The sequence below is a fragment of the Centrocercus urophasianus genome, unplaced genomic scaffold, assembly GCF_019232065.1.
Source record: "Centrocercus urophasianus isolate 14NV4802_14NV808 unplaced genomic scaffold, USGS_Curo_1.0 seq_5, whole genome shotgun sequence".
NCBI lineage: Eukaryota > Metazoa > Chordata > Aves > Galliformes > Phasianidae > Centrocercus > Centrocercus urophasianus.
Genome location: NW_024885088.1, coordinates 4,372,863 through 4,494,993, shown reverse-complemented (window position 1 = coordinate 4,494,993; position 122,131 = coordinate 4,372,863). Strand labels below are relative to the sequence as shown.

The 122,131-nt window shown below is 39.2% G+C and overlaps 2 protein-coding genes across 3 annotated transcripts in view; one reads left to right on the top strand and one right to left on the bottom strand.

Annotated features, from left to right (window-relative positions):
• Positions 1 to 6,559, bottom strand: part of LOC122169119 (1-acylglycerol-3-phosphate O-acyltransferase Pnpla3-like) — a 17,423-nt gene extending 10,864 nt beyond the window's left edge. The window contains exons 1-3 of the mRNA XM_042834966.1: positions 6,358 to 6,559; positions 2,371 to 2,603; positions 1,561 to 1,626 (exon numbers count right to left, since the gene is read on the bottom strand). Of these exons, the coding sequence (XP_042690900.1) occupies positions 1,561 to 1,626; positions 2,371 to 2,603; positions 6,358 to 6,544 (486 nt within the window). The 5' untranslated portion in view covers positions 6,545 to 6,559. The remainder of the gene's footprint in view (positions 1 to 1,560; positions 1,627 to 2,370; positions 2,604 to 6,357) is intronic.
• A 29,716-nt stretch (positions 6,560 to 36,275) lies between these two features.
• SULT4A1 (sulfotransferase family 4A member 1) lies at positions 36,276 to 67,166 on the top strand. Of its 2 annotated transcripts, XR_006171487.1 has the most exons (8): positions 36,276 to 36,505; positions 52,643 to 52,773; positions 54,119 to 54,199; positions 54,309 to 54,435; positions 57,875 to 57,969; positions 59,982 to 60,120; positions 63,764 to 63,883; positions 65,424 to 65,509. XR_006171487.1 is itself a non-coding variant. In XM_042835045.1 (7 exons), the coding sequence occupies exons 1-7, from the start codon at positions 36,337 to 36,339 to the stop codon at positions 65,534 to 65,536; spliced, it is 855 nt and encodes a 284-aa protein (XP_042690979.1). In that variant the 5' UTR covers positions 36,276 to 36,336; the 3' UTR covers positions 65,537 to 67,166. The 2 variants fall into 2 exon arrangements, 1 of the variants encoding a protein (XP_042690979.1); XM_042835045.1 differs by lacking the exon at positions 63,764 to 63,883 and having other exon boundaries at positions 65,424 to 67,166.
• Positions 67,167 to 122,131: the final 54,965 nt, after the last annotated feature.

Genomic DNA, 122,131 nt, shown 5'->3' with positions numbered 1-122,131 from the left:
ACTGCTGTTGTCATTGTTTTTGTTGGTTGTTTTGCTTTTGTTTTTTTTTGCTTTTTGCTTACAGTTTCTGCCTACCTGATCCCCTTAACATGTTTGGAATCTAAACCCATGGATATGATTGAAAGGTGTAAAACAAAACCAAACAAAATACAACAACAATCATCAACCCAACACACGTCACAACAGGCAGTTAGGTAAAAAGATGACCTCTATTTAGATCCCTTTTTTTCCCAGCGAGTGAAAGACAGGTAGATCTCAGTTCATTCATTTTGCTAAGCGCACACTAGCCTGGTGAGGCACATAGCTTGTGCCTTGTCACAACGTAACTGCCTCTTACTAAAGACAGGAGGGAGAAAAGGTGGCAGAAGGAAACTTCACATTGGGGAATGACCTCAAATCCAACAGAGACCAGCCACTGGCAGTTCTACCACTGAGAATAGCTAGCTTAGAACTGACGTTGTTTTATACCACGAAGTCCTTCAGCAAACCTGCTTTTTCTACTGACACTGGCCATGCTTTCAAAGGGAATGCAACACAGTCTGGAAGGTAATGCTCTGAAAATACTCCAAACTTCAGTTGTTGCAGCAGATGCACACAGGTAAAGAGCTGTTGCACATTGCTAGTATTGCACAGTTATTAAACATTTCCCACAAGTCTCTGTGTTACATGCAGGAAGCACCAAGCCACTAAATGGCAAGAATCTACAAAGTTTAAATATTGGATATTCTACAGTATTTAAGCCTTACAGGAATCATATCAAGCGGTAAGAATACTATGTTTGCATACAAGTTACAACATGCCTCCTAAGCATTAAAATGATACCAAAGTTATTGCAAATAACAAAAGGATAAGGTCCCTCCTCCTTCCCTTTCCTCAAAACAGGGCCAAATAAAGCATCACTTGTGCATGTTTGTACTCTGAATGAGGTCTTTTAAAATAACATTGTTGTCTGGTGACAAGGACTGAAGAGCCAGATAATCCTGGATCCACCTAAACCTTGGATTCAGTCCAACGTCCTGTTTTCATAACACCTTTAATCTGGAGGAGTTTAAAAAGACATACAAGGTTCAGAAGTACAGATAAAGAAAAGTCCCCATACAGTTCTAATCACTTTTGCTTTAATTTAAGCATTTCCTGGCTATCCTTGACCTTTTAGTACTTACAGATAGCCTCGAGAACAGACTGTAATCAATCACTTTTAAGGAATTATTATTATTTTTTTTAATGTTTTTTTTTGTTTGTTTGTTTGTTTTTGTTTGTTTTTTTTTTTCCTGCATTCCTCCCCTCTCCTTGTTCAAAGGAAATGAGATTTGGAAGTACAGAAAATACAACTTAGTGAAAAAACTCAGCATAGCCATGAAGTATCAAGAGATCATGTAACCATGAGATTATGTGCATTAATGGAAACAGACAAGCAACTTGTAACAAACATATAGGTTCAGTACTAAGAGCTTTGATGAGTGTATTTCTTTTATACTATGATAACAAAAAAGAATATACACTGTTTTCTTTTATTTTCAGAAGATCTAAAAATTATTCCAGCTGTTAACAGAGACTTACCACACCTCTAAATGATGGCGGAATTAGGCCACAATAAATTGGGACAAATGAACTACAGATCAATGCCTGCAGGAAAACGAGATTATATAAATTAAACAGTAACTGCTCTGTTACTGAAGTTATCGTTTACATTCATCTCTTCAGATGCTAGCAAAGCCAACTGAACAAGCAACAACAAAAAAAAACCCAGGAAGTCCTCTTACATAATTACTAAAAAAATGAAGTTACAATCAAGTATTATTTCATACGAAGGATGAGGACATTCAATTTTGTTATTAATGTAATCATATTTCATCTTAAAAAAAAGATTTACAAGACGATCATCTGTAGAAATATTAATTAAAAAGAAAAAGTTCACTTTAATTCCCTTAAGGTACACATTCTCTGAGAAAGCCATGCAACCACTACAGGACACCTGCACGATTCCAGAGGAATGATATTGTACTAACTTTTACACTGATATTAAGAAATAATTTAAAAAAGCTACTTTTTAAATGCTTCCTGACCACTGCTTTTGTAAGAACAACTTTGCAAAATATTCTTCATGACAGATAGAGTTGCTTTAGATGCACAGCACTTTAAAGGCATATCTGTTTTTAAGATAGATTTCTTGCACACCTACTCACCTCATTCACAGTTACACTAACTGGAAAAACTTGTAAATGAGTATCCTAATAAAGTTTGAATTAATTTTTAAAGTGCAGTCAAAGTAACTGTGATTTAAGATGTTTAAAATCAAAAACGCAACAGAAGACACTAAATGGACTCAAGGCTACCAAAACCTCAAAAAGTTGCCAAAAACAAACATACCTGGACTACTTCTTCTTTAGAATTAAAATTAGATATCAGTGTGTTTTTGCCATCTGAGACTCTAGTTAGCGAAATGCACAATCTGCCCGATGACAACAGGTGAGTGTTTTCTGGCAGATTTCTCATCAAGCCATCTCTTATTATCTTTATCACATTAAATGAAGGGTGAAGAGGACCAAGATTCCGCTTTCTAGCTTCTTTGGCTAACGCTAGAACATCCGCACATGCTTCAGCTGCAAATAAAACACAGTTCATTTAAAGATGGAAGTAAAAACAAACAAAACCCCACGCTTCCATTACTAAAGCATGTCCAGAGCTCCAACTGGCTGTCAGCATGAAAAAAAAAAAAAAAAAAAAAAAAAAAAAAAAAAAAGACATCAAGAGATTTTTAACACAGAAACTAACAGCCCATCAGTGTTTAGCTGAGTCTGAGTCTTCTGAGGAAGAAAAAAAAAAAGGAGTCACTAAGACATCAAACAGTTGTGTTCTGGTGAGGACCCAGCCACTAAGTTATTTATATTTGTTATTGCCATATAGATTGTAGATGTAAAACACCCATTTGAAATACTCTAATTAAAAATTATTCATTCTGGAAACACGTTCTTTAAAAAGAAACAAAGATGAGTAACCTTCCACCAGCACAGACGTATTCCATATGCAACATCTACAAAAATTACGTAACACACAGATTTAAGCTCCACACTATCTCTGCTGAAGAAGCCTTGGTTCATCACAGCTAGTAAAATTTGTTTGACATTAACAACACATACTGTTACAAGACACAGCAAAGGAAACATTTAGTGGAAACCAGATAGGGAAACTCAGCAGGTTAAGTTTTTAAAGCAGTAGGTAAGGAACACAGTGGTGATTTGCAACACAGGTTTCCACTTAAATAGGCTTTTTTTTATTATTATTATTTTAAATAAGATGTCTGTTACCTATCGGCTTAAATTTTCTCCAATTAAATCAGCATTTAGAAACTAGAGCAAACCACTACAGAGAACCATTGTTCCTACAGGACACCTACACTGCTCTAACAATCACACACAGCCATGTTTAACAAGACTAACAGAACAGCTCATCCATCTGACTAAGTTTTGTTTAAACACTGAGTATTATGCTCCTCCAGGGCATACTTTGGGGATACTGCCTGATAAGCCAGTCAGCTTGGAAGCGGAAGGGGAGAAGGGGAAGGAAGGTCAAAGTAACAGGTCATTAACCTGAGTGATACATTACAAGGTCACCCACAAATATGTTCAGAACCTGCAAATTTTAACTTGCACAGCTCGTTTCTAGAACAGATAGGATTCGACTTACCAAACTAATCATCAACACTGCACTAGAAAGAACTTCGCTTAAGCTTTTGAGTTCCATTTTTTTTAAATATTGTTTTTCTACAATATTATTTTCTCCTCTCATGTAATAATACTTCAACCTTTCTTAGCATACTAAGTCACACAGTTTTCTTCTAAGCACGGCCATCTGTGTGGGTGACCACATCATCACAAAAACATCAAGTATCCAAGACACCTATGGAGAAGATCTAAACTGTGAGCACCTCAACGCCTCCTGTTTGGATCAATCTAAAATGCACATCATCCTCTCAAGTACAGCCACCTCCAACCTCCTCCCTTCATCTTTCCCTGATCTCACGGCAGAAAGTTTCCCCCTCCATCCAGCAAAGAATTCTTCCCACCCCCCACCTCCCCCATGTTCAGCGGCTGCTTACATTAACTCAAACTACATACTCCAGCCAATAGACAACAAAAAGCATGAAGAAAGCCTTTACTTAAAACATCCAGGTACAAACCTCCAAAAAGCGAACCATACAAGTCAAATTAAGTCAGAAATCCTGTATACAAACACAACAGTAGTTTTATGTGCAGAGACAAGGACATGAATTCTGGGCTGAGTTCAGTCAAGTTTTGAACATTTCCAAGGACAGAGATCCTACTGTGTCTATGGGCACCTATCCCTACATTTTTCCCATCCCACGGAGATTTTCTTTTCTTTGTATCATAGAATCACCAAGGTTGGAAAAGACCTCTCAGATCATCAGTTCAACTGTCTGCCCATCACCAATGTTTCCCAGTATCTGCTCAGAACTCCCCATGCTCCAGCTGTGCCCCTTCCACCACACATCTCTCAGGAAAGCTGACTCATCTTTCTTCCTACAGTGAATGGCAACTGTGAAAACATGTGGGACATACAGCCACAACTGCAGAAATAAATACTGTGTATTACACAATATCAGTGTAAAAGAGCCGCACAGCACAAACCAATGAAGTATATGAAATTATTATAATGCTTCTTAAGACCTTAATGGTGACCCTCTGCTTTCAAAGAAACATATAAAATTAGCAGCTATAAGGATGCAGAATTAACATGGGTATTCCCTCTTATTGTAATAATTCAAAGATCTTAGAATGTGGCTGCTTTTGATATGTCTTCTAATAACCTCAAGTGTCTTTAGAAAAGATAGTTCCTAGGAGAGACACTCTCACCCATAAAACTTAGTACCAGGGATAGTGCTCACAAACACACTAGTTATTCTATTATTTACAGATAATTCCACTTGGCACATAAGAAAGAGGTGACACTGGAATAAAATGAAGTTTGCAAGTCTTAGTTCTTAAAACACTACAATTCTTAAAAGCTGCGGATATCAAATATTTTCAGGTAAGCAATATGAACTGTTTTTGAGCTTATAAGCACTTCTAATATTCAATGCAGCTTCCTAGACCTTTTAAGTAATCTACAACCAACTAGAGCTTAATACTAGACATGGACTAAAACTTTTGCCATTTTATTGAAGAACTCCCCAAAATTCTGAAGAGAAAAACCAAACACTCTCTCAGTTCAAAACATGTTCTCATTGTTTTCTCCTCTCCCTCTGAAATGTAAATATACAGTCTTACAGTTCTAAGCCCGTTAGGGGTACCACGAACAAAGACTGCCACTTTTGAGTCACAAGCCTTTATGCAACTGATCTTTTTGTTCTAAAAGGAAAATCATTATTGGATTCGCAGAAATTTCATACACTTCTCAAAACACTTTCTAGCCACTATTTAAAACAGCTTAATATTTTATTGTATCAAGCTGCTTTAACAATTCAACATGTCAAGTTTACTAGGCCAATATTTAGGGGCTCTCACAAGCCCTCAATAGCATGGTACACTTCTCGCACTGTCAGGCAAGCAATATTTCACAACAGAGTGCATTTACTCGCAAACTAGTATCTGTCATCAAGAAATACCTGGTACAGACACAAAACAGCACTAACTCGATTACTTAAATCACAGCCAGACCGATAGAACACCTAGTTACCCTGAGCTGGAAGGGACTCACGGTGGTCATGGTGTCCAACCCACTGCACTGCACTGTACACAGAACCACCCAAAACCAAACCCCACTCCCGAGAGCTGTGACCAAACACAGCTTGAACTCCAGCAGCTCTACCACGACCCTGGGGAGCCTTTTCCGGTGCCCAAGTTCCCCCCGGAGTTGTTCCTAACAACTTATTGACATCAGCCACCTTAAATCAACACCTACCACCTTAACCAACCCACCGTCTACCTGGCGATACCGAGGCCAGAGAAGGGAAGCGCGCTGAAGTCAGCATCAGCGCTGATCGTACCTCACTCAGCCTCACCCCAATGGAAAGAAGGGAAGCTATAGGGGCAGCAGGGCAAAACTAACTGAAGCTCTAGCGCAAAGCAAACCGGAGCAGGGACGCGCTCGTTTCCCAGCAAGGAGCCCTGCGCCGCCTCCAGCCGCGGGCCGGGCCGTGAGGGGCGTTTCCCGCACAGCCGGCAGCGCCGCCCCGACCCCTACACAAGCGCGGGCAGCCGGCACCGCTCGGTTCGGCGGACTGCCGGACGGACGGACAAGGTCGGCCAAGCAGGAACGCGGCCCGCCACCACCACCCCGCACCCCGCACCCAGCCTGCCGCCCCGCCCGCCCCGCTCCGCTCCACTCAGCTCCGACCCAGCGAGCCGCCTCCGACGAGCACGGCGCCGGCCAGCGCCCCGGCCGAGGCGCCGTAGATGTGCCGGGCGTCGCGGATGATGTGCGGGGCGTGCTCCTGCAGGCAGGTGGCCGCACCGATGTGGTAAACGCCCAGGAAGCCGCAGCCGGCAAAAGAAACGCTCCAGCCGCGCTCGCGGTCCAGCATGGCCAGCAGCGAGGCAGGGCGCCGCCGCACCACGCCGGCGCCGCTCCCGCCGTCGCCCCGCCGGTTAGCTGGCGGGGGCCCTTCTGCGCCTTTACATGGCGGCCTCGCCCAGCACCGCCCGCCCGCCAATCGCCCGCCGCCCCTCGCCGCGTCACGATGGCACAAGGCGGCACAGCCAATCCGCGGGCGGCCTCAGAGGAGGCCCCGCCCCGGGGCGCGGCTGCGGCACGCCGAGGCCGGGAGGCCGCTCGAGGCCCCGCAGCTTATAGTCTGTAGGTGAGCTGGGGAGTTAGCGGTGTGTGCTGTGCTGTGGTCCAGGTCAGTACAGTATATAGCTCGATGGGAAGCTCTTGGCTCTGCGTTTCTCAGCCGCGGACCTCGTGCATGGGGTAGAAAGTGCAGATTTAGCAATTTTCCCATTATCCGACGCTCAGAAGATCATAGTGTACGTGTGATGCATTTAAAACAGCATCCCGTGACACTACAAACAAGTACAAGGAGAGCAGCTCGACTCATCTAAAGCCCCAGCAACCAGCAGCAGCCAGGCATCTCCATGTGCCCAAACACCTCCGGAAGTTCTGTAGCACAGCAGCACTGCTTGACAGCAGATGATTAATACAGCACCATAGAATCATTGAGTTGGAAAGGGTCTTCAAGAAGTCCAACCGACCACCTGACCTACCAAGACCCACCACCAACCCACGCCCTCCCATAACCACCTGCAATGGTCTGCATAGTGCTGTGTGGTGTGCTGCTGTGTCACCCCGCTAACTCACCAGGGAGCAGACCCATTTGCCAGTGCAGCGCTCTGGAAGAGCTGTCTCATGGCCCAGGTTAAAAGGTGCCATCCTTGAGTCAGCACACCCAGACTGGTGTAGCAATTCCATCAAACTTTCAGGTCTGCAGGTGTTTTCTTCACCGCTAGCTCAGATATTTCTGTGGAGAGTTGCTCTGCAGGCCTTTAAATGATTCTGTGCTCAAGTGCTCTGGAAATCTCAAAAACATGTAGGGCAGGATTTATGATTATGAAAAGAGGCACCGTTTCCTCTCGTAGTATAAGAGGAACCAGTAGTTGGATGTGACTCCCATCCCACTCCACAAATCCCAGAGTTTCCATCAGGATCCTGCTGTAATGCTGGTAGAAAGCGAGTGGCTCAGAAGGGAATTCACAATGTGCTCCCCAAAGCTGTGCTGTAAGAAAAACAGAACAGCATCTGAAACCCTTTCAGATTTAATTGCCTGTCAGGGCTGCTGGAAACCTATTCAGCCGCCTGCATGCACCATCGTATCCTAACACCTTAAAAGAGACAGAGAGGAGCTCACACTTTCAAAAACACGCCTAGGGGAGGTTGTGTTGTGCAATTTATTTGCAGGGAACACTGCCAGGAAGAGCAAGAGTCAAGCTGTTTTTCAACCTGAGTGGCTGGAAGCCAATTCTGAAAAGTCACAGGGTAGTTTTACCAGCAAGATCTTGAATAATCCTTGGACAAAATATGTGCTATCATGAGGAAGTCTGAATTTTGTCTCTAAATGAACACCATAAGCACTGGACCATATTTTCAGTTTCCCAGCCACCTGCATCTGCTTGGCCCATGCATCTTCATTCATTCATCTCACCAGTTCCATAGGCAGAGCAGAGAGTGTCCTCAACCCAATCCTACCTGTCCTTCTGGTGTTTCTCTTCATTCAGCTCACAGAGAAGGAAGGAGCTGAAAATGGAGAGGGAGCCACATCCTACACTTCCTAAATTTAAGTGAATGACCACTTTTTCCTCCCCGTTTTCTTCTAAAAGAAAGAGCCATCTCTCCAGTTTTTGTGGCTTTTTGATTGTTTGTTTGTTTGTTATATTCTACCCACTTGTGCTCTCACACTATTCACTCAGAGCTTACATACAAGAAAGTACCATTTCTTAATCCAAGCTTTTGAAAAAGAGGCACTGAAGTGCTCAGAGAGGGACAGCTCTGACCAGCTGCAGAAACTGGACAGGGAGAGCCAGTTAAATAGAAGGGGAGCAAGGGATTCTCAGGGCATTATTCCATCAAGAGATTTTCCAGTGCTAATCTCAATTTTGCAGGCAGAGATCAACTCCATTTTACAAATTATTTTTAGCCCTAAGCTGTCACTACAAGTCTGTTCCTGAACCTCATTTCTTTAATAGTTAGGAGTCTTTGCATTTCTACTTTGCAGTGATACACAGCCATTCATAATGATCTATTCTTACACTCTGTTCTTTTACTTTAGTAACTTTCTTTCACTGACAATGCACGGAGTGATGAACCTCGTTCTCTGCCAGCCCTCAGCTGTGAACACTCAGGTAGCTGGGCTCCTCCAGCCCTCTGTCATGAGACAGGTGCTGCAAATGTGCCCTGACCAGTCCTGTAACCAGTCCTTTGGACAGGGCACCACTAAAGCCATATAGTTATAGTCTTTACTGGGGAAGTTGAATCTAATTGTGATTAGTTATATGATTGACTAATACATCCAAGTCCTTCCTCATCTCAGCTTAAATGTTTTGGTTTGGTGATTTTTTGTTGTTGTTGCTGCTATTTTTGGGGTGGTTATATATTTATTATTTTTTTAGAAATATTTTCCTCCTTACACAACACCAAGTTTTCTCTATACTGTACTCCTCCCTCCTGCACATGCCTATTCTTTTTTTAATACCAGTTTTTATCTCTTTTGACTGCTCTGCAACAGATCTTATAATTTCTCTACTATATCATCTCCAGCTTTTTAAACAGCTTCTCATGCAAAATATCACCAGTAGTACATGTAGACAGGATGGATCCTACTTCCCTTGCTTGGAAAACCAGCTGTCTCATCAAAAGGGTAAATTTGTTTAAAACACTGAGCCTTTGGCTAATCACTTGCCTATCTCATCTCCTTTTTATCTTCAGGCCTATAAAGATAATTGTTCTTCCTCTCAAAACCTGTTCAAATCTTTTGTTGTTGTTGTTATTGTTGCTCACATTAAATTTATTCATTTAATCCCAGGTACAGGTTTATCTGTTCTGAATCTCATAGCTTTTTAGTATAAAAATCCTATAAGCTAGCTCTGAAAACTGGGCCATTTGAGAAAACTGATGCAACCTCTTCACAAGCCCTGCCAACTAACCTTACTGTTGTACAATATGCAATTTCAAAATTGTCTTATTTTATCTCACATATACTGTGCTGCAATCAGTGTTGCAGGCATCCTAAATCCTTTACTGAATGCACTCCATAGTCATTTTTTCAGTAAGCACAGGGAAATGAAGTAAGGCCTCAGGCAAAGTAATAGAAATTTAGTGTTGTTTGATGGAGTAGCAGGAAATGTGCATGCAGCTTAAACATCTGCTTACAGATGCCAACCAAGCCCAGTGCTTGGCATGTAAATTCAACAGGCGTGCCATCTGTCCATTATGTAGCCACTGTAAGCTTCTCCCTTAATCCTTTCCTCTTAGCTACAATGCGAATTATGATTTAGGTGTGCCGTTTTCCTAAGAGACTGATTAAACCATTGTTAAAAAAAAAAAAAAAAAAAAGTATTTCTACAGTACTTACCACTACTTAGAAGAAAGATACCATTGAAGTACTAAGTTTTACTGAAGGCTTATCATTTATAGATAGAGGAACCACATAGGACAAAGCATAAGTAGGAGGCAAGAAAGAAGCACTGCTGGACAGGTGACAAGTAATCAGGTCTGAGATCTTGGGGGGAGAAAGAGTATGAGCTCTGGTCTTTTTGTTATTCCATAATTCTCATTTATGTACCCTGAATATGCAAATTTGTCAGAGGAATTAATTATAATCAATAAAAGATGGATTTAATGTCCTATAGTAAACCTGTGTTGTTTGGGCACATCTTACTACTATTTGGGTGCTATCTTCTAAATTGGAGGTCAGAAGTCCAAAAAGTGCATGAGGAATCACAGGGCCAGGGCAAGGAAATGCTGCTTTACAAAGGGAGGTGAGCTAAGGACAAATACTAATCATAACCTGGAAGGGAGTCCCATTATGTTCTTTGTGCCAAGGCTCCACATGCACACTACTGCTCTGCTCACTGACTTCTGCCACAAGATTTATTTCTGGAGAGCAAGGACTGAGGATGTTATTTACACTTTCCTGAAAATAGTCTGTTATAGTTTTTCATCTATTAGCAGCACCAGCTAAATTACCCTCTACTCTATTAGCCTTTACATAATTCTTGGCCAACAACTGGATTCCAGATCTTCCTAAAAGTTGTATTGACCAACAGACAGATAGTTTATGGCACTATTTTTCTGTTCACACAGTCCATTAGGCTTTCAGAGGCCTCAGGTTAACTGCTCAGGTTTCATTGCCAAGAGATTGAAAGTAGGTCATTTTAGTGAAAGACACTGACCTGCTTTTTCCTTGGGTCTGACCTTGCTAGTCTCTGAGAAAATTATTAGGGTTTGGATTAATGTTTTGGTGAATATATTCCTAAGCTATTTTAGTAAGGAGTAATAAACCTACACAAATTTCAGCATATATTCTAAAAATTGGTTTGTACACAGCTAATGGTAGATACTGACAGTTTCTAAGCAGTTTCAATACAGGTTCCAAGCTTCACTTCATAGTTCTAATGTATGCTTTGAACTAAACTGAGAGGCCTGTTCTGAGTTTTATTTGGCAGTGGACTAACAGACACTGTTTTAGGCAATGGGAAAGCAATCATAAAGATGTATAGGACAGGAGCAATACAAAAATCTATAAGCAGGTAAAGCTATCTCTGGAGTTTTTTGTGGGTTTCTGTCATAATCTTTTTTAAGGAAGAAACAAACAAGCAAAACCTAAAACAAACAAGCATGCAATTCACTTTAGAAAACAAAAAGGCAATTTTACGTACCTTTTGCTAAGATCCAGCACTAAGTCATTCTGTAGAGATGAACTCCTGTTTTCCCAGTAATGACTGATGCATGAGGAGAGTAGAGCCAGCTTTTGAAAATTTCAGTGCAGCGCATTATGCTGTATGCTCTTGGAAAATTGAAGACCAATACTGGAAGCTGTATTAGAAGAACTTTATTTGGTTCCTGGTAACAAGGAAGCTATTTTATAAGTATTGCTGAATCTCCAAACAGGAGATCTTCTGAACAACGTTCATCTAAATACACTATCTGTTGAAATGCTCCTCTACCACCAGTCTTCACTGAAAGTGATATGGGAAGAGAAAATGTAGCGTTCTTTTTTTAATTCAGTTTTCAAAACATGTGCTAAGTAACAAAACATTCAGCGCATTTGCCTTTGACTAGCTTGTTTGTCAGCAGGTCTCTGTAAAGAACAGAACAGATTTTAGGCATGATGCAAGTGACACATGCTATCATCCACTCTGGATCATGGTGCTGCTAGCAAGAGTCTGGTTAATTTGCAGCACATGTAACCCACTCACCGCTAATCAAGTGCTCATTATAATCAAAAGTATGAGTATCCACCTCGTGCTGAAGGAATTATAACAGTGACTGAATAAAAATCAGTTAAAATTGTCCATATTTTCATATTTGGAGAGTGGCTGGAACCCGTATAACTAGTTCTGATAGAAGAAACATTGAGTTTTCATATCTTGAATTCCTTGGTGTGATCTGTTTTTCATCCTCCGGGTTAAATAAATCTTGAGAGTAGCAATTTGTTTCTCACGCTTGATACCACAGCTGTTGCCTTTGTTCTTCATAATTTCATAATTATTACACAGAACAAATGGCTTAATGCTATTTCACATTAATACGGTCAAAAATTGGTCTGCTGTATTTTCAAAGCATTTTTGTTTCCTAACCTTGTGGCCCAATTTCTGTGTGGCAATAGTCTATTGCAAAAGACCACTTGCTGCTTTATATATCCTACATATATTAAAAGAGAAACAGCAATGCCTGCACCCACTGCTGATTTGCAACCCTTGCTTTTCTCATTAGTTATTTTTAAAGGACTAGGAATTTTTGAGGTGGAAAACTAACAAAATTGGGTATGGCTAACAAACTCAAGGGAAAACTGAGACCTCCACTGGAGTTAGATTGTTCAGATCTTGTCTTACAAAGCACAAGTTCCTTTTTCTGCTTGTAATGAAGTTATTGGAATTATGTTTTCTCTCTTTAAGCTGTGTCATTTTTACATTAACAGTATTTTTAAATAATAATTCTAGCTATTACTATATATGTTAACTGCTGTGTGGTAAATAATTTTGTGATGTAGAAACCCGATTATCTTGTCATAAAAAGGCCTAGTAATCAACATTTTACAACTGCTGAGACAGTGTCACAGCCTCCTCTATGGTCTTGACCTGAGAAGCAAACCTGTTATTGCTCTAAAGATTAGGTACTTGTCTTCCCAACTCTAGTACCAGTGGTATTCAGGAAATTGCTCTAGAGATAGATATGTAGATAATGAATCATTTATCCAGCCGAAAACTTCTCAAGAGTCATGATACATTTCAAGATAATCCATTAAGAACATTCTGTATTATTTTGCATTCACCTACTTACAGAGGTTTCTATTCTGTACAGAAATTTGCTACAGAAACAGCTGATCCTTCACACAGCACTGAGAGATGAAAATAGAAAATTGTGGAACTAGCATTTGTAATAAAAGGAAATTATTGCTTGTATAAATAGGAACCAGTATAATTAGTAACCAGTAAGCTGCTTATCGTGCATTAGCCCCTTTCTTAACATTTGAAAATGTGGTAAGAAATTCTGGAGAGAGGATTAAGGAGATGAGCATAGGTGAAGATGCTGTCAACAGAGTATGTGGGTGTAAACAGTAAACACTGTGTACAAATGCAGGTGTTTATCATAGTAGTCCTAGCTCTCTTGATTCTTTAAATATCACAGATTTGAAATTTCTCTATTTCTTCCAGTTGGAGAAGGGAAGAAATGGATACCAAACAGTTGTACTTTGCAAATGACTGGATGACAGAACCATATAATGAGAGCATAATGAGAGCAGGGATTGCAAAGTGCCACAGAAGGTTACCCAAAGGAGTTCAGACAATTTTAGTCTTTCAGTACATTAAATACTGAGCTTTTGGAAAGCAGTACTAACCTGAGAAGTCAATACTCTCTGCTGTGTTCATACAAACATCTGTGTACAGTTGACTGACTGGAAGAACTACTGCACCAAGAAATAACTGGTTCTCCTCTGGCGTGTTTCTCAACTTAAGCAATTCTACTCCTTGACAGTGAACTCACAGCCTCACTGTGGTCAAGATTTCTTGCTGTTTTTGCAAGCTAGGTGACTTCGGGAAAAGGGCTGTACAAGAAATAGCAGAAGGAAGGAACATTCCTTGCAGATATTGGGGGGAGAGAAGCTGAGGCTGGAGACAGCCTAGGTGCATGTGATGTACAATGCCTGCAATGCACAATGCATGCAATGCAGTGTTTAGCAACCTTTCTGAGCAGAACAGCTGTACTGTATACATAGGGTGGGATTGTAAGTTATCGTGGTGTTGCAGAGAAGCTAGATGATCACGTATCATGACCTAGTTTAATATTGTAGCTCGATAGTTGCTAGTTTTCCTACATGTGAGGATGAAAAAGGCAACTGGTAGAGTCTGCCTTTTCCCAAAAGGTCTCAGAGTATCCTGAAGTAAGCTGAAGAGCTGGAAGTTTGAAGCAACCAGTGGAGAATACCACTAGAGAAAGTAGCTGAAAATATCAGAGCTGGCTACAGCTCCATCTGTGTGCCAGAGACGTTACAGAAGTGGTCCTAAATGACTGTCTTTAGCCTCAGCTTCTGTTTTAATTACTGAATTAATATAAAGAGAGTGATGGGCAAGGCAAGAGCCTATAGCTATAGCATCCTATAACTTTGCCTGTCAGGAATAGAGAGCTTTTTCTATTTGTTTACAGAGGGAAGATGTTATTTAAACTCAGTGAGGAATGCATCTAAGCTATGCATCACTCATCGGCTTAAAGTAAACATCCATCCTCACATTCTCTTATTGGTTATTTTAGGCTGTTAACTGTGCTGAGCCCTGGTTATTGCAAATCCCTTTTTGAGGAATTCACAATTCTTCCCATTTGTTGCACCGGAAATTTAAGCATAGCCTAAATTCAGGGCTATAAATTTTATCCCAGGGGATCAAGCTTTTCAAGGTAGCCGTTGAAACAGCCAGTACACCTCACTCCTCTTGCAGATGTAATTATTTCATTTTAATATAGCTGACATTAGATAATATCTAATTGTTTAGCTGTTCAGTAGGCAGATTATATGCACAGCAGAAACTGAGAAACTTCTATGTTCCCAGCTTATCCAGGAATCCTACAGAAGTTCACAGTCAGCAAGAATTTTACTCTGGACTTCCAATATCATTAGGTGTTTGAGTGCCATCGTAAATCAATTACCTATCTGTTGTTACTACAATTAAAATGAATACCAGGTCCAAATCTTGCACTGTAAATCAACCTATTCTTCAAATCTAGAACTTGCATGCTAGTGAACTTGCATGTAGTTTTGAAAAACAGCAAATCACTCCACTGGAGTGAAACCTTTACTTTGAATAGGTCTTAATTTGTTGCATTGATTCTTTTCTCTGAGAAAAGTAGTATAAAATTTGTACTAGAAAGATAAAATGCTGTTCTATACCCATAAAATTTGACAGCAACAATTAGCTGACAGGTGACTTACATCTACATGATAAGTCTTCTAGAACTTCATTTGAGGACCAGGGATAACTAGAAAATGAACTGCATGTAGTTTTACGGCTTAAGAGGAGCAGAGCTGTGACAGGAACTACCACCTCTCTTTTGTCACTGAAATTTAAGAGAAAGGGGCTGTAGCTCCATCTGTCCTGGAAGAAGAACAGCCAGAAAGAATAAACAGGAGGGGCAGACTGCGAGAGTAGAAATGCTTAACAACATCAGTTCTCTCTAACATGTACAAGGCAAAGTCACCCAATGTCCCCTGTACATGGTTAGTGTGCTTGGACCACTGTAACCCCCTTATCAATTCTGAAGCAATTGTATGAGGAGGAATTCCTCATTGTACTCAAACTCACTCTGTAATCTGATAATGAGTCAGTGGAAGTCTTTCCTTTGACGAAGGATTCTGGAACATATCCTTTAAGTACAGGCATAAGGCTTTGGAAGATGGGTGTCATATGACAAGAATGTAGAATGTGATGGTGAAGAGAGAGTTAAACAACTAATCTTTGGACAAAGCAAGCATTTGTCTGGGCTTGCTACTTCTTACACCGTTGTGCAACAATCTTGTAGGTAACACAGCTGAAGAAATTGAAAAAGGATTTCAGAGCATGTAGGATGAGAACTGGAAGATGGACTTTTGCCCCCTTTAGCCATTAATACAAAGGCTGCTCCAAAAGTAATGCCTCCTGTTTTATTATGTTGGCTCTATGGCAGTTGAGGTTGAACCTTCCAGCCAGTACCCCAGTATATGTTGTTGCCATGTGACAGATGGAAGTAAAGGGGCAGTCTGAAAAAATGCTGTCTGACATGGAAGTGTGGAAGAAGCAAAGGTGTGTCACTGAACTCCTCCACACATAAAAAATGGCACCCATTGACATTCATCAACACTTGCTTAACATTTACAAATATCAAACAGTAGATGTGAGCACATAACACATCTGGGTGGTACATTTCCATTTCAGAAGTGACAACAGTGAGGTGAAAGAGAAGGCACATTCTAGGCAGTGAAGCACAGAACTGTGCGCAGAGTTGAATATCAACTTCAATGTTTTGAAAATGATGGTGGAATATTGCAAAGTTTGTACCAAGTGGGTCTCACAAATATTCACACAAGAACAGAAAGAACATCATATGCAAGTTTGTCAAGGCATATTGAAGGCATCGTTACTGTTGATGAGACGTAGTGTCACCACTACAAGCTGAAATCAAAATTGCAGTCAATGGAGTTGCAATGTGAATTCTGCATTAAAGTTCAAGATGCAGCCCTTAGCAGATAAAGCAATGTACACAATCTTTTGAGAAAGAAAAGGGGTTATATTTTTGGATTTCCTGGAACCTGAACAAACTGTAAAATCTGACTGCTACATCATGATGCTGTCTAAGCTGAATGCTCCAACTTCCAGAGTCAGGCCAGAGAAGAAGAGAAGCTGTCTTGCAACAAGACAGAGCCAGGTCCCATACCACTCTGAAGACCATAGAGCACATTGCCAATGCTGGCTGGACTGTTCTACCACGTTCACTGTACAGTCTGGATTTGGTGCCTTCCATCTGTTCAGCCTGATGAAAAATGGACTGCATGGGCAATATTTTCCTAGCAACAACACCACTGTAGCAGATGTGAAACAGTGGGTCACCTTCACAGGTGCAGATTTTTTATGAGCACAGCATGCAGGCTGTTGTTCATCACTGGTGAAAATGCACAGCTACTGGTGGTGACTGTTGAAAAATAGTGTTTTGTAGCTGAGAATGTACTCTATCAAATAGTGTTATTGTGCTCTTTGTATCTGTTGTTGTTTCCAAGGAAGTAAATAGGAGGCATTACTGTCAGAGTGACTTAAGTATTTAGTATCATAGTTATAGTTGAGGCCACTTCTTTGGATAGAAAAAAATTGCATAAACAATGTAGCAGAGCCGGTACTATCAGAGAGACTTCTATTGGCCTCCACAGGAGAATGCTGAAGGCCTCATTTAACACAGTATGGAGACCAAAGCTTTGTAATTTACAGACCACCCTAAGATACATCTGCTAAAATACAAGCATTTCATTTCCCCGTTAAATGAATCGTTTTGCAACTAATACATGTAGCTGATCCAGCCATTTGATTTTGTATATGCAGAAAATTCATTTTAGAGACATTTTTTTAAACAAAACAAAACAAACAAAAAAAAAAAGGTCAGTACTGCCTGCGACAGATATTTTTGTTGTTGTTTCTCAAGAGAAGAATGCATGTACACTGCCACTGTGCATTTGCTATTTTTCCATGTCCAAGTTAATCATGTTAACTGAAAAATAATAGTAATATGCAACTAAAATGGGTTTAAATGAAATATTTTACATTATTGGAAGCAATAATGCAATTGGAGTCATTGGCATCCATGGGTAGCAGTAGTACTTCTAACAAAAATACATGAATGTATTCCTATGACATACCAGTGGCTGTTTATCATCTCTTCTCTGTCACTTTTTTGTTAATAGTCACTTTGTCCATTCTCTCAGCCAGAACTGCACAAAACCCCTTAACAGCTTTTCATTCTTACAGATTTCTTATTCTGAAGTAAGTAATTATGCAGTTTGTTGTCAGGTGTTCCTTTGGACTGCAGTACTGACATCCTTCCACTTCTACTCTAGTACAAGACTAAGGATCCTCAACTTTCTGATCCTTCCACATTTCATCCCTTTGCCTCTTATCCTTCCAATCTCTGCATGCTTTCCTCATCTGCTTTCACATTCATGTGCCTAATATCCTTTCCTCATTCTCCTGTCACTGTTCTGATATTTCTCTGATCTTAGGCTTACCCAATTCAGTTAGCTAGACTCAGAACAACAAGAGTGAATAGATTGTTGGTTTAAAAAGCTGAACTGGCTTAATAAAAACTAGAAAGCAAGTAACAGGGACAGTCTTTTCCCTTCTTGGCAGGAGCCAGCTGTTTGCTTGGCTGTGTCTAACACAACTTCACCTTAAGACTGGGGTCAGTGCAGTGAGGCTGTGGACGCTGATGCACATTTATCATCTTGTGATTTGTGGGCAGCCTTCCTTCCCCTCCCTTCAGTGTGCAAAGGAGAAGACACAACACGGTACCATTCGAAGTTGGTTAGTGGGTCATTCAGCTGTGCCTGGCATGAGAATTGATTAACATTTACTTCTTCTGCCCTCTTTCACTCCTAAAAACACACCATTGAAACCAGACGGCTATATACCTTCATTCTTTTGGAAACCTATGGCACAACAAAAAAAAGTTAAGGAAAAAAAAATTGGATATTTTTTCATCTATTCCTCCCTTCTACTCACAAATCTGCTGTTTAACCCACACGTGTTCAGATACATTTCTATATACTTCTACTGTAGACCATGCTGCTTAAAATTTAGTGATCTTAAGTCACACACAACAGTAAGTTTCACCATTGTCTCATGCCTTAAATTCTTTTCCAAAAAGTCACGGTCTCTCTTCTCTCCCATTATCCATTCTTGTTGACTAATCTAGGTCACTGTGTTTCTCCTCTATCCCTCTCTAGCTGCCAAATGTCAACTTGCTGAAGGAAATTTGGCTGTGGATTGATATGTCAGTTATATTGTGAAACAACTGGACTGTGATCTTAATTTCCAACTAGTATATTCAGATAAATTCCTAAGTTCAACTTTACCCCATTGATAGATCTGTCCCTGACTTGTCACATGGAATACATGACACTACTCCAGAAACAGGAGTAAAGATAATGACCATCCTTCCCCTAACCAAATAATATTACAGCATGGTTTTGGTAAGCCAAGAGCAAGGTATTTGCTTCAGTCAATTTTAAAAGCAAAGAAAAAAAGTTTTGTCTCAGTGAAGTCAAGCTCTAAGTAACAGATGTCTCTATTTCTATTCCCATTCTTCAAGAAAGCATTTTGTCTGCAGTCTGCTGTCCAATGACTTCCTACTCAGCCCCATAGGTGAAACACAGACCAAACCCTTTCACATCAACAGCTGAACCGTGATTCTCATTTCAACCAAAGATAACACTCAGACCACAGTCCTGGTACCTAGATTAACCCCTTCTTTGTTAACTCTCAAAGTGGCTATGCATCTCTGCACACTAGAATAAGATGATACTGATTACTCCTAAGAAACACAGCATGGGCAAAGGAAGCTTGTAAAGACAGCAACATATACCAGGAAATACACTCCCTCTCCCACAGCAAATTCTTACACTTTTTATCCTGCTAGCACAATAACAGCTTTTCCCTGCCTCAGCAAAATTTCTCCATGTTCGTGGAAAGGGGAAGCTAATTTTAAACCAGGTAAGAAAAAGCATCATTACTTTTCTTCCCCCCAGCTATTCAGTAGTACAAATGAAGATTAACTGGAATACTAGAAGAAAGAAAAAGCTCAGGTAGTTAAGCAATCTTATCTTTACATTACCTCTTTTAACCTCATTTGTTTCCAAGATCAACATAAACACAAGTTCTGCAAATTTAGGAAACAAAAACACCACACTGGGTAGTTTTCATCTTTATGCTGTATCAAATTTGCCAAGAAAAACTAGAAGCTTTGCATAATTTTATGGGTGCATTTCAAAGTTCAGTTAGATAATCATGCTTCATGTACAGGACGTTTATGTTTATTGTCAGGATAAGCTGTTATTGTCCTCATGCAGAGAAGACTTCCATATAGCTTTGCCTATTGCCATCATGCCACAGAAACTAATACATCTATAGGAGAACTAACAACATAAGTACTGAAATACATTTTTAGGTTCTTCACTGCTTCAGTGTTATAGACTGAGATGTTAATCATAGATTAATTCCTTCTGGGTATTCAAATACCCATGTAAGCTTTATGTGACAAAGCTGGGATTATTAGCACAAATGTTTTAACTAAATAGGCACATATATGCTCAGACACATCCTAACCTTGGTGTCTGCTTACGTTTTTCAGCCCTTTGAGTATCAAGAGAATGCTGCTTCATGTTCCTACCATAGAAAGCCTGGTCTCAAACAGCAAGATGCAACATCAGGAAATACCAGGATTCACTCATGATCAGCTGCCACAGAGATGACTACAATTTGTCTCAGTCTGTGCCCACTAGCTGTTACTGAGCATTTAATTCAGTTTTGGCAGATCTCTCTGACCATAGCCATACAAGCAGAAAGGAGATCATACTGAATCCTAAAGCAAGTGTATCCAGTGTATCCAGAGCTCCATAAGCATCTATTTTATGGTTGCATTTCACACAAAGTAGTTACTGAGATTGAAATGGTCACTAACATTATAAACAACGTAAGAGGGAACAGCTGAAGTTGAAGTTCCCACTTCTAATTGTTATACCAACATGAGAGGTTATTTTTAAAGAGGTACTTGACATGCACGTGCTTTTTCACAAAGAAAAGGCGTACAGGTGCATATAAGAAGCCAGGAAGCTGAGATAATGAGAAGTCTAGCTAGACAAAGCAATACATGGGACAGGATGAAGGTCAGAAGGCAAGACAGAGAAGCCTGGAAACAAATTGATCAATCTACAGAACACTGCTTTGTGGACACTCAGCTAGCTTATGAAGCTTGTTGTGGCAAGTCAGGTGACTCCCCATGACCTCAGATGGCTGTACAAGCTGAAGCACCTGCTCAAGACTCAACAGCTGCTGTCTTATGGTGACTCATTAGAGCAACTCTTAGAAGAAGGTGACACCAGCTGGACTTACCAGGACTACTATCTTTCAGGTATTAGGACTGCTAATGTCTATATTCCTGCCTGTCCTTGAATGTCCCCTTTTTTTCATGTGTTGTAGCATGTCACTGAGTATGTTGTATGTGGTATTTTATGCATCTCATATCACAGGTAAATATTTTCCTTCACCTTTTAGACGTTGTAGGTAGCAAACTACTTGCTTTGTTGCTTTAACAACAGGCAGCCCTCCAATCTTCCTCCAGCATGTGCTACAATTCTGTCCCTATTAATCTGGCCAAAGGACTTTTTCAAAGAGGAAATATTAAATATGGGACTTGCTACTGTTGTCAAGTACAAGCAAGCTCTTCTTACCTGCTAGAATGTGTAAGCTATGAAAGCTAGCCCTTAACCCATCCTCCAAGAACTGTCCACTCCATGGAAAAAATAATCCAACAAACCTTCACATCGATGCTGTCTTTAAGAGGCCTTAAGAGGTTTATGAAGTCTACAGCTGAAAGTATTTTAATGGAGGTCACCACTGATGGGTCAACTCAGCTTAGTTATAATGCTATAATTCTGATGAGGAGCATGTTAAGACAAGCCACGCTTGTCCTTTTAAATCAGGCAGGTGAGGAGATGTCTAAAGACCATTTCAAACTAGCTGCAAGTCACTGTTCATTTCAAAAAAACACAACTTCACATAATTTACGTTCCAAATGCTATGTCTCACAGAAAGTGTATGCTGCTTTTTTACCTCATAGTTTGATGGGAAAGTTCTACTGGAAGCTCTTGACTGTCCAGCTATTAATCCCTCACTGATAAAGCACAAGAAGGTCCAATTCAAGAAGGTCACATGTGGGAGACCTATTGTATACATCTTGCCTAGTGTACATTCCAAATTACTCAAGCAGTTTATTTACACTGAGCTATAGAGCACTCTATCAGCTCTCAGCCCAAGATCTTAACAAACCTCTCAAAATTCAATCAGTACCTAAAAAAGTATTCCCACTGCTCCTTATTGTGAGCTCTTGTGATGTGTCCACTGAGGAGATGCATCCATTCCCTCCCTTATTATCTATTCTTAACTTTAGTGAACCCCGAACTTCAGTTCTACTTCTCTGCTTAATGCAATACCATTATTACTTTTTCTTTCCTGAGGAGTCAAACCAGATCAAACCTATCCTCAAAATAAACCAGGTCTTCCAAATGAAGCATTAATGTATTCCTCATTCTGAAGAATGTGTGCACCCTTCAGATTCAGCTAAGATAAAAATAAGGAAAAGGTGAAACAAAACCATCCCTGGATCTCCCTGTGATTTCCAATTGCAGCTAGGTGGCCAGGTTCCATCACCTTTAAAAATGCCAAAAAAACCCAAGTGGATGAATACTTACACATTCACAAAATGAGCTTAAGAAAATCTGTGCAGTATTCCAATCACAGTCACCATATTAGACTACAAAATGTTTCAATTTTCCCAGAACACAAATCACAAGAGATTGCTTTCAGTTCTTCCAAGATTTTCAGTTTGTTTTCTTGTACTATGGCATGTCAGTAATGCACATGCTCTAAATTTAATAAACAGTGTCCTGCAGTTCCAATAGGAATTACTTCTATGGTGCACTGTGTTCCTAACATGCACATTACTGTTTTTTATTGTAAAGAAAAATCTCATGTTCCATATAAATAATTAGTTTCCTGACATTCTATCAACAAGCCTGATTCCCTAATTGAAAATAATTCTCACTGAAGCACTTACTATCAATATCCTTGCACCTTTTATTTCCTCCTCCCAATAAACTCTGCACTTACAGAAGACTGCAGCTAATCCTCTCCAGAAGATCAAAATACCACCACCGAGAAGCTGGCACAGAAGCAAGAAAAAAAAGTAAGAATGAAGAGCTGAGGTTGGATAAAGGGAGGGCATAGAGAAGTAGCTGTTCAAGAGAAAGTACGGTGAAGTGGATGTCTGAAAACTGCTATTTTATAAGCTAATCTTAGTGGGATCTGGGACATGTGCTGTCATTGCTTCAGAATATGAATGGTTAAGTGTAATGCACACAAAACAGCTGCTTTAACCGAGTTCAAGTGACCATCCTAATTCTATTTATAGATTTTATCTTTTGCTTTAAAAATGTCCTGTGTCAACCTTAGCGTGCAATTCCCAGGAGCAGCAAAATGAGTTTGATTCTCAGAACACTGCAAAGATTGACAATGCAAACAAGTCTGCCAATTTTCAATTCTCAAATAGAGAAGAGTGCCATATAAAGAAGGACTGAGTAACCTATAATTCTTACGTGACCCTTAAAACAAAAATATCAGGAAAGAGATGATAGAACAGAGAATGCTGCATTCAGGAAAACACTGCACTGCAGCAGTCATTTTCACAAGTTGAAGCATACATCAAGGGCATATGAATCTGCAAGTACAATACATATAGTAATAAAGCATTCTTGCTGCAGATCATAAGATCCAGTTACATTTTCAGGATTCAAAACATCACAGAATGTTCTCTGTATTTGTTACGCACATAGGAAATGAGTATTTTTTCTCATTCTAACTGTTAGCTTTCTTTGCAGAAGAGGAACAAAAAGACAGATCTAAGATCTACCCAATCAAGCACTCTTGCAAGGCACAAGGAATCATATACAGACCTTTGCTGGTACTTCTAACAAAGATTTGTTATAATCTGATGAGCCGTGGATCTCACTAGAAACCAGTGCTCAAATATTTAGCTGAGCTGGAATGTCATAGACCAAAAAAGTGAATGATGGTGTAGTATTTACAAGTAAGTATATAACAAACATTCCACTAAACCATCATTGATTAATTCTTCAGTTTTTCCTGTAAATGCAATAATCTAAAAAGCAAGTACAGCAAAGATTAACACAGTCTTGTTCTGAAAGCTTGTTTTACAATCTCAGCAGCTAAAATACACATATATAAGCAATGGTAGTTCTGGTTTCTCAAATCCAAAGATAGATCTATTAAGCCAATTTTTTATTTTTTATTATTTTTTCTTGTTTCATCTGCATGTAACAGGATAGAATGCAATGCTGGTTTAGGCAAGTGAGAAAAAACATGAGCAAGAGAACTAAAAATGAATTATGTTTGTCATGCAAGAGAGAAGACTCCCTTAAAGGTCAGATGTTCAAAATCCATCAAGCTGAATTTCTTAATAAATGATTGCATGAAGATGCTCTGACAGCCCCATTGAACATGTGCCCAGCTTTTGCAAATGCAACAGTATAATTAAAGAGTAGTTTGAACAAATGCTAGAAGAGTTAGGTCATGCAGTACCTAGAACTGCTGAGGAAAACAGAATATTGTAGCTGAACTTCTGTTCACTTTCCCTTTGCACTTATTACTTAGGTTGAGGTATCCTTTTTTAAAGAAAAAGCACTAAAATGTATATTTAAATCCAAGACTGCTTCATCCCTGTGATAGGAGAGGTGAAAAGCAATGCACTTTATGCTCAATAAGGGTTCCTAGTGTTTTCAGGCATGTTGATTTTTCCTACACATTCAAAGAAATCTCCTTTACTATCCATCTCAAAGTAGTGAGAAAGGTTCAGTGATGGCTGAATTTGACCTGATTTCTATCTGCTATTTAATATTTTCAGAAAAGAATCTTCTTTACTGTGAGACAGATGGAGCACTAGGGTACCTACAGAGGTTGTGGAGTCGTCTTCTTTGGAGATATTCAAGACCTGTCTGGACACCTACCTGTGCAATCTGCTGTAGGGAACCTGCTTTAGAAAGGGGTTGGATGTGATGATCTCGAGAGGTCCTTTTCAACCCCTACAATTCTGTGATTATGTGATAATATCTGCAGTTATGCATAGAAAGTCTGAGTTGCGTTCATTAGAACTCTCTTTAGAAAAATTCAAGACACTCAGTTTGGGGAACTCTATGATTTTTTAAGAATAAATAGAACTAAAAAAATAATTAACATGGTAAGAAGCATTACTTGCAGAGCTCTAAAGCTGTGAACTAATTCCTAGCCTGCTGAGAATTAGGTTGCGAAAACAAACAAAGTCCCCAGCATTCTGTTTGTCCAGTATCAAAAGAAATTAGCCAGAGACTCCTGGGAGACACTCCTGAAGCTTTTCTTCCTCCTGGCCACAAGAATTTTCTAGTCCACAGCATCCCTAGGATATATAGGATGTCACTTCATTCTTGCTCAGTGTACAACCTAATGACCGGGCTACAGTCCAAGAAAGATGGATGATAGGGACTTGAATCTCTCACATGTGTTTTGCACTTTGTTTAACAAGACCTCCATCCAGATTCCTTTGGTGTAAACATAAAGGTTCATCTGCAAGAAAACCAGATGTGTTCCTTAGGCTTAGTATAGTAGGTTTAGATGTCATCGGAATACAGGTAGACATAGTCCTTGCCATCTGCTCCTGAAACAGCTTCCTGCACCTATCACACAGGCTACTGGACATAACCAGAACAGCTTGCAATATGAGGCCAAACTCAAATCTCCCAATGCAGAACTTCTGGTCAAGAGCTTCAACAGTCTCTTTCACCAGCCACTGTCTTTTCTGTGGTAGTACTTTATACAAACAAACGTCATTTTGTCTAAATCATTCCGAGAAGGCTTTAATTATAAGCTTATTACAGCAAACTCTGCTAAAATGGCATTTTTGCTCAGCTTAGCTTCAGAAGTAGCTCCCCTGGAGCCTAATTTCTCCAATTAATCCAATACATCATTCCTGTCTTATGTAAACCATGTGTGGGCATCTGGTGTTCCCTGAGTTGATATGTTCTAAATGGGCATGCACACATGTCCTGCTGGTACAGTTACAATAATTTTAGAGGGAGGTGCAAAACTAAGCTTTACAACGAAAGACACATACAAGAAAGAAATTATCATATTCTTATGAAGTCTGTTGCCCTGCCGTGTAGCTGAAGATTAAACAACCATGAAGTATCATGAGTCAGTTTGTGTCAGAAAGAACATAATATTGGACACGCGGTAAACACTCCTACGTTTACCTTTGAAGAGGGTGCTATAAGTGAAGAGGCTTTGGTAAATCCATCACAAAAATTCCTGAAACAAAAGTATTCCATACATTTTGTAAGTAGTGAAAAGCATGAGTGGAAAGGTTAATAAAAGCAAATCAGGGATAAGAAATTAAGAATTCTTTTTACCAGCCACGTGCTGGTAAAACAATATCAACTTTCCTGCAATATAACCGCTAAAAAGGGAAACAATCCAAATCAGGTAAGTCTACATTCCTAATTCATAGGATAACTTACACAGGAATTAGTGAGAAAGAGAGTCAAAAGAGGACTAAGCATTTCTTTCTTTATTTATTTAAATCTAGCACTTATGTTTTCTTAGCATTTGGTACCTAAACAATAGTAATAAAGGTAGTTAGGAATCAGGTTGCTACATTTCAAAGGTTTCAAGTTATATTTAGCAGGTAGGCTTGCTACTGAAGGTATAATGTAGAGTGTTAAAAAAAAATAGATAAGGCTATTGGCCAGTCAAATTATTGAATCACATCTGGACATGTGACATGCCCTTGAAACACTGTGAACTCTATCCTCATTACAAAACCACCCGCCGGAAATGACTGCAACCATTTGCAGGAGACACATGACATCCAAACTACTCACTGGCGATTTCCTGATGCAACTGATGATACATCCAGTATCATCATGAAACCACCAGCCTGCCAACCAATACTGTGCTTTAGTCCTTGTGACTGTTTGTCTGAAGATCTGTATTGCTATCTGTAAGTACTAGATCAGGATGTAGCTGAAGATGGCCTGCAACCAAATCTCTGAACTTTGCAATTGTCAACATGTGGATTTGGCAACTGAAAGATGAGCTGTTTTATTTCCAAAAGCTACCAGTGATTCAAACAGTGCCACTGGATGATATTCAGCCAAGCTCTTCCGCTTGTGTATCACTTCAGAATTTGCAGGGCAGAGTGGTGTTGAAGCCTGTCATGTAGCATGTAGACTAATAACATGGTTTGCTAATTTCCATTAAATATGTCTGGCCACTACAAATTAATACTGGTAGTGTCACAGAACCAATTCCCTGTGGCATTTCTTACACAGGGAAGTTCTGTCAGTTTTGTGTAGTCATTCATCAGTCCTTAAGCAATCCATGCAGGCACCGGTGCAGACATTGTTCAAATCTTGTCCTGCTCCCTGGGGAACAGATTCCTTGTGTTAGGAAAAAAGAGAGAGCCCATCTTCTCCTTCCTGCTCCACACAGGCCTTTGGGGAGTGCACTTTGCACAAGACAACAGATGGTATTAGCGAGATGCCATAAAGTGGCTCCTGCCACTTACACAATAAGCCTTAGCAAGGCACAGGAGAAGTCTGGCACATAATTTCTCCAGTGCTAGCAGCTGTTCTGTCCGCTGTTATTTACACAGATAAGAAGTGTAGATCAAAAATTGCATGAGAAAATCTCCCTTTTTTTTCAGCAGTATTTGCTTGCTACAGCACAAACGTCTGGAATAACTGAGAGGGAGATTTACTTTGCCCGGCATTCACCAGGCAGTAAGGTAACAGTCCACACTTATGACTTGTGCTCTCTAGTGTGTGCTGCAGGAATGACATTTTGATACTTTGAGTAAGTACCTTACTCAAGGTATCTGTCACCACACTTCCTTCAGCATCTTCAAGTTCTTTCCAACCACTGTTTTCCTACTTCTGAGTTTTCTGTTAGAGTCTAGCATCCCCTCTTCCTCAGTCTAGCTGCAGCAGAAGTTGGTAGGTCTCTATTACATTTAGCTCTGTAGAATCTGTCATCCTGGACTGCCTAGAATTAGAGGTGAGGAACGAAAAAGAGTCTTTTACAATTCCTCTGTATGCATTCCACACATCTATGAACTCAATGAGTAACAAGGACACAGCAGAGGTGACAAAATTTTGCCTTAGGCAACCGAAAAAAAATAAAGCTTCCTCTAAGGATAAGAAAGAAGTAAGCTAAATTGATTAAATCATACATCGCGTGACCTGTTTCTTATTCACAATGCAAGATATGCAGCTGAAGGTAGTCCTGTAATGAAAGCACTGTTATATCTAAAGTTCACAGATAACATGCATCAGTCCCAACCTGCCCAAAGGCTCCAATCGAAGAGAAGAAAGGAAGATTTTTCATTGATTGTAGTCTGTAAAAGTTACATTCAGTTTTCTACTGCACCACAAACAGGCTGAATTAGTCTAAATTTGACAACTGTCGTAGGTATGTGCTCACATGCTTACAGAATATAAAATAGAGAAACAAAATACTAACTTGACACTGGGGCTCTTGGGAATTAAACCAGTAGCAACTATTCATCAGTTAGCTTGACAAATCTGCTCTGAAGTAGTAAATAACTACTTAAGTACGCATGTGCCACACAGAATGCTCACTGTTGTGCCAAGACTACCAGTTTCCACTTAAGTTTTCGTATTTTAATGTCTTTAACTCAATGTAATAAAGTAATGATGCCCATAGTCATTTTAAGTGTGTAGATAGCCAAGTTTTTGATGACAAGGATTACATAATTCAGGTTGCATACAGTTCAATGTCAGCATTTTAAGTGCTAGTCAACATTAGACTAGCTTATTTTGAGATTACTATATAAATCTTTTAACTTCCTCCATGCCCCTTGTGTGGTCTTTCATCTTCTATCACCCTCAATTTGTTTTATTTTTGAGATCTTTAATGCTCCTGACTACAACAGGCTGAGTGCCATGCAATGCCTTCACCACCCAGACTTGAAAGCACTTGGCACATTCATTGCAGCATTCAGATCCTTCCATCTCTATCTGTTGAACACTTCTATTCTTCCTACACACACTACCTTCATATTGTTTCTCTCATCCCGTTCCTTCCCTGCCATCTTCACATGCTCACCTCAGTTGCAGAGGTCTGTTTATCTATTTTTAATGCCTTCCCGTCAATCCATTCCTTTTGCCCTTTCCTCTCCCACAAATTCATTAATAAATGAGGCAGAAAGCTGACTCACTGCTGTGCATATCCATTTTGTTTTCTGTGTTGGTTTGAAGCAGTGTTTGTAATTAACCTGCAGGGGAGACTGTTCTGTGCATCTCTGCATTCACATAAGAGATTGTGGAAGATGACATATTTACTGTTTTCTGGGATAAGAATTCTAAACCATGATCAACACCTGTTTTGATAATTAAAGCATCTCTGGACACTCCTGAGAAGCCCAGCTGAGCAGCTCCCTTCTTTTCTATGGCCTCTTGTTGATATCTATGTCCTCATTGTGAAAATGACTGCACAGCAGGAGCAGCTAATTCCCTTTAACACATCTTTTCAGCTTTCAAGTCTAGAGGCCAGATTTATAAAGCTCTAGTTGCTAAGTCACTCATCAGGTCTCTGAGTGGCTTTACAGAAATGCCTAGAGGGTAGATACAATGCAAAGTTCCTTGTCCAATACCATCTCAAGCTTTTAAATCCACACAGTTAATTAGTTGTAAATGGAAGGCTGAGCTGCTGTCTGGAAGCAGTCAATCCTCCCTGTATCATAACACAAACCTGGCTATGCCACAGCCTGGCTTGTGGGGAGTCAGCTACATTGCCTTTTCAGGTACACATGCACCCAGCTAACTGGACATGATATTCTGCAATTGTTTCAACAGCAGAGAACTGATACAAAAGCACTATAAAGTCTATTCAGGAACAGGTAAGGTTTCACATGGTTTAAGTTCTGTGATTTGAAGAAAATCCATCATCACACTACTAAGCCAATTTTTTTTTACATAGGAACCAATTCTAATAGACTTTCACAAACATAAAATACTTGATAATTTTCTCAATAATTCTCAGAGACAACAGCATCTGTCCCATTTCTAGAGCAGTTTGCTTTGAGAAACAACATCTTCAGCTAAATTCAGAAGCATTGGGAAAGTGAGCCCCTAACTCAAAAAACAGCCATTACCAGTTCACCTTGTATTTGCTCAGCTGCCATGGTGTTACAATTGTAATTACTAAAATTCCTGTAGAACTGGTTTGGTTTTGTGATACTTAACCACTAGAGATGTTCAAACCAGGTTCCACTGAAGTAAACAGAAATTATACAAGACAACTCTTACGCAGGGACAGTGAAACCTGTACACCCAAAAGCTACTCAGTAATCTGCCTCTCCTAATACAGTGAGAATTGAAATTAGTTACCATACGAATGCAGTGAAAGCCACATTAACTGCTGCCTCAAAAAGGCCATCCATATCCAGAGCCCTGATCTTGCTTAAGAGACCATTTAAGTTGTCCCCAACCCATTTGCCTTCAACTTTAACACAAATAATAATCATAATCAATAGCATTGTTATATACTGATATAAAATTATCCTTGATGACAAACTGAATCTGTTCTCTTATACAAAGGAGGCTGAATGAAGCTAGAGGTGCTGAACTAAGTCATCCAAGTTCACCTATGGAAGTATCAAGAGCAGGAGTGTGCAACCCTTGGCTTGCATGGACCAAACCAAGTAAAGAGGAATTGTCTTGGGCTCCATATAACATATACAATAGAGTTAATGTGTGTAAGTAATAAAACTTACGTATATATATGTATTAAAAAAAAAAAAAATTAAAAAAGAGAAGCAAAAAACATGAAATCAGTGGGATATTTGACCTTGTTTTTGTGAAACTAATGCATCTACACCTGATTCAATGGAAGTGGCTGCAATTCTTAGTGAGTTCTCAAGGTGTTCCTCAAAGATTTTTGATGAAATTTTACTCTTCCTGTGGTTCATCCTTGAAAGCAGTTGTTCACAAATGTGCATACTGCCAAAAAGCAATGACATGAATGAGGTGTGATTCTGAAGTGAGCGATATTTTTCTCTGTTAAGGTAGGTCTTATAAAACTCTGGTAAAGAGACATGATCAAAATTTTCTTTGAATTTAATGTCTGATTGCAACTCTATACATTCCATTTGAAAATGTGCAGGTAATATATTTATATTAATTGAATATGGAGTCACAGATATACCAAAAAATGGATGAGTTTTTTGGAAATTTTGAAACCTGTTCTCAAATCCCTTTATCAATACTGAAAGCAACGCTGCATATTTTTTACTGTTCACAAGCCTGTGCTTAGCCAACACATCAAAATGCATGGAATTATTTGCAACAACTTGAGCTCACTGTAATTTAAATTTCACTTCAAACACTGTTATGGTTTGAAACATAGAATAAGTAGGTTCATTTTCACCTTGAAAACACATGTTTAATTCATTTAAATGAGCATTCAAATCCACCAAAAATGCTAAAACTGAGCCATTTTTCACGTTCAAGTTCTGCCACAAATCTTCCTTTTGATTGCACAAAAGACTTGTTTTCATAAATAAGATCTTTTTAGAATTTGACTTATCCACCTTCCTTCAGAAAAGTAAATCATGTCCTTATAATCCATACTCTTAAGGAACTCCTGGAACAGATGATGATTCAACCTGTTCCAATGATTTATAGTGATTTGCATGACAACGTCCATTTCGCATACATTTTCTTGGATGTATGATGCACTGATGTTTCATCAAACATGAGTTGCCAGTGGCAACTGCATCTCCTTCTACCAATTTCATAAGTTCCTGTATTTTACTGACCATCGCTGGAGCGCTATCATTAGCTATATCAGATATTAGGACACACTGCATCTGCCACACTTTCCAAACATTGCTTTCTAAACTCACCAAAGTAAATGGTTTTGATTTTTTTCGCAGTCAGTTTTGCTACCACTTTACTGGCTTTAATAACAGAGTCTGTCTGAGTTTAAACTTTTTAAAAACAATTTTGCTAAGATGACAGACTTGTCAGTTCTACTTTTTTGTCTTTACAAAGCATTCCTCAATATGCAGCAAATTTGGCAGCATATTTTTGCAGACAATGTCTTTTCAAATTGTAATCTTTGAAAACTGACAGTGCTTCCCTACAAATTAAGCATAGTGCCATATTATTTGCCTTGACCAAAAAAAGAAAAAAAAGTACTCATCTGCCCATTTTTTGTTAAACACTCTTCCTTCATCCAGAATTTTTATGGGTTCTGACTTCTTTTGAAATGCCACGAGGTGGATTTAAATATTAGCACTGGCAATCATTGCATTGTTCTCAACAAGCAGCACAAGCACATGCCACGTGTAGTTTGCACGGGGTTCACTGGGACTGTGTGCAAACAGCATCTGAGGAAAAGACAGCACTACTCTGTGCCCATCCCTTCTCCTAGTTCCAGTCCACTCACTGATGGTTTGACTGCTGCAGACTGCTGCACACCCGGGGCAGCGCTGCTGGGATGGTGCAGGGCAGGGGGTGGGCTGCATTCTGAGGTGTTCTGGGCTGCATGCGGCCTATGGGCCAGACATGCCTGATCAAGAGTTTGCAAGAGAGTTTAGATAGCTTAAGTCCCAGCACTGTGCATACCAGGCCACATGGCTTCTATGAAGGTTTTCACTGGAACACAAAACAGATTAAGTAAAAAACTGGCTTTTTTCTTATGGCTCAGTCCCAAGCAAAGTTGTGCCTTGAGTTATCCACCAATAGCACTCTTTTGAATAAAAACTGTGTTAAAAATAGCACCAAGTTCAAAATTCTAGGCGGATGAAACAGAGCTGGAAATATGCTGATCACAAAAGCAATCTATAGCCCTCTGGGGAAGTACTGAAAGTGTGTCTAGTTCACATATGCATGATATTCCCATTCTCTTACCTGGTGGAATTATCATTACATAATCTGGGGAGAGGTTGGGATGTAATTTACAAAACTGCAATCCTGATCTTTTAGAAAAGCAAAGCCATTAATCTGCAGTGTTGTTTCCTGATCATCTTCTCATGTGAAGACGATTTGCTTTGACTCACTTAAAATTACTATTTGTGTGCCTCTTGCATTTGTACTTTTGAGGTGATACCACAGCATGCTGATTGTTTTTACTCACATGCCTTTTACATCCCTGCCCTCATTTCATGCTTCATGCATATGACTCATCAGCAAAGTGATCACATGCTTCCTCACATTGATTAGACTGACAGGCTCATCTTATCTACACATCCTCCTGCGTGGCCTGCTGGGAAGCATAGTACTAAGAATGAAGACTGTACATGAAGTCTATGTGTATTCATGATCTAAGTCTGCTAAATTTGAAACTCTGCACATTATCATCTCACAAGCACTTTATATTTGTGAAATATGGTATATTGTAAGAACCTGCCCTCAGTGGAACACCAGGTGACTTACATTGCTTCTAAATGTAACACTGACTGGTCTTCTGCAACCTGGGACACTGAGCAACTGGCTCTGTCAAGTATTACTTATGAACACACTGGAGAAGTAGAAACCTTTGCATTCTGGCTGTATTGATCAAGATCACATCAGAAATATATGCTTTGCATCAATCTTTGCCTCCTAGAAAGACCTTGAATCTTGCACTTAAATAATGAGAGATTTCTCTTCACATAGCCTTGTAAGTACTTCCACCATTTTAGAGGTGGGAAATGAAGGACGGGGAGACTGAGTTACCATTACACAGGGATCTAAGAAGAGATCCAATTTCTTATTGTCCTGGCTATGCAGCCAGCACACTCGCTCCTCATATCATGATGGATACCAGAGACAAAAACCAAGACTGATGATCAGCCACATTCCCTGGAATAATTAAGATGCTGTACTAAGATCATGTGCACAAATCCCACGTGACTCTCACTCACCTCTACACTGAACATTAATAAGTATCTAGCAGAAAGCAATGTTTTACAAACATATAAATATCTATCTGCTGCACAGCTTTTTGCTGCATTAATACAGTGTTATGTACCACTACGAATATTTCACTAAATCTGCCTCTTCTAAAACCTGTGATAGCGTTTATAGGTTTGATGTCAAAATCTAAGCTACAGTTGGCACTCTAACAGGCACCAACAGTCTAGGTTCCTCTGAACTTTTCCATTCTGAATATCCTCCTATCTCCAAATTTGATGCAGGTTGCTGTTACGAGGATTTAATAAAAAGGTAGGGCAGAATACTGCCAAATTTATCTTTTCATCAGATAGACTTTGAAAACCAATACTATTTTTGTTTGTAACAGTACACATACACCCCTCAGGATAAGGATGTTCTCCACAACAGCTTCATGTGATAAAAAGACAAATTTGATAGCAAAGACAAGGACGTATCTCCTGACTCTTCAGGAGTCTAAAGGAGTATTTTCTGTAGGTACAGACCAGAAAAACACAGATGCATCTAAACAGCATGGGAACAGCCAATCTGTTTCCAGGATTAAATACTTCTGATCTTAAAATGAAATCTTTTCCCTGACAAAATAATAATGAAACATTTCACTATTTTTCTAAAATCTCCTTTTCCAAGTCCAAGTTATACAGAAGGTGATCCACTGGCATGCTGTCATGCATTTTGTAGCTCAGTAGTCTGAATTTTCAGTAAGTCTCATGCATCTCATATGTCAGATCTGGGTAAGCACTGGGCAGATGAGCCATACACTTGCAGTAATTCCAGCATGTATAAATCCACATATAAATCCACATGCATACATCAGCTGTGCAAGTAGCACACTGGAGGTCCAAAATGCCTATATTAGGAATCACTGTACCTGATCTTGCCAGGTGCAGTTAATACAGGGCACCTGGTTTCTCAGCCACTTTGAAATTCAATTGCTCTTTCATTTGGAAACATCCACTGCTAAAAAGATGCTTCAGTTATTGCTGTATCCATTTTGGCAATACCTGCCTGGCTTTTTGCTCTGCCAAAAGAGATTCTACTCTGAGATACGTTGGAACAAATACTGTTGAGGAGAAAACAGAAAAAGTTTTTCCATTGTCAATGAAGCATTTTTGATGTGATATATAGAGCAAAACGTGCACACTTGAGGCTCAAGTTCCAGAAACAAAATTAAATAAATAGCAACAGAGACTAAAATCCAAGTCTTTTCCTCTTTTGTTGGGCTTTGAAATCATTAGCAATATGACAATTCCTTCAATCATCAGAAAACATTATTAAGTAAATACTGACTTGAAGATTAGCTAGAAAATCCGACAACTCAGCTTTCTGTAGAAAATAGCAGTTTTGAACTTTTTTTTAAGCAAGGAACGAAAAGAAGAAATTTGACCACTCAAAACATCATATGGAAGAGAAAAAGAAGCACCAGTTCCAGAATTCCAACCACTTTTGAGTTCATAATATTATCTTGAGTACAGAATACCAACCAGCTCCTTGGATAATAGCTCCAATCCTCTTTTAATGAATATGTATTTAAAAAAAAAAAACAAAAAACAAACAAACAAAAAAAAAACTGGAGAAGTTATTTTTGACATCTACAGAATTCTACTTTTGGTACACTGCAGAAATAGACTGACAACCATACTTGGCATGGCAGAGAATTGAACATATAGCATCAGTTTCTACAGCAGATCTTGCAAGCCAATTACTGACTTTGGGGTGAATCGCCCTCTCTAAATACATATATTTTTCAAATGGGTGCAAGGCTGCAAATGATTTTCATTGAATGAATAAGTATTTTTTATAGTAGTTTTTGATGAACTTCTCATAGCTTCTGTAACTACAGCTTTAACATCTGCTTTTTATTACTGTTAAGCACAAATGAACTACAGTCAAAGCACTGACTTATGCACCATGGGGGAAGAAAGTGTAAAGGCTGGGATCAGTTCCTGCTCTCAGCCATCAGCACAGTTGTTTTCCTTGAGGAAGCTCCTACATCAGGGACAGCTTGACAAGGCTGGCTGCTCGTCACAACTCAGTATGCTAAACTGAAGTTAGCTATTGCTTGCTCTCTTAGTACTTGAAAATATTTTCAATTTCACTGTATCTCTGTGTACTACTTTGTTGTTTTTATTTTTTTTTTAAAGCTGTATGCTTATTATAGACACTTCACATCTAAAGCTTTCGAAGAACATCACAGTTTAACATCACTAGCTAAACATACACCATTAAACAAAATAAAGCAGCCATTAGAAGCTAATAAAAAGCAAATAAAACCTAAACTCCTTACTGACCCCTCTGGAATTAAGAGAGGTCCAGCAGAGGCGCTTGCTGAACTGCTGGCTTTTATCCATAGCAGACCAAAAAGCTACAGCGCTCGCGATTTCTTTAGCATAAAAACAGCCGAGCAGAGATCGAACCTCTTCTGCTCTCCGGTTAGGTATCAGGAGGCCTTACACACGCTGCGCAGCAGCACCCGAGCCGCCAGCCCACAGGCCTCGCTAGGGCCGCTACTGCAGCTATGGGCAGACCTCACTCGCCTTGCGAGGGGCTGTGAGCGAGTCCCCGCTCCGCGCCCTACCGCCAGCCGCCGCCGTGCCCCGGCCGGGCGGACAGACGGCAGCGCCCCCGCGGCCCTCACCGGCGCCGCTGCGGCTGCCGCGCATGACGTCACCGCACGCGGAGCCCATGCGCCGCTGGGCGTGGAGGCGTGCCGGGGCCGCGGCTGCCGCGCCCGCTGCCGCCAGCCCGCCTTCCCGCCGGAGCGCCCGGGGCCGCCGCATCTCGCCCCGCCGCGGCCGGCAGGGAAGAGAATGGCGGAAAGCGAGGCCGAGACCCCTAGCACTCCCGGGGAGTTCGAGAGCAAGTACTTCGAGTACAATGGGGTGCGGCTGCCGCCCTTCTGCAGGGGGAAGATGGAGGAGATCGCTAATTTCCCGGTGAGGGACAGCGACGTCTGGATCGTCACCTACCCCAAGTCAGGTAGGCGGGCGGGCGGGCGGCGAGCGGGAGCCCTCTGGGCGGGGGCCGTCCGCTGAGGGCCGGGAAGGAACGCCGCGCCCTGCGCGGCCCCCGGGTGGGGCCGGGGCCGAGGTAAGGGCGTCCGCCGCCGGGTAAAGGCGCCGCTGGAGGCGAGGAGGGCCGCCCGGCGGGGACAGATCGCGTTATTCCTGTCGCGAGCAGCTGTACCTGTCGTCTGTTCCGCAGCCCCGCCGTGCCGCCTCCCGGAGGCGGCTGCCAACATGTGCCCCGAGCGCATTGTGGCTGCGCCGGCTGGCCGCACATAGCCCCGCCGGATCCACCAGTGTGCGTTCCTCCTCTGAGCGCTTCCTGTTTCGCGTGTCGTGTTTCTTCTCTTCTTATCCTCCCCATTGACGCGCAGAGATGCTGAAGTAGAGTTAACGTGGGTACGGTGCTGTCTGCAGAGAGGCAGCAATATGGTAGATCTGTAAGCACCTGGTAGCGCCAGCAGCAGCGAGCAGGTTCTTTACAAAGCCCGCTCCTGAGTGACTGCCCGGCAGTAGGACGATCTCTTCCTAAAAAATTCAAAGTTTGCTGGAGGCGACTGATTTTAGCTCTGTAAATACCCTTGTATCACAGGTTACTGACCAGGTGTGATCATTTTGCTGTTCATTGTAAAAATGGTTCTTTTCTATTTCCCCTTGGTGTGCCGCTTCAGAAAGATGCACATTTGCAAAAATGCAGCATCTACTACATTACCATTTCTCAAGCAGTTTGAAATGTTTCTCCTCACTTTTATTTTTTGTAATTCATTACTAACGATGCTCTTAAAAACTGTCTGAAGCTCGATGGATGCATCAGGCATCCATCAGTACAGCACAGGGACAAGTTATGGGCTGGTGGGTGGTCCCTGAAATGCTGTGATTAGGAATAGAGAGCCACAGACATACTGTTCTTTTAAAGACATATTTAGCATGCAGAGTGCAGAAAGAACACAGTTCTTTTACTTTTAAAATTTCTGTTTTTGGAAGCTGGATTCCTGTGCTAGTATAGCACCCAGCTTGGCACATTGCTACATATCCTCAGCTAACCTCGGTTTTCAGGCACAAAATAGCTCTGATACAGCACCTGGCAATAGATTAGCTCTGATGGCTATGCAATTGGCCATGGGAAGCCAGCTTGCAGAGTCAGATGTGATTTACTGTTACTTTATGAATATAGCAGGTTTCTCAGGGCAGCCCTGAGGTCAGTGACAGGCACCTGCTTACTTATAGAGCTAGAGGATGACAAGAGAGTAACTAATAGGCAGCCTCAAAGCAAAGGAGATAGAAAGACTGAAGGCTGGATACCCAAGCTGGAGCTACAGTGGTGTGGGGAGGAGATAGAGGGCGGCCTCAGAATGAAAATGGATGCCAGAATATTTTTCTTGTCAGGAAGGAGAGTATTTAGAGTGGGTCTTGAGGAGTCTGGCGTTCTTGTCATGGAAATAGGCTCTCAAACACAGCCATAATGTCTGCAGTCTCTGGGAGGAAAAAGTTCACCTTCAAATGGCCTGAGTGCTTTTGGAACTCTTGGAGCTTGCGTTGTCTGCTGATCCTACATGGCATACAGCTCAGTGCCTTATTCAGGCTTTCTGAGTCAACTGTGAGAGGGTCTGATGACTACGGACAGGACTATCACTAGAAGTTAGACAGTCCTGATGTCATTTCTCATTGATTTACCCAAGGTCATGCAAAAAAATTACAGCAAAGCCAGATATTACATCCAGAACTCCGTATTCTTCTCTATTACCTTAACTGCAGCTCCATCCTCCTGTCTCTCAGAAGCGCTGAGAAAGACTTTTCTGTTAACTGGAGGTGATGAGAATTTTTGTAATCAAAAAATAGTTTTACAAAACATACTTTGAGCACAAAGTATAATAATCCCATGAATTTGGCGTGAGATACTTTGGCGTTCTTGGGGAATCTTTAAATGTAAAGCAGAACAACAGGATTTTAAGAAAAGAAAAATGCACCTATTTCAAATCAGTTGAATGTAAAACGTTTGTTATGAAAATGAATTTTCTTTATTGTTCCACCAGCTTTTCATCTGCTCAAGTTGTGGAAAGAATATGCTAACAAGCCCTTCTGCTAAATGTGGGAGGCCAGAATTCCTACCTCTTACTGAGCCCTGTGTAATACTCCAGTGTAAAATCAAAAGGCTCCATCAGTAGCTGTGACCGCATGCTGGTTTATCTGACTGATGAAGAAGCACATGTACCATTTTGCAGGCATGATCTGGAAGACTGGATGAGTCTACCCTAAATGAGAGATGGAAATAGTGCTTGGAAATAATTACACCGGTAGATGGGGGTGACCCAGAAAGAAGCTGGGTGATCCAGTAATGACAGAAAATTGAATGTTCCAGTGGCCTTACTGGGAGCAATGTGATAAGCTTAATGGAAAATTACTCTGCTTTAATGTAATAGTCACTGATGGAGGCCTGAATAATGATATTCCTTGTATCATTAATTAATCCTAACACCTGCCCCCAATCGATGGTAACAGCTTTTGGTAGCAGCTGGACTAAGAGAAACTTGTACATAAAACCTTGAGGCTTATTTACATACAGACGTATGTAAATGTCAGTGTGCATGTACATATGTACATGTTAGAGCAGTAATTATAGAGAAACTTTTTTGTCATGGTAAACAGTTTAAAATCAGTGAAAAGCTTAAGTTAAGCTTTATATTTCATGCCACTTTGTAGTATTGTATAGGCAGAGCTGAACAGTATTCATTAAGATTTATGGTAGCTGCAAGTGTATAGTAATATCGTTCTATATAGCACTAAATAACTGGAGCTCACACAACAGACTGCTTCTCAGATGAGATGCAGTGTTCCAAAGGAAGTACACTTTACATCTGTAATAGCTTTCCTTGAACTCTCTCATCTTGTGGGGTTTTCGTACCTTGCTTGAAAATTAAAATTCTTCTCTGTAAACTTAATAAAGTATAAAATTAATGATGAAGCAAGTTCTTTCATGGTATTTCCTCAGTGACCTATGGCTGAGCGTTGGTCTGTCTACTGGCTAAAGTCAGTGATTTCAGTGGAATATCCATGCCTGAAATAGAGTATTGACTCCATGTTCACTTAGGTTTTTTTTTTGCCATGCCTTATGATGCCAAATTCTGACTGTACGTGATCTGTCCGCTTGCTTCACTCCTAAGTGGTATGCAGTGGCTAGCTTCCTTAATATTGCATTTGTTCTGAGGGAATGTGCGTTGTGTGTTCTTGGGTCAAAGCCCAGAGATTAATGCCTTTTGCAAAATTGGCAATTTGTTAAAGTGAACTATTTACATTATTAACAAAGCTGTCTCTCCAGTGTTGATTATTTTGCCAAATAATTTTCTGGAATCTTGTGGCAGACATAATCTTTAAATCCAGTCAGTTCGCGAGGACTCTTTCTCTTCTGACTCATTGTCTGGTATGGAATGCAGGCGCTGGGTATGGTCTTCACCTGTCTGGAGGTCTGTCTTTTTGTAGATAGCATTTTGAATTTTCCTTGCCAAGCTGTGTTTCTATCACTACCCACTGACTTGAGGGCATACGATGGCTCACTATAAGCCTTAGGTTTTATAAAGTGCCAACAGTGAATTTGCAGATCAGTTCAAGAACAACTTTCCTATGCGTATGTTCTTATCTTTCAAATTCTTGCTTAGCCTTACTTAAGCCTTAAGCCTTGCTTACCTTCAGTCTTGTATGAAGTCAACCAGGAAAAGTTCATTGGCTCAAAAGTTCACTATTTTATTCTCTTAAATTAAATCTGTATGTACAGAAGAAGGTAGCTTCTCTAGGTATCTGTTGATAACTGTGTTGCACGCATCACTGATTTTCTGCCTGCTCTAATTGCCCATGCCTCTCCCACTGCATGCATACCACTCACTCGCTCAACCTCTTCTATTTCCAGTGTTCCTGAATGCAGCACCTTTTCTTGCTGGGACATTGCCATCTCTGGCCAGGAGGAACTCAGGTTTATCATACTGTCTGTTCCCTTTCTCTTGTCAAATATTGGTGCTCTGAGTACTTTTTTCAAGAGCCTATTTTCCTCATACCATAATCTCTATTACCATAATCTCTGTTATTCATTCCATGCTAGGGTTGCTATGCATCCCATGTTTTTTTTTTTTTTCATTTATGGGGGGAAGCTCTTTGATCCATTGGCAGTTACAACAGTAGAGGAAACCTCTAGACTGTGAACTAGATACAGAGCGTTCGATGTAAGCCCCATTTTTCCCATTTGTAAGCCCTGTCTGATTCTCCGTGTAAAATTAGCAGATTTATGCTCATAAGCATCTAGAATATTGTCTTTGTCGGACTCAGTGCTCAAGCTATTATACTTGAGGCAAAAGGAGGGATGTGTCTCCATATACTTTTCCTCTAGCTATGAAATTTGTTCAGGGATTTCTTATCTCTGGTCGCTTGTTTCTTCCCCTTCACTTTCTGTTTAACTATCTGTGAGACTATGTTACAAAAACAGATTAGAAAAATGTCTCAATTTAATATACTATAAAGAAAGTGTACCAACTGACTATACTTTGTGTGGAAATCTTTGTCTTGTGCAATCCCACCCTGCTTGTTGTCCTCAGATGATACAGTTTATTGACAGGATTGTTAGGCACATACCTGAAGCAGAAACCAGTCCTGCTGGTTGGGTGTTATTGTACTGCACAAAAACACCCTTATTCAACACGGAGAGTATTATTTCTTAACTAGGATTACATGGTTCCACATAAACTATGCTTGCAGGTGCATCCTATACTTTGTGTTCATCAAACTCACTCACTAATGTATCTGCAGTTACCTACCATAGCAGACAGTGAGTATGTGACAGATCTGCGCAGAGCTGCAATGATTACATGCTATTTCAGGGACTCACAGCACCTGTCCTGCCTACCCATGAGCTCACCCAGCTGTGGCACAGTATGCTGTACTTCTGCTGAGTCCTGGCTTACTGCCTGACTGGCAAACCCATTCCAGTTGCTACCCCAGAATGTGGCAAACTGACAAACGTGAACATGAGGAACACGATTCTTCCCACCTAGCCAGACATGCGCAGGCCCAACAGTGCTGACAGTCAGTCCTGATTTGTGCAGACATAAAGGGGAGGAAATAGGGTGAAAGGTTCTCTGTAGTTATGCCCTATCTATAGGAGTTCATGGACTGAGAGCTGTCAGACACAAGGAAGTGAGTTAGCTGCAGTGGGTTGCAGAGTTTTCTTACACTGGTTAATGGCAGGGCTGAGAAGGCCTTATGCCTTGTAGCTGAAGATCCTCAGGGAGCAGGGACCCTCCACATGAATGTCTGTGCTAAATTAGTTATTTGCCTTGGTTTCCAGTCTTCTTACAATGAATTCTTCCCAAGAATTTTGTTGTTATATGAGGACTACTCCAAAAGAAATGCCTCCTGTTTTACGTTGGCCCATAATATCAGAGGTAGATGATGGTGGTATAGCAGTAAATGTTGAGCCTTCCTGCCAGTATTCTGTTACATTTTATTGTCATTTGACAGATGGCAGCAGGAGGGCAGTCTGACAAAATGGATATGGAAGTGCCAACAAAGCAAAGGTTTGTCACTGAATTCCTCCATGCAGAAAAAATGGCACTCACTGGCACTCATGAATGCTTGCTGAACATTTATGGAGGCCGAAAAGTCAATGTGAGCACAGTGAGGTGGTGGGTGGTGCATTTCAGCGGTGGTGACAGCAACAATGGGTCACCTCCACTGGTGCAGATTTTGACAAGCACAGCATGCAGGTTCTTGTTTGCTGGCAAAAATGCATAGCTAATAGTGGTGACTATGTTGAAGAATACTGTTTTGTAGCTGAGAATTTGCTCTATCAAATAGTATTATTGTGGTCTTTGTACCTGTTGTAATTTCTGTGGAAATAAATAGGAGGCATCACTTTTGGAGCAGCCTACATATTTTTTTAACAAGTTTATTCTCTTGCAGAATAGCCAGACTATGCAATTCTGGTTTTATAGTTACAGAACAGTCTCTATGCAGGATTTTGGTGCCTTGAGTTTTATCAGTTTTCATCTAAAGAATGAATTCAAATGTTACTGGCCTGGAGGCATGCCTTAAAAAGTCACAAAATTGACTTAAAAATCAAGAGATTTTTAAACAGAATACACTTCAGATTCTTTATCTTTGCCCTCTGGTTTCTGAGGCAACACTATATGTGCTTACAGGTCACGGGGAAGAACTTGAAAAGATGCCTGGCCTCTGTTAGTTTTGTGAATGTGAATGAACAATTTCATGTCTTGGAAATCAGAATGTTGGTACTTCTCTTTTCCAGTAACAGGAAATTGGGGTTATTCAGTTTCTCCATCTTGAGTAATATGTAAAGCTCAGGTATCATGTACCTCTTTAATACAATGTGAAGGTGCTTCATTTCGCATGCCAGTTGACAGAAAAGAATGAAATTGTGCAAACTGAAAAGCAAACTGTGTTGGGTGATAGAGATATCTCCTGTGAGATGTCTTGTTCAAGGCTGATATATAGGGTTCATATTTGAAATTGATTTCATGCTCTTGGTTTTGGTGACGCAAATCTCATTCTTTTCAACTACTGGAAGAGTAAATATTCTGCTTCTCAAATGCACTCCATTGAGGACCACCCAGGTGCAGAAAGTTAGATTTGTACACCAGTGTTTGTAGGGGTCAGGGCCTTTGGATTCTTGGGCTTTGATTGAAAGCTCTTCTGAAATGGGATTATCTTTTGTTTGTATGTATAGCTCAAAATAGCAGCTGCTTTTTGACTCAGTCCTGAATGTCACTAGGCAAAGAAATGATAAATAAAAACTTCATATAACAAGTAATTGAGGACAACTGAAAGTTTGTCACTGACGTGTTTGACTTGATTTCAGTGGGAGTGGAATTGAATAGCTTCTTAAGTGCCTACAGCAGGAAATAAAGGTTGAGAGGAAAAATGTGTCATTATGGAAAAGTTGTTTTGGTTATCTAGCTATAAGTGTTTCTCTCATGAGCCATATATCAAGACAGTGAAGATGTGTTGCTGGAGACGGAACAAATGGTTCAGAAGAGGAAGAATTCTCTTGTTACCTAATAGGTATTGCAGGTCTCCTGCAAATGTAGCATAATTGCCTCCCTGCTGTGAAGTAGTGCAAAACTCAACCAATTTGCTTTGTGAAAGCAGTCTCAGGAAAAGAAAATGGAAAAAAGATTTTACCCTGTGTAAAGTATGTATTCTGGACATAAGTGAAATCAGTGTTGAGTGGATTAGATGAAAATGACCTCAAAAACTGAAGAATTAGGAAACTACGTAAATCAGTGAAACCTAACAAATGGTTATTCTCATTTTGTGTTAATATTCATCTTCCATAGTGAAGATGTTAATAAAAGGAAGCAAAATGCTTGAATGTAGGACTTAATTGGATTAAGCACACAAGACTCTTCCTTCTTGTTATTCAGACTTTTATTTAATGACTTTTCTTTTATTCCTACTAATTCCTCTAAAATGAACACCTTATACTGAAGTGAAGAAACTACCTCCTGTTTTGTCCCATCAGAATTGATGCAGAGTTTGGCATATTGGACATTTGTTACAACGTCTCCAGAGATTCTGTGACTTTGCAGAAGTCATTTAATCTTTTCATTTGCATTTTTCATTTGAGGTGTATGGATGAATTTAGTCTCTGCCCAAATTCACACATAGCAAGAAAAAACTATCTTGGACAAAAAATGTCATCTACTATCAGTATTTTTATAGATAATCTAGCAGTAAGCATCTAGGTAGTAAAGCTGAACACATAAGAATGCCACTATGTTGGAATGTTTTATTGTGTGTTCTTTTTTGGTGGTGGTGGGGTTTTTTGTGTTTTTTGTTTGTTTGTTTTTTGATGGGATGGGGTAACAAGCAAAACACTAGTGAAGCACCCAGGTGTCATCACTTTTACCCCATTCAGATTTTCTGCAGTACTTTAGGGAATCCAGAGAGATGGAGCCTAAGAGCTGAAAGAATCATGGTTCTGTACATCTAAGTCTTTTACAAACTACTACAGAATAAATAGACCATTTATGTCATATGTTAATCCTGTAACATATTGCACATTCAGCAGCAAGAAAAAATATGGCTGTGTACATGCAGACAAGACAGCACAGCAGAAGAAGCACTGTGTTAATACCATTTCAAATGAAAGTGCACTCTCATGAGACCTACTGTGAGGAGGATGGGGTCTACTGAGGAATGTCAGGAAAGGAGGCATATTGGGGACTGAAAGGGTGGAAGGGAAGTTTAGCTAGTGGAGGCAGGGCCTGGAACAGTAAAAGATAAGAAGGAAAAGGAACACCACCGGAGAACCAGCTAAGCAGAGATTTTTGTTGCTAGATATCAAAACACATTTGTAATTTAAAAAATGCAAGCTGATTTCATGTGCTGTTACCCAGCACCATTCATTGTGCAGGATGTGAAGGCTGTCATCCAATGGAAGGCTGCAAGTTCTGGGTGATGTGTAATTACATTAGGTCACCATATGGGGTATAGACAATGGTGTGGAATTAGCCCTTTACTGTGTCCAAGTGCACGAGTAATAAATTCATCCAAGCCAACAAAATGAGACAAGTGTGAAGCAAGTGAGATGAGACACGTTCAGAAGATAAACACTGGATGTATATGCAGCAGTCAAGATTTATCAGTACATTGGCTGCTTTGCAGTGTCTTGTTGATGTAAGGCAATCATAAACTAAGGTTAACCGTTCAGTTAAAAGCCTGTTTACTGCTACTGCCAGAGTAGCACAGAGCAGCTACAGGCATTGCTGAAATTGGATTTCTTTATGCATATGTAGTTTAAGTGCACGTTAATAATGATTAATGTGAGTATTTATGAGACATAGCGTGCTCTTTTCAAGGATTTTGCAGCAGCACTGAGTTAACCATGATGACACAGATTGGCAGATGCCCATTTGTACTCTCAATTAGATCTATTTCCGTTTCTGATTCTGGACTCAATGATCTTTAAGTCTTTTCCAACCTGAGCAATTCTGTGATTCTATGAAGAGCAATAACAGAAATAGAACAGAAATGACTGTAGCTTGTCTAGAGCTGCAATTCTGTAATTCAGCATACAGAAGGAATAACAGTGTGTTAAATATGATTGGGGGCATGGCTACCATGCAAGCAATGGTTTTGCTCAGGGCAGCTTTTATGATGGGCACTGAGGGGGATGCTGTCAGATATCAAATGGCTTCCTCCTTGGTGTTACGCTAGCTGACTGAAGAGGCTATGTAGTGTCATGCGTAGATTAAAAATGTTTATTGAAATTCCAAAACAGCTTCTTTTCCTTTTTTTTTTTTTTTTTTTTTTTTTTTCAAATCTCATATCTGCAATGCTTTCACATGATACTACTGGTGCACTGCCTTCTTGTAATTTAACTGCCTAATATATGCAAACACAGATAAATGTGTAGGCATGTTTTGTCTAACAATTTTCCTGGGAAACTGTGAGATTGAAACCAAGGCATGGAATTGCATTTTGGTTCACTATGCAACTCTGAATATGGACCAAGGCACTTCAGGAGGTGACAGACATCCTCCAGAACATGCTTATTGTAGGGGAAGGAAACGGATTCACAACAAAAGGTTACAAGGACAACCTCAATACAAGTTTCTATAATGGATGGCCCATTGCCTCCTGCCTTTGGATCCTCTTTCAATCAGCAGAGCTCACTGTGCTGCTCTGCGTTTAGTCATGGACCATATTCCAACAGTGTAGAACAGGACATAGTGCTATAGTTGTCCTAGGAAATTGGTGACTCTAAGAAAAACTAAGCACTTCCCTGTAACTTAATGAAGTCCTTGAGGGTGAATTTTAGAAACAATGCCTTGTCATTACAGCAGTGTTCTCTTCTGCTCTGTGCTTTGGAACAGTGTTGTCACCTGTGTGAAAATGGAGGGAAATGAGACCCAGTGTGGAGGACGCATTACTGGAGCTCCTGCTGGGGTAATGTCTTAAGTAGTTTGGACATGTTTTTGTTATATGGAATGAAACTACTAGAGGAAGAAGCAGGATACAGCTGAGGTAAGATTGGGGTAAGGACCTTCACCTTCTTGACTATCCAGGGAAAAGGTAGGATTTGAAAAATCTAGGAATACCCTGAGGAAATGCCACCGCCAGTTTACAAGTTTACATGGCCACCATTTACTAGATTATTTCCTCATGTTTGAGGTAGGATCTGCCCTGTAGCATATGTTAGCCAATTGAAAGCATTCTTTTCTCCATGAATTACTGTCATAGTGAACCTACCCTTTGGTATGCCTGTATGAGCCGATGTGCTCCTATGCAGCTATGAAAGGAGATGTGTCTCTGGATCGTGAGTGAAAAGAGTGAAGCCCAGGGAAAGAGGGTAACAACTGAATGTACTGGGTTGACTTTTGACCTGTGTAAGTTGGAAAAGGGTAAAAAGAGGGGTGTAATTCCATCTGCTACAGTGTGGTAAGGCAGGAAGCAAGAATGGAGCTTTAACTCATTTATCTTTTATTTTCACGTTCCTTTCAGAGAGGTTATACTGCACACTTCTTCTTTGTGCTGCTTTATACCATGGCAGCGTGTTTAATTTGGTGAGCAAAAAGTGAATTCATCTAAGGGTGCAGATAGATGTCCTCTTTTATAACCATCTGCAATAGCACAAAATTTTAGTGTCCTTAGCTTGCTGTCACTTCTTAAAGCACTGCCTGCAGAGCATTATGTGTGAATGCATTCTAGTTTGTCTTCAGCAAAATTAGGTAGGTGAGTTTATGCCTAAGAGATAAACTCCTTAAGCTAATTTGTCTGACACAGTTTCAAGTGAACTGGGGTAACTTCACAGAAACTGTTCCATTGGTGGTGACGTATAGTACAGGTGTGAGGAGCATCTACAGACATGGAAATATTTTACCAACATAGCTAAAGCTTAAAGAGAATGTCCACAATTAAAATACTTCTCCCCTTTGGATATCAGCTACCAACTAGTATCAGTGAAAGACCTGTAACAAAATCTATAAGACCTAGTTATGGTGGAATCATGGATGTGGGGACAAGCTTGAAAACTCAAATCATGACTCATCAGTCAGAAGGCAAATAGACAAAGCAGTATTATCTTGTTCAAAATCTAGGGATTGAAAGCAGTCTGTGGACCTGACCCATAGTTCTTAGTGCTGTTAGCCTGTACCTACTCCTTGCTGCAGTTCCCTTGATTGTGAGGATGTTGTGGCTGGTTGAGAGGGATGAAAGAGAACTGCTTTTTGTGCCAGCTGTCCTCAACAGGAGGCCTGGTCTTGTGCTTACTGGGGCAGATTGGCCTAGGCATGGTTAGGATGTATTGTTTAGGGAGCATGTGTGACTCAAGCTATTTTTTTTTTTTCTGGTTTTATCAAGTCTAGCCCATGAATCTCCATGGATATGGGTCCAGCCTGCCCCTCTTGTCCTTCCAAAGAACAGGGCCTGATGTGTTTTATTTACTGCTGTTGCTTTAGGATCCATCCTCCTAAAAGGTGTCAGTAGTCCTTCTCTGGAGCTGCTTCTGCTAGTGTTGAGAATGAAGCACACCATATTACCTGCCTTCCACTACAACAGTGATGAAGTCTTTACAGTCATTGTCTGGACAGAGATGCATTATGTTTTTTTCTGCACTTCTCATCCTATATTCTGTTGAGTAGTTATTGTGCTAATGTAAGGCAGAATTGGGATTCAGACCATTTTTTAAATACAGTACTAATGCATGAACTAAAAATAATGCTATTTTGTAACCAGTTTATTAAGGTATTCCTTTAGGATACTGTTATATATAGTAGCAATATTTCTAATATATGTGTATCAGAGACAGTGCATTTATTTATTTTGTTAGTTTTACCAAACAGAAAGTACATTTTAGTTCTAAATAGAATACCATTTTCATAACTTGCTGTTTACAGCCTCTGGTGATACACATTCGAAAGACATCTCAGACCACATTTGACCACATTCATTTTGACCACATTTGTGAAACTTAGTAACTGCATGTGAATGTATCAGTGGCCAGAAAGCAGTGAGAGGAAGCAGAGAACAGCTGCACTACAGAGTATTTCTCCCTCCGTAGAAATAAAGAAATAACTGTGAGATGTTTCAGGGTTTTGTCTGCCTTGCTACGCTGTCTAGTTGCTGCTGGAGCAGTTAGCCTTACTGATAAGCAGAGGCATTATGTCTATGAGCTAACTTGACTAGTGTTGCTGAGGCATCGACCATGAAAAACGGTAGAAATGATGAGTTCCTATTTATTGCAGGGATTCCCATAGAGAAGATAATAGTTTGGAAGGACTCCTAAGTCCTTATTTCTGTGTACCATTAGGCAGCACTGCAAAGGACAGTGCAGCCCAGTTAGCACAGTTTCAAACTGCTGTGCCCGGGCTTCTTTTGTAGATGCTCTTACAAAGAGTAGAAGTGCAGGTTCACAGATAATGTAGAAGGCTCTCTAAAAACCTACCAATTCTGACAGTAGTTTATCACTACCATTTCCTGTCCCATCTCTTTCAGATACTATGTGATAAACTGGGACACTGTTTCTCCACAGACATTGTATAAATGTAACAGAAGAGCTTATCAGGAAAGAGTGTTTCTCAGGTACAGTGCACTGAAGTTCCCCTGGTGCTGGCTGGGTTCATTGTTGAAGCTGGATAGACGTAAATGGCTTTGATATCTGTTTTGGCAGTATGACCTTGGAGCTAGCAGGGACAGTATTCTTCCTCCGGCATGAAATGTGAATTTGCAGCAGCTGCAAGAAGGAAGGGTGGAATTGATGGGTACTTATCAGTGTTGCATCTGGTGCCTTATGCCCAAAGGCTGACAGATTAATCTGTCTGTGACTTTTAACTCTTTCTGTGCAGTGCCAGGTGAGGCATGCATGTACATGCTCATGCATTCCGAAGCAGAAGGAGAAGGTCTTTCATTTGGTTCAAATGGCCGATTTCTGGATGCTTTACATCCAGCTGGGAAATCGGAGGCTATGCCAGAAGTCTCATTCACCTTCCACAGTGACAATTTCAATAAATTCTGTAAGCCTCAGTCTAGGTTTGGGTGGCTCATCATGTGCATGTGTACAGTACCCCAGTTGGTTGGCTTTCCAGCCAGCTTGTGTTCCCGGGGACTATAAAACCCGGCCCTAGGAGCTTGGGCTGGGATTTGGGCTGCCATTTGACTATTTTTAGGATAAGCCAACATTTCTAAGCTGTATGGGCATCCAACTCTGTTAATATTTGTAGTTTAGGTTTGAGTTGTTCTTAATCCTAGTAAGGATGTGAGGAAGTTAAATGTATTTATTTTTTTATAAAGGCTTTTAGCTTTTTTTGTTTGTTTGTTATTGTTTTTAATCAAATTAATGTGTTGAGTGTTTGTTTTCTAAACACAGGGAATCAAGTTGATCATTTTTTACATGATGGCTTTTGGGGGTGTGTGTGTGTGTGTGTGTGGTAGAGATGAATGATAATACAAGGATGACAAATAAAATAAAAAATCAGAATTCCCTCAAAAGTTAAAGTTTTCCAAGTTTTCATTGGCATGGACTTAATTCACGTCCATGGACGTAGTTCATGTCCACAGATCTGAGGAGAGCTAGGTAAGACCCCAGAAGCTTTGCTCCCCAGACTTCACCTCTTGGTTCTCTTACTGACCTGCTGTAGAGCTGGTAGGGAGCATGCTGCTCTCCTGAAATTTCAGCAGTCCTGCCTCAGCATCCATCCTGTATTCAGAGGCACCACAGAGATTTTGTCAAGGTTCAGCTGAGCAGGCAAAGACTGAGACTGAGAAAGCACTGGTGTTGGTGTTTATCCTTACAGTTAGTCTTTCTCCTTTCATGCAAGAGGGTTGCTGTGATAGCATTTTTCTTTACAAGCAGAATTGGAAATACAGAAATAAATTACAGAGAACCAGGATGTCTTCTGTCAGGATAAATGTTTAATGAGAACAAGGTTGTGCTCATTCGGAGTCACAAGGACTGATACTGATGTACTGTGTGTATGCTAATTTTAATATATAAAATACATGCTTGAACTTAAAAATGCAGAGTGAACAGCCTCAAGGGCAAGTGTGTATTAAGCCTCTGACAGCCCTCTCTGAAGGTGATGATAATGTGAAAGTTTCTTTTTTTCCAAGCCATTTTAATTCACCCAACAATCAGTCAGGAAACGCAGAAGTGTTCTTCCAATCTGTTCTTGGAGAGGTATATTTTTTCATATTGCATCCAGACCCTGTTCCCTCTAAACAGTACCTACAGTACATGAATTTTTTTCTTTCTTTCTTTTTTTTTTTTTTTTCCTTACTGCTAATTTAAATTAAAAAGAAAAAACCCGAATAGTGATACTCAAATTTTTCTTTTGTTTGAACAGCATGTAGGAATTAGAGCAAAGTGTGTCTGTGTTGCTGTGTATGATCATACTGGCTAACATGAGTTACCTGGTGACTGTGACAAGTTAACTGCAACTTGCAAGTTCTTTGAAAACATAAATAGGACCAAAAGGCATGATTTATGGATTTTTAGGTTATCTTTCCCAGGATATGAAATAGACAGGCTTGCATGATTGCATTATTCAGTACTTCAGATAGCAAAAAAAAAAAAAAAAAAAAAAAAAAATCCTTTTTTTTTTTTTCCTTACCACTTACAATTCTTAAATAATTGGTCAGTCTGTTGCAGCATCCACGATTTTTCATGTCTGCACAACTTGTCTTTTAAACCATGGGGTCTCTTGCTTATTACTTCACTGATCTTGGCTTCTTACTATTCTTCCGTCTTACCAAAAGCCTGTGCCTTTCCCTTTTTAATATCAGATCTCTCTAAATTTTTGTTTGCCTGCTTGGAGAATTTCCTGCTCTGTAGATCTATCTGCCTGAAGGTAAAATCAATTTTACCAAAAATTGCTCCAAAAGTAATGCCTTCTATTTATTTCCATGGAAAGAACAGACAGATACAAAAAGCACAATGACACTATTTGATAGAGCAAATTCTTGGCTACAAAACACTGCTTTTTGATGTAGTTGCCACCATTACCTGATTTGAGCAGATAAGCTGATAGAGACTCTTAATTTCGTGGTGTGACAGCAGTGCACAGCCATCTGGAACATGGCTGGACTTTCATGCTGCTGTACTCCGCTGAAATTCACCACCCACTGCCTCGTTGTGCTCACAGCTGCTGTTTGGTATCCATAAATGTTCAGCAAGCATTGATGAATGTCAACAGGTGCAATTATTTCCACATGAAGGATTTCAGTGACACACCTTTGCACTTCCTTATCGGGCATCATTTTATCAGACTGCTCCTCTGCTGCTATCTGTCACACAGCAAAAAAAAAAAAAAAGTAAGGGAATATTGATGGGAAGGTTCAACCTCTACAGCCATGTCACTATCATGACATGCTTCCGGTATCATGGACTAAAAGAACAAAATAGGAGGCATTACTTTTGGAGCAACTCCCATAGTTTCCCTGCTCAAAATGCTCTTTAGAATACCTTTTAACTTTCCAAAGCACAGTCATTAAGGCTATATTATCTCTCGGTTGCTTTGTAAGTGTCTTCAGACTGGAGAGTGGTACATAATGGAGGCCTCTAAAGATTATTTCTAATTCACTGTGCATTGATGTGTTCATTGGTTTATCCAATCTATAAAATGGAAGTATAAATAGACTTTCAAATCATTACGTAACAGTAGAATTGCCTACCATTTATATAGAAGACACTGGTTGTTCCCCTGTACAGCCTCTAATGCATTTTGTGAACTTGGATGACCTCTCTCTGCTTCAGTTTTTTTCATTTCTAGAATTGAAATAGTGGGATTTGCCTAACTAACATTCATAGTGAAAGGCTCAGTATATGTAAAATGCTTTCTAATTCACAGGTTGAAAGGATTGGGATACAGAAACATTTATATTAAAGTTACTGCTAAAGAAAAATCTCAGATATTTGATGTGGTAGGAGATTTTCACGTATTTAAAATAAGAGAGCAGACATACTACGTTAAAGCAGTAGCTGTAGACTGAGATCAGAGCAAACTGTTGAGGAAAAAGCTATTATTTCTTTGTCTGGGTCTGCTTTCGTATGCTTCTGTTTAGATAAGGACTGTAATACAATCTGTTCTCTTTCATTGTTTGGTTTATGCAGGCACAGGCTTGCTACAGGAAGTGGTTTATCTAGTGAGTCAGGGAGCTGATCCAGATGAGATTGGACTAATGAATATAGATGAACAACTTCCAGTCCTAGAGTACCCTCAGCCTGGTCTGGACATCATCAAGGTACAATTTATTACAAAGAAACTCACTCAGCATTTGGATATCTTTTTGTAGCTTCATGTTTATCACTTCATCTCATCCTGTGCCCTTGTCCTTGTTCAGTTTGTTGGAATGATTCAGAGTATTATTACGTTATTTTGAAGTTGGGTTTATTAATCTTGATTATATTCCAGTGCTTTAAAACATATTTCTCAATGTCCTAAACATATTGACAACAGATTTCTTGAAGAAAGGAGTTATGTAAGTGGAAGCTCTCCAAATGAGACTGATTTGCTCTGATCCTTTCCCTGAATTTGCAGAAGAACTACAAATGCAGAGATCTGTGAATCTGTAGACACTCTACTCTGAATTTGAACATACAGCTCCCAAGAGACTCAGAGTCTGTGGATCTATGAACTCTGTAGTGGAGTTAGAGGAGTTTGGAGTATTTTGCATGAAATGACTTTGGCATTGTTAAAAGTTACTCAGATTAGTGGCATGGCATGTTAAGTGTGATCTTGTTATTGCTCTAACTACTTTAGATACAGGTCTAATCATTCCAAGATATGCAAAATACCAGGCTCCATCTGAAGGCTGCTACAGTGCTTGCTGATTTGAGCTAGCTAAGGCTAGTATGGATAGATCAAAGCTGGTTCCAGTCACTTACTACTGCAGCATTTGGCCCTCTTTAGGATGATTATTCAGGGGCCAGAGATTGCTTTCCTTTTTTGCTTTGTGACCCTAGTCTAGTGAGACCTCAGTGATGTGTCAATGCAAATAAGCAGGAGCAATAGTGAGAGGTTTAGTTTGAGATCACGCATTGTGGATACTCTGCTAACAACTCAATCCAGTAGTAGTTTATGCAGATTTTAACTACTGGAAGATGATCTTGTCATAAGACAATTTTTTTTTTTTTCCAAATTATTATTGAAAAATACCTTTAAAAGTGTTTATGTACTCAGGTAAACCTTTGAATTGTCTGGGTCCAATTCTGAGGCTAAAATAAGCTTTGGATTATAATTTTGAAGTTGAAAAATTAAGGATAGGGTTTTTTGAAGCTGTTCATTCAGCCCTTCTAATGTTTTTCACTGAATTTTAGTGGGAGTGTCAGTGAAAACAAGGTCAGTTTTATGCTAAGAATCTTCAACCCTTCTAGTCTTCCTAAGAGGATCCTACAAATTGGAGTAGTTTCCAAGATCCATCCTTTTGGTTTAAAACAGATGAAATTCTCTGACCTAATTTCTAGTCCAGACCCCTATTAATTTAAGAAGTGAATTTCTGCATGTGGCTCAGTAAAGTAAAGGACATCAGTTCAGGAGAACTCAGGATGTGCCAAAAACTAATACTTAGTTTCTTTGCTTTATTTTAGGAACTGACATCTCCTCGCCTCATAAAAAGCCACCTACCATATCGTTTTTTGCCTTCAGACCTCCATAATGGCAATTCAAAGGTAAGAATTAATTCATGCTTGTCTAACTGAACCAGCAGCAATTATTTATGTGCTTAGGGAAACGGGAAAAACAAACTTTCATTAAGATGATTTCCCTCCTTTGTCGTAGGTAATATACATGGCTCGCAACCCCAAAGACCTGGTGGTGTCTTATTACCAGTTTCACCGCTCCCTAAGGACCATGAGCTACAGAGGAACATTTCAGGAGTTCTGCAGAAGGTTTATGAATGACAAGTGTAAGGAGTGACTGTCTGTGCGCATGTTGTTACACATTTATTTTCATCTCTGCAAGTACAAAAATGAAGTAGATAAAGATGCATTTATTTTGTTTTATACTGCAAGGAGGGTACTAGAGATACAGTGCTGCGTGAGCTTAGATTTGTCTGTGCAAACTGTGGCCATATCTTGTAAATAACTGTCTTACAATATTTGACCCTGTGGGATCAATTGTGTTTGACTTCACTCAGGTAAATTCTAGTTTGCATGAGACTGAGCTCATGCATCAGTAGGAATACAGTAGTAAGTTCACAGAATCACAGAATCACCCGGGTTGGAAGGGACCTCAAGGATCATGTAGTTCCAACCCCCCTGCCTAGCAGGGCCACCAAACACACACATTCAGATCAGGTTGCCCAGGACCCTGTCCAACCTGGCCTTAAACACATCCAAGGACGGGGCATCCACAACCTCCCTGGGCAACCCGTTCCAGGGCCTAACCACTCTCCTTGTATAGAACTTCCCCCTAACATCCAAAAGTTACCTGTAAGAAGGTAATTGCAGGCTGAAAATTTACTACTGTAATGTAACTTGTGTTACAACAGCTCATCAGCTGCTTGCTCAGTAACTTCTGTGAGTGAAGGCTGTTTCATTACATACCAACCCACTGTGTTCCCTTCAGGCTGCACTACCTTAAGTAGCTCCATTGCACGAACTTAGTAACATTACAGGGAGTGAAGGCTTGTTCTCATTTAAGTAGCTGTCACTGAGCTTTTTGCCAATGGATTGCCATGCTTTGTAGCTAGCAAGATCAAAAAACAGAACAATGCAGGTTTTTTTTACTGCATTCTCTTTCTCTATAAAATCTTCTTTATGCACCCTAATGTGATGTTAAGAAGTCACAAGACACTTTGGTCTGCTCTGAGACAAGCATCTCCTCTAGATCCAGAAAATGTTATTTTGGGGGACTTGATGCTAAAGAAGCTGCATAATACTAAAGGAAAGGAAAAAGGTAAAAGCCTGCCAATGGAGGTTAGTTAACAGGCTTTATAAGGCTTGCCACTTTCTTTTGTGCAGGAGGGTAAATATCCTTCCATTCCCAACCCACCTTCAACTTTTTTTTCTGCATTCCCCTAGAATGGGAATCTTGTCTGCAACCCATGAGCAGGAGCTTCTACATTGGAGACATATTAAAGATAGGTTCTTCTAAGATGGGAGGAAGGTTCTTCATTCTCTTTCATGTAAATATCCCAGGAGTTATTTAGATCTTTATCTTATAGCAGCTATGTGATTTGTCATTACCTTCTGGAGTCAGTAAAACATTGCAGCGTGTTCTGTGTCTGTAATTATGCAAAGTGAGTGTTTTGTAATACAGTAAAAATGGCACTTATTTGAGTGATTTCATCTCATGGAAGCAATATAGAAGCAAAAAAAGTAAGCATTCAAAGTAGTGCAAGAAGGAGAAGCATTAAATCCAAATGACACAATCCCATTTTTTTAACCCCTTATCTTATATCTGTCCATCTGGAAACAGATTTAGTACATGCTAGCTCTTACGCTAATGGGTGATTGATTTTGAATATGCTAATTCTTTGTCACTACCCTCTGGAGCTTAAGGGAATTTCTTACATAAAATGCAGGTAAACTCTATTATCATAATGTTAACAGATTCTTGCCCTGTGCAGTTAGGAGCAGCTAGCAAAAGGGTTTTTTGCTTGACTGATGTGTAAGCTTCTTTAAAATTATAAAGAATAGAAATTATGTTTAATGCTTTTCTGAAGTTGTTTTGTTGTAAGGATAAAAATATCAATACTGAGAAAATGTGAAGAACTGCTCACTGTATTTGCTTAGCTTCTACCTTGATTATCTGAGATACTTTGAGGAAGTGCCATTGTGCCATTGTGTCCAAGAAGGTATCCTGGGATACGTTAGGAAGAGCATGGCCAACAGGTCAGGTGATCCACTTCCTCTACTCTGTTCTGGTGTGGCCATATTTAGAGTGCCAGTTCTGGGCTCCCCAGTTCAAAACAGAGAGGGATCTCATAGGAGGAGCTCAGTGGAGAGCCACAAAGATGATAAAACTCTTGGAGCATCTCCCATATGAGGCAAGGCTGAGTAACCTGGGTCTGTTCAGCCTGGAGAAAAGAAGACTGAGAGGCGGATCTGATAAATTTTTATGAATAGCTAAAGGGAGGTGGGGGGCAAATGGATGAGGCCAGACTCTTCTTGGTGGTCTGTAGCAATAGGACAAGGAGTAGAGCCTAGAACTTGAATGTTGAAAGTTCCATACAAATATTTGGAAGATCTTCTTTAGTGACGGAGCACTGGAATGGGTTATCCAGAGAGGTTGTGGAGCCTGCTATGGAGATGAATTCAAGACCCATCTGGACATCTACCTATACAGCCTATTGTAGGGTACCTGCTTCAGCAGGCGGGTTGGACTTGATGATCTTCTGAGGTTCCTTCTAACCTATGCAATTCTGTGATTCTGTAATGCATTTCTCCTTTGCTTTCCTTTCTGATACTGTTGGCAGCAAAACATACTTTTAGATAATAAATGCCAGTGTCTGTACCTCTGCTACACACAAAGATAGACAAAAATCAGTCAAATGTGGATTTTGTCAGAGAAGTGGAAAATAAAGCAGGAAAAAAATTGAGGGGATTGGAGCTTCTATTAACCACTGCCTCAGCAGTGCTGGGAACATGGGCCCTCCTGGTGTACCAACTTAGCTACAATATATCTGAGAGCATGTTCTGGAATATCTACCTAGGTTGCATGGAAATGCTAAGAAAGTAACAACAGAAGAGAATAAGTCTTAGATTTTAGAGGAAGCAAAAGATAAATAGAATATTCTATTGGTACACCTTTAGTATTCTGAGAATGACAGTGAAGCATATTACTATGTGTGTTTCTTCAATACTTGTGTAATAAAGAAAAGATAATGGCTGTTAGCAGTTCTTTGTCCGTCACAGCAGATGCTTTATGGAATTTTCCACTGTATATGGATTTCCATTACATATGTTGTCTGTGCTTTGAGTAATGGAAGGTGCAGTCTGATAACGCCAACTGCAGGAATTTGCACAGGTCAGAGCCACTGAAAATTTACTTTTTGCAAATATATCTCTGTAATTTTTATATTGGCTCAACTTTGGTGCAGTAGTCAGGCATTACTAATACTGAGCTCCCGAGAGGCCCATAGTGAAATATGGTTGCACTTTCAGTTGAGTATTTTTTCTTTAGGTTAGGTTAGCTCTTTTGAATATTCCACACTGGTAGAAATGTTCTTTTCCAATTAAGTAAGTCACTGTGCATGGCAACGGAGCAAAACCAGACAACTCTCTTAAGGCTGTTAATCACCCAAATTAATTTAGTTTTCATTTTTACATTTTTGAAGGGGAATTAATAACAACAGTATTAATATTTCCTCATGCCAATCGTAATATCTTCTGTATCTATAGTAGGATATGGTTCGTGGTTTGAACATGTCCAAGAGTTTTGGGAACATCATATGGATGCCAATGTACTTTTCCTCAAGTATGAAGATATGCACAAGGTAGGTTAGATGTAACAAAGAGGCATTTTAAACACTTTAAATGTCATAACATGTAAAACATATGAAGTTTAAAAATTGTTTCTTGTGCCCGTGTTTGAGCTTTCTAATCTCTGATACCATTTTTAAAGCAGTGGCATTCATAGCTTCCATGAGCACTGTTGTAAACCTAGTAATTTATTCAGGAATCTACCTGCTTGTATAGGTGGTCAACAGTTCACACAGAGCAGGTGCTCTTGCTACACATCCCTTGACTTTCATTTAAAATGAGTGTCTTATTGTGTGTTCTGTATCAGTGAGAACTGAAGTCTCTCTCATTAGGGGTTTGTCTCACATATCTCACAATTATTCTGATTATTTGGTTGTCCTTACTGTCAGCTGTGAATCTGTCTTAAAAACAATTTGAGGTAATGATGTAGCATGAGGTGAACTTCTAGGGTTGTTACAGCATGCTGGCTGATAAATCCACTTTATTTTTAATCAGAAATGTAATGAAAGTACTACATTGAACATCATTTCCCATTTCCTATATAGCAGTAATATATTTTTGAGGATTAATAAACATTTTCAAAGTGAGCACTGTTCCCAAGGGTTCATCTTGGGACTGGTACTCTTTAACATCTTTATCAATCACACAGATGATGTGATTGAGTGCACCCTTGGCAAGTTTTCTGATGACACCAAGCTGAGTGGTGTGGTTGGTACAGCTGAAGGGAGGGATGCCATGCAGAGGGAGCTTGATAAACTCAAAAGGTGGGCCCACATGTACCTAATGAGGTTCAGCAAAGCAAAGTGCAAGGTTTTGCACTTGGGTCAAGGTAATCCCAGATACGTATGCAACCTGGAAGAAGAACACCTTGAGACAGCCCTGCTGAGAAGTACTTGGGGATCCTGGTTGATGAAAAACTGACATGAGCCAGTAGCGTGCTCTTGTAGCCCAGAAGGCCTGTGGTGTCCTGGATTCTGTCAGAGAGGAGTGGCCAATAAGGTGAGTGAGGGAGGTGATTGACCCCCTCTACTCTGCCCTCATGAGGTTCCAGCTGGTGTACTGTGTCCAAGACTGGGGCCCCTAACATGGGAATGGTGTGGAGCTTTTGGAGAGCGTACAGATGAAGGCCACAAAGATGATTATAGAGCTGGAGAACCTTTCCTATGAAGACTGGCTGAAGGAGCTGGGCTTATTCATCTTGGAAAAGAGAAGGCTGCAGGGAAACTTCATTGCAGCCTTTTAATATTTAAAGGGAGTTTATAAACATGAGGAAAATCAACTTTTTACAAGGGTACATAGCAATAGGACAAAGGGGGATGGTTTTAAACTAAAGGAGGAGAGGTTTAGATTTTATGTCAGAGGGAAGTTTTTTACTGAGGGAGTGGTGAAGTGGTGGCACAGGCTGGCCAGAAGTGTTTAAGGGGACCTGGGCAATCTGATCTAGTACTTGATCTGCCTGTGGCAAGGGAAGTTGGAACTTGACGATCCTTGAGTTCCCTTCCAACCTAAAGCATTCTATGATTTCTATGATATTTGACTGGAAAATTAATGCAGACATAGGATGAACCCAGCTCCTATGTCTAAACCTCCAAAAAGGCAAGAGCAAGGTAGAACTCAATAAAGCTGAATAAATATACAATTTCAGCTTATATTTTTCTTGTACTTTCTGACAGAAGATGTGGTGAAGCAGAATAATGATGCTAATTTGGTAGCAGTGATTTAAAACCCACAATTTTGAATAACGTTTTCATTCTCATCTGTGCATTGAGGGATGCTGCTGAAAGCTGGTAGCATCACAGCATCTGTGTACCTTCCTGCTTGTCCTCCTCTAATTACTTGGAATGTGAGGGCTTATTCTCAGCAAATCAGAAGGTGGCAGCATTTTAAGACAGTGATGCTTCTGGAACTTCTTCATTGGTATTTTTCACATTCATCATGATGAAATGGTTTTGAAATATTGAAAATCATTTTATAAATTCACTTGAAATACTGCAAAATAAACTCATCTTTAAATGCTCTCTTACAGGACTTGGCAACAATGGTTGAGCAATTGGTGAGATTCTTAGGAGTTTCTTATGACAAAGCACAGCTGGAATCCATGGTGGAACACTGCCATCAACTCATTGATCAGTGCTGTAATGCAGAAGCACTTCCTGTTGGCAGGGGTATGTTTAAAACCCACAGTAAAAATCCTAAGAGTGGAAGTTGAAAAAAGCAACTGACAGCTTAGAAACCTTCAAGATATGTTAAGGTGTTGGCAAAATGTTGATACATAAATGATGAGAGGAAAACTGATTTTTGGTGTAATTTTGGGAGTTGTTTTGTAACAACGATAGAAATGACTAAAAAGAACAGAAACATTCAAGCTCAGCAGCTTATATGCAACACCATCCAAACTGCTCTGTTTAAGCAGACAAGATGTCTTTGGCTTAATTCAACTGAATATACTATTGATGTTGAGAAGACCACTTAGCTCCTTCTGACATTTGGAATATCAAAGCATGTACAATTACTCGTAGTTTGTCCTGGCTTAAAAACCTTTATATGAGATTCTCTGGAATAGCAGGTAATTCTAATTTGAAGTCATCAAATGGCAAGAACATATCGTTCTTCTCATGTGCTTTTTTCATTGTCTGCCTTGGCTGTCTAAAATGTGTGTAGCTTATAGATGTTTGTTCTTTTGAGGCCTTTCTGCAGGAATCCAAAGTGCTCTTTGATCTAGTCTAGTCCTTCGTTAGTGTAATAAAAATCAATTCTTTTCTAATTCTTCTTTCTGATAAGCATAGAAGAATAAACTCAAGAAGCCCTTCAACTTACTTAACATAGCACTTAACTCTTTTTGAAAATGAGGACTTAAGAAAGCGATGGAGAGTTCCTGTGTCAGCTTCACAAGTGCCTTTTCCAAAGTGAAATCAAACTAAAGAGATCACTTTAGCCACTCATACAATTTGACTTGAACTGGAACTTTTGGTTCCCCTCGTTTATCTGTCTGTAGCCATGTTACCACTTTTTGTTACAGCATCATGCATAAAGCTCATGCTTATCATGGCTGCAGGGTCTTTTCAGTGGTTGTGGTTTAAAGGTTATTGTCCCTTATGCAGGCAGTGTGACCTGAATACTTTGTTCTTAGGTTTCTGTGTAGGAGCCCTTTCCACATGACTTCTCTCAGCCAATCTTGTTGTTATCTGCAAGTTTTCTTAACTGTAATTTTTACACGTATTTTCAAATGTCTGATAAAAACATCAAATATCATCAGTCCTTCTTGACTACTTATTTTAAGTAGTTTATCATACATTTATCATACATTTTGTTTATTGGTGTGGGGCTGGCTGACAGATATCCACCAAGCTGCTTTCTCAGTTCCCTTCAGCAATATTGGTGGATCAAAAAGAATGAAAAAGCTAATTGGTCAAGATAAAGAAAGGGAGATTGCATCACGGGCAAACTTGGGGAAGATCAATTGATTTCCAATTAAAAATTGAGTATGATAGTGTGAAACAAAACAAAAAACACCTTTTTCTCATGCCCTTTTCCCTCAAGTCTTGACTTCAGTCCTCATTCTCCCACATCTTTCCAACGCTGAGTGGCACAGGAGGAATGGGGAACCCGTTAACAACAGTTACTTTCTGCTGCTGTTTTCTCTTCAGACTTTTCCCCTGCTCCAGTGTGAGAATCCCTCCCACAGGACACAGCCTTTCACAAATTGTTACACTACAGGAGTTTCCAACAGGCTGCAATTCTCAAAGAATCATTCCACCATGGGCCTCATCATGGGGTACAGTACTTCAGGAAAAAACTGCTATAGCGTGGGTGACCCATAACAAGCTTCAGCATGGAAATCTGCTACATCGTGGTCCTCTAGGCTGCAGGGGGACAACCTGCACCACTACAGTCTTGTCCACGTACTTGCAGGAAAATATCCACTCTGGCATTTGGAACAACACTTCCTCCCACTCCTTTTTTCCTCACTTTGTGTTGCTTCTCTCATATTTTTTTTACCTCCTCTCTTACAGCTGTTTACTCCTTAAATTCATTATCATGGAGGCACTGTCAGCCAGTAGTGAGTCTGCTTTGGAGCCATCTGGAACTGATTCTGTCTAGTGTGTGGAGCAGCTCCTGCGCTCTTCTCACAGAAGCCACCTTTGCAGCTTCCTCAAACCTTTCTGTCTAAACTCAAAGAACATTTTATAATATGCTAAATAATACATAATATACTAAAAAAACACTAAAATCACATGCCTTAAAAAAGTCCATTGTATCTTTGCAATCACCTTTAATCAGTCAGGCTGTAATCATATGAACATTCGGTCAGGTTTGTGTGAGAGGATCTGTTTCCCATGAAAGCAGGTTTACTGATATTCTATACTGCCTTTGTCTTTTTTTGGCAGAGCTTCATGCCAGTTTTCATTACCCTGCCCAGACTATGGTCAGAGTAACTGACCCTCACTAATTTGTATTCTGTGCATGTTGCCACGTACTTTTCAGAATGTCGTACTTTGAAAAAGGCGTTGCTCAAACATCCTTGCTTTTATCTGTGAATTTGTGAACCTGGCACTGAAAGGTTGTTATTATTACGTAGAAGCTGTACACTCTAGTTGTTACAGAAGGATCTGGAAGATGAACTTCTATGAGCAGTTCTGTAACTGTGATATGGCACCTCTTTTGCTCCAGTGCAGTTATGTTCTGGTAAATGATGAGTTCTTGAAATAAATATCTCAAGATTGCTAGCTTGAATTAAAATTCTGGTAAGGGTGAAAGACTGGAGTTTTACTGAAAGACCTCTAGTTTTCAGCCCAGTATCCACAGTGTAGTGTGTTTTTCTGCTGTTAGATATCTTAACTCTCATCCTACTCTCACCCCACTTCAAACTGAAAATTCAACATGTAACACAGCGTGCATTTTGTGTGAAAACCACAAACCATCTCGTTTACAGTAGAATTTTACAGCAGGTTACCTGACTACCTGACTACTACAGCAGATTACCAGCCTACTTCTTGGCTGTGAAAACAAGATCAAAAAATGAGTCTGGTAAGGCATCCTGAGCACCTTGGAGTTTCAGGCAAGATTTTGCAATCAACAGAGCCTCCTCTGTTCAATTGTGTCAAGTTACACGGAAACCTAGGTTTGTACCTAGCCTCTGCTCTCTTAGAGATCTGTGGAGCAGCATCAGCGACTTGCTGTGCACAGCTAAAATCCCTCCTCCTTGTCTAGTGAAAGCCAGAAAGGCAGTTGTGGAAGGAAGGTGAGGCTATAATATCAGAAAAACCAGAGAAAAGAGAATAGAGCTGCTGCTGAGGCCTTCAGCAGGCAGAAAGGTCAGCTTTTGTCCCCACTGCCCAGTTCACCCACACAAATGGGGCAGTGCCTGCTTTTGCTGCGTGCACACTTCCATATGCAGTGTTAGTGTTCGCTGTTTTGTAGTAGAGCCTGCAAACCCCCGAAGTTCTGAGCCTCTTATTCTTATCTTCTACAAATCTTTCAAAAAAGATCCCTCTGTTTTTTAATATGCAAGAAAGGCAGCTACTGCAGCAAATTTGATATTTTGTCATTTGCTCTCTATGTGCTTTTTATTAAAAATATTCTTATTTTGAATTTCTTTTGTTCACTGTCTTTGGCTTTTACAACATTTTGTTACTTCAGAATGTAGCTTCATTAACGGAGCTTTGTTCTTCTGTTCATTTGTGTGACAAAGAATTCTGGCAATAACATGACAGCTTATTGTAATTTGTTTCAAATATTTTTAATTTGTCATTAGTTACATTTACTTTATTTTGCTTTATTTTAGTTCTTCATTTTTTTTTCTTTTAGCACATTGATCTTTACTCTGAAGATAACCCTGAGCTTCTGTGAAAGCAGAAAAATGATTAGATATATTACTTATATTTGAGTCATAGTTTACACAGTTGCATGATTCAAATCATAAACCAGGTGGGTGACTTTTTTTGACAACCTATCCATTCATATGGTAACAAAAAACATGTTACAAATAATCTACTGCATATGCCCTTTATAATACCTATGATTTGTTTGTATGTGTTGTTAGGGAGATTCAGAAATTAAAAGTTTATCTTTCCCAAGCAGAGGAAGAAAATGTTTTATTAACATTGTTGAAATGGAAATACGGGCTTTTATGCAATTATAGTTGTGAGAATACAACTAATTTTTATTATCAGATATTTATGGTTGCAGGAAATGTTTTAAGTCTCTTTGATAAAGGAGACATTTTGCAAAAGAAATATGTGTGATGTATTTTCTGTAACTTTCATGTTCTTTTGACCTTTGGATCCTGAAAGCAAACTGCAACACTGTCAGACCTGTAGGCGTTTTGGGGCAGTACTTTTCATGCAATGGTCCTTGCCACACATACTGCATCATCATGCAAATGTGTAATTTATTGAGGTTTCAAACAGTTTTGTCTTACGGCTCGATTATAGAGTTGCTGCATAAAAGCAATGGTAATTAAATTAAATGGGTATTCTTTGTATGCATCAAATGCATAATTAAGTTCCCTGCATGTAGTTTTGCTCTTGCTGTTATGATTAAACTCAGTGGTACCGCAGTCTCAGTTTTCCTTTCATTTATTCCAGCTGAACAAGCCTGGATTTTGTCTTTATTTATACCCAATATCAGTGAGACACCAACAAATAATCCTGACTGACTATGACATAAACAAAATCTGTTGCAAAGAATCAGCGCCTAAGGGAGCTCTAGCTTTTGGCTGGTGATTTCAGCAGTGTCAGCAAGTTATGTTACTAGCTGGCCTCAGTAGGCAATACTCCATACACTGAAGAAGTATTGTGTCCATAGCACATCCATTGAAAGCTTTCTGCTCCTTATGTACAAAATTAAATGGCACAAACTGGGTGTATAGTACACATTCTTTTCAATGGATATTATTTAAGTATTTAACAAACTGTCGCCCTCAGTTTTGAAAAGTCATCTGTAGAATTAATCTTTAAGTGTAAAATAATAGAATTTTGCTATGCTAAAATTTCATCGATATTCAGTAATCTAGTTAATGGTCTGTATTCTATGCACCGTTTGGGTAGTTTCCCAACCCATGTGTGGTACAGGCACAGTCATTTTGAAATGCATTGTTAGGTGATGGGATTATTAAACATCCTTACTTTGCACTGGCACCAGAAATCAACTTCTGAATTAACATCCAAAACAAGATCTGTATTTAATGCTCATTAAGGCTAGAGCAAAATCTTGTAATCTGATTTTTTTCTCGGATAATAGTCTCCAAATCCAGACCACAGTAGGGTACTCACTTCAGGGTTTTGCAAGAGTTGTAGCATCGGGCAAATGGGGAAGATACAAAGTAGCCTCAGGTCTTACTGAGGTTTCAGCGAAAGCTAATACTGGTCAGCTTCTCACAAATAATACTTTGTGCCCTGCATAACAAGACTGTAGAAATTTGGTATCCTGTCTGCTCTCTGACTTGTGTTCCCTCTCTATGTTTCAGGTCGAGTTGGGCTGTGGAAAGACATCTTCACTGTTTCAATGAATGAGAAATTTGATTTAGTATATAAACAGAAGATGGGAAAATGTGACCTCACATTTGATTTTTATTTATAAAAAATGCATGCATATGATATCCAGATATAGCTAGAAGTGCTTTATGCATTCATTTATTACCTGCTGGACAAACTACTGTAGCTATTATGTGTATCAAGATTTAAAGAAAGAAAATCAATCTAAGTAAACCATAACAGATACAGTTATCTTTGATCCTGAACAGCTGTTTATTTTCTGGTATTTTAATTCTTCATCCACACACAAGAACTTCCTAGACAATACTAGAATATTCAGCTGCTATGGAATGTATTATATCAGTATAAGGTATGTATCATATATGCAACTAGAATGTACACCTTTTCAGCCCCACATTGATTATTTAATATTTTATAAAAGCTTTTCACTAGAACCTAAATAGCTGTCCATAAACCAAATAAATTATTTCAGAGGGAATCAAGTAACAGGCCAAAACTGTATGCTAGAATGATCTCAGGGGTTAATCTCATCATATTTATTTTTATAGCTGGTAAATCAAGTATAAATAAATCCCATTCCAAAATAGTAGCTGATTAAAGTGGGGTTCACACTAAGTTCTGCGCACCCATATCTGTGTAATTTCTGAGTAGGTTCTGTGTACTGGCATACTCTGCAAGACAGGCCTTGTTATGAAATACAGCTGTGATTGTCACTCTAATCACAAAACCCACCCACGTTTCAGATGGATGTCTTCCTGATGGATGAACCTGTGTGACCTGGTTTGGGGAACCTGGTTTGGCAGGGGGGTTGGTCTCGATGATCTCTAGAGGTCCCTTCCAACCCCTACAATGCTGTGATTCTGTGAAGTTCAGCTCCATGCAGAAGGTGAGAGAACAGAAGCTTTTTATGTCCCCAGCTCTCACTCGGTCCATCAAAACTGGGCTAAAAAGCATAACATCTGATGCAGAGGTTTTTCTCCAGGAATCAGGCTGACTAATGTCAGTTTCCTGTGTAGATCTGAGTTTCACTTGTTAGATAAGGAAGAGAAGATAAGGTGCTGGATATCCTCAAGTTCCACCAAAAGTTAAAAGCACGCAATACTATTTGCGCTACTGGACTCCATCACACCTCACTTAAGGCTGGTTGTGTGTGACACACTAAGTAGGGAGAGGAAACAGCAGCACTGAAGAAAGAGAGTTTAAAAATACATCACCAGGTGGGAGTAGTGTATGCATGATAGTTTCAGTAATTGTAAGCTATGACTTGTCTGGATTATAATCAGAATTCAAGTTTATTACTTTATCTTTTTTATTTTCTATGACAGGTATGCAAACAGCCTGAAGTAGTCTACTATTGCTGTAAAGCTCTCCAGAATGATTTTATGCTGTTAGGTAATGACATCAATGCCTTTCAGGTTCTCAGCTGCAGGAGGCCCATTTTTGCTAGTCAAATATTCAATCTCACCAAAAGCTGTGAGGAAGGACTAGCAGATTTTTAGTGTTTCAGTTCTGTTGGGAAACAAACTGTCAGTTCAGCTGGCAAGTGGTGTAGCATGATGTGGCTTGACAGCACTTTTCCTTGTATATTTGTGAGTGAAAATGCTTTCTGTGAAATTTTATTTCTATTTTTATATTTTTAGTACTGTATGAATATTAAGCACTACACATTATACTTCTGTGCTTGCTCGCTTATTGAATAAAAGATGTGTTCCATGCGTTGTGGTTTGCTCATTTTGTAGCCCTCCTATTCATCTTGGGAGATGGATCCTCTTCACTACCAACACCTCCAGACTTAAGACAGAACAACTGCAGAAACACAATATCAAATCAGACCATTGCCTGACCCTGTGAGCTGTTTCTGACACTGCTAGTAACAAATGCCTATGCAAGAATGTAGTAGAGAGCATAGCATTCTCTGAGCATCTTTGTGTTTAGTAGCTCTTTGTGGAGTTTTTCTTCCTCTGTGCTGGAATTGACAGCATTCTGTGGTAATAGACTCCACACACAGTGCAGAAAAAGGACTTCCTTTGTTTGCTTAGGGGCTGCCATCACACAGTATAATTTGATGTTCCTTTGTTCTTGAATTGTGGTGGCTGATACAGTCACTGTGCCATCCACTCAGGATTTTACACTTCTGTCTTATCTTACTTCTGTCTCCCAGGCAGCCCTATTCTGGAGTCCTAGACTGTCATACAGAAGGCCAAAACCCACAAATTGGTAAGTCTTCAAGAAGGCAGGAGCAGAAGGAATAGTTGTCTCCTGTGTCTTGCTACTGAGTGGACAAAATTTCCCCACACTTAATGTGAGTTTGAGGCAGAAGAAAGATTTCATTAGCACAAAAAATCCACTGAAGTTGCTTTAACGTAAGGACATACAAGTAATTTATCCTTACCAGTCACTTAAAAGGCTTCTTGTGTTTCTGAAGACACTAGTAGATCATATCCCCGTTCTCAAGCACAGCCCATCTCCTTTGCTGCAGAAGACAACCACCCTCAGCCCTCAATCAAAAGCTGGTGGCTTCTAAACCCACATTTTAACACTTATGTCTATGTCTGCTAATGCCAAATTTAGTATATGCAGTCACCAGCTAACAATCTAGAGGAGGAACGGCTAGTTCGCTCCAAAAAAACTACATACTACAGACAGCAAGAGCTTCTATGATAATCCACTGTGTATCTACAACTATTCTGGAACTCCATATATTAGACAACAAAGTTACTGTGTGCTAAGAATCTGCTTTCCACAAAGGCTCTCCTCCGCCAGAGTTCATCTCTCCAGTCCCTTGACCTCATTGCCCTGAGCCATTCGGTGAAATTCATTCAAACCAGAAGCCCGCCCAAAGCCCATTCCCATAGAAGCCATGCTGAAATTTTACCTTTGGATATCAGGTCTTTCCAAGCATTTCAATCTATTAAAAGCAATAGGTGGTGAACTCCATGTTTTGACAGTGTGAACCTTCAGAGCTCAACCAATGTCAGCATGACCCCTATACAAGTCCCTCGATCAAGTGCCCCAGGATGTATCTGTAGAGAATGCCTTACTGATGTAAACTGAGTGTAAATGAAAAACACCATAAAATTAACCGTTATTTTTCCCCCCTCAACATTCAAATTTGCTAATTCTCTTCTGCTAGCTGCTACAAAATTAGAAGTCACTGTTAGTGCGATTTATCATTGTTGTGTAGCTGGTAACACATTTAGTGGTACAAATCAACAAGATACAGGGGGAAGGTTTGGATGGTTTCATTGTAGTGGTACTTCAAATGGCCAGCAGTTGACCTGTAAAGCGCTGAGTACTCTTACTATTAATTGGTACAAATTGGCCTTCATTTGTCATCTGCCTTCATGGACACACCCAATACAACACCTCCCAGGCTCAGTCCTTCACTTAGCAGGTGCACATTAAGCAGCACTCAAAAATGCTAGCCAAAATTCTCTAGCTGCTACTTCTTAAAGAAATGGAAGCAAAGAAATGGGGCCAAAACCTCTAACCTGTTCTTTGTCAGCACTGGCTATCTACATTTGAAGCTTCAGCCAGGGGTGCCTAAAATATTGGCAGCATTAAGTGGCTTGCCTAAGTGCTGGCATGAAGAACCAAAATGGGAACGGATCTAGATAAAAAATGTTTGTGCAGTTTGGAATATAAGAGATTTAAGTATTCTTTGCAGTGAAGTTGGGTAGTAAAGACAAAGTATATGAGTGATCATTAAAGATTCTCAGTGTTTTTATATAAATTCGTATATACAACATCGCATAAACAGTTCTGACAATAATAATAAAGATTCATAGGCCCAAATCACCATTGTCATAAGCCATTCAGACTTGCTTGGATTCTAAGTAATGCCACTTAGTAGTTAAAAGCAAAGGTTTAGAGGGAGTCACATCATTTGCCTCTCCCATCAAAATACAAAGGCAAAATAGATTCAACAGCTGAATCAAATAATATTAACAAAACTACCACAGACTCAGTGACCCACAGAAAGGACATAGTACAGAAACAACTGTGTGTAATCTCACTGCATCCTTCTCAGCTATTAGTGTGTTCACTCACTGATTTCCTTTAGCCACAGGATCTGCAGACTGCTGTCCTCTAGTGTCTGAATCACAAAACGTATGCAGATGTGTATTTTCTGCTGCTTGTAATGCTGTATTTCACAAAGAGAAGACAGAAATAATTGTAACCAGCCATCTACTTTATTATGAAATGGAAAGGGGGTCTGCAAAACAAACACCTTCTTTTAAAAATAAACAGATCTCAGCATAATGAGGTTTAGACCTCAAGTGCTGAGTAACACTTTAATGAAATTGCTGTTCTGTCTTCAGGGAGCAGCAAAGAAATCAGCAGCAATTCCAGTCCATCTTGGGTTCTCTCTATATAGATAACCTCTCACAAATATGGCAGAGCTACAACAGATTCTGCAAGTAAACCAAAGAAAACCTCTTTTCAGACCTCCTGCTTAACTCATACACAGCTGTATATAACACCCAGCACCTTGAAAACATCTGAGCTGCATGGACTTGCAAGAATGCACGAATGCAAGAAAAGTTTACAAAAATGCAGGGTAAATTTTCTGTTCTTTATGACTTTACGTGAGAGTCATTCTCTGTTAGCCCGGTAGGATTCCTTACCATGAGCTAATTTTATAAACAGTGAAGCTGTTAATACCAAGAGACAAGAAGAAGCCTTTGTACTTCCTGTTAATGCAGGGACCTAATCGAGGTTCCTGCAACAAATCACTACTATAATTTTTCTGGATTTTGCAACTTCGTCTGCTAGTAAATCATAATGCCATAAAACAACTTTTGTTGGAGTTCTCCCTGTGCACAGATGACAAGCTCTGAGAATACATGCTAGAACAGTTTTAAAAGCCATCACTTGCAGCTGTCCTCTCTGCCTCGCTGTCAGAAATAGCCACTGTGGAGGGGAGACAGCAGATGCGAATGTGAGCTGCCTCCTCAGCTGCTGTAATGCAGTCTGACATATTAACTGAAACTGATACGGGCGGTGGTTTCAGTGTAGGCTGATCTGTGGGCTGCAGTTGCAAGGAGACAGAGCATGTCCTGCAGTCCTGCACCTCACACAGTAGTAGTCTCCTCAAATCATCATAAATCTTCTTCTATGAGCTACAAAGAACCCACCGCACGGATGTTAAACCCATGGTCACTAGCTTTGGTCCCATAATCCAGCCTGTGCCAACACTGAACATAATATAATAACGTAATCCTCACACACAGTGGCAATGCAGCCAGTGTAACTGTGTGCTGTGACCACTGCCTTCACAAGCTTTACCTCTGCTTCCATACAGCTGGAAGAAGGCTGCTGTAGACACATGAGCACAAAGCACTAGGCATGAGCACTCTGGTCAGAACAACAACAGAACCAAGGAAAACATCTGGATTTCAAGCCCCATGGTATTTTATTTATGCCTCATCAAAAGAACAGGGCTTAGTGAATACAGAAAAATGTATCAGAGAAAGGAAGGATGATGCTGACTACTCCCTGCCAAGGAGGTAGGACCCATACCCACAAAGGAGGGCCCATAGTAGGCTTCCAGAGCCCAGAAATCGGGGTTTCTGTGCATGGCAGGCCCCCTAGGGCACACTCATCCCTCCTTTGGCCACTCCATTGGATCTAGATGATCTTTTAAAGTCTCTTCCAAATCAAGAATCATTCCATGATTCTATTACTCAAATTCTTGAAGTGTTCATCCTGCAGGTTATCTGTCAGGACATACTGAACCTGCTTGTGGAAAACAGAAAGGCTGTGGATGCCCCATCCCTGGAGGCATTCAAGGCCAGGCTGGATGTGGCTCTGGGCAGCCTGGTCTAGTGGTTGGTGACCCTGCATGTAGCAGGGGGGTTGAAACTACATGATCATTGCTGTCCTTTTCAAGTCAAGCCAGTCTATGATTGTAAGATACCATGAATCTCCGTTCCTCGCTTTACAAAGGCAGTGTGAGCCCAAGCTGAGCCCCGCATCCAAAAGGGGCCCTCCTTACTGCAGCCATGCCAACGGCGGGCTCCTCTGCCCAATCAGGAGCGAGGAGCGTCGTTACTATGGCAACAGCGTCCCGGCAGCTGCAGAAGGCGGAAGTAGAGCGGGGTGTTGCCACCACCGGTGACTCTGCTTCCCGCCTCCGCTGGGCGGCATGTAACATCTGCACGTGCCGGGCCCAGAGCCCGCTAGGAGATTCGTTTGGGAGCAGCAGGATCCGCTCGGAGTGGAGTGACAGAAAGGTCCCGTGTCGTCCGATGGGAAGGCGAATAAAAAGGTTATCTTAGAAGGTGACTGACTGCTGTTTTATTGGCTAAGAAGTAAATGCACAGGCGGTGTAAGCAAGGGTGCGTGGCCTGGAAAGAGTACAGGGATGACCTCTGGAGGTGTAGAGATGTAATCAGAAGGCCGAGGTGCAGATGGAACTGAACCTGGCAAGGGATTTGAAAAATAACAAAAAGAGATTCTGTAGGTGCATTGGTCAGGAGAGAAAGGCCAAGGTGAGTGTATCCCCTCTGATAAAAGGAGAAGTGGTATCAACGAACACGGAGAAGGCTGAGGTACTCAGTGAGTTCTTTTCTTCAGACTTCACTGGGCAGTTGGGCTTCCGACATCTCACATCCCTGAACATCTAAGCAGAGGTTTAGGGAGCAAAATTCCTCCCGCTGTAAGCAAAGAGCAAGTCTGAGACCACCTGAAAAAACTGAAAAAGTGCAAGGCTTTGGGGCTTAATAACATATCTCAGGGTCCTAAAGGAGCTGAATGGTGTCGTTGCCAAGTCACTCTCCATTTTATTTAAAAAGTCATGGCTGACTGGTAACTGGAAAAAAGGAAGCATCACTCCCATTTTTAAGAAGGGTAGAAAGGAAGACCTGGGAACTACAGATCGGTGAGTCTCACCTCAGGGCCTGGGAAGATCATGGAGCAGATCCTCTTGGGAGCTATGTTAAGACTTAGGTAAGACAAGGAGACAGTCAGCATGACTTCACCAAAGGCAGACTGTGCCTGACTGGTCTGGAGGCCTTCAGCAATGGAGTAACATCATCAGTGGGCAAAGGAAGAGCAATTAATCTTGCCTACCTGGACATCTGCAAAATCTGTGACATGGTCCCACACCACATCCTTATCTCTAAGTTGGATTTGAAGGGTGGACTACTCAGCGGATAAAGAATTGGTTAGATGGTTGTAACCAGAGGATGTGGTGACAGGTCGTCCCTTCCTTAATTCTGTCTTGAAACCAGTGCTCAATATCTTTTATCAATGACCAAGACAGTGGGATTGAGCGAAGTCTCAGCAAGTTTGCAGATGACACTAAGCTGAGTGGTGGAGTTGATACAACAGAAGGAAGGGATGTCATCCAAAGGGACCTGGACAAGCTTGAGAAGTGAAGTCACATAGATATAATGAGGTTCAACAAGTGCAAGGTGCTGCACCTGGGCAAGGTGGGATCAAGGGCAATCCCAGGCATGAGTATCTCGCAACATATTGAGAGCAGCCTGCAGAGAAGTACATAGGGATTCTTGTGGATGAAAACCTGATATGAGCTGGCAGCAGGCAGCTGCAGCCTAGGAAGTCAACTGTGTCGTGGGCTGCACCAAAAGAGTGGTGGCCAGCAGAATGAGGGATGTGATTGTCCCTCTCTGCTCTGTCTGAAGCACTGTCTGCAGCAGATGGCCTGAGGGCTGAGGGGGCCTGAGGCTCCAAGCGCAAGAAAGACATGGAGTTGTTGGAGCAGGTCCAGAGGAGGGCCACAAAGGACTGGAGTACCTCTCCTACAAAGAAAGGCTGAGGGAACTGGGCTTGTTCAGCCTGAAAAACAGAAGGTTCCAGGGAGGTCTCACTGCAGTGTTCCAGTACTAAAAGAAGTTTTTAGACAAGATGAAGACTGACTTTTTACCTGGTCTAATAGTAATAGGACAAGGGGGAATGGTTTTGAACTGAAAGAGGGGGGATCTAGATTAGATTTTGGGAGAAAAATTTTTATTGGACAGTGTTTAGTGACTGGCACTGGCTGCCTAAGAAGCTGGGAAGCTCTACCCCTGCAGGTTTCCAGGCCAGATTGGATGGGGCCCTGGGCAGCCTGATCTACTGCGTGGCAACCATGCGCATGGCAGGGGAATTCTTTCTAGGTCTCGAAGGTCCCTTCCAACCCAGCCTTTCTATGATTTGTCTTATGATTGCCTCAGCTCTTGTTACTGTGCACCACTGTAAAGAGGCTGGCTCTGTCCTCTTTGTACCCTCCCTTCAAGTATCTGTACATACTGGTGAGCCTCCTTTTTTCTAGGCTAAACAGGCTCGGCTGTCTAAGCCTTTACTCACAGGAGATATGCTCCTGTCCCTCAGAATCATAGAATATCCTGAGTTGGAACTGACCTGCAACGATAATTGAATCCAATGCCTGTCTCCATACAGAACCACTCCAAAATAAAATCCTGTGTCTGAGAGCACTGTCCAAATGCTCCTTGAACTCTGGTACTTGTAATCATGCCCACTACCCTGGGGAGCCTGCTCTGGTGCTCAACCACCCCATGGTGAAGAACTTAGGAAAAACACCCAGCCTGACCCTCTCGACACAGCTCCATGCCATTCCCTCGAGCACCACTGCTGTCACCAGAGAGCAGAGATCAGTGCCTGCCCCTTTTTTTCTCTTCTGGAGAAGCACTGTGCAGAAACCGTCCCACTACCAGCATAAATTGGCTAGCAGTGATGTGCCTGTTGCTCCCCAGAGTATGAATGACTCTTTTGTCTGCTAAGGCACAGAGCCCCTAGATCCCTTTCCACAAAGTTGCTCTCCAGCCTAATCACCTAATCACTTGGTTGCATTATGATGTATTCTTTCCAGTGACCCCCTACCTCTCTCGTATGGTGGAGCTCAGAACTGGGCACAGTAGTGTGTAAACTATGCCTCATCGTATCTGAATATGCCAAAGAGCAACAGCTCCCAAAGCTCTGAGCTATAGAACATTGTCATCTCTCAGAATTTCTGCCAGAAGCTCACATAACAGTGCTTGCAATTGTAGTGCCTGTTGAAGCTGTATGGTTGCATGGAACAGAAGCAGACCCTTTAACATTGCTTAACATTGCCCCACAGGTCAACAGTGAGCCACGGTTACGAAACTGTTGTATATACCATGCAATACAGTCCCTATCTGATTGTTATTTTCCCAGCTGGCTTTTCTGTTTATACTTACAATATAGTTTGCTTTAGATTTCCTGGTGAGAAAAATTAATAACAGCTCTTCATAAAACACATTATAAAACTCAGAATTAGTGTAATAAACTGATGTCTTGTACATGTGTTTTTCTCCTGCAAAAGCTTAGAAGTCTAAACATTTAAGCAACTTCACTGTTCAATAAAACAGCAGGTGTTTTGTTTTTTTTTTCTAATGAAAAATGTTGTTTTTTTAATGATTTTGAGTGCATTAATGTGCATAGCCTTAAAGGTAGTGGCTAAAAGCATTTTTACTGACAATTCTTTGTTGTTTGGTAAATATGTTAGTTTACTGCTAGTTTCCTGCTCTAAACTGTATGAAAGTGCTCATGTAGGAGATAGCTCTTGATGACTAGAAGCAACCAGATGGAGTTCAAAGTATCAGTGCTTGTACTGGATGCTGCGACCATCAAAATCAGCAAATTACAAGATTTGCTCATTTCAAGAAATGATTTTTTTCTCTCATTGCTGTTTCCAGACACACCACTTCCTTTCATGTCCTATATTCTTGTATATTCTGATAATCCTGGTAGATACAGAGGAGACCATGGCCAGAGTGACAAACATGGAAGACTGAAGTGCCTTACACTCGTCGTCTGAAGGAGTCATATTTTCTCCAGGACCTCACTTTAAGCTAAACAAAGCATCATTGCATGGCAATAGGCAGTACTCAAATCAGCCACGTGTTTGTACTCAAATCTAAGCTCTCATAGCACTAGGACACTGAGTGATTGAAGGATTTTTATTTAGAGGACAAATTGTAACTTTCAAATAGCCTTGTCCTTTCAGTCCTTTCTGCACGATTTGTTCAGTGCTATCTTTCAGTGTAGCAAATTGTGATGGACAAAGAACCCTTCTGTCATTTGGAGTTTGGGGCACATTTCCTTCAGCACTTCGAGAGAAGTGCTCTCATGTAGATAAACTATGGTTATAGGATCCTGTAGACCATGGGTTTCCAACCTTTTTACTTGCCTGGACTGAAGTTGCTCCAAAAGTAATGCCCCCTCTATATTTCCATGGAAACTACAGCAGATACAAAGAGCACAGCAACTCTTCTTGATGGAGCAAATTCTCAGCTGCAAAACACTATTTTTCAGCATAGCCACCACCGTTTTCACTAGTAATGAACTAGTAATGAACAAAAGCCTGCGTGCTGTGCTTGTCAAAACCTGCACCAGTGAAGGTGATCCACTGTTGCCACTGCTGAAACACACCACCCACCATCTCATAATGCTCGCATCCACTGTGTGATCTCCATAAATGTTCAGCAAGTGTCCATGAATGTCAACAACTGCCTGTTTTTCCTCATGGAGGAATTCAGTGAAATGCCTTTGCTTCATCAACACTTCCATGTCAGACACTTTTTTGTCAGACTGTCCCTCTGCTGCCATCTGTCACATAGCAATAAGACATAATGGAATATTGGTGGGAAGGTTCAACTTCTGCTGCCATACCACCAACATCAGCCTCTGACATTGTGAGCCAAAATAATAAAATAGGAGGCACTACTTTTGGAGCACTTTTGAAATACGTAATATAATTAATGTACATAAATAAGAAAGCACATTTTATTTTTTAATATTTCTATTAAAACAGTTAAAAAAAAAAAAACAAGAACAACAAAAACAAAGAACTGGTCTGACATTTGTCTTTGGTTTTTGTGAAACAAATGCATCAGTTCAATGGCAGTGGTTGTAATTCTTAGTGAGCTCTCAAGGCACTCATCAGAGAGCCTTTTTAATTAAATGTTGCTCTTCCTGTGCTCCATCCATGACAATAGTTGTTCACAAATGCCAAATACTGCCAAAAGTGTTGACATGAATAAGGTGCGATTGTGAAGCAAGGGATATTATGTGGTAAGAGAGGTCTTACAAAAGTCTGGTAAAGAGGCACGTTCAAAATTTTGAGTTGAATATCACAGTTTCTCTATATTCTCTATACGTTAAGTTTGAAAACTGTATTTATGATGAAGGAAAATGAAGTTTCAAATATGTGAAAAAAAATTGATGATTTTTTTTTCTGGAATCTTGAAACCTGTACTCAAATTCCTTTATCAAAGTGGAAAGCACGGCTGTGTATTTTTCTCTGCCACAGAACAGTGTATCAAAACGCGTGCACTTATTTGCCATGACTTGAGTTGGCACTGCACTGAACACTGGATGTCCTGGATTCATCCAAGATAGTGTTAATAGCCCACTGATATTTGGTTGTTGCTGAGCGATGGTTGTGTGCCTGGGGCTGGACTGGGCTGCTTGGCAAGACAGAACCACCACCATGATGGTGTGGGGTTGGAGGAAGTCTCAGGATGGTCTGGGCCAGGCTGTAGGTTGTACGTTCCTGCTGTAGACCTAACAACATCAATCTAGATCTACTGGTGGAAAGAGGGAGGAAGAGGAAACCATGGCCCTTCTAATCTAATTCTTGTTAGATTTGCTTCTGTATTTGTAGGTAAGCAATATAAAATGTATTTTATTCCCTACTCTGAAGTCCATTTCTTCTTTGGACTACTGTCTCATTTATATTCTTAAATCACTTACAAGATCACTGTTGTCAGTCATAACACATTACCACATATGATACACCTCTTGTCCCTTGTTACTCACTTGAAATGACTGCTCCCTTTACAGTTCATTTTCTGAAGCAGTAAGATTAATAGTTTGTTCCAATCAAGTATGAATTTGCTGTTAATCCCCACGTGGACATTCCTTTTGCAAGTAATTTGTAATTATTATCATGCAAGGCTTCCTCCATCATGGCACATGTCATGTCCTCCTCTCCTGCCGTGTAGATTCAGATATAGGGAGTACAAGTAGGAGTAAGCAGTGATAGCATTTCTGATTTCACTGAAGCTGTATCCAGCCATGCTTTCTGAATTCTTTCCTTTGTCAGAAAGGGTAGGAGTTGAAATTAGATATACACGGCATCCATGATTGTATCTTTTCTGGGCAAGAAAGAGATGATCATAAGAATGCTACTAGAGGATTCCCATACAACTGCAGCAAGGATGTCAATAACAAGAACCAAAATAACAAGTATTTTGGTGTTTTCCTTTTCGTAAATGAAATTTCTTCTGAAGGCAGTTATCTTTTCTTTGAGAGCAGATCCTAGATTAAATTTGGAGCAAACATGCAGATGAGCTCATCTCTGTTTCCAGATTTCTGCAGGTAATTAAATGCTTTTGCTGTGGTTGAATTTCACTCACTATGAATCCAAAAGAAACGTCAGGCAAAAACTTCTGGTCCTTTTCTAGTTCTTTTTCAGGTCCAATGAGAGCTGGAAGTATCTAAAGTAACACAAGGCATCTCTGCACACTACACTGCACGGTCAGGGACATCTGCTCTTTTTCCATTGCTGGGCAAGTTTTTTCAGGGAAAGAGGCTGACACGGGCTAAAATACTGCTACCTGTAAGCTCAACATACAAACAAAGAATGCTGAACCCTCTACTATGTGATGCCTCTACAGAAAACTCGGTAACTAAAATAAAACAGGGCAAAGAGATTTGTAATGTGATACTGTCATAGAACACACTTATGCACTGTACTTCGTTGTTTTCAAGTTCTAAAACTTCAGTGTTTTGACTGTAGTTTCAGAAAAGCAGGCATTGGAATATTTTATTAGAATATGATGATTTTATAATAATGATGTGCAGAAGCCTTTTTTTTTTTTTTTTTTTTTTTTAAATTGTGCTTAAAATGGAGAAAACAGTAACTACTCTTTTCAGGAATGAAAGATCCGTAAGTTATCTAAATCAGTGGACAAGCAGTAGCAAGTAGTGTCTGCAAATAAACTAGTTTCTGTTGAATTCTCAGAAAAAGTATATGACTTCAGCTACGAGTATCTGATGACTCTCTAATATATTTTACAGCTACATCTCTGAGCTCTATCCTAGATATTGTGTTACTCTCCCAGGACATTGGACAGATCTTCAAAAGACAGCTGAAAAAGAAGATGAACTGAAAAAAAGCATTTCAGATGCTTGATGTTGCTCAGACCCTGACAGTCACAAAGGATGAATTCAGGAGAGTGACTGAAACCCTTGTTATCCATCTAACAGAATCTGAATCAGATGCTGTACTGGCAGAGGCATGCGAAGTCATTGCTGTTTATAACCATTTAAAGGCTATTCCCATCTGTCAGAAGCAAAATTTCCATGTTCCAAGGGGAGCAGGTTCAAGACAAGTAGACATGGTTGAAACTACTTATATGAGTAGTTCAAGTGAAAGTAATAGAGAACCTGCAAAAGCGTTGTGAATAAATAGCTAATCCATGCAAATTGGCTAGTGGTGGTGATTATGTTGAAAAATAGTGTTTTGTAGCTGAGAATTTGCTCTATCAAACAGAGCTATTGTGCTTTTTGTATCTGTTGTATTTTCCACTGAAATAAATAGCAGACATTACTTTCAAAGTGACCTATGTATAAGAAGTTTTTGTTTGTGGCATGTTGAAAGATTTGTGAAAGATTTGACTGTGGCCTTTGAAAGATTTGCAATTTACTACCAGACTTCGAGACACCACTCAAAGCTTAAATTCATATACATGCCATGTTACAAATGTACATGGATTAGGTTGTGAACTCTGAGATGGAGACCAGATGCTTTCTGTCTGGATGGGGAGTTTGTCAGCACACTTTACAATTTGTTAACTTGTGAACCAAAGTTGGACTGAACTTGAAGGAATGTTGGGCATTAATATGGCATTGTAACTGAGACATTGGTCATGAACAGGGTGGATTCTATTGCACAATTGGTACCAGTATTATTATACATTTTATTTTTTGTCCTGTAAATGTAGGCAATTGTTTTGTATCTCCTTTTTTTCCTTCCCCTAACATACCTGAACTAAATATAATAATATTTGCATTTTAAGCTAATTAGTTTTTAATGGGTTAAGCCCATTTCAGCTAAGATTATTATAAAATTCCTTGCTAACAATAAATTGCCCTTAGGAGGACACACCTGAAACACTTTAAACACTCTTTTTGAATTAGAGAAGGAGCTGAAAGGAATGAATCCACTTTCATATGTACATGTGAAAGATCACAGAGTTGAGAAATATTTGTCTTACTTGAAGGAAAGTCTTGTAGGTTGCACTTTCTTGCTGGAGGATTTATGAGGCATTACGTTTATATTCTGCTTATTTATAGACAAGTTGCTGAGAAGCAATAATGCATAGTACACAGAACAAAACAAACAATAAGATGAATTTAGTTTTATTAAGAAAATAATAAGTAATACAAATGAAATATTTAAATTATCTATTATCACTGAAGAATCATAGAATCATTAAGCTTGGGAAAGACCTCTAAGATCATCCAGTCCAACCATCGATCTAACACCACACATTATCACTAACCACGTCCCTCAGTGCCACATCTACCCTTTCTTCAGCACCTCCAAGGATGAGGACTCCCCTGTTTCCCTGGGCAGCCTGTTCCAATACTTGAGCATTGTAAGATATATTCATGTAAATGCATGTTATGTGCATGTTATGTACGTGTTTATGCACATGAAGGACACATTTATGTACTTATGCATGCATTTATCTACGTACATTGAAATACAGATCACAAATATAGGCAGAGCTAGTATCTTGATTTCCTGTCAGAGTTCACTAAAGTTGTTGGAGGTAGCAGCATGCTAAAAAACCTAAACTTTCTATATTATGCAGCCAAATTACTACTAAATTGTAGTCATGAATCTAACTCTCAAAGCAGAATCTAGCTGCTGATAGGAGCTTCTCGTAAGATAGTCATACAATAAATTCTTTTCCAAAAATGCTTCTCCTGTATATTTAATTGATGTAATTGCTGTAGGAATACTAATTGCCAAAGGGAAGGGACAAGTGTCTTAAGCTACAGATCTGCTATTGGAAAAAATATGAATCTTTAAGACTATCTCTTCACTGAATTAACGCTGTTCATTACTCTATATGAAAGAAATTATAACCAGTGCAGTTTCATAAGGATTCAAAAGCACGCTGCTAAAGTTAATGTCTTTAAGGGAAACACAGAAGCCAAGATAAGGGAGTCAGAATGTTGAAATGTTTCAGAATTCAGTTCTTTAGGATTGAATAGCTCACGTTTTTCTTTGTTTTCAGTGCAATTAATTTTTCAACAGTAAAATTAAGATGCCAACTCTCTGTGAACCAGAATTAAGTCTGGGTTCTTCCCTTTTAATGGAAGATGATGCTTGAGAAGTAAAATGGAAAATAGATCTGCACTTTACATAAAAATAATAATTATAAAAAACAAAGTTGTGCTGTCACAGCAGCATTCTTAGTGAAGCACTAAATATTTTTTCACCACCACAGTTTCTACCCCTCCCTGTTCCTCCCAGTGAAATATAAAGGTTGTAATTTTGAAAGGGGATCTGCTGGGAAGTTCTTTTTCCTTCATTTTGTACTGTGGGTTTGTATGATCTGGGCCTCAAAAAATATGCTGTACATTCCAGTCCAACTTTGTTCCCAGCAAGTGCAAAGCTAAGAAAACTCTCAGACAAAGAGAGAATGAAGGAGTGTAATACTGGGGATACAAAAATGGGATTAGGACTTTGAAAGGAGGCAGGAGGAAGAAGAGGAGCAGCAAAAGAAAAGCAGAAAAAGAGAGGGACTCTCTCCCAGAGAGACAGGAGAGCTTAAAAATTCTAATTAATTAGTGAAAACTAATTAAATAACAAATGAAGGATCTTTCCTGGAATAAAAGGATAATCTTTTCTTTATTACATGGAATATAGTAAAACGGTAAAGCTTTTTATACACTCGGGGTTGGATTTTCCTCCAACGTTCAAGGGGAAAATGTTACTCTCAATTTCCTTTTAAACTCTCTAAAACGTGGAAAATAGGGACCATCCTTTGAAGCTCTTGTCTTTTGACCAGTTCGTTGATTAGGGATCTTTTCTGAAACAGTGCAGCGTGGGGAAGGTGATGGTGGAATTGAGTGCTGTTAGAAATAGATATCTGCACGTCCACCACTGGAGGGCAGTACAGGTGCTGTTTTCCGAAAGTTTTTCTAAGAGGGATCATGAGAGCGAGTCTGTCCCCTTGTTAAAAAATCTGCCGATTCCACTGAAATCACAGGCTAAAATTATGGCAGAAGTTTGCTTTGAGGACTTCATCCCACAGATACCAATATGAATAAAATTGTGCAAAACTTTTCAGAAGCAGTTACTTAAGGATGAGACACAAGACAAGCATGGAAAGAGTAGGATTTGGCACCTGCTAAAACAACTAGAAAAGTACACTTGGGTAGTATTTGACTCAGAAAATGACCTGGCCTGTTGCTTGGTGCAAGTCAATGGATTATGGAAAGAAAGGTAAAGGGAAGGCAATACATCTTTTATTTTGAAAAAGATTTTTAATTTAAAATGTTTCTGGTGATGGTAGATCTCAGAGTTGTGCAGGGGAGGGGGGAGGAGGATCCCTTAAAGTTTTCTAAGGAACACTTGATGAGAGAAAGAGGAGAGAACTGTCACTGCTACTTCTTGTCCATGTGATTCCTGTATCATCCCAAGGGTGAGATCCAGCCATTTGTGTCCCATACAGCAGCTAAAAATAAAAATAAGCATCCCTGAACAAAAAAAAATTCCACTCTAACAGTCATCAAGTTTGTGGATGAGAGACAGTTGCCACATCTGTCCTGCTCAGGGGTACAGATTTTGTGATTTTGTCCATAAGAGGCGCAGAATGGTGAAGAGCAGCCAGAACGAAGGCAGGATCAAGCTGCTTTCTTGCTTTTTTATGTGTTTGCATGGTAAGACAAAACTCTCACAGTGATGTCCCTGCATCATTGGTCTTCAACAGTGCTGCGATGCACTTGTGGTTCATGTTCATTTTTTTGTTTATCATTTTTGGTTTATTAAACCAAGGTTACCAAAGAATGACATTAAGTCAGCTGGAATTCCTGCTCACCAAGAAAGTATGTTGACCAGGGTAACAACAGAAACCTCATGCTACTGCAATAGTTGTTCATTTCAGATAATAAGTAGGTAGTGTTCTTGATGTATTGCTATCAATTTAGTAACGTACCTAAGAGGATTTTGACTTGTTGCATTATGAAGATCTTATCATATAGGTATGCTTAAGGTTTGGTTGTACTGGGTTTTTTATTATGCTAAAGTAATAAGTGTTTTAAAAGCTTGTTTTTAATCTATGCTGTGAATCCCTTTTTAGCATCAAAAGCTGAAGCACTCTTCAAGTCTTGCAAGGAACCTCTGGCATAGGACTAGCATATTCCCACTGTGATTTTATTTCTTAGTTACTAGATGCTTATGGCTTGAATTACAATGCTTGACTTAGCTATGAAACGAGATTCTTCATACCAGTACAACTTCTGTAATTGTTTAGTGCTGTGCAAGACTGAAGTAAAGCATTCAGTCACATTGTAAGAATTGCATTTTAACCATTTTGTATTCTTGAAAGTATTCAGCTGCCTAAGAGCTCAGGCTTCTTACATCTCAGACGCACTGCTGAACAGCACGAAAACACTGTTTTGAATTGGAGAAGAGGTGGCGATATGGCTATGAGAAACATAAATTTACTAATTTATGTAAGAAACTGAGCCATGCAAACCTGTCCATTAGCGTCACAACCTACTGCATTTGGACATTTACAGATTAACTTGCTGTCACATATCATGGTAAGAGTTGCTATTTGCAAACACACCGAGAAGTATTCTGTCCCTTCTAGAGAACTGTGTGGCAGTCTTACTGCCTCTACTATAAGACACTTTGTAGAAAAAGAAATACATTAAACATAACCTGATGTAAAATTCAAGAAAAATTCAACCTCCTGCTGAGCTTGGCATGGACTTGGCCTGTAATTTGGGAGGGGGAAATAAAATCATTCTGATTTCACAGCTGTTATTGCACCTCAGGGCTGCAGTAGTATTTGCAACCCATTTGCTTCCCTTCCACTGGGTAGGACATCTGAATATATCCTCACTCTAGCCTGAATAAAATATTAACATATCGCAAGGCTGTTAGGACAGATTGTATCCAAGACAATCTTTTCTCACTGTAGAAAGGCCTATCAATCATGACTGGGTATAGTTGTTATTAATGTCATAGCTTTTATTCATTTGGCTATATGCAGCTAACTGAAGATTAACATTTACGTTTTCATGTTAAGTATTTCATATCAGAAAAGAAACAGCTGAAATATATTCTTATTACAGAATTTATGTATTGAAAATATCCTCCAAAGTCCTAATTAGAGGTCTGCTACATTAAATTTACAGGGTTTATATATATATATTAACAGCTTTGTGAAATACAGTAGTTATATATATTTTACTACATTAACAGAAAACATCATTAACTTAAGGCAAGGTTACTGCTACTGTTATTTTCTAGGAACAATTCAGCTAACTATGTACTGCAAGATGTGTAAAGGAACTGCATACATGTAATTATTCAGACACTAAGAGTTCATACAATCTTTTAGATATTCGTCCTTAACACATTACACATCTTCTTTCTAAGCTAAACCTTTCTCTGCTTCTATTGATCCCTGTCATTAGCCAAGGGTACATGCATACTGGTGATTGTGGTTGGTTCTGAATTTGTATCTGCATTCATGGTTTGTTTGTTTGTTTGTTTGTTTGTTCAGTTTTAAAGTAACTAATGTCCTCAGTAAAATAAGGATTAGTAATGATCTCCTTGTATAGGCAGAAAGCTACATTAGGGCCACTTATCATGTATGTTACTTGTATTTAGACATTGTAACTAATAATGATGAAGAGATCAAGAAAGCAGCAGTGATACAGAACATCTTCTAGCTAGTGAAAAGAGATGGGGGAGCCAAGACCTGACAGACGACCTTGGGTTTCTCATCACTGTCCTAAACTCAGAAATTCAAGCCATGACGACAGTTCATTTAATCAAATGATCCAAGCCTGTCCTTGCATGTTTTTGTGGCATCAAAGCTATTCATTGTATCTGCAGGAAGCAAGCCTTACTGCCTCTGTAGTTATTCTTACCTGCTCAGTAAAGCAATGATAAGCCAGGAAGACTTCAAATATTTCAAATGCCAGAGCAAAGCTCTAAGTTCAGTTTTGACTATAGGAGTTCTCTCATAGTCTCTAGTCACACGCAGCTGCTGAAGATCACAGTCTTGGGAAGGGCAGATTTAAATAGAGAAAGGAATGGAAAAAAATGATCAGGAAAGAGAAGTAATAGCAAACTGTAGAAAAATGACCACAATGTTTAGGATCCCCCATGCTGCCTACTAAGCTAAGAACTAAGCCTGGGAAGGAGGGCCAAATGCTGAACAGATATGAGCCTGAGACAGTAAATGATGATGCTGATGCATGAATGAGCTCTTTTCCTCGTGACTCAGTGAGTGTTCAAGAAGATAGGGCAGCGCTGTAGTTGGATAGTTATGTGTTTCTTTATGTGCTATGGATAATAAGAAACAGAATATACATATAATACCAGAAGTCCAGACCCTTATTTTCCATGCTTCTGGATGGCTTGTGGCCTGTCTGAAACCTTTTCAACAAAGGACAGCTTATCTTCTAAGTATCCAAGTTTACCTTCTTTTTCTTTATAGAGTGCTGATTTGACTGATGGGACATCAGATATAGGGGCCAAGTATTACTCTTTCCCAGTAATACTTGAAAAAGAACATGTCAGCACAAAAAGAAGCCTGGACTTCAAGGAGATGGTGTTTCTGAATGTTAAAAAATAAAGCTGTTCAGGAAAGGCTTGTAACCTGCACCCATTGGGTTGTTGTTTTGTTCTGTTGTTCGTTGTTGTTCTAGGGTTTTTTTCTCTTTTTTTTGTTTGTTTATTTGTTTGCTTGTTTGCTTGCTTAATGACAGTGAAGGGGGTCTCCTGAAGGGAGTCAGTCTCCCCAGATCATAGTGTTTCCTTAAGAAAAAATCCAGCAAGTTGGAAGAAGAAATACGAAATCTCAAATTGTTAGAGTGTGAAACTGGCTCTCTGCTGCACGTGCATATCCATTTTATGTTGAAATCTTTCACCCATGGTTGGCTTGAGTGAATGGGAATCTTATGTTAGCTAAGTTCATACCCTGAGTATTTTTCTTTAAAGATTAGTAAAATATTGGGATTGATGCACATTTACAACAGAGCACTGCATGCAAATTGCAGTGTAAATGAGGGCTGGGAATTGATTTATTTTGTGTATTCTTTGCTCAAATTCAAGGTCTCTAAAAATTGCCAGTGGCTTATAAAAAGCTATCCATATGAACAAGCATCAGGCCTATATATTTTCCTCACTCCCTCTACCCTTCTCTCCCCTCACCCACTAATTTTTGATTTTATGTTTATGAGGGTCTGAAAATAGTCTAATTCTTTTCTATCTGGTTTGGGCCTATCTTTACCAGCTGGTAAATAGGAAATGTTCACTGTAGGAAGCCAATACTCCGCAGAGTGTAAACAGATGGAATCAATATAAAGTGACAAGTTAGACTGTGCTACTGAGAATACAGAGCCAAAACTAAGAGCATAACAGTCACGATACTTATTTTGTTCCAATTCATTTGGTACTGAATAGCACTTCATATATGCACAGCTGTGTCCTTCCGTTTTTTCACTTTCTTTCTTCTGGTTTGATGATGACAATTTCAAAGAAAAACTTTAATTAAAGATTTTACACAAAATGGCCCAAAGTAGAATATAGGGAAAATGAGCACTGACGTGTTTGTAGCAAGAGAAGAATATTTTTCAGGCATTTATTTTCTTTCCTTTTTTTTTCTTTTAAACACACTAAATCTGATGTCTCCCTCTGTGCATAATATGTAAGATTGATAGATCTTTGAACATTGAAATCTTCCATTTGGCAATAAGGCACACAACCATAACTCTAAAAGCTTCTCCCTCATCCCTTTTCTTCCTCTCGTTCCTGTTACAGCAAGATGACATGAAGGGCTAGAAATCCAAGTTTAGATCTCTGTGTGGGCTGAATGGAAGGGGACAGACAAAGGTTGCTACAAACAACTGTCAGATTATCCTGAGGTAGAAGACTGCGAGCAGCATGACTGAGGCCCTTCCTTTTCCTGCTCTGTCCACTTTCCCTAACACGGAGGACTGCACCTCTTCTGCTCTTTAAAAAGGCATTTTGGAGATTGGATCTCATGCACAGTCCCTTCAGGAGTGGTTGGAAGGGTGGTAAGCTTCCAAGCTGTTTTACATTGCAGGGTTTGCCTTGAAAGCACATCTGAGCTCTACTGCCTTTGCCAGAGAGAGCGCCAGGTGTTATACTATGGGTTTTACTTTACTAATTTATGCATTTTTGACACATTTTCACAAAAAAAAAAAAAAAAAAAAAAAAAAAAAAAAGGAAGAAAGCAGCATGTTTTACTGCTCTGTCCCCAAATTATTCCTTGCAGCATGTTTCTGTAGAATATGCCATTGCTGCCATTAAATTTTTGCTATTTTTGCTTTTTTGGCAACTAATAACCCCAGATTTCCCATATGTTGTTTATTAGGGTGACTGTGCAGCTCCTATGAGGAGCAGCAGTCACAAGTTTGAACACAGATTTTTGATTCTGATCCTTGTATTAAGGGCAAGCAGCTTTTGTCTCCTGCAGAGGAAACACTGGGTCTGCCCCAGGCTCCTCCATGCATATCCCCCTAAAGAGACAAGGATTGAAGCACGTCTGTACAGATCTTCTCTGTCCTCCCATTCAGCCTTCTGCCTTCTCTGCAAAGTGCAATTCTTCTCCTAACTTTAATGTTAGGGGCCTGTTTGTCTCAGGGATGCCCTGAAACACTTCTCAGACCCATCAGCACCAAAAGAATGTTTGTATGTGTTACTGTAGGCAGAATTCAAGATCTTGAGGTAATGGGAATTCAGGAAAGCTCCTTTCCAGATCTCCTTTCTGCCCTTAACAAATACCCTAAGACACCAAAGAGTTTCCTTAAGGCTGTGTGAGTGACGCAGCATGTGATGCAGGTGACGCCTTCTAAGCCCAGATCCATGGGACATGTGGTTGCTGAGGAAAATGCTTTGATATACAGTGGTTGGCAACACTTGCGTTACAAGCAAAATGAACTTTGTAATTTGTGACAGAAAATCTGCATAAAGATACGTTTTAAACTTCTTTCTGCTACAATGTCTGCAGAGAATGGATTTTCAATGGATATCTTTTGTGCTCCTGAAGTCTAAGAAAATATTTCTCCTGAAGTATAAGAAAATATTTTAAATATTAATTGTATTCTTTCTTCCCAAGGGATCCCTGAGTGCTTCATATGCATAAACGCCACTGAAATACAGTCACTGCTGGGGTGGGGAGCAGCAGCCAGCTGGCATGTGTCAGTGACAACAGAGAACATGATGCCAAAGACACTGTGGCAAAGCCTTGTGGTTGCTAAAAGTGCTGCGATATCACTAATTCTCTGGAGAACAAACAGGAACATTGCCTTTCTCTGCTGAAAGATATGGATAGCATAAACTACTTGGTTCTTAGCTTATCTAACCTGTAAGGACAAGCATTCCTGTCAAACTGGCAGAAGAATACACCACCAATGCCAGGAACCACAGAGTCCAAACCTTTGTTTCATCCATTAAAGAAAACATTTTAATTAAGTCTGTTTACAGGGAAAAATGAATCAAGACTGCTGTACTTTTTCTCCATGAGAAACTCGGAGTTGTGGTGAAAATATTTTGCCAATCACAGCAAGACAAGATATTGTAGCCTACTCTGAGGAAGTCTACTCCTTTTTTATTTGACTTTCCCTCGTCTTCTATTTATCACTGCAAGGAAATGACTTTTTTTTATGAATAAAAGCTGCTTTTTTCATTCTTTGTGTCTTCAGAAAGATAAAAAGCTTTCTCCTCTTTCATCCTTTTTCACCAGGCAGAGTTGCCTAGGAGCAGTAACATCTGGCTTATTCATAGCTTCCCACCTTTGGGCAGCCTTTGCTTACATCAGCAGATAGCTAGTGCCACGAATAGGCCTATTCACTCTGTTTAGATGCTTAGCAGTGGGAGTACTGGACTTAGAATCTCAACTGTTTCAATTAAACTGAGGCATAAAATCTTAGCTCTGTTGAAATCCTGACTTCACTATGATCAGGATTTCCTCCAAGGACTTTCTTCCTCCTTACTCCTGGTAGCACTGCAGAACAAATGCAACTGAGCTAGCTTTAATTCTGTCTCAGGCAGCTGTGCTCGAATGAATGAGAAAGGAGCAGTGGCAGAATCTTGATGATTGCTGCCATTATGTGGGCCAGAAGGAACACAGCCACAGCCTGACTTTCCATTCCCTGGCTGTATTTGCAGAAACAGCAGTTACAAAGAGTGATATTTTTAAACAAGGCTTTATAGTTGTGGGCTGACAAAATTCAACATAGGACAAAGTAAGTACTGAGCCCTTTGATATTATTTTTATTGTCAGTTTTCAGTGTTTACACTTACTCTGAAGTCCAGCTTGCTAAAATTTTGAACAGACTTGGTAAAGAGAGTTGCAGTTGCTTAAAGTTTTAGTTATTAGTTTTTCTCATGTAAACTCTTTCTTCCAATGCCCTAAATCTGATTTCTCACAATTTTTGAAGTGAAAAGGAAAAAAAAGTAAAGCCTCAATATATGTAAGCACAAAGAATTCATTTGTATTACGAAATGCATTGATACTTATGAAGTGTATACCTACCTTCATCTTTGTATTTGGTTTCTAGCAAATCTCTAGGCTTAGTCATTGAAGGAAGATCATCCTCAGCATACTGTTTAAAAAATATGAATTGTATCTGAAATTCATTGCCTTGCCTAAAAGAATTTTGAAGCTTACTAGTGTCATGTGAGGAGGAAATTGCCTTAGACCGACACTAAATGCAAAATATTCATTTCTTAAGGAGTGTTATCGTAACATTTCCTGCTGTACCAGGAAAGGTAATACTGTGTGATCAAAATAGCTATAAAATAGCATTTTGTATTATATGTTAGCAGTTTTCCAGTGCTTGCATTTGTGTCAGGTGTGTCAGTGTTAGCTTCTTGTTTATTGAAATCAACTGTAATTTGTAGATTGCAATGAGTGTGAAAAACATTATCTAGTGCTGCAGACTTTTTGACTGTAGCTGTGCAGGACAGGTTCATAGACACGCACTAAGGTCTGGATGTCCAACCTTTTGGTTTGCCTGGGCTGCACTGAGTGAAGAGGAATTGCCTTGTTCCGCATATACATATTATGTTGCTCCAAAATAAATGCCTTCTATTTATTTCCATGGAAATTACAACAGATACAAACAGCACAATAACACTATTTGATAGAGCACATTCTCAACTACAAAACAGTATTTTTCAACATAATCACCATCATTAGCTATGTATTTTCACCACTGATGAATAAGAGTGCGTGCCACTCGTCAAAATCTGCATCAGTGGAGATGCCGATTTACTATCTGTAAATCTACTGTAGATCTGTAGATATACTGTAGATCTACTATCACTCACTGCCTCACTGTGCTCACAGTCACTGTTGGTCTCCATAAACATTCAGCAGGCATTGTTGAATGACAGCATGTGTCTTTTTTCTGCATGGAAGAATTTAATGACACACCTTTGCTTCATCGACACTTCCATGTCAGACACCATTTTGTCAGACTGCCTCTCTGCTGCCACCTGTCTCATGGCAACAAAATTTAAGGGCAGGAAGGTTCAACCTCTACTGCCATACAACCAACATTCGTCTGTGACGTTCTGGACCAACATCATAAAATGGGAGGCATTTTGCAGCAGCTTTTTTGAAATATGCAGTTTAGTTTATGTGTATAAGTAAGAAAAAATATTTTATTTTTTAGTGCTTTTTATTAAAACCCAAAAAAGAGGGCAACAAAACTGTCAAACTGGTGTGACATGTGGCCTTGCTTTTGTGAAACTATTGCATCAGTCTGGTTCAGTAGCAGTGGTTGCAATTCTTAGCGAGTCCTCAAGGTGCTCGTGTGAGAATTTTTAAGGAATTTTATTCTTTCTGCGCTTCATTCTTGAAAATAGTTATTCACAAACGTACATAGTGCCAGAGAGCAATGACATTCAATAAGGTGTGATGGAAAAACAAGTGATATTTTTTCTCCGGTGAGAGAGGTCTTATGAAAGTCTGGTAAAGAGACATGATCAGAATTTTGAGTTGAATATCTGATTGCAACTCTGTACATTCCATTTGAAAATTTGCAGGTAATTTATTTATGTCAGTTGGAAATAGAATCACAAGTTTTTATAAAACAATTGTGCCAGGTGGTTACAGGACAGGCTGAGGAGCGACGCATCTTGCCCATGAGTCATGAGTTGGGCATACCTGCACTAAGGAAAATTCTTGATACCACTTGTTTTAGGGTAAAGGACCCTAAAATAACAGCTTTTTTTTTTCTTTGATAGTAGTTATAATAATAGTAAATGATGGGCTTTTTTTGATGTTCTGAGTGACAGTGGCTGAATGCAGCAGGCTAATTTGCCCGTTTATCATCTTTATGCAAGTTGCATCCTTCAGCCTTTCTATATGCGTATATAATAGAATAGCATCAGAAAATTTTGTCCCAGATTAAACCAGCTTGCCTGCAGTCACATTTGGGGTGGACTTTCATGGCCTCAGAATCATGGCAGGGCTGAGGACTTTGAATGGAGATGCTGGTGCCTCTTCATTCCATTCTGAAAGCTGAACTGAATAGATAATGAGAATCACACTGGCTGTTTTCAGAGGAAGGTATGGTAAACAGAGGAGAGGATTTCCTTACTCTGCTTATAAGAGGTGTTAGGACAGTCTGTTGTTTGACTGTTTCATCTTCTTTGGCTGATGTAGGATATACATAAAACCTTTTGGAAAGATTCAGCTTACCAGATGAAGAGGATGAAATGTTTATGTAAATATAACCTGCTGGGGCCAGGCCTCCTCCCTTTTACAGGTGACTTGAAATTGTTGGCTTCTGAACTAAAAAGTAGAGTCCCACTCCTGCTGAGATCAGACTGGTGGAAGCTGTGAATCCTTTCCTTTCTCCGGAAAAAAAACCTTCTGGTAACCAGGTGACTAGTGAACTGCATTTGGATGAAACAGTTCTCACCCTGTTTCATGCTTTTGCTCAATTCCAGCAGGTATTGTGAATATGACTGTTTTGGTGTTTTTTTTTTACCACAGAGTAGAAGAATGCAGTTGTTTAAAATAGGATGCTACCATGGCACATCTCCACGTCCTGTGTGACCTGAGGCAGTGAACAGGGAAACATTTTATCATGGGTACTTTGATTTGCTTCCTCTCTCCTTAGCATGGTTTTGATGTAAAATGACATAGTGAAATGGAAACTTGGAATGGAAGCCAGAAAGCCAGGAGAGGCTTGATTCAGTGCTGCACTTGATTCACTGGGAACTTCAGAAAAAAAACACACTTAAACTTTTAGGATTGTAGTTTGCACAGCTGCGTGAGAGAATATTATTTGCTTACCTCAGAAGAATGTGAACCTTAATTAACGTTTTTAAGCATTGGGAAACAGGATCACTCTGTCATCTTCAATCATACGGACTCCCAAGATGAGTCCCAACAGATGATCTCCCAAGAAGATGCTGGTGTCAGAGCAATGGACAGTTATTAATCTTGAGAGTGTATATGATACTTCAGACATGATGGATACTTCAGACATTCTTCTTCTAGTTTGCACAGGCAGGATCTGTAGCAGAGCTTGCTCTCTCAGAGCAGAGGTGTGAGAAAGGGATAGAGCCCAAGATTTGCCTATAATAGAGCTTGCAGGAAAAAAAAAACAGCCCAGGCATGATGTGGAAGGAGCATGTGGAGTGTTTCCTTCATATCTTTGCCAGCATCTTTGTGAAACTGTGCTTTTTAACCAATATGATGGAAACTTTGAAAGAGACTGAGTGGTGGCAATGCCTGTGAATTGATGCTGATAACATGCATGGATATCATCTACAAGCTGCATTAAACCAACAAGAAAGTGAATCTCCATACTCTATTTTCAAAGAATGTTTAGTGTCTTATAATTTTGAATGACCTTCTGTGGTGTCTATGAAATTCAATCATCAAATACAGTTGGAACGTTTACTGAGAATGGATCTGAAAGAAAATTAAGAAATTTAGGATGGTACTTTCTTGCTTTTTTATTTGGATTTTTTTTTTCATTATGAGCAAATTCCAAAATAATTTTTGTGAGTTCATATCGCTTGGCCATGCTATTACACTTTCTGTTTATTTTCTGGTTGAGATTCTTTCCAGAATTACAAATCAACAAAACCAATTAAATAATTTGGTACAGGCAATTACAGGACAGAAGCAATACTGTTCTAAAGCAGGCAATCAAAAAAGCCAAAATGATGCTTTATTTGACAATAAACCTTGTGTTTGGCATTGCAATCTGAAAGGTAATAAATCTATAAAAGTGTTGCTACATTTCGTAAGTACTGAATAATAAAAGTGATCACAAATTTTTATTTTGGGAGTTTTAAAGCTCTAAAATGATGAAATTTTATCAGAAGAACTTCTGAAGCTTCTCAAATAAAAAGAATGCTACGGAGTCACCTGTATAGGAAACAACAGAATGTCAGAAATAACACAGTTGAATTGTAACATTTATCACACCTCTAACACAAACTAACTGAAACATTCTGTTGAAGAAGCCAATGGAAATTGAGAGTAAATAAATATCTCTGAATTTCTTACTATGGATAAATCTTAAAACAACTGAAAGTGTGTTTTTTTTCCTGAAGTTCAAGTTCATTAATTTTAATAATACATTTATGGAAGGAATAAAATGATTTTCTTTTGAAAGTGTAGTTAACATCGTAAGTCAAATTCATTTCTGTGCTGGTAGTTTTGCACTGATACAGTTAAACCTCAAGGAAAACATAAAGCAGGTATAAATACCAGCAAATCTACCCTTCTGTCTGCACATTTATTAATATAAGAAAGTTGTATTTCCTGTAACCATTATGCCTTAAAAGAATATTGTCCAAGAGAGCAACTTAGATCAGGCTGACTCTGTTTGTTTAGTGTGTATCCTATTTGGTTAGGAAGGCACAGGCAGCCCAAGAAATTTGAATCTAAATGTACTCAGCTCTCCTTTGAGTATATCCTGATCAACTGAGCAAGAACAATACTTTCTTTCCTCATACTGGGAACCTCATTGTTTCATTTGACCACTCCATAGATGTGCACTGTTGACAGTGGTGATAATAGCTGAGAAATGGCAGAAACCCAAAGCAAACAATAAACCAGAGTTCTGGGTCACCAATGGAATACCTGGATTCTCCAAATCACCATCCAGGAAATTCCCTGTAGCAAAAACACCTGAGGGTCTCTGTTTCTCTTTAATTTTTAGTACACAGGAGGCAGATAAGCTGGTAGGTGAAACTAAATGCTAACAGTCTTTCTAGTTTGTTTAGATGTATCTGTGCCCTCTTCTTCCTACTCTCTCCCTCAGACGAGCAGAATGCCATATATTAAAGCCAATAGCCTAAAAAATTGATTTAATCAGAAAAAAAATATTTTCTATTTTAGAGGCTCCCACTGTTGTTTCAGAAAATCTAAAGGACCCTGCTTCAAAACTGCGGTTCCACTAATACTTCAGGGTTCTGTATTTTCAACTAGCTGCTACCCCATGTTTATTCTATATATTTGTCGATCTTGTTTCTCTGGACAATACAGTTTTCATAACATAGGCCTGTGAATATGGTTTTTAGAGAAAATGCATCTGATGTGATAGGGCCTGGGACGCTCCTGTCCTTCAGTTTTCTACTGTTGAATGAAATGATCATAGAATCCACTTCAAATACTTCTTTCTGCACAGATCTGAAAGAAAAAGAAAATAATATTGTTCCCTGGACCAAGTTCTGCTGCCACTTTTCTTCGTACTGAAGTGTGGTCTCTTGAACTTATTCCTGCTTTTGGACTCTGTTTCTGATTCAAGCCAGAGCCTGATGAATATTTGACTTGGATTGATTAACAGTTATTTTTTCCCATAATCCTGCTATTGTTGTTCTGGGATATAGTGTCAAGTCTCTCAATTAGCTCTAATGGACTTTGGACTCGTCCTGTAATTATTCAGAGGGCTTTTTTTGTCAAGATCCTGATATAAGGATCATATCTTTTGGGCTGGGGATGCTTATGGTACAACCTGGGAAATGTATTTTGGATCCACAAACCCTGCCAGAGAGCTCTATTTGTGCTCATAGCATTTCTTTTCAATAGGTCAACCCAAACCTGGAGTGACAGAACAATCATTTTGTCTCACCGAAAATATATTAATTTTTTATCAAAAAAAACAAAAACAAAAACAAAAACCAAACACCCAGAAGTTCGACAGTTGTGAAACCAAGTCCCTGTTAGCTAGACACGAGCCTCTTTATACGGACCTCCCATCTAAGGATTTGCTTTGTTATGTGAAAAATATAACTCTCCTGAAGAGCAGATCCCAGGTCCAGATCCTGAAGCTTTTAGGCTTTCACATTTAGGCAGTCTTGATCAGCTTCTCCCAACGGTCTGGAAACTTCCTAAGGTTTCACACCAGTGCTGCATTACCTCATTTGTGGGAAACAGCACTTTTGATATATATATGCCATTTCCTTAACATCCCAGTAATATTGTGAATTCACTGCAGCCAAGTAATATGAGCCTTCATTTTTAGATGACTGAAAGCATAGGAACAAACATCTGATTTCTTCCTATATGTGATAACTGGAGTTCATTTAAAAATCAGGAAAAGAAAAGGGATGTAGCAGCAATTTTTAACTATTGAACTTAAAAGTTTTTTCTTAAAAATCACATGCTCAAGACAGAACTCTCTCCAGAAACCTTTAATGTGCTCATGTGGCAGTTATGCAGCAAATAACTCAAGGTTATTTGCTTTGGCAGCAATTTCAGAGCAAATCTTTGTGTAAAGAATGATTTCTTTTCCTTGAACAATTGGCTGGATTCATAAAAAGTAGAATGGGTACGTTTGTTTGTTTTTTAATTTTAACAATTAGAGGGATATTTGTGTATGTGTAAAAATAGCAAGTAGGAAAATGATAGTTGTGTTTACAATGAGCTTGTTTTAATATTTAGGAAACCAGAACCTATTTCTACATTTATTAGATTTGCACTGTCAGCTTCGATTTTTTGAATATTACTAACTAGAAAATAATTAAGGTAAAAAAAATAATCAAAATCAGGTGGAGAGTTGCTTAAGGAATATATACTAAAATGAAAAGCAAGCTCAAACTTTGAAGTGTATAGGACAATATTTAGCTTTCTTCTGCCTGACTGTGTCAGCACTGAGATATGTGCTAGCTTTCTGATTTTTAAGAACTTGCACAAAGATCTCCCACTGTGGGTCTGTGTAGTCCAGCTGTATTCATGGCACTGATTCCTGAATATTATGGCTGCATGTGAGTGGGTGGTTCAGCTTAGAGCCAGAACTACAATAGCTGCTCCAAAATGAATGCCTCCTGTCTTATTACATTGGCCCATGACATCAGAGGCAGATGATGGTGGTATGTCAGTAGAGATTGAAAAAATGGAAAAAAGTGGCACCCACCATTCATTGATGCTTGCTGAACATTTATGGAGACCAAACAGTGGCTGTGAGCACAGTGAGGTGGTGGGTGATGCATTTCAGCAGTGATGACAGTGATACGAAAGACAAGCCATGCTCCAGATGGCTATGCAAATTTTTACAAGCATGACATGCAGACTTCTTGTTCATTGCTGGCAAAAATGCATAGCTAATGGTGGTGACTATGTTGAAAAATAGTGTTTTGTAGCTGAGCATTTGTTCTGTCATGTAGTGTTATTGTGCTCTTTGTGCCAGTTGTGATTTCCCTGGAAATAAATAGGAGGCATTACTTTCAGAGTGACCTGCTTAGCGTTGAAGTTAAATGTAGCTGTCATCTGTGTACTCTGAAAGACTGTATTTTCAAGAACAGTGCTTAAGAGAGTATCTGATCCATTGTTTTCATTGTTTGTGTCTTGATTCAATTCAGTCCTCCCATCTTGGTTGTACAGAGGAAACAGTGATCAAATGTAAACATGTGTTGGACATTAGGAATTACTGGAATATTTTTTTCTGATACTAACTTACAAATTGCTTTAAGTTATATAAAAGCAGGAATGAATACGATGAGAATAGAAATAAATAGTAAAATTGTTTAACAACAAGCAGGACAAAGGAATCCAAAGGCTAACTTAAAACATGCCACCTTGTTACTAATTCTCATAAATGGGAAGATAACATCTCCATATCAGGATCATTACTTGGATTTCGGAGACACCCTGTGTTAGTGCTTGTTTTCCTCCTTCGCTTTACAGAGAAGGAGAAAAAAGACTTCTGTCAGCGTTTAAAGGTAGTCACTGGGAATATATTCTGGTCAGAAAATTTATGCAAGTAAGCTAATCATTGTGATGGTAAGGGCTGATAATTGATCTTTTAATGCACAGTAACATAGACTAATCAAGAATGAAGTTTCATAATGTGTTTTCTCCTTAAATGCCCGTATGATGGCAATAGCAATCTATTGATTCTTATCATCAAGCAAGCTCTGGTCCAATTTTGGGATCTACCGCTCAGACCAACTCAGTCTCCACACACTGCACGTCCAGATTGTATCCCACTGCTTCGATAACGATGTGTCATCACCACCGCATGGTGGTGAGATCCTTGCCTATTCTTGGAGATCTGTGCTCTTGTATTAGGGGCTGGAATATGAAGAACTTTTATACTGGTAAAAGTACAATTTTGTACCAATAATTAGTTCTGTATTTCTATTTACTAAATGAAATCAACTATCCAGCCTTGATACATGCAAATCTACAATAAGCCATTTTGTTCAAAACAACAGAAATTGCTTGAGAAAGTTTGAGAAAGAATGTGACAGTTTTCATGTGACAGAGTACAGAGTAACCCATGGGTTACTGCAAAATGTCAGTAATGTAGGATAATGACTGGAGAGTGTTCCTGTTTTGTAGTAAGGCCGTGGTAATTTGTATGCATGTCTGTTTTTTGTTGTAAGTTGTAAGTTGATTTTTTTTGTAGATCAATAATGGAACTACAAACAAGGCAGAATTTCAGGAACTTCTTAAATATTCCCAAGTATCATTCCTGACGCTGAAGTATGCTGTTAACCTGGTATTTCTCATGGCATTTTTATTAGATAGAGCTATTAGTCTTCAAATAGTCTTATCACACAAATGTTTTTGAAGTATTCCTTTTATTTTGAATGTATGTGTGAAAAGGTTGTTCAAATTGGAAGCAAATCTATCCATTTTATCACATATGCTTTTACTGCACTTCACAGACGTCAGTCTATATGTTTATTCTGTATTTCCATATATACATTTCACAGCTAACCTTAATTCCTTTAAAATTTCCTTGAAAATAAATTCACAGATAATCCTCATCCTTTAATAGGACACTAAGAAAAGTCTTGAGGGGAAATAGGATGTGAAGGAATCCCTCTTGCTAAGGAGAAGAATTGAAGACCTCCATGAATATATAATCATAACTTATTTCATCAAAACAAAGGTGCGTGGTTTACTGTGACAAGCAGCATCAGCCCATGGCTAGGATGGCATTATTGTTCTAGTTTTATAGATGGAAACTGAGGCGAGAGACAGGCCAAAGACTTCCAAACTGTTTAAGAAAATCTAATACTGGGATCAGAAATTCCTCCCTTTCAGTACCCCTCAAAACTGATTAGTTTATGGTGATCTTAGCAGCTAATTATTCCTTCCCAGTTTGTTAATAGAGAGGTAAGCAGGGAATGTTACTGTGCAGCTTTCTCTCTACTTGTTGCAAATGGAATTTGAAAAATGGCCAACCTGGTTCTTCTTTATCACATCGACATTCCCATATATCACCAGATCTTGGCTTCCCTTGCTGATGCAAATAGCAGGGTATGTCTCTTATCTTTTTTATGAGATCTTGGCTTCTACTATGAGGCTGTGAAAATGTTAACGTCCCAAAGAGGCGTTTTATTTTCACACATTGACAGTCAAAACCTGACCACTTCCACATCGGGTACCCTCATTCCCAGGACGTTGGAAAATTGTGCAAAGAAGTCAGCATCACGATTCAAGGGATGATGCAAATGCTTTACAGCTTAATGTTCGCAGACAATCCGTTCAGACTTTGAAAAAGGAGTTTAAGAGGTGACCACATCATCTGGTGTTGTATCTTCACTAAATAGATACATTCAAATAAGAAAAAAAGGCAATTCTACTGCTATAAGCTTTCAGAACAAATTGATCAGGATTAACTGGATGCAGTTGTCAGAAAATCTTAATTTGACCATGAGTTTAATTTTATTTAAATAATAATTATGGAGCTAAATGCAAAGGAAGTTAAGATAATCTTGATTGCCTGTGAAATACAAGATGTTCTAATGGTAAAACATTTCAACTTCAGAGTTTATGCATTCTCTTTACGCAACAGAATTTTAATTTTAAGAACTACGTATTTCTGGAATTCATTATAAGGAAGATAAAATATGAACACGAGTCACAACCCCGTTGTCTGATGGAGATTGGAGGTAAATCCCACAGTAAAATGTGATAAACTGGTTATGGGTTCTCCAGCAAACTGTCATTCTGAAAGATGAAAACTGCTCATTCATTCCAAGCAATTGGATACAATTTAATAATGAGAAGTGTATACAGCATTAACAGTTTCACTGCTGATTAGGGGAAATATCTGGAAAATAACCGCTTGCAATCAAAGGTTAATTTCAAAGCTGTGGAAATTAATACCATGTGAAAATGAGTTATAATTGCTAAATGCCATTCACATTTAATCCGAATGAGGCTGCTGCAAAAATTTTGGCCTACTATGATATCTAGCCAACTTGCTACAGAGTTTAGGCATGATTTATCATAAGTTATGCTAGACTTTGTTTAAGAATACCATAATATTCTTATATTGTTGGAAGAGGGATGTCTTTGTGCAGCTATATTAAAATTCATGTTCATGTAGATGACCAACCAAATGGCACTGTATCTTGGATTTGAATGATATTATGCAGACAGCTCACATACTACAGACATAATCTTGTGCAGAGAAAAGAGACCAGAAAAGAATGTAATGGGGATTTAAGAGACCAGAAAAAAAAATGTTGCAGGGACTTAGAAAAAAGTCATTATTTGCTTGTTTTTCACATTCTTTATGTATGTATTCTTTTCTAAAGATTTCATAAATATTTATTCAATTCACTGCAAGTGCGATATAGAATAGCAGTGTTCTCTAAAAGCTGAGTCTTTTCTCTTCAAAGTGGAACCACAATTATGCTAGATATGATGTACTATAAAGAATTTCCAAAGCATTTTGGCATAAGTACAGATACGGTTAAGCAAGAAACAAACAAACAAAAAGCACTACAGGGAACCAAATTCCAGATGTGTCTGAGAAAAAGAGTGGAATTATTGCATACTTTTTCCTCTTTCCATTCATATCAATAGAAGAATTTCTGTTGGTCTGGATGGATATAGTTTAGATTCTCAGCATTTCTAACTAGTACGGGGATGAGAAAAAAAACGATCTCCCTTGGCCTGGAAAATTCTACCAACTGTGTGTTAAATCTGCCTTTAAAATCAAAAGACGATCCTTAACATGTGACAAAACACGACAAGCTCATGAATCCCAGATAGTGACTTTGTTTATGCAGTTTGGAATCTTGTACCACGTGGGAACCTCGTTTTTTGCTCAGTACTCAATAATACCAAGTTTGGTAGGTGATCTTCTTTAAAAAATAACTTTTACTCTGAGATGATGCCAAGATGGTGAACTTGGGCAGGACAGGGATGTCAAGGTGATGACTCAGGGAACTGGTGACCTGTCGGCTTCATCTCTGCCAGGGAAGATCATGGAATAGATTCTCCTGGAAGCTATGCTAAGGCATGTGGAAGAGAGGGAGGTGATAAGAGAACCAGCATGGCTTCACCAAGGGCAAGTCCTGTGCTGCTTAGTAGCTCTCTATGATGGCCAACAGAAATGATTCTATGATTCATATTGACAAAGAGAGAGAGTTTCTAGAAGCACCTTCTGATATGTTTTTATAAAACTAAATGTATTAAAGTTACCTATTAAGAGTGTAAGGAATTTGAGTAAATGTTTTTAAAGAAATATTGAATTAAAAGCTACTACAATAAATGCAGATAAGTTAGCATAGTTTTTAAATACTGATCAAGTTTGAAATACAAGAAAATACAAATGTTTTGTTTCTGTTTTTATTCTTTCTGCATATAATGATTTATGCAAAAATAAAAACAGCCTTAGGAATTTTAGGTAGCTTTATTTCTTTGAAGATGAGACCGACACAAGCTCTGCTAAATCAGTTCTAATCTGCCAGCAGGTAAAAGAGAAGATGCACAAGCAGGAAAAACTTTTTCTACAACCTTCACTAGGAAAAAGTTTTTGACAGCATTTACCAGCTGAGTGCTCTGTAACAGAGTGTGGTCTGGAGAGCGCTGAGAGGTCATTTAGAGAAAAGTTAAGGGAGTACTATTAATACAGAATACTTTGATAAGTGGAGAAGATGAGCAAGACATCATGGGAATGAATGTGTTTCATTCACAGGGTTTCTTGTTTGCTTCTAAAGCCAGATAGCAGAAGCACAACTTCTGTTTTATTTTGTGTGCTCCAATTTTGCTTTTTAGATTTACAGTATTAAAAACAATATTAGAACGCCAGATTCCTTGGGCTAAAACAAAATGTGCACTGAGCTAGATGGCTAAAGTATTTCATAATGTGAATTGCTAGATTGCTCTGTCAGACAAAGTAAGTAATGACTTCTTCAAGTAATGACTAGTTACCACTATTTGACAATTATTTTCTGACTTACATGAAATAAATTGTTAGTGAATAGGTGCTGCTGCAGAAACACATATTTTTTTATATGTGGTAGCAAGCTTAGAACTGAGATTGAAGATGGAATAGATATGACCAATTACCTCTTTTGATTTTAGATGTGATCTTAACTGAAGAAAGCTGTGGAGTATGATGGATGTACATATCTGTCACTGTGTTACTGTGTTTTGCCTGCTTTATGGGAAGGTGAAAAGAAAAAAGCTTTCCAATACTCACTCATGTGTCTTCATGCCATGGAAATCCTGACTCAGAAGTCAGGCTGTGCGTAAGAACTGCATGTCTTACTACGAACTAGGTTACACAGACCTGTAGCTGTGCTTTCTTAACCTTGAAAAGACAAGAGGGACGAACAAGACTCAGGGACATTCAACTTCTTGACCTTTTTTTGTCTTTTCTATCTTTGATATGGAGGTCAAGGCCTGGATTGGAAGTATGGTACATCTCACCTTACAAGCACTCCCAGTGTTCCGTGTTTATTTTGGGCTTTCTAAAATCTCTCCATACATTATCTTCACTCTGTGATTTTGGCAGTTCTGAATAAACAATAATCAGCTTAGAAGCAGATGGGGTACTTGTCAAAAAATGGTGGGGGGAGAAAAGCCTCAGGGATGCTTGCAGTATTCAACAACCCAGTGTGAGCTAACGTTTCAGGAAAACAAACCAGACTTCTATTGTTTCATGAGCCTTATCAAAATCTGCAGTAAGTCAACTTTCAGGCGTTTTACATGTCCCACAAGTAAAAACACATCCACATAGCTCTGTTGCAACAGCAGGAGAATTAAGAAGAAATAACCAAAGAAATGTGTAATATTTTTGTAGAAGCTATGCTAACTATTATGTTTTTCCTAAAATTTTCCAGTATTCATTGTGCTAAGGACCAATTTAATAAGGGAAACTTTGATACTTGGTTATGCGATGGATGCCTTTAAAGTTACTTAAGAAAGATGTTATCAAGCAGGCTGATCCACCAAGTATTTTTAGGTTGGAATTTTGAGGCATATTTATTATTTGAGAAAGTTGTCTGACTTGTCATTTGAGAGTGTGTGATTGGGAATACTCTTTTGCAGTGAGCTTATTAATTAAACATCTGACGGTCAGAGCATGCCAGGGTAACCTATTTGATCAGTTCACAAAGAGAAACATTTAAAAAGGTCTTGTAAAAAATGCATTATTGTTTTAAAAGCTCCATGAGCTTGATTTTCCAGAACAAAGCACTGTAAACTGTATACATTACAGTTGTGTTCAGCCTACCAGGACAGTGAAAAAGCCTTCAGAGCAGTTGATGTCAGCTGGAGTGGATTTGTGTCTTTGCATTACTTGAAGTCAGCCAGAAATAGCTTTGTATTTCCTTTACCAAATGAAACTTTTCAAGAGCTAATGAATAGGTAAGAACTATATTTTCTTAGGGGGCATTTTTCAGCGGCACCATTTCATAACTTTATTATTGCTTATTGTGACCACCATCACTAATCTTCATCTTACTTGCACCTGTGATGCAGTGCATATGGCACAGTGTGCAATGCTGGTAAAACTGAATATAAAGCCTAAGTTGTTTTTTGTTGTCGTTGGTAGTTTTCTTCAGTAATGTATACAGATTTAATGGAGTAGAAGCTTTAAGTTACTGCTTTCCCATTTCTATACGCTCACAAATTTATATTTAATATCCTAAAGGGAGCATTACTGTCTTGCATTCCAACAACTAGTGATGTAGGATGGTGTGAATTTGCTTGAAGAACAGCTTCACAACTGTTAGTATCATAATTGCACAGTGATTTTGTGACTCTACAAGCCTCTCATTTCAAAGTATAGTAGTGTGGCAAGGAAAAGAAACAAATAACAGAGAGAAACAAGGACAACAACAACTAAGGACAATGAATGAGCTAACACTGAAAGCTTTCACTCTGCCCTTTTCATTGTTTGTCACTGAGAAAGAGAACCAAAAGGACCCTCCTGTGCAGCATAGTGAATAAATTTCATACCTGGAAATTCGAATGCAAACTAAATGAGGTAAATATTTTTATACATTTGCTGTGACAATTGAGAAATAATGCCAACTGCTGGATTCAAGACAGTATGCTGTTTTACTTTAACCAGGCATCTTCTCAGTATTACTACCAAAACTCAAATGATCCTGTGGGGAGTGTAGCATACAGAAGATAAATGAATTGAAAACATTTTCCTGCCTTGCCTAGAGAATCTGAGCAGATATGAGTTTAGGCCATGGGACACTTTCCAAAATCTGATTTCCTGAACATTATTTCAGTTTGTTTATGTGGACTAGCTTCCTAAACTCATATTTCCTTTATAAAGCCAAAATATCACAGGAATGGATGTTTTTGTGGCTCTTGGCTAAATCTAGACCACGATCTCTCATGATTAATCCTTTATACTCAGAAAGCAAAAACTGTGAGAAGGAAACTTCCAGGATACACTCTGTACTCCTTGGCAACATTGCCAAGGGCATATGGCCAAAGAGAAGGGAAGAATGGCTTAACTCTCACACATTATTTTTACTACAAGATAGTGCTTGAACTTACAGCAATAGGACAAGGCACCCAAACCACAGAGTGTGAGGAGGCTAATAACTAGATCATGCATCGCTATTCAGTGTTTCCACAGTTCATAATTTATATGGAAATTGTTTGAATAATGGAATCATCCATATAAATAAAGGGCTGAATTATTTTTTCTTTATATGAAATAGTAAGCTGTAAGGACCTCAGTGCAGATATGTTTTACAGCAGCAGGTGCTGTTGGAGAGTATCATCTGCAGTAACCATATTGCTCTGTGTGTTTGTCAGATAAATCGTATTTGCTTCTAGTCATTCACAGTACGATATAACAGTGATCAACTATTGCTTTGTCAAAAAATGGCTATTATAGTTCTTTCAATTCATGTCACTTTCCTGTTCAAATCTTCACGTAAATCTTGCTCTTAAAAGCAGCTACACAATGGAAAGATTTCTGCATGCGTTCTTCCACTGGAACCTTCTCTAGCATATGAAAAATATGGTGACATTTTAATGATGCTGTAAACAGAAATGTTCAAGCCTGTGTACGCTGTATCTCCCAGGTGGTACTTCTCAGAAAAGGTTATTCAAAAGATCTACCAGTTGAAGGGAATGACAGAAGTTCTTCATAGTTATCTAATTCTTACAACAAAGTAACTTCGTTATAGTTGATAATAAGTGTAATAGTAATTGATGGGCAAGGGACATGATTTCAAGGATTTTAGGATTATATTTAAATGACATGACATGAGATGTGTCAGGGAGCTGTTTATAAGAAATAATACATTATAGCATTTTATGGATGTTGGAGGTATTTACATCTCATGGGCTCCTGTTAAAAAAATTCAGGCCCATTGAAGTTGACGCAATTTTGCCTTAGACTTCAGCAAGGATGTCATCCTTGATTCATTTAGGACCAGATTACCTACACGCTTCTCTCTCAGTGCATTTCCCCACTGCAGCAAGATCAAATACATTGGAGGCAGGTCACTGAGGTGTACTTTACTCGAAGGGCATCTCTAAAGTGATTCCCAGATTCCTGGAATTCCGTATTTTTTCCTCTTGAAAACTGAGTCAGAAATAAAACATTGTGAACTTGCAATTCTACAAAGTGGTATAAACAGAAGCATTTCATTTCACAGTATTTTAGTATTGCCACATGAGAAGTATTTTTTATTGTGTTTTAGGGTTTTGCTGTGCATTATATCACTTCACAGGTGGAGGGTTAGGGTGGTGATCTTGCTGACAAATCATACACAACCAGTATGAAGGCAGTCTAAATGAAGAGCCGAGTCTGCTAAGACTTAATTTTCTTGATTCTACCCAGATTTCAAGTTGGTGAATTTCATCTGCGATATAAAGAAACTTCACTCTTGTCACTTTGTCAGGATTTTAAAAAACTTTTTCTGTTACCCTCATGTTTTATTTCTTTGATTTCAGATTTGTATGAAAGTACCAGATGTTAGGGCAATGATGACTGAGAATTTTTCAGTGGGAAACGTTTTGTAAAAAATCACTATGACATGATTTATCCGATGATTTTGTTATATATCCATGTTGTTACAGCTCTAATCTGTTTGGTTTTTTTTTTTTTTTTTTTTCTTTTTTTTTTTTTTTTTTTTTTTTTTTTTTTTTTTTTTTTTTTTTTTAAGTTTATTTCTTTTCATTTGGATATAATCATAAGTATACTTCCAAAAACGCATGCAGTGCTGTTTTTTTTTCCTAATTATTTTAACAAGTAAGTTGGCACATTATAGCAGATAAAATGCTGGATTGCCACTCTAAAAATGCTTGTGCTTTTTCTAACTCTACAGCTGAATGATCTTTATGTGTGTCAGTTATTCCACCTATAGCATCTAAATAATGGGTGTCCAGCCTTTCAGCTTGCCTGGGCTGCACTGAGTGAAGAGGAATTGTCTTGAGCCCAATATACGTACATCGCTCCAAAAATAATGCCTCCTATTTATTTCCATGGAAACTATAACAGATGCAAAGAGGACAATACCGCTATTTAATAGAAAAAATTCTCTACTACAAAACACTATTTTTCAACATTGTTCAGTCTGGAGAAGAGAAGGCTCAGGAGAGACCTCGTTGCACTCTACAACCTCCTGAAGGGAGGTTGTGGTGAAGAGGGATTTGGCCGCTTCTCCCAGGCAACGAGCAGGACAAGGGGTAATGGCTGCAAGTTGTATCAGAGGAGGTTTAGGTTGGACATAAGGAAGAACTGTTTCTCTCAGAGAGTGGTCAGGCACTGGAATGGCTGCCCAGGGAGGTGGTGGAGTCGCCGCCCCTGGCAGTGTTCAAGAGGCGTCTGGATGACGTGCTGCGTGATGTGGTTTAGTGCTTGTGGTGGCAGTGGTGATGAGGAGACGGTTGGATTAGATGATCTTATAGGTCGTTTCCAACCTTGTGATTCTATGATTCTATGATTCTATGCACCACCTGCAGAATGGGGGAAAACACCATACCCTGTGGAACAATCAGTGGCACCATAAATTATGGTTAATCATGCCAGACCTTACAACCACATTAGCATTTCTTCCTAAGTTTATGTCAGCTCCCAAGATTTTGGCAACTGCAATTGCCGAAGTCCAACAGGTGAGTGTAGGACTTCTCGGAAAGGAGGTAGAAGTAGAGAGATCTGTTGCTCTGATAGATGCAGCATTCGCTGGTTGCTCATTTTCATGCAGAATTACCCTCTACAGCATAATTTGAGTGATTTAGTAGACCACAGACATTTGAGTGGGATGGGATCTCAGCTGGGGGTTCAAAATAACAGTTGTTATCTTGGCCTTAATTTTGAAGATCATCTGTTATTTCATACTGTTTGTTTCATATTCATTTATCCTAGACAATAATCAGAGATTAAATATTCTTTCTACAGCTTTTTTAAAATAACCCAACCCTTCAGTAATAATGTTGACAAACAAGGAATGAGGAGGTGAAATGTAAATGCCAGTGCTGCCCCTTCCTTCATTTACCTCAATACTTTGGTGCTTGGCCCTTCCCAGCCCCTGTTCTGGGCTCTGGTGCAACCGTGCTGCTTGTGCACTCTAAGGTGCTTGTCCCTTGAGCTGCTGAACATGGTGTATGCACTCCATTCTTGTGCAGGAACATTTCATACTGACCAATTCCTTTCCCTCCCCTTAAATTTTCTGTGTTGTCTTTAGTCTCAGACAGCCAGAGTGAATTCTGTGCTTCCAGTAACTTGTGTGTTTTGCCTTCTTGACTGAGCTTGAGAAAGTGCCATGTAGTCCTGAAACTGGAGGTTGTTTTGTTTTGTGGGTATTGTTTGCTTCTTTGTTCGTTTATTTTGTAAAAGACCCAGAAAGTCTTGTATACCTCTGATTTTGTCTGAATATTTTTTAGCTTTGTCCTTGGCACTTTGGATTAGCAAATGCTTTAAACACCATCTGCCACCATTCTAAGGAGCAATAGAAGTTTTAAAAGCTTTTCTGAGATTATTAGAGTAGCAAGTCAGCACATTTCTGATAATATATGAGGGATGTAATTGCCTATCAAGAACTTTATGAAGTAGGAGTGCTTTTAGCCATGCTCACTTGGGCCTTTCTACAGTACCGTTGGAACTGAACAGGAAATATGCCAATAATTTGGATGGTCATGGGATCAGTTCCTTATTAATTTTCAAGTAATTATTCACTGAATATGATTCTAGTTAAACTCCTACAATTTTTAACACAGTTTAACACTTCCAATACTTTTGGAGTTTTCAAGCGTGGATGCAGTCAGCACCATAAGATTAAAGAAAAAACAAACATACTTTCCCTTTAGTTAGTTCCTCCACTGTTATGTGTAAATAATGAGAAGGGATACATTCTAGACATCCGTAATGTGAACATCTACATCTGAACTGCTCCTCCTAGACTCCATTTTATAGTCACTGGAGAGAAACAACGGGCAGGATTCATCTAACTGGTTTTGGTTATATACTTTAGAATGAGATTAATTCTGTCCTGAAAGTGTCTGTTCTTCCCAATGACTATAAAGGGACAGTGTGACTTGCTCAGGTGCAGGCATGTACATATGGTTAGATGAATTCTCACTTGGGGTCTAGTTCTTCCACAGCTAGACATTTGGAACTGAGAAAATAAGTTGGCTCAGTTTATGTTTTTAGTAACAAAGAAAAGCTATGGAAGTTTATTCTAAATGTGAATGTTGCACATGCTGATATTGTAATGACGTTGTAATGTTTCTACTTCAAAATTCTTCTTGGAACACAGTGTTTTTACAAGAAAATCTTTTAAAATTGTTTTCTTTTTCTCAGGTTTGGACTGAAAGCCATGGGTAAAATAGCTTGGCAACAATTTTTAGAAAAACTCAGAGGTAATGGAAGCGCCTTTGAAAACAGACAGGAAAAAAAGTAGGAAGTTCCTTTTTTTGTATGAGTTCAGAGTAATGTGTGGCATATACGGTTATCAAAAACAAGGAAAGCATATCCATTTGGTGATCATTCTAGATTAAATTCAGTTAAATAATTTTTTGGCAGTGCTTTGTCCAAGTGCAAAGTCTTATTTTGAGTCCTGTCAAACACTGAGCCCTAATGAGGTCCAGGAAGAACATGTTGAGGAAAAGAGAGTGAGGCATGAAAGCACTGCTAAGACTTTTTCCTATTGCAGAGAAAATCCAGCTAGATGAGACGAAGATTTTCCCAGTGACACTGCTCTGCAGAAGCTGTGTGGACACATCCCAGATGCTCATCCCTCTTTAAAGCAGGTATTCTTAATCCCTGGTGAAGTAAGAGCAATTATTTTTAGGTGCTGCCTTGGTTAACTACTCTTACAGCTAACCACCTGTGTCTGTATCAGCTTTAAAGCAATCTAGTGCTTGCCAGTCTTTGTTTTGTTTTACAGTAGCTTGCAGAGTCTGCTGTCCAAGTTTCTTTGACATAGCTATGTGCATCCTGGGACTAAATAATCTGTAACAACCTCTCTGATAAACAGAAATTATTGACCTCCTAGAATTTCTCTGGAAGTCACGTTGGCCGGTTTTTTAATCATCTCTGTGGCTCCCTTTGAACCCTTCCTAGTTTTTCTGTATATTTCATGAAATGTTATGGTAGAAATGAGAATTGGTGCTTTCATAGAAGTTTTACTGGTACCAGAAAAGTAAATAAAATAACTTTTCAGATACTGCTAAGTGTTCCCTTGTTTCTACACTTAAGGATTGCCTGAGTCCCTGAGGCCTAACATCATGCTGGCAATTTATTTATGCTTTGATTGTATGTTATGACCTGCAAATCTTTCTGAGTTACTGCTGCTTATAATTAAGATTCCTCTTTGATTCTGGCATATTTACTCAATTTCTCAATGTAGAGTTTTATTAGAAATCTTGTTCTTTGTGTTTATTTTTCCTAAGCATGCTGTATCCCTGGTTTGTTTCATTTGCCATTTTACTATTTGTTTTTCAGTTATCTATGGTCCTCTCATGTTTAAAAGTTTTATTTTTTTAGGTTATTTGTACAAATACATATGGAGAGGGCGCGAGGAGGTGTGAATGCTGTGTTTTCTCTGTTTATACACAGTCACACACAGAAACAAGTATGTGCATATGTATGCATAAGAAAGATGCAGATCAGTGGCTGTGAGACCTCACTGAAAACAGAACTGCTTCAGAATAGATTATCATCTACATTTCCATGTGCAAGTTTCTGTTATCTGGTTTAGCTATCACGTTTGTTTAATATCTTCTATTTGATTCTATACTGCTCTCATTTCTTAACCAAAAAGCATGCCACAAGACATAAGCAAGGTATACAGCTCCAGGACAGCAGACTGCCCTGGGAGAGTGGCTCAGATAGAGACCAGACATATTTGTTGGCTACTGCCACCACGGGAGTGTTAGTCTGCAGCTATTGCTACCCTTCTGTTGACTGGTACAATTAGTTTTCTCTGCGTTGGGCATTATCTCCTGTTTATGCAGTATTCATCACCAAGCCTGTTTTTGTGTTTCCTCTCTCCTCAGTCTTCTCCCTGCTCAGGGCTGTCCCTGGGACCAAGTGGATCACTGCCTCTTTCTGCCCACCATCAAGTGTGGTGACCACCGTCTCTCATCAAGTGTGGTAGTTCCTAGAAATGCTGACTGCTAGAAGATTTCCATATTGGTAAAAAGAAATGTGATAGCTACTGGCTTAGTCTTTTTGGATGCCGTATTTTCTTTTCATGCTAAGGTCCGTATAACATTTAGCATAGCATAAGGTCCACAATAACATTTAGCAAATACTATTATTCTGCTCAGCACCTGTTTGCAGTAGTCTAACTGATCTCACCTGTGAATTCATCATTTTATGTCTAAATGTGTGTGAATCTGTAGTTTTCTTAAATATTTATGCAGCTCTGTGAGCAGGTCTTCAGCTTCCGTGAAAAAAGCAAACCAAGTAAAGAAATTTTATCATGTCCTTGAGTTAACAGGAGTATGTTTCTTTCTCTTTTTATTTCAAAAGACAGAAATAGATTTAAACTTCAGTTTCTTCTGTTCCAGGACTTAAAATGAATTCAAATTCTTATCTAAAAGGTTTTAATAGGTTTATTCAGCACACTTTGGATTCTTCGTATCACTGCCCAGCTCATGGGCAACTGCCTGCAGCCTTTTTCTTCCAATTATTTTTTTTTTTCCTGAGCTATTCTTGTCATGTTGGAATAAAAGAATGCCACTAGTTCCTTGCTGTTAATCCATATTCTAAATCCTAACCTACTACTAGCACTTTCTAATGTACAGTCTAGAATTACAGTATTTCCTGTAACTATAGCTACAAATTTGACTTTAAAATGTTGAATCAGATGGATGTTTTATAAAAGATGGGTGACTTCCCTTTGATGTTCTTCAAGTTTTGCAATAATTTGTGATCTACTTTAAAACAGACATTCTCACTTAAAAAAAAAAAAAAAAACAAACAACACCAAAAACAGTTGTGCAAGTGTTTCAACACCAAGGAATTAACAGTAAAGCAAACTGTCTAGCTTCTAGAGTGTTTTGAAAATGTTTATCCGTATATTCTGAAGCACAGAAAGAAAAACATCGAAAATAATTTGAGTGGGCAATATTCAGTATACATTAGTTGAACTCTGAGCTTCTTTTTGTGCTTTTTTTTTCCTAGTCATTATTACAATATTCTTATTTTTATACATCCCACCATAAGGAGTGCATTGTTTGATCGTTCTTCTTGATTGCATGTGGTGTTCCAGCTATCTAAGGCATTCTCATTTGTGTCATTTGAAAATGTGACACTGTTGTTCTTTCAGACTCATTGTCATCCCCTTTGTGCGTAAGAAATTTAGAACTGCGGTGCTGGGTTGTCATCTTTCATCTGCAACATTTCATTACTTTATAATCTTTTAAAAATATATTTTTTTCACTAAAAGAGATTGTTTATCTCAGGGCAAGGAACACTGCTGTTATTGTAAAGTCTCCTAACTCAAAGTTCTTAGATGCATGAGATTCATAACAGAAGATAAATTGTTTTCTGCCTTGTGCTGAAGCCTGGCATCAGGTAAACTTTAGTGTGTTCCTAGAACTGTAAAAGGTTTATAGGTACTTAGTGACTAGTTTCAGTATTGTATCTTAATGCAACTAGTTGCAATTGATGTTTAAAACAAAGACAGGCATAAACATATGCAGGATAACATTACAACTTAATTTGAGATGCAGCATTTTGGAAAAGAAGGGTGATGCCATAAGCGTGCACATCCAAACACGCCGTGTAGCAATGAATGTATATCCCCATGGTTCTTGTGCATACAGGAGAAATGACAGACAAAGGGAACCTGTTTTGATGAGAGGATAACATTAGTTTGCTACATGTAGTTAATTAGAATTATAACTGTGCAGTAGTTATTACAAGCTCACATTTCTATAATATACAATATATGTATAACTGTGCAGTAGTTATTACAAGCTCACATTTCTATAATATACAATATATGTATACATATGTGCGTTTGCAGTTTGTCATCTGACAGGTTGTAACGTACGTCTGACACGGACACGGTATTGAGCCTACTGCTCAATAGTTCATTTTCAAAAATAACTGAATCTGATTTTCTGTAATCCGAATTGCCTTTTTATGCCTGTCTTTAGAACATGAACTTTTGATAAGGAACAGTCTATTTTCACCAGTTCTGTGGCCTTCACAGTATACAGAACTATGCTAAAATGCCTTTCTGTCAGCTTTGATGGAATGTCATGATATGCATGTCTCATGCAGTGGATGGTGTGATTGTCCCTGAAGTGCACAGCTGGATTTTTTTTGTTACTTTGATTTGCTACATATTGCACTCCTTAAATTGAAGACTCTATTTCTGAATCCAATGAGCAAATAATAGACTGAAAAAAATTAAAGCTTTCAGTCTGGTTGACACAAGCAAAATGAGCACTGGGCATATCTTCAGAAGGACTGTTGGCATTTTTTATTAGATAGTTTTATATAGATGATGTATCACAGTTCCTTTCTAATATAATTACATAAAAACTATTCTCCTTAGCTCTGCAGTATATCATCTGTACACATATATATATGACCACAGAATGAAAGAATTCACCTAGCAATTTATAAGAAAAGAAATCAGTGTCATAGATTGCAGTAGATAATAATCACAACTGAGGCATTCAGGTCATCATTCAGTAAGGCTACTTACTACATGATATTGAGTCATTTACTGAATTGGGGCTTTATTGAATGGAATTGTTAACAAAGGGAAAGGTGTTTGAGACTGTAGAAAGGAAAGACAAGCTGATGAAACAACCATTTGATCACCAGCGTCTGGAGGCTCCTACACTGAAAGAAAGACCTGTAAGAATTGCTTGTATTTCTACATAATGGTTTTTTGTGGTTGGAATGAACTAGTGCATCTCCATTCACACTGCTGATGCTGGAACTGAATTAGATAATGACCTGGGACATAAAATTAAACTATTTTAGATAAATACAATTAAACTTCAAGTTGGTTAAAAAAAAAAAAACAACAAATGTGAGCAACTCAATAAATACTGATGCAGTATACCTTAGCTTTCCCGTATTGTCTAAGGTTTAAACAAAATATTTGTATCATAACAGATATTTCATCTTCACGGATAAGATATACTGTATAATTGTTTCTTATGAAGCACAAGCTATCTTTCCAGCTCCAGTACTAGATTCCCTAACTTATTTACCGGGGGAGGTAGGTATATTATCAAGTTTTGTTTCCATATGATTTAATGCACTGACAACAGTCTCTGAAGAAAATTCAAATAGCAAAAAGTAGTTTCAGAAGACCATTATCTTTTGATTGCAAAACTTTAAAGTATTTCCCAGACCAACTGATGAAGTAAATAATTGCTTATCCTCTATATTATTACTGCCACCCAGGATCTCTGTGGGGGACTAAAGGGAAATGGAATTTTCTTAGGGTGAATTTTATGAACAAAAAGATATTTGTCTAGTGCTTAGCCAGGAGCTGAATCACTGAAGGAACTATTTACTTCTAATGTTTCTGTTATTGTTCCAGAGACTTTATTCCACCTTTTTTTTTTTTTCTTTCCCTCCATTATCCTTCCTTAGGTTTCTTCAGAGAAAATAAACAAACAATTTAACAATAAAAAAAAAAAGTAAAAGTTCAAGGACACATTTATAAAATGCAGTAGACAATCACAGATAAGTGTTGGTACAAACCTTTATTTAAAACTCTCCAACATGAATTATAGATATTACTTGCCATGGGAACTGAAAGAAAACCTGTGTTTTAAGTGCAGCAAAATAAAAATATTTGGATTCTCTTGCATGAATATATCCATTGCCTGTTACCTTGAAGTCTAACTACATGTGCATTGGCTTGACAACGTGACAGGGCATTAAGCTCTAGCCAAAGATTCTCCCTGAAAGCTGGTGCACCCTTGGTTCCCAGGTCAAGAATGCCAACAGACCCAACTTAGTAGCACAACTGATTTAAAAACTGCATCTTAAGATGCAAGAGGAACATGAGAGAAGAAAGGCAAAGTCCATGGAGTAGGTCTCAAATGTTCTGAATTAACACACTACTGTTAAGATTCAGAGTTTCTCAAGGTTCACCAAGTACTTACTGATTCCAGATCAGATAAGGAATGAAATGCAGCTGATAAGCTGAACTGAATTTGAGCTGGTCTGTGCAAATCAAGTTTATGTATTCATTCACTGGTGGCACAATTTATCAGCAAACTAAATGATCTATATCAAGGTAACGGAAAGGTCATTATAATTTCATTCCATAGTTCTAGACATGTAGAATAATGTGTTAGTATCAGCATTGGTTTAATAAATGGTGAAGATTTACTCTTTTTAATGCATGTTTTCTTTTTTTTTTTTTCCTTTTTTTTTTTAAAGAAGATGAAATGATCACAAGAAATGCCATTAATCATGTTTCGCATGACACGGTGTTTCAAGTCAAAGATAAAGACTTGCAAGAGCTAATCCAGATCAGACTGGACACCTTAGATATCATGAATTTTTCAGTTTGTTTGAAGAAAAAGAATCTGTGGTAAGGGTCATTTCTTTAATAACCTTTTCTATAATGACTGAGGCCAGATTATATTTTATGAAAATTCACACTCTGCATACAGTCTTTGTCTGCATTGGTATGTTCACGTACTTTCCTACAATGTAAATCCTCTTCATAATCAGTACTTCTACTTTCTTTTGAGTTGGGAAGCAGACTCATGCTTACTGAAAGTTTTTGAAATCTCACTCAGAATCACTAGCTTATGTATGTGTATACTGCAGACAAGGGACAGGAATAGTTCTTAGCTTTGAGGTGTCAGATGCGTTTCACTGAGATTTTGCTGTTACTAGTTTAATCTATTATTCTTTGTAATATATATATGTGTGTTAAAAATGTGTGCTATATGCTATGCAGAGGTTGTATATTTTCCTGAGAACAGCACTGACATCTTCTGAATTTGCAGCCTCCTAATGTTTTCCTTTAGAACCATTCACTATGCATACATAGAGACTACATACTGAATCCTGCAGTCAAAACTTCAGTTCACTGGGCCAGGTTCCTTTGACAGAGATGTCAATACATTTTTGGTTAGCAAATTATTCTAAGACATAACCTAAGCTGCAGTTTGTGGTTTGTATACTTCTTCATATTAAGAAGCTGTTCATAATTTTCAGTATCACATCTCTTAGGTTTGCATTAGGGCATCAGCTGAGTAACTCCACGTTTAGCTTTGTGTTGAGTAGTCTGGACAGTGTTTTGGAGAGGTATCAAAGGAGCATAGTAGTGTCAAGAGGTATAGATGCATGAAAAGAAGGTTGCATTAAACAGCTCCGAATGTTGTGCATTGCTTTGAAAATCTTTGATGTTAGAGGAGCTGAATTCCACTCTGATGGCTTCAAAATAGCAATATTTCATGCATCAGCTCAGGTCCATTCTAGCTGGTTTTGAGTAGAAGGCAGGCAGAGCAAATGTTAAACATCATGGATCATTGTCAGCTTGGGATGAAATACAACATGGGATAACATAGTAGCCACATAATTACCATGTCAGCCCTAATTTCAAACCTGGTGAGTGATTCTGCTCCGAGGAGTTGATCTGTTCTGGACTACATGGCTGATTTGTTCCTAGGTTTTGATGAAAACAACTGTAAGTAAGCCTGAGTATCTGGGAGTCCTTACTTTTTATGTCCTGAGTGGTATCCTTTGTGTCATCATTCTGGTTCCTCTTATATAAAAGGCAGATTAAAGGTTGTACAAGAGGACAGCTCTTTCAAGAAAACACTTTCATCATTCCTTTAGGAAGATATTCAGTCAGAGGAATCTTAAAAGAAATAATGGGCAGAACCTGAAACCAATCTAGTCTTCCAGAAAATAAGGCAATCCTAAAAGCTTCTCCACCTCCTTCCTTTCACCTGAAAGTAAATGGTACAGGGCTTGGTGCAGTTTTACTGTTAGATCTCAGATTTACTGCCAAAATTGTGATTCTATTTTTATTTCTTCTCAGAATTTTCTGTTTTGAATGTACTCAATTTACAAGTGAAAAACTACTACTAACCGCTAATGCTGCAGGCAGATCCTAAGGGAATTTCAGTAAAACAGTTGTTCTCATTACTTTCATTGAATCATCAAATTGTTTGAGTTGGAAGGGATCTTTACAGGTCATCTAGTTCAATTCCCTTGCATTGAACAGGGACATCTACAACTAGATTTTTCTCCTGTGGAAGCCTGTTGTCTTCAAATTATGCCGTCGGTAAGTTGAGTGCCTCTTGCAAGTCATTCAGTCTTAGTGAATTGTGTTTTATAGGACTATGGGGAAATAGTAAAAACTCATCATTGTCAGTCAGCACATGTGACTCTTCAGTCTCTTAAGGGAACAGATCAACAAAGTGAGATAGCAGTTTCCTGCACAGTCACATTTTAGTCAGTTTGCAGAACAAACCTTTCCAAAAGTAAACCTGGGGCCTGATGCTGTATCATGCTTTGGGATCAATAAGTAAAATTTAGTTTTTAGTTGAAAATAACCTTCTGTTAACTTAGTTCATAAATGGCGTAGTAGAAGAAAGATTCAAAAAGAATCAAAAAAGATTTAAGAAGTCTGTTCCTCTTGTTCTATGTTCTAAGTAATAAGGTGATGCAATTTTAGCAAGTGTGGTCTTCCAGCACTAGGTTTGTCACTGTAGTACATTTTTTGTTGTGGTAACATTATCAATGCCTAATCTCATGGGTGCTTTTGTTCTTTCCTGCATTTCTGATTTATTCAGTTGTTAGGTGGAGAAGATCCTTTCGGATAAAATCACAGAAAATTGGAAAGAGTTTCATAAGGCTTTGCAATCATATGACCTTAAGTGTACTGGCACTATTAACAGAAATTATCTCAGAAAAATCTTGCACCTGTGTTGTCCTTCTTTGACATATCAACAATTCACAGATGTGTGAATTTCAATACACAATATAATTTCTTTTTCCTACCACAATTTTTTTCCTGTCTTTTAATATGATAGCTGTACCTGGAGGCATTAAGGATTTTGGTTTATTTTAAGCACATGGAAAAGAAGAAGTTTGTGGAAGAGACGGCCCATTCCTTATATGAGCAACTTGTAAATCTCTTATTTATTTCTATGAGAATTGCATGTTGGAAACTTGAGAGTTTGGCATTATTTCACCATTTCAATAGGAAAGACACCTCTTCTATGAATGTGCTGGAGATCCAAGCCATTATCATTTGTCAATAGCCATTATTTAGTGATTCCAAACACAATGTAATAAAAAATTAATTCAATTTATGTTATGTTTTTCCTCAGTAGACTATTGTGGTAAACAACATGAAATTGAAATTTAATATTGTTAACAATAAATCTCATTTTCAATATGAGTAGGCTGCCAAAGTTGGGGGAATCTAAACAACTACAAGTATGGGGAGAATGGATCAGAATATCTATGTCCAAACTAGAGGGAATTGTATTAGATATTTTATTGCAATAACATTTCACTGAAGTTATAATCAGGACTAATCTACTCTTGCAGGAGCTCTAGCTTCCTCTGTGGGCAGCCAGTGACTTTCAGAAAGACGTGAAATTCTCTCCCACCTTTGAAAACTTCATAGGAAAATCAAATAAATCAGTTCCAGTCTGACCCTTACAACCTGGTGTCCTGCTGATCGTTGTGAGTGAGCAGCAAACACAACAGCATCAATAGGAAAAGGCTTTTGGAAAATAATCTTTGATCCTGAAATATGAATGAGCATGAGCCTGATCAGTAAAAGCAATTCCACTGTATGTTTTCTCCTCTCTATAAATGTCTTGGTAAAAACGTTGGGTACTATGCATTGGGTTCATAAAAGTCATGTTGCCAGTACAGCTTGTTGTAAGTATATGCATTTATAATTTGGCAGTTTTATAGCTCTGCACTATGCAGCATATTATCAGTGGTCATTGATCATGAACAAGTAATTATCCTTTGAATTACCTAGGACTCAGCAGTTATACAGTTTTCTAAATAGTATTTCTACCATTATTTGTGTCAATGAGAGATCTGTAATGCAAGAAAAATCAGGAATTATAGTCACTTTGAATTGTAAAGTGGTCTTTACTTGATAGTCTAGACATACTCTGCAAGAAAATAATATAGAGTAAAGCGGTGAAAGGCAAACTGGTATGGTTTACTTCATCCATCATTGTGGTCAATGAATATTATACCCTTGTTTTAAACAGATGCAAGATAAGCATTGTGAAATCTGTCTAGCAGAATGCTAGACACTGAAGTTGTGTTATAGCAAACAGGAAAAATGATACTTTTAGGATTTCTGGGTTGGAGAACATAGACCATATTTGCATTAATGAACTGCATCACTGTTATAGAGTGTGGCAAACAAGACATGCATCACCACAGATCGGATGAATTTGAAATCTTTTCACAGGAATGGCTTCTAAAATATATATCAAAAAGGCAAAGGTTGAATTCTGTTGTCAAAGACATTCAGGAACACGTAGTCTTGTTTTGATCATATTAATCCGTGAATACAGAGTTTCATTAACACTGTATTATTTATTCTTCCCTAGTAAGCCACTCTAAAAGTATTGTTTTTAGCAGTATCATTCATGAGGATCATGTTCCATCAGACAGATGATGATCACACTGAGGAAGAAATGTAGTTCTTACAGTAAGATGAAAAGAGAATTTATATTTAACACTGCAGTAGATGGCCTAATTGATAGGAGAAATATTGAGTTTTAAGACAAATGAGTAAAAGCTAACTAATTAAATTAGAATGGCTTGTCCACATTTGAGAGGTATTTTGAAAATCTACTTTGTTGTAATCTGCTTTTAGAGTTGCAATTGTATGATTTATCCTTAAAAATATTTTTTTACTTGCATCTTTTAACCACTGTCTATTTCTTTGTTGTAAATGTGGCTTTTTTTTTTTCTTTTAATGTTGGAATTTAAGACTATCCTAAGAAAGTATAGTGAATCATGAAGAGGAACAGTGGATGGCACTGTTCATTCGCTGCTCTAAAGTGATAAGAAATGCTAAGTTTGAAAATGCTGTTTTTTAAAATAATAATCAAAACCCCTTGTTATTGGCTCCTCCACATGCATACACACTGGGCTTAAGACTACCACATCTGTGCTGGGAATGTCATAACCAGATTGGGGATTTAGCACAGGTGCTTTAAGGGATGCAGGGTTTTTGAGCAAAAGGTGATGAAGTGACTGAATTACATTCTGAATCCAGTGGTTCAGCTACATCAGTCTTATTTATTTGAAATGATACTTCTGCTTTGGGGGGCTTCTACTATAATTGGACTTTTGCATTGATGTGACTCATCCTGAGGCACTTGAGGACAATACCGCTATCACTGCAGCAGAATAGCTAGCATGCTTGTCCCAGATGGCTTCCTGTGAGATGACATTCAGACTGGAGAAAAGAGGGAACAATTTTTAAGGGCATTTGGAAGCCTTTTATGGATTGCACTCACAAAACAGATGTTGCTCTGCAGTGCTCACAGCCATTTTCTAAGTGAAGGCTTAGAAAAGAAGTATTCTTTTAACTGAGCAGGGCTTAACAAATTCTAGAAAATGGAGATTTTTCTCTCCCTCTCACTGCCTTTCTGATACTTTCTCCCCCTGTGATGTATATAGCACTGAGGCATGTGGCATGTTAAGTTACCAGTGTCGTTTCCCACAGCTGTTTTTCTACTGTCAGTCCAGTCCTTGCACTAAGTGGAGTGCAGAGAATGCCATGCTTCCTCAGCACAAGGACAGGAGCCTTCTGCTTTCATCCAGGAATACCCCAAAGCTCTGTGAAGATGAATGAAACCCTGGAAGTCTGAACAGTTCAGCAAAGCAGCAGTGACGGCTTGATGGCATGGGCTTTAATTCATGACCTCTGCTCATTTGTATAGGAATGATTTGAGAGGGTGGTTCAGTAGGTCTGAGGAGCTACCCACCTGATGTCCTGTTATGCCTGCTATATAATGGAGGAGGCTGAACAAACAGAGTGTCTGCTTCCAGGCTGTCAGCATTCACAGCTAGGAGTATTAATTTAAGCCACTAAAGATTTTATTTTACATTCCTATGCCAGATGTCAAGTTATGATAAACAAGGGCTTTCATTCATGATTTATGTCAGGTTTAGTGGTGCGATCGCTATGATCTTAGCTGCCTTTTCCACCAGTGCATCTAAGTTTGACAGGCTGATCTTGAGTAAGCCAAGTTTCTTTCAAGAGTTTATTGTATAATTCAAGTCTCAACTACACAAGATATTCACAAAGGCTTACTGCAGGTAGGAGAGTCTTTTCACCCTAGGCTTATTCGAGTAAAAGTTGCTCTTCCAGGTACTGTTTGAATTAGGTTTCTCCTTTCTCTGTAGGCTTCAGAAGGAGCCTGGGAAGGCAGGTTTCCAATACCTAAAGATAGCCTTCTGAATAATGACCTTAACTGTATATGGAAAGGACGTGTGCTACTTTGATCATCTTTGCCTTAAGACATAGTAATATGCGTTGTTCTTAACCTCACAAATTATTTTTAAATTCTCTTTTTATCCAAGTTATACTATAAATGTCAGGATAATTCGTCTGATGAGATTTTTTATAAGATGCTTTGGGATAACTTAAAAGTTGCTGTTCTTCTTAGTGACTTAAATGGTATCAGCTCACATATATCAAAGAGAAGCCAACAAAGAGAAGAAAAAAGGCAAACAGCTTTCAAAAGGTGCTGTTATTAATACAGACAATGTTCTATTTAATGTAAAGAAAAAAAATATGTATAGAAAGGAGGCCTTCAGAAAGACTGAGGGTACATACTGGTTTTGTAATGCTAAGTACTGTCCTAGGCTGATCTCTCATTTCTCAGAGATATATTCAGAACTGTATGACACTCAAAGCATTGCATCAGGAGAGCAAACACATATGGATCATTCATCAAAGACTCTAGGATTCAGATAAAAAAGTGATTGAGCTCACTTCACAGAATTCATAAGGACTATGTCTCACTGCATCATTCAACAATTGGGGTTTTGCCCTCTAGATAACATCTGATGAGTAAGCTTGTGTTTCTCTATCAAATCAATGTGGCTCATTACTCAGGAACTGTATTTGAACATTCTTAGGGGATCAGGGATAGTGGTGCATCCGATGATTATGACTACTGCAGGCCTTGATCTATGGCCTTTATCTGTCTGAACCAGCCAGTGTCATTGATATTGGCACCCTGGTTTCAAATGTGCATGTACCACTGATTCTCCTCACTTCTTACTTTTGAATACATGGAAATGTGCACATAATCCAGAGGAAAACACAAAAACAAACAAAACATCACCTATCAGAGTGGAATGCGCTTTGTTTCCCTTAAAAATATATATATTTTTTATATTTGCAAGATGTATACTCCAGCTCTAGACACATATTTCCTATTGCTTTAGCCCCAGTAATACATTAACCTAGTACATACTTGGAGGTATATCCACTGCCTATCTTCTCTCATATTTAAGGGTGCTATTTCATAAGGCAGAAGATACCATGAACAAAGCTCACATTTCTGACTGCAGTTCATAAGACAGGAATATCTGAAGTCAGCAGTTTTGTTAATGATGCATATTATCCCATATCATCCTGAAACTTTTGTTTCCTCTCCAACTAACTGATCTTTCTGTTCTTCTTAAGTCCCCACATACATATCTTTTAAAGCAGCACTTTGGGTTGCCTTCTCTTTGCTGTCACACACCCTCAAAACTGGCAGCTTATTCCTACAGCTCCAAAAGCTCATTTCTGTAGTCTGTTCTTTTGTCTCAGAGCCTTGTCACAGGACCTCCACACACTTTTCAAAAGAGGCCAAATGTTGTAGGGCTATCAAACATACATTTAACTATAGCTCTGAACTCTGACCCTGAATACCAGTTTCAGAGCTGTGCTTAATGCATCCTTCAACAATGCTCTCACATAGTGGATTGTAGGCCCACCAGGACCTTCAAGTTTCTGCCATTAAGATAAAAATAATTGGAGATGAATATTTTGTATTTGTATCAGCAAGATGAGGATTCATGTTGCAACAGGACTCCTGAAGAGCTTGCAGAAGGACAGCTTCCGGTCACTAGAATTTGCTTATCACCCTTTGCCAAGCTCTACTGTAAAGAAAGCAAAGTAGAGGAAAAGCATGCTATTTGTCTGCTGCAGGCCTCTCAGGCACTGGGGCATCCTTCTTTCTCTACTAAT

Coding starts and splice junctions, on each gene's coding strand:
- SULT4A1 (XM_042835045.1), top strand. CDS start 36,337: ATGGCGGAAAGCGAGGCCGAGACCCCTAGCACTCCCGGGGAGTTCGAG. Junction 36,506..52,642: donor CGTCACCTACCCCAAGTCAG/GTAGGCGGGCGG, acceptor TGGTTTATGCAG/GCACAGGCTTGCTACAGGAA. Junction 54,436..57,874: donor AAGGTTTATGAATGACAAGT/GTAAGGAGTGAC, acceptor CTGTATCTATAG/TAGGATATGGTTCGTGGTTT.